The following is a 116,731-nucleotide window of genomic DNA, read 5'->3' as shown; positions in this document are numbered from 1 at the left end:
TTAATATTAGTGGCAATGGTTTTGGGATTAGATGTCCAACAGTGGTCAGTCAGGTGTCCACATAATTCTGGTCCCCAGTAGGACAGGATCAAAATCATGAATCGTGAGAAAGAGAGACACACACACTAACCTATTTACTTAAATACTTACTCGCACCTAGGGCAATATATAGGATAGTTGTATTCCTGCATTGCGCCCATTGGCACTGGGTGGTGCCAGATCCACTGAGATCCTAACTGGAATAAAGCAGTGGGTAAAAATGCATGAACAAATAATAATAATAGTATAATATAGTAGTAGTAGTAATAGTAGTAGTAATAACAATAATAATATGGTGGCTTTGTGAGTAGGACATGTTGCCTCACAGCAAGAAGGTCCTGGGTTCGATTCCCAGGTGGAGCAGTCCAGGTCCTTTCCTCCAGGTGCTCCAGTTTCCTCCCACAGTCCAAAGACATGTAGTCATTGTTTGTGGGTAATTCCACCGCGACCCTAACCAGAATAAAGCAGTGGGTAAATAATAAAGTAATAATAATATTAGTAATAATAATAACAGCAATACCAATAATAATAATAGGATGACATGGTGGCTCAGTGAGCACTGTCGCCTCACAGCAAAAAGGTGCTGGGTTCGATTCCCAGGTGGAGCTGCACGGGTCCTTTCTGTGAGGAGTTTGCATGTTCTCCCCAAGTCTACAGGGGTTTCCTCTGGGTGCTCTGGTTTCCTCCCACAGTCCAAAAACATGCAGTCAGGTTTATTGGAGATACAAAATTGCCCTAGGTGTAAGTGTGAGTGTGTTTGCCCTGTAATGGACTGGCGACACGTCCAGGCCTTTTTCTACCTTTCACCAGCTGGACCCAAAACAGACAATGAATGAATGAATGAATAAACTACAATAAAGAAGGAAATTCTGTGAAGTATGATTTATCATGTTTAAAAATCACATGAGTTTGTGCCAGTTTCAGTATCCTGGGGTGCTCTGGCACCGATTTTGGAAATCTTTGTGGACAGACAAGATGAATCATGCAGGATTACAGTAGTGTGAGTGAAGTATGAATGGATCCTGATGTTGGGCTGAACTGGTTTACTCAATGCTAACTCACAGTAAGCGCGAGACGAAAACCGACGCTCGAGACAAAAACTGAAGCGCGAGACGAAAACTTTTAGCTCTTTAAAATGTCGTGTTTGCATTTCTTATCGCTAATATTCATCTTTAGTGTGTGTAATCGTTCCCTGGGAGAGATATACACCTCAATGACGAGCGTAAAGCAAGCTATTTTATCAGAAAGGCGACTCATTGATCATTTGAGAACCTACATTGATCGGGAGACACAAAGACTCGAGGACCTGCAAAGGTGAGTGGGTGAGGAGGATTGTGTTTTATTGATAGCTAATAGCTACTTTTGCTTTAGCAAATATAAACACTGGGCACGCTTCTAAAAGCAAAAGGTCTGACTTATTACGAAATATTGTTTAATACGTCAATAAAATATGTGGCCAAAAGTATGTGGACATTTAAAAGGGGGGTGGGGCTGGGGGTAGTGAATGGAATATGTTGATTTACACTCTCACACACATTCATACCTAGGGTAATCTCCAATTAACCTAACTGCATGTGTTTGGACTGTGGGAGGAAACCAGAGGGGAGAACATGCAAACTTCACATGGAAAGGACCTGGCCCGCTCCACCTGGGAGTCGAACCCAGGACCTTATTGCTATGAGGCGACAAACCAACCCACCGAGCCACTGTAATAGTAACAATAATTATTTTTAGCATTGGGTGTAGTTGAAAAAGTTCACCTATTTTTCTCCAGATAGTGTATATATTATATATATCTCGTACATATTTATTCTACAATACAGAATGTTGCAGGAAAAAGGGGGAAATCCAAAAGAAATTGTACCATCTGATGACAGAAATGTGTCTATCAATAAGGATTTGGCTTCTCTGTATGTATTCAGTACTGGTATATTATAAGAGCTATAATGCAAACTGTAACAAAACAATGCTGATTAGCTTAAATGAACTTAAATAAAAACTGCTTGATATATTCTTTATTGTGTGAAGAAAGGTGGCATTTCCGGCAGGCTGGGCGCCTACACGAACAGCGATTGGCTGTTGTTTAAGGAGAGGTGCCGTAGAGGATTCCTAATAACTGATGCAATTACGACCTCTGCTGGCTGATTGATGGCGCCTGCACATCGCCGGACAAGAGATAATGAGGCTGTCTGGTTGATGTTTTGCCACAAATAGTGGCATGGTGCGGCTCCCAGTGAGAGTCCATCACTGCCTGGTGCCAGTGACAGGGCAGTGATTGCTCAGTGGTTAAGGTACTGGACTAGTAAACAGAAGGTTGCCGGTTCAAGCCCCGCCACCACCAAGTTGCCACTGTTGGGTCCCTGAGCAAGGCCCTTAACCCTCAATTGCTCATTGTGTTCAGCTCATTGTGTAAGTCGCTTTGGATAAAAGCGTCAGCTGAATGCTGAAAATGTAAATGTAAATGTAAATGGTGTTAAAAAGCGACCAGCGGTGGGATGATTGCTAGTTTGTGACTTTGTTTGGCAAAGGAATTGTAATTGGAAATTAGAAATGGTTAAATTAATGTGCAAAAAATTATACTAATGTTTAAACTATCATGATTACAGAATTTATAATGCGTTTTTAAGTGACCCACATGCCAAAGACAGACTGTTTTGTCTAATTAAACTGGTATATTTTCCATGTACTATACTTTTCCAGATTCTACTCAAAGGTTTTTACTTTTCACAATGGATTATCCAATGAGATTACAGCTTCTATGGCTAATCCTTTGGCGGCATTCACACTCATCAAGAGATTACATTCTGAATGGCTAAACATCATCTACAGCGGTGAGGCTGAAGAAAACCTCCAAGGTACTGTCGTCCATTCAAAATGTCTTTAATGCATTATTTCTTATCATCATCATATGTACACATGTTCAAGCAGCATTTTATTGATTGCTGACCTGTTTTCAGTCATTTGTGAATTACAGCAGGCATTATGAAAAGATTTTAAATAAACATCATTACATTTGCTTTTATAGAGTATATTGCCAAGTGACTTTACTGGTGTATGAAATTAATTGTATGAATTAATTTCTGCACAGAGCGCTGACCTTAACCCTACTGAACATTCTAGGGACTAATTGGAACTTTGATTGCAAACCAGACCTTGCAAGTACTTTCTTGACTGACTGGGCACACATTTGTACAGACACACTCCAGAATCTTGTAAAAACCCTTTTCTGGCAGAGTAGAGGCTGTTAGAACTGTAAAAAGTAGCCACCTTTAAATTAATGCCTATGGCTTTGGACTGGGGTGTCCAACAAGCAAACTGTCATGTGGCCACATAATTGTGAGTAAATAGTGTATAATGCAAAAACTGAAATCTTCTTAAAATAAATTACCTGTCATAGATTTTTTTACTGTCATGTTTCAGATTTAAAGGTGATTTATGAAGGGATGGAAAGCAGTTTACCAAAGCTAGAGGACCTAAAAGGGGCGGCACAGGGGTTGATGAGGTTACAGGACGTATATGCTCTTGAAGTGAAGGGACTGGTGAGAGGAAACTTTCAAGGGATCAGGAATGGAAGCACAGTTGACATCTATAAGCCATCGATTTCCATCCGTCTCTCTGGTGATGACTGCTATCTTGTTGGAAAGGTAAGTCTCAAAATGTGTTGCAGATCACAGCTGAGAATCAGATAAGACAGGACCCAAGGGTTGGGTCAAAATCACTGCAATCCAGTTTTATGCTTACAGGTGCTGCTCTGCAGCTCTACTTGACCAGTGTGGGGTGGTGCAAGCAGCAAAAGAGCCGTTATGAGGGGAATAAATTAGAAAAAGCTAAAAAATCTCTATACAAGGAGTAATATGAACTATGGCACTTTGGAGTGAAACAATGTGCTGTTAGCTATAAAAAAAATCCTCAGGAGAACTAAATTTAAAGCTAAATCTATCATTATGAAGTAACCTTTAAGTGAACTCGTGTTTTGTATATGTTGTAGATAAAACTCCAGTTGTGTTGAGTGGGGTTTAGGAAAACTGTGGGTGTGGTCACACATTATTTTACTGCTGTTTACATATAATTTTTGTATCTTACTCCAGATGCCACATATGATTAAGAAAATGATGGCTGGCCTTGCACAGCTACATTAAGATCATTTCACAATGCTGAGCAAACTGGCTACAGATCCCATTAGAAACAAGAGTTGTTTAAAAGAAGTGCTGGGACAAATGGTGGCAGTGGGGAGGGGAGCTTTAAGACTTCTTTCAGGTGGGTGTTGGGGTTTGGTTTTTATTTATTCTTTGGATGGGTGTTGGAGACAGTGTTAACTCTTGCTGAGCAAAAGAAGAACTAGGCTGCAAGAACACTCTGGGTATTCCTCAACACCACTGGAATTACTAAAAATAATGGATTATGGATTATTTATAGGAGCACACTATCTTGAACTGTGATGGCATGCCTCTAGACAAATGTGGTGTCCAGCAGTTGCACATGTCTCGGAGGAAGCATGTGCTGGCCTGCAGCCTTTTTCATTCAGAGTGGGTCTTTTTAAAGTCATAATGCAATACGAAATTGGACCTAATTGGGAGAAAGATGGACAAAATTGGGAGAAAGAGGGGAAAACTGACCAAGGTGACTAAACGGTCAAGTTCTTTGCTCTTGTTAGGTATTGCAAGTGTATTTGAAGAACTGATATTGCTGATATTGTGCTCCCAATCAACATTAATTCCAAAGGTGGTTAATATGGTTGATGGGCAAAGTTGAAAGCATGTTTTTGATTAAGTTATTTTTGTTAGCAATGGATGTGGCTAAAAAACTTTAGGACCCCTTTAGGACCCTGAAAAAATTAAGACCCTTTACTGATCCATGTCCAGGATCCTTCCTTTGTTTTACTGTAGTCTATAATTCTTTATATGCAGGAGGAACCCTGAGGTACTGTTACTAGTTACTAAAATCATTTTGTTTTTACAGAAGGCAGTGAGGAGTGAGGAGTGGGAGTGAGGAAAACCCTGTGGAAAATGACCTCACAGATGGCCATATCAGCCCACTGGAATGGCCTAATTGACATTCCATATTGAGAAACACACCAGTGACATAGTCTGCCTCTAACTTACTGGTGTGTTTCCTGGCTTTATTCCAGTCAGCAGGCTTAAGGAAATTTATGTTTTAGCTTCCAGTGGCGGTATGAAAGCTAGTGAGTTTACCATAGCTTCATCTGATTAGGAGCATGTGGTGTCTGGGTTATACGATTTGTAGCATTGTTTTTGTCATCAACAAATGTTTATTTTTTACTACAATAAAAAGCTGTTTTGACAAGGATAAAAGTATCATCAGTGGTAATTAGATCTGGGTGAGATACCTTCGCTAAAGCACATATGTCAGGGATGTCAAACTCATTTTCACCGAGCGCCACATCTGCATTATGGTGGCCCTCAAAGGGTCGTTTGTAATGTGTCCTGCTGTGATTGCAGTCTGCCTTTTAAGTCTTGGACAATTTTTTGTTTTTCTTAGAGACTAAATTCTGTGTTTGGTGTCAAAATCCCAAATTTATATTGTATATTTATAATGTATATCTACATTTATATTGTACGCCTTTACCACAGACACAGCCTCATAACACAAGATGTACTGGTTTTTCTACTCGAAGCACAAACTTGTCTTCACTTTCCTTTCTTTCATAAAATTACCTTCCTTCTGCTTCAACTTTCTCTTCTTGTACATCTTGGGATTATTTGTAAATATTTCTCAACATCACTTGTTGGAAAACCACCTCAGTTAAACGCTGATGGGTCACAAAATCGGCATGCTTTGTGGGAGATGCAGTCTATGTATGATTTTACAGTAAATTTTAAGATAATCATACGTCTTTTAAGCTCTTGCGGGCCACATAAAATGACGTGGTGGGCTGGAGTTTGACACATGTGACATGCTATATTAAAAAAATATGTGCTCATCTAACCTTAAGCTTGTTGGACATTCAATTCCAAAACCCTGAATACTAATGTACAGAAGCAACACATTTCAATCATTTCAGTGCCTTATGTAAGTACCAAGCCTGGTCGATAGCACCGTCTAATCACGTTATTCTATATTTTCAGGTGGCTTATGACGTCAAGGATTACTACCACTCAGTGCAGTGGCTCGAGGAGGCAGTTCGGCTTTTACGAGATGTAGACTGGAGCCCGGAAAACGAGGACACTCTGGTAGATGCTCTTGATCACTTAGCCTTCTCTCATTTCAAGGTGTGTTTTTTTACTGTTTTGACCAGCATGTCAGATTTAGTGAAATTAATTCAGGTAAAATGTTTGTAAAGATTTATGATTTTTTTTTAGACAGGAAACATCTCCTCTGCCCTCAGTTTCTCACTGGAACTGCTGCACTATGGTAATGGTTTCTCTTATAGTTATCAGCACCTAGCTCATGCATGCCGTCATGAATGTGTCAAGCTCCCTGCATCTCTGGGACTAATGTACATTACATTTACATACACTATATGTATTATACTGTTTTTTGAATTTTTTTCTTCAGATACCTTAAACAGTAGGGTTCTACAAAATGTGGAAAAGTATGAGAAACTCCTAGTTAAAAGTTCTGCCATGCAGAGCTCAGAGTCAGTCCTGAAGAGGCCCAGTACCACATACCTGAGAACGAGGGACCTGTACGAAAGGCTTTGCCAGTCTCAAGGATCTCAGGTAGGAATAAACTGTAGATAAATATTCATTTTCGAAGGTTTTGGATAGTGTATGCAAAAAAATGACTCCTTCCCAAGCTTAGTTGCTGATGATGTGTTAAAATGAAGCTCAGCTGTGTCTCTCTGCTTTCAGATGAAGCTTCATGAAGACCCAAGACTTTTTTGCGATTATTACACCAATGGCAGTCCTGGCCTGTTTTTGCAACCCATGAAACGTGAGCTAGTAAGCCTGCAGCCCTATGTTGTCTTGTTTCATGATTTTGTGAGTGGAGCTGAGGCCAAGAACATCAGAGACTCTGCCATGCCAGGGGTGAGTGATTTCCGAATGATACATTATATATTTTTGTATTTATTTTTTCCTCTAATTTGTTCCCAATCTAGTCATCTCCAGTTCCTCTTCATTCTATTCATGGTGTGGTGGTTCATGATTCTAACTATGAGTAAAACTGGTTCTTTCAGACCAGAGAATAAAACTGAATGTATCTGTGCATGTTTATTTAAACAGTATCTAGATAGCTAAATTTCTTAATTATGTGAAGAAAAAGAAAGGGTCTTCCCCAAACTGTTGCTATAAGCTGGAAGCATATAATTTATAAACCCAAAAATTAAAAGGGATGCCCATACTCACTTGGCCATACACACTACCTACTAAATTTTAGAGAACCATCATCTACTTTAAAATCAAATCACAGAACAAACAAACAACTAAATAAAATAAAAAATTATAAACATAACTGAATCCAAATTTTTGACTCGTCAAACTAGGCACCTTTTGCAGCCTGTCTGTCCATAGTCCAGAGTTCTGGGGACCTTTGATTTGAATCTTGCTTTGAGGCAGAATTGAGTGACTGAAAAGCTGAGTGTGTCATGCTTTGTGATCAACTGGGGCCCAGTTCTGGGTAAAATCCTTCTCTGCAGGATGCAGATTAATAACAGGTGAACTTAATAAACAAATGAAAATTAAAGTCAGCCTTACTATCATTATGATGTTGAGGTTGATGTTCTGAGGTTCTGCGTCTATCAAAATGATTTTATCAGGGAATCAGAGATGAAGACTCAGTAAGAGATCAGTAAGAGAGTTAAAGAAGGGGCTAATTACAGCCAGTAGTTTACAAGCATATATGGCTGTGTCCCAATCCCATTCCACATGGGACACAAACTAAGTCATATCTGTTTTAAATATTATTGTAGTATATTGTTTGGGGGTTTAATGCCCTTTTTAATGGATGCCAACACAATTCATGCAAATGCAGCCACATTATAGAACCAGCTGTGGCAACAGTCCTATAAGCTCCCCTGCTTCACCTCCAAATCAAGTCTTTTAGAGCAAGAAATGTTCACTTTCTTGTCAGTTGGATTTTTGACATTGTGTTCCATTATATTTCTGCACAATGGGGATTTAATAGACTTAATCTTGTACATATTACATAACTTATTCACTGTTTAGCAACATTAAACCATCACTTCCTAAATTTCCCTTTAGGGATTAATAAAGTGCATCTGTTTATCTTTGTTTATTCTCTGTGCAGAAATGAACTTAAGCGCTGATGGTTCAAAAACAACCATTTATTTTTACTTCAGCATAATGGTTAGAGACAGTGATTTTAATTATAATTAATTAGTTCGGATAACAAATATTTTCGTAGTTTTATATTATGACATGAGATGTATTTATTTTGTATCTTTTTCATGTTTTGGCACTACTTTATCCTGGTCAGGGCCGCGGACCCTGGAATGATTCCCTAAAATCACTGGTTGCAATGCATTTGTCATCCATGTAAATTAGGTGTTTTAAATATATAACACAGTTATTCTTGTATCCTTTAGCTAAGGAGATCAGTAGTGGCATCAGGGCTGAATCAGACCACCGTGGACTACCGCATTAGTAAAAGGTAATGATTTTTGATTGTTGATTACACTTGCTCACCACTGGTGCTCTTGGCTGACTGGGCCTTTGCACAGACAAGAATGCCTATGTCTGAAGGTGAAGACGGCATCTGAGGCCCTGTGATGGATTAGCACCTACTCCAGGGTGTTCATGCCTTTTGTTTCCCTAAGGACCCGAACCTGCCACAATCCTGACCAGGACAAAGCGGTTCAGGCTCCATCCTACCTTACAGCGCTGCAGGATCAGCCCTAAGGTCATCTGGATCATAGATCATAGTCTCAGATCAAGTAGAAAGACTGACTGTACGTAGTTTTTTTGTTGTTATTGCTACATTTTACCCCCCCCCCCCCTCTCACTAGAGCCACAGGCCAGCACCCGCTTCCTCCAGCACATGTGAGATTCACACTGTAGCTCGCACAAATCTTCTGTGAAGGCCAAGTCCAACCTTTCCTCTTTCAGACATGACTCTGCTGTCTGGTAGAGACACTTGCACAGGCAAAGCTGATTTACTTCCTTTAGGATTTTTTTTTTTATTCCACTTGTTCCCACTTCCAAGTAAAAAATAAAACAGCATCTGGGAAAAAGGAGCCTAGTGTGATAATACCCATATTTAATAAATATGTATTTAAATATTAACATTTTTAAATTAACTTAATCTATATAACAAGTTCTTTGTGCTTGCGAATCTTTCAGTGCTTGGCTGAGCAACTCAGTGCATCCTGTTATTAGCAAGGTGGACCGCCGGATCACTTTGCTAACAGGACTCAATGTGCAGCTTCCCTACGGCGAGTATCTGCAGGTGGTGAACTACGGCATCGGGGGACATTATGAACCTCATTTTGATCATGCCACAGTAAGCAGTTTATTCGTCTTTAACAGCAGTGCAGAGAGAGATCAGTTCTCTGATAGCCATGTGATAGATTGGCACCCTGTTCAGTTCAGGAAAAGGCTCTTGTCTTTTCCAGCATGACTTTTGCCCATGTCTGAAGGTATGAAGGAACTGTAGTGACCTGCTGAGCGTGCCCTGACCTCAACTCCTCAAACACCTTTGGGATCAATTGGAATGTTGATTCCAAGTCAGACCTGTCCAACATCAGTTCCAAGCCTTACAAATGCTCTTTTGACTGAATAGAGAAATCTTGTGGCAAAGTCTTTAGCAGTCTCAGATCTTGAAGTTGCCCGTCAAAAACACTCCACAGTGTTGTGTCAGAACAGCAGAACAGATTTTTTAGATTGTCTGAAGACTCTGTGTTGATCTTGTCATCTGTGAGTTAAGTAGACGTGAGCTGAATATCGCATTCATGTGACATATCTGGTGAAGGGGACCTACATTAGGCCTTAAAAACACATTCGTAGGCATTGCTTAAAGAATAGATGCAGAAGCAATGAGGGTGAATTTAATGCTACCCACTGCGCCACTGTTACGCCCCTTTTGGAGGCTAAATAACAAAATAAACTGTTAATGCAATATTTTTCTGGGTTTGTCCTAATATATTGTTTTATTTCTCTTTTTTACTTCATTGTCAGTCAACATCCAGCCCATTGTACAGCCTCAATTCTGGAAACCGAATGGCTACGTTTATGATATATGTAAGTGAGCTGCTTGTTCTTTCCTGCCTGTAGCTACTCCTCAAATTCCATAATTCATGCTAAATGAACCTTTACTCTAAATAAAGCATTTCTGTCAGTGTGATTTGTGAGAGTCTGTTTTGGATGAGCTGTGGTAAATGATGTGTGTGATTAGCTTGTTACGTTAACCAGTCATGTTGGATTATATCACAGCTCAGCTCGGTGGAGGCTGGAGGATCCACTGCCTTCATCTATGCCAACTTCAGCGTTCGGGTAGTCGAGGTAAACCGATCCCTTCCATAGATACATTCACATTCAGATCCGAGTCATAATACATGAATTCTTTGCAGTGTCCAAAACCCTGATTTACTAAGATCTCAAATGTACCACTGGATTCTCTGAGTTAGAATCTCAGCTCTGCTACCTGGGCGCCCCCTAGCTGGCACAACTGGCGGTGCTTGTAGCAGACAAAATTGGCCACTTGTCTGCTGGGTGGGAAAAGACCGGACTAAAAAGGGATGGGATCTTCAACGCTGTTAAAGGACCCTGGTTAGTAGCCCAAGGTGCCGGTACAGAAATGGAGGAACGCAGACCTGTCCAACATCAGTTCCAAACCTTTCAAATGACAGTTATGACACCCCTATGACAGTTAACAGTGCCACCCAGTGGTCAAAAAGTACATGCAGTGCCTTTCATTTAAATAGAAATGTACGTACATCAGTGTGTAAATCATTCTGCTGGTATTCATTACTCGAGTGTAATGCGGAGAGACTGGTACTCTGTAGGGTTCAAGAAGGTGTAGAAGGTGTCCTACTACACTAAAGGTTTAGGGTAAGGGTCATAAATAAGGGTTTGTTAAATGGGCTGTTGCTGAAGTTTAGCCTCTGACCTTTTAGCAGCATGGGCTTTCACCTCCCATGTTTAACCCTTCATTGAGGGGTTGTTCTAACAGTTATAACAGCACTTTCCTGTAACCACTATATTTTCAATGGTATGTGCTTTTTTTCCAGAATAGTGCTCTCTTCTGGTGGAACCTCCACAGAAATGGTCATGGGAATGGAGACACTCTGCACGCCGGCTGTCCAGTCCTGGTTGGTGATAAATGGGGTATGAAGTGAAATGGGGTATAATAATGAAATGTATTATAATGATCATTTGCAAAATGTGCACACGTGTCTTGTCAGTGGGGACGACTCTTAACATGGGTGATCTGCAGAATCTCCATTCAGCAGCCACCCAGTTACAGAAACACATGAATTCAAAAATTAAGAATTAGAAGGGGTGTCCCAATACTTTTGTCCATAAATACACTGATCAGCCATAACATTAAAAGCACCTCCTTGTTTCTACACACATTGTCCCTTTTATCAGCTTCACTTACCATATAAAAGCACTTTGTCCATCTGTTTCTCTACATACTTTTGTAACCTGCTTTCACCCTGTTCTTCAATGGTCAGGACCCCCACAGGACCACCACAGAGCGGGTATTATTTGGGTGGTGGGTCATTCTCAGCACTGCAGTTACAATGACATCATGGTGGTGGTGTGTTAGTGTCTGTTGTGCTGGTGTGAGTGGATAAGACACAGCACTGCTGGAGTTTTTAAATACCGTGTCCACTCACTGTCCACTCTATTAGACACTCCTACCTAGTTGGTCCACCTTGTAGATGTAAAGTCAGAGACGATCGCTCATCTGTTGCTGCTGTCTGAGTTGGTCATCTTCTAGACCTTCATCAGTGGTAACAGGACTTTTGGTTGGTGGACTATTCTCAGTCCATCAGTGACAGTGAGGTGGATTAAAACTCCAGCAGCACTGCTGTGTCTTATCCACTCATACCAGCACAACACACACTAACACACCACCACCATGTCAGTGTCACTGCAGTGCTGAGAATGATCCACCACCTAAATAATACCTACTCTGTGGTGGTCCTGTGGGGGTCCTGGCCATTGAAGAACAGCATGAAAGGGGGCTAACAAAGCATGCAGAAAAACAGATGGACTACAGTCAGTAATTGTAGAACTACAAAGTGCTTCTATATGGTAAGTGGAGCTGATAAAATGGACAGTGAGTGTAGAAACAAGTAGGTGGTTTTAATGTTATGGCTGATTGGTGTATATACTGATATATTGGTAAATTGTTTTCTCAGTGGCTAATAAATGGGTGCACGAGTATGGGCAGGAGTTTCAAAGGCGCTGCAGCTGCAACCCTGATGAGTGATGAAAGATTCTGGGAAAAAGCACAAGAGCCGACACATGATGGGAAGGAAGGCAGAGCTTTTCAACCCTCTGCATGATGAAAAAACGAACATTGGCACCCGCAAAGAAGACTTGAGAGAAGGATTAGGAGAAATTGGGTGGGGGCTGTTCTAGGACTGTGTGTATTGGGCTGATACTTGGTAGATCACCCAGCCCCCTTCCGTGCACTCCCAAAGCTGTGAGCACACTGAGGGAAGTGGTGGAATGCTTTCCATTAACTCTTCCATGTGCTTTTGGAACTGGATAGGAGGACCAACACTGCTACTGCTGTTCCATGGAAAAAGAATCCACAGTAGAAGGCAGCATTTGATTTATTAGGGGAAAGTAGTCATTCATTTGCATATGCATTAGCAAGTCTCATCAGTTTTTGCAGTAAGTGTGCATTTGCTGCATGCTGCCTGTTGACTACTGGTGTGATTGTCAGCTGAAGAGGATTTTTTTACTCTTTGTTCTTGAAATAAATACCTAAATAAATCTACACAAAATACACAGTCGTCTTTATTACTTACTGTATATTACATCATACTTGGGCAAATAAGCATATAAATAAGTAGCCTAAACACCTTAACTTTAGATGGTACGAACCTGAATCTTTAATATTTAAAATTTGATGCCTGCAAGACTCAAGAAAGTTGGGAATGTAGATTCCTGCACAGCATCAACAGGAAAGCTGGAAGAACGTTCTGTTACTAATGTATATTTTACATTGCATAAATGGTGGGGAGATTTGGGAGTTTTCAATTTAAGCGTAATATATATGAGCACACACACACACACACACACACACAATTTTGACAGGCCTCTACCGCTGGAATGCTGTGTTCCCCGCAGTACTTGGCAGGCCAATATTAGAGGTTATTCACAATTCATCATGATCAACCGCTCTGGGATTTGCTGCCAATGTGCCACCATACACATATACAGTGGGGCCAAAAAGTATTTAGTCAGCCACTGATTGTGCAAGTTCTCCTACTTAGAAACATGAGAGAGGTCTGTAATTTTCATCATAGGTACACTTCAACTATGAGAGACAAAATGAGAGAAAAAAAATCCAGGAAATCACATTGTAGGATTTTTAAAGAATTTATTTGTAAATTATGGTGGAAAATAAGTATTTGGTCAATAACAAAAGTTCAACTCAATACTTTGTAACATAACCTTTGTTGGCAATGACAGAGGTCAAACGTTTCCTGTAAGTCTTCACCAGGTTTGCACACACTGTAGCTGGTATTTTGGCCCATTCCTCCATGCAGATCTCCTCTAGAGCAGTGATGTTTTGGGGCTGTCGCTGGGCAACATGGACTCCACAAATTTTCTATGGGGTTGAGGTCTGGAGACTGGCTAGGCCACTCCAGGACCTTGAAATGCTTTTTACGGAGCCACTCCTTCGTTGCCCGAGCAGTGTGTTTGGGATCATTGTCATGCTGGAAGACCCAGCCACGTTCCATCTTCAATGCTCTCACTGATGGAAGGAGGTTTTGGCTTAAAATTTCACGATACATGGCCCCGTTCATTCTTCCTTTAACACGGATCAGTCGTCCTGTCCCCTTTGCAGAAAAACAGCCCCAAAGCATGATGTTTCCACCCCCATGCTTCACAGTAGGTATGGTGTTCTTGGGTTTTTCTTCTTCCTCCAAACACGACGAGTTGAGTTTTTACCAAAAAGTTCCATTTTGGTTTCATCTGACCACATGATATTCTCCCAATCCTCTTCTGGATCATCCATATGCTCTCTGGCAAACTTCAGATGGGCCTGGACATGTACTGGCTTAAGCAGGGGGACACGCCTGGCACTGCAGGATTTGAGTCCCTCTCAGCGTAGTGTGTTTACTGATGGTAGCTTTGTTACTTTGGTCCCAGCTCTCTGCAGGTCATTCATCAGGTCCCTCCGTGTAGTTCTGGGATTTTTGCTCACCGTTCTCATGATCATTTTGACCCCACGGGATGAGATCTTGACCCCAAGGGAGATTATCAATGGTCTTGTATGTCTTCCATTTTCTTACAATTGTTCCCACAGTTGATTTATTCACACCAACCTGCTTGCCTATTGTAGATTCACTCTTCCCAGCCTGGTGCAGGTCTACAATTTTCTTCCTGGTGTCCTTCGACAGCTCTTTGGTCTTCGCCATGGTTGAGTTTGGAGTCTGACTGTTTGAGGCTGTGGACAGGTGTCTTTTATACAGATAACGAGGTCAGACAGGTGCCATTAATACAGGTAACGAGTGGAGGACAGAAGAGCTTCTTAAAGAATAAGTTACAGGTCTGTGAGAGCCAGAAATCTTGCTTGTTTGTTATTGACCAAATACTTATTTTCCACCATAATTTACGAATAAATTCTTTAAAAATCCTACAATGTGATTTCCTGGATTTTTTTTCTCATGTTTTCTCTCATAGTTGAAGTGTAGCTATGATGAAAATTACAGACCTCTCTCATCTTTCTAAGTAGGAGAACCTGCACAATCAGTGGCTGACTAAATACTTTTTGACCCCACTGTACATACAGGGGTTGGACAAAATAACTGAAACACCTGTCATTTTAGTGTGGGAGGTTTCATGGCTAAATTGGACCAGTCTGGTGGCCAATCTTCATTAATTGCACATTGCACCAGTAAGAGCAGAGTGTGAAGGTTCAATTAGCAGGGTAAGAGCACAGTTTTGCTCAAAATATTGCAATGCACGCAACATTATGGGTGACATACCAGAGTTCAAAAGAGGACAAATTGTTGGTGCACGTCTTGCTGGCGCATCTGTGACCAAGACAGCAAGTCTTTGTGATGTATCAAGAGCCACGGTATCCAGGGTAATGTCAGCATACCACCAAAAAGGACAAACCACATCCAACAGGATTAACTGTGGACGCAAGAGGAAGCTGTCTGAAAGGGATGTTCGGGTGCTAACCCGGATTGTATCCAAAAAACATAAAACCACGGCTGCCCAAATCACGGCAGAATTAAATGTGCACCTCGACTCTCCTGTTTCCACCAGAACTGTCCGTCGGGAGCTCCACAGGGTCGATATACACGGCCGGGCTGCTATAGCCAAACCTTTGGTCACTCGTGCCGATGCCAAACGTCGGTTTCAATGGTGCAAGGAGCGCAAATCTTGGGCTGTGGACAATGTGAAACATGTATTGTTCTCTGATGAGTCCACCTTTACTGTTTTCCCCACATCCGGGAGAGTTACGGTGTGGAGAAACCCCAAAGAAGCGTACCACCCAGACTGTTGCATGCCCAGAGTGAAGCATGGGGGTGGATCAGTGATGGTTTGGGCTGCCATATCATGGCATTCCCTTGGCCCAATACTTGTGCTAGATGGGCGCGTCACTGCCAAGGACTACCGAACCATTCTGGAGGACCATGTGCATCCAATGGCGGTGCCGTGTATCAGGATGACAATGCACCAATACACACAGCAAGACTGGTGAAAGATTGGTTTGATGAACATGAAAGTGAAGTTGAACATCTCCCATGGCCTGCACAGTCACCAGATCTAAATATTATTGAGCCACTTTGGGGTGTTTTGGAGAAGCGAGTCAGGAAACGTTTTCCTCCACCAGCATCACGTAGTGACCTGGCCACTATCCTGCAAGAAGAATGGCTTAAAATCCCTCTGACCACTGTGCAGGACTTGTATATGTCATTTCCAAGACGAATTGACGCTGTATTGACCGCAAAAGGAGGCCCTACACCATACTAATAAATTATTGTGGTCTAAAACCAGGTGTTTCAGTTATTTTGTCCAACCCCTGTACATTAATAAAGGGTTTGAAAGAATGGCATGTATACTGTATGGCCAAAAGTATGTTGGCACCTGTCCTTAAACCTGCTGGACATCCCATTCCAAAGCCATGGGCATTAATACGAAGTTGCCATAACCTACCACCCACATACACTACCCACACCTTTTGCTGCATCGGCATCTACTGTTCTGGTAAAACTTTCTACAGGATCTTAGAGTGTGTCAAAAATGTGTGGACATTTTGGATGAAAACACTTGTCTTTTGATACTGAAGTTTAAAGGATCACAGTGGGGGCAGTTTCACTGGGCACAATGCAGTAACAGATCCCAGACAGGATGCCAATCCATCCAACATTGATCCATGGGGATTTTTGCCTCTCTTACCATCTTCTGTGCTGTGTGTAGAAGGCATGTTTGTCAGTCCAGATTGAAACTGTGTACTTTAAATACCAAACATTAAAGTGGTAAAATACTCCCATGTGGATCTCTGGAAAACTACACACATTTATTTTGTTATTGCATTCTGTTGCAATATGTCTAAGTCAATAGAACTGCACCAGTGATTATAACCAAATGCTGCCTTTGTGTAACAGGTCTGTTTCTACTAATCCAGGGCATCTCTGTGAGGTTGACGTTTCACATCACTGATGGCCCCACTTGAAGTAAAAGTATCTGCCTTGTTGTCCTTAAAAATACCAAATTAAACCAATACTGAGAATAATCTACAGTGCAGCTTAGTACACCACCAAGACTTCTGTTGTCCTGTCTTAATTATTGTTACTGACACTTGATAGCAATGTCTCATTTCCTAATGTAAGCACGTCTGCTGCTGCTGCTGTGTTTTTTTAAGACTAAATTTCAAAATTTACCATGAACTCATTAATCTTCCCTCATGACTCTGTCGGGTGTATGTTCTACATCTGAGGTTCCTAACCAACAGACCGTGAGTCATTTTGTAATGGGTCTGCACAATGTGCTAGTGAGATCATTTGCCATCCACCAAGGGGAATTACAAAGAAATCAGAAAAGTAAAACTGGATTTTGAAAGGTTTCTGGCAACCAACATGCTTATTCCCAAAAATTCAAATCTTTCACTGGATAAGAAATCCACACTTGCAGATGTGTGACAAATGAAAGTAAAAACATAAAAGTCTTTGAGATGTATTTGAGTTCTTGAAATGGGCAACATAGATAAAATGTATTATTATCATTATTTTTTACCATTGTATTATCATTGTGGCATGTATACAAATTGCTAAACAGGCCAAGTTGACCTCAGTTTTGAATCATGATGGCAAAAAACAATAGGACTGGTCCATAAAGATGTGGACATGAAAAGAAAGTCATCCGCCACCATGCTTTCAACAAGTGGCATACACCAAGAGAACAGTACAGACCTAAATACCTAACCTTTGTAAGTATGTAGAGGTTATCACGCTGGCATGGTTTGTGTTGCGAGATGTTGGACTGATATGCTAGGCAGGGCTCTTCATCACTGTATAATAAAGGGTCCGTGTACAAGGAAGTCAAATTTAATTTGTAACGTTAGGCAATAATGTTGGATAAAAAGACCTGGCTTGAAGTTAATTAATGTTCTAATGATGCTAAAGGTGTTCAGTGGGGCTGAGTTTCCCTGGGTGGGTCTGGTGTCCTCGAAATCACTGGGTAATGCAGTAACACCCTGGACAAGATGGCATTCCATTGAGATTCCTTGGCCAACAACCGCCCTCCCCCAGACAGAGACAATCTGTCCAACCTTAGTTTTCCTATGTTGCCATTGATCTTGTTGCACAATTTTATGCAATATTGTAAACATTCATGCCAAAGTAGCTTTGTTAATTAATTGATAATCCAATATTACTTGTATAGTTTAAGCTCATTAAACAACACTTAGACACGAGGACTGCTTGACAAGGAAAGAATGCAACTTGGATTTCACCTGAACATTATGGACTACTTTTTATTAAGAGGTGTAGGACCAGATATTATATGTTTAGAGCAGCACTGCCATCTGCTGATCATGCACGCCAAGTAAAGCTACTGATACTTTTTAGGACTAGTAGCATGTGGACACTTCTCCTAATTATTAGGTTCAGGTTAGGCTGCAATGCAAAATAGTAATAGACAAAATTATGATTGCTGTTGTTATACATATTTTATTAATTTTATTCTTGATGTCTCTCTCCTATTTATTTAGTGTAATAATAGCTGATTATGGTAAATACGTTTGCTGCAGTTGTCATTGTTCTTTCACCTTTCTTATTGTTTATTATTACTGTATTATATTCCCTAATTGCTTACAATAATAATATGTTATATTATAAGTAGTGCTAATACAATGAATTAATGAATTAATAATAATAATAAAATGAAATAATGTGTAATAGAAGTGTGATTCCGAGCTTGTTCCTGTAGGCAGCAGTAATGAAGGAGCTGGTTTCTCTCTGTATCAGTAGAAGAAATAGAAGGCGGTAGTTGTGACTGGACTCGGTTGCTCAGCTGCACCATGTATACAGAAGTTGTCAAACTAATGATGAAATATAAAGTTTATAAGTGAGGGGATGAAGACCAGAAGAGCAAAACCCAACAAGTTTGGAAGTAAACGGAAAAAGGGTGGGTTTTGAATGAAACGTGTGTATTTTCTATTCATGGCTGTTTTAGGGATTAAAGGAACCGTTGGGCTTTGTTGACAGTTGTTTGCTAAGCCGTTGATAGGCTGTATCTCAAATACGCTTGTACTACCTATGTTCGTGCACTTTAATGTTTCTAAATGACGGTGTGTATAACCTTCCTAGTGCACTAAATGTGTGCAAAGTGAGCAATTTGCATTTCCGCCTGACTTGCCAAATACACTTGTTTAGCTGTTTATCGACATATTGTACGACTCCAAACAAGCTGTCAGTAGAATAGTTGCATTAGGTTATTTTAATAAAATTTACAATTATTACATGTATTTTTTTAATTTGTTGTGTTTAAATTACTTTCAGTTGTATGCTTTAGTCCACTGAATGACTCCCTTGGCTATAATATTAAGTTGTATTATGTGAGTCCTTCCTGAATGAAAAGACATTTGTAAGCTTAATATGTAAGACACCCTTCTTATAAACTCACAAAAACGTTCTTACACTTAAAAGACCTGTACAATACATGATCAAAAATATGTGGACACCTGTTCGTGGGCTTAGTTGGACATTTATTTATGTATTTATTTATTTATTAGGATTTTAAGGTCATGTTTTATACACTTGGTTTTATTCATGACAGGGCAGGTAATCTCTGGTTACACATCAATTCAGGTTTGTAATGTCAAACACAGTCATGGACAATTCGCCTCATCTGTATGTCTTCGTACTGTGGGAGGAAACCGGAGCTCCCGGAGGAAACCCACGCAGACATGGGGAGAACATGCAAACTCCACACAGAAGGCCCCCCGGACCACTCCACCTGGGAATTGAACCCAGGCATTGTTATGGAGTTGCCCCACACACACTTATACAACAACCACAAATTCCACTTTTCTGGAAACTCTGTATACTTTACTTTATTTACTCTATATATTTGAGGATCTTCATGTACCTTATGCACATGGGTGCAGTTATATTGGCTCAAAAAGGGCATTCCCCAAACTGTTGCCACAGAAGTTGAAAACATATAATGTATTTTATACATTGTGCTTTTGGGAATTCAGTGATTCCTGCAACTGTTACATTACTGTTAAGTCCAAAAACTTGAAAATACTTTGCTGCGTGGGTTTGATTTACCTTTTTCACCTTTTCACATTTTTTACCAACCAACATACATGAAATAATACTATATGATAATATTGGGCTTAAGCTCATGTCTTCCATAAAAAAAATCAAACAAGCTTTGTCTGCTCATCGCCATTGTTTTATAACACTATATTATGATTTTTTTTAAACAGTCATCAGTGATGTGTCCCCGTCGACAAGCCTTCCTCCTCTTGTGGAGGGCCAGGTGCGATGCTTCCTAAGGGTCACAATAAGCAGAGTGTTGTGGACAGTACCCAAGCCTCCGCCGGTGACCCTGGTCCGATTGCGATGGTGGGGGGAGACAACCGGAGGAACTCTGTTCTACCCCAGAGATGGATCCTTGGATAGACAGAAAGATGTGATGTCTACAACACGATTTCCGGTACGATGTGGACCCAAGCAGTTCACCTCATATCTGACAGGTAATGTAGACCACATGTTTGTGTAAGCATTATTGATACAACACTACAATATGCTGCATGCCCAAAAGTATGTGGACACATGAGAGACATATAAAAGCATCTGCTGAATGCTGTAAACGTGAATGTCAATATGTTTTATGACTTTATGCAGTTACTCATCCATAAAACATTTTGTTCTTCACAGATATGGGCTCAGTGGTGCTGGATGTTCTTACAAAGCGTGATCACTTGCCAATAGCACGGGCTCAAGTAGCTGGGATTGCTCGATTATCTCTATCTCACTCCATTAGTGGATTTTATACCCTCGTGTCACCGACATCTGAAAAACTTGGGGAGCTACAGGTTTGTAATAATGTTATATATCGTCACATTAAACCTCAACACATCAAACCATTTTCTGAAATAATTTGTCAATATTATTGAGATTGCTTAATCTATATTGTTTTTGCTGTATTTTTACTTTGTGCTCTCAATACAGGTCATGCTTGCGCTTGAACCTCTGACCGAAACCTACGACAGCTGCAGCTCCTTGCCCACCACAGACATGAGCATCGAGACAGCGCTTTCTGGTCCCGGTCCAACATCTGACCAAAACACACTGCCGGTGTCTCGGCCTCACTTCGGTCCAAGCAACAGTGGAAGAGTGTCAGTTGGAAGCAGTTCCAGCAGCACACCAAGGTGGGTGATGATTTTGAGAGTGTCTTTACTTGATCAAGTATCTGAACCTCTTAATCACCTCCAGAGCGATTGGCCAGTGGGATACGGCTCAGTGGAAGCATCCTAGACTGCACACTGCTGTCCTGAATAGCAGTAATAGGTCCATTTACAGGTTTAGATTTGGGAAGCAGACATGACCAAAGGCTCCATAAGGCTTCTCATTGATTGCAGACATTACAACTTGCATTTCCTTTTGACATCCTCTGTCTGTGAGGAGTTGCATATGTTCTCCCCACTTTCCTGCTAGTTTTCATGCTGATAGTGCAGTGTGTGTGTGTGTGTTAATTTTATGTGCTTATTTGTTTTATGATTCAGAGGTAAGGATCACCTGTACTTTCAAGAGAGGGAAAAAACACTTTCTGGCACGTCTCATGCTGGACCTGGAGCTGCTGGTTATAGAAATGTGCAGGAGACAAGCCAACCAGATGTGCACATATCTGCAGAATCAGTTGACGTTCTATCAGGTATGCTTTACAAAGAAGTTGTTTATTTGAATACAGTTGCTTGATTATTAATGAACAGTGTTTTTTTTTGTTTTTTTTTTCTTTTTCTAGTTCTTCTCGAGCGTGGTAGCAAGCTCAGGAACGCCATGGTGGTTTCGGCACTGAAGTCTGACCTTGATTGTGACATGGCTCTGAAGGACGCTCCCTTGCCTTTACCAAAAGACAACACTAGATCATCTTCTTCCCTGTACGTCTCTGCGTGTTACTTGAACTGACAGGTTGTATAAGTATTAAAACTATGGCAATTGCAGCAATGCTTCTTCTCTCTTTGAAGGCCACCGTCGTCATCAGGGCAGCTGCTTCAGAACATCCTCCACTCAGACCTGCAGCTCTCGACTCAGGATCCTGAATTACGCAGACCAGAGGGCATCACTGACATGCATGATGCGGCTGTGGATCTACTTCTGGGGAGGTAGTTGATATAATGAATGAAAAAAAACGGCCATACCAGAATAACCAACCAACACCTGATAAAATACGCCATGTCTGGTACACATGTCCTACCATAAAAGAAACGCCTGACAGCTGAGCTTAAAGCCAGGTCCTTTCTGTTCGGAGTTTGCATGTTCTCCCCGTGACTGCATGGGTTTCCTTCGGGAGCTCCGGTTTCCTCCCACAGTCCAAAGACATGCATGTAAGGTGAATTGGAGATACAAAATTGAACTTGTGAATCTTGTGTAATGAGTAACTACCGTTCCCGACATTAATGTATCCAAAATGTGTTAAACAAGACGTTAAAAATCTAATACATATACTTTAAGGAATAAAGGTTATACATCACATGTATTACCTGTGGAGAAATGTTGCTTTATTGTTGTTACCATAGTTACCATACGACTGTATCACAATAGGTCTGCATTACATGTTACATAGCTGTATGTTGGATTATTAGCAACCCACTAATTACAAATTTACAGTGTAAATGCTGTGTACATTCTACATCCCGTTTACAGTGTAAATGGATCTATTCTTCCATTATGGGATGGAGAGGGATCTCCACCCGGCTCTCTCTCTGGCTGTAGCAGCTTACTTCTAGACAGTGAATTTGGTGATCCTCAGTATGACCAGAGCCTCCTGGAAAACCTGTTCTACAAAGCTCCAGTATGTTTTATGTTGGTTTTTTTTTTACATAGTAACCCTACAATCAGTGCAGTACTGATTTATGTTACATGTTCTTGATTTCAGAAGTTTGACAGCTGTTTGAGTGCAGGAGAAGACGAACATGAAAGAGAAAATACCAGGTCAGTGTTTTCCTAATGAGCATTATTTTAGATGTACAGTTAATCATTGGGTATAAAATAGAATTATTAGAATAATTAATTAATACATTTTACTTTGTCCGGTCTCTTTAAAGGTTGGATTTGGATGTTGAGCCACATGCAGGACCCAGTGACTGCTTTCCTGGACTCAGTGTGGATCGCATTGCACTGCTTGGAAGTATCCACATAGCCAGAGTTCTCATCCTTCAGCTATTGGTTCCCACAGTCAGTACCACTGATACATCAAGAAAGCTGTCAGGCAAAGGAAGACCTCCTCTACCTCATGCTACCAAAAAATGGTACAATCAGAACACAGTTTGGATATATTAATATGATATGTAGGGCCCTACTAAATTCATGGGAAATATGCTTAATTTTATGGAGCATTTCAAGGATTTTTACAGAAAAGAGCCACATTTTATGGCAGTCATTAAATTACACTGACAAATTGAATGAGAGAATAAATGCAAGCTATAATACATAGCATAGCCCACCCTAACTGACGAATGTAAACCTAGAACATCCAGCAACAGTGCGAGGCTTCTTGTTTCATGTTTCTCAAATACGAAAACACTTGTTTGTTGTTCGACACACCCCCTTCCTGCGTCCACAGAATTGGCTGGGAGTTTTCCAAACTCAGTACCTGAGTCGTGTTTTTAGATGCTTTAGACTTCGACATCTTGGACATTTTGGCTAACCGATTGCTAACTGAATTGCCGTAGAATTGCTAGGGCAGTTTCATAGCAAATTGCATATTACGCGGGAAAAGGCTCATTTCACGGTCCGTAAATTAGGTAGGACCTTAATTATATTAATATATATTCTAACCAATTATTTAACCATCTCTTCCTCCTAGCACATATTTTGTGGAATACCTCTTTCCATTACCTGCTCCTAATAATAGCACTGGTACTGCTGCACCTGCAGAGGTCACACGAGTCGTCTCTAGTAAAATTGTAGATGAAGGTGAGTTAATTTTCTATAAGGAGTAACCAGAGTGCAGTAAGTGATGTTAGCAAAAATTTACCGAAACTTTTTTTCCCCTTAGTGGTGAAATTCCAGCATCGTAGCATCTTCTCAGTGCACTTTGACGGTCCCAGCATCAAGCGATGGTGGGATACGAACCTTACATTTACAGTCTACTCCAGGAAAAGCCATCAAATGAAAGTAAATGTGGCTTTATCATCTATCAGAGCATAAACTTAATGTTATTAAATGCAAACACTAAATGCTTATTAAAATCAATTTCAAATGTCTCGTCAGCCTGCACCAATAGGATCTGCCGTCTTTCCTTTGCGCACTTTGCTTCAGAGTGAGCGACTGAGCATTACCACTGAACTTCCTGTCCAAAGAGTCGATGGAGACAAACAGGATATTGGACCTCTCAAGGTAACATTATTCAGCCTCTAACTTCTGGACTTTCTGAAGACTTTGTATCAAATTTATAGACATTTCAAATAACCAGTCAAAGAGGATATATTGTAAATATGAATATTGTACATTGGTCATAAACTTACTGTTAATGTTCCCTTTTTCTTTGTTTCTTTTTTTTTACCTTTTTCAAAGGTCTCCTTTGAACTAGCAACAGACAAGAAAGATTTCGCTTCCAAGAGCAAATTAGGAAAGCAAGCTCAGCAGAAAGTAAACCTCTCTTCTGGTCAACCAAGCGATGAAGAAATCAGTGACTGTCCACAGGTCAATAAAACTACTCACACAAAAGACACCTCACCCGTGGCAGTTCATTCCTCCCAGAGCATCAGGATGCCTCGGGCGAGGTCGACTTCCCCGCAAAGTGTCCGAATCGCTCTTCCTAAACCCTCTGATCAGACAGAGATTGAAGAGAGCGATATTTTGCTCCACACCCTGCTCATGGTGCCCGATGGAAAAGATTTCAAATGTGCACCTATGCAACCCAACGCCTATCTGAACTGTAAATTCTTCGGCTCTGAGGAGACCACACGTTCCTCGGTCAGCTGGGGTCAGATACAGCCCACTTTCAACCTGGTTCAGGTAGGTGGATTAGATTCAAAATGAAGAGTTCAGCTGTTAAAGTGTTAAACCTCTGGTCTGCGTGAGTCAGCCAGAAATAACGTAAGTTTTCAGAAGTTTCTGGACAAGCACTAAGGCTACTTATGTTTTTAATGACCAAGGTTCAGATTTATTAAAGATAACAAACCTAAAACTTAAATTGTTAAGCTATTTTGTAAGAGCAAAATTATTTACAGTGTATCACAAAAGTGAGTACACCCCTCACATTTCTGCAAATATTTCATTATATCTTTTCATGGGACAACACTATAGACATGAAACTTGGATATAACTTAGAGTAGTCAGTGTACAGCTTGTATAGCAGTGTAGATTTACTGTCTTCTGAAAATAACTCAACACACAGCCATTAATGTCTAAATAGCTGCAACATAAGTGAGTACACCCCACAGTGAACATGTCCAAATTGTGCCCAAATGTGTTGTTGTCCCTCCCTGGTGTCATGTGTCAAGGTCCCAGGTTTAAATGGGGAGCAGGGCTGTTAAATTTGGTGTTTTGGGTACAATTCTCTCATACTGGCCACTGGATATTCAACATGGCACCTCATGGCAAAGAACTCTCTGAGGATGTGAGAAATAGAATTGTTGCTCTCCACAAAGATGGCCTGGGCTATAAGAAGATTGCTAACACCCTGAAACTGAGCTACAGCACGGTGGCCAAGGTCATACAGCGGTTTTCCAGGACAGGTTCCACTCGGAACAGGCTTCGCCAGGGTCGACCAAAGAAGTTGAGTCCACGTGTTCGGCGTCATATCCAGAGGTTGGCTTTAAAAAATAGACACATGAGTGCTGCCAGCATTGCTGCAGAGGTTGAAGACGTGGGAGGTCAGCCTGTCAGTGCTCAGACCATACGCCGCACACTGCATCAACTCGGTCTGCATGGTCGTCATCCCAGAAGGCAGCTGACGCACAAGAAAGCCCGCAAACAGTTTGCTGAAGACAAGCAGTCCAAGAACATGGATTACTGGAATGCCCTGTGGTCTGACGAGACCAAGATAAACTTGTTTGGCTCAGATGGTGTCCAGCATGTGTGGCGGCGCCCTGGTGAGAAGTACCAAGACAACTGTATCTTGCCTACAGTCAAGCATGGTGGTGGTAGCATCATGGTCTTGGGCTGCATGAGTGTTGCTGGCACTGGGGAGCTGCAGTTCATTGAGGGAAACATGAATTCCAACATGTACTGTGACATTCTGAAACAGAGCATGATCCCCTCCCTTCGAAAACTGGGCCTCATGGCAGTTTTCCAACAGGATAACGACCCCAAACACAACCTCCAAGATGACAACTGCCTTGCTGAGGAAGCTGAAGGTAAAGGTGATGGACTAAACCCAATTGAGCACCTGTGGCGCATCCTCAAGTGGAAGGTGGAGGAGTTCAAGGTGTCTAACATCCACCAGCTCCGTGATGTCATCATGGAGGAGTGGAAGAGGATTCCAGTAGCAACCTGTGCAGCTCTGGTGAATTCCATGCCCAGGAGGGTTAAGGCAGTGCTGGATAATAATGGTGGTCACACAAAATATTAACACTTTGGGCACAATTTGGACATGTTCACTGTGGGGTGTACTCACTTATGTTGCAGCTATTTAGACATTAATGGCTGTGTGTTGAGTTATTTTCAGAAGACAGTAAATCTACACTGCTATACAAGTTGTACACTGACTACTCTAAGTTATATCCAAGTTTTATTTCTATAGTGTTGTCCCATGAAAAGATATAATAAAATATTTGCAGAAATGTGAGGGGTGTACTCACTTTTGTGATACACTGTCATAGTTATACATACATATTTTGAAAGATCTGAAAATGCCCAGCTATTTTTGCGACTCCACCTTAAGAATTGTAATTACATAATATATGTGTGTGTCCGTGTTTGTGTGTTTTGCAGGTAGCACCAGTGACTCTTACCGCCAGGTTATTAGAGAGAATGAGGAATAACGTGATGGTCATAGAGGTTTGGCTCAAAGCCAGCTCATCAGACCATGACAAACTCCTGGGACTGGTCAAACTACCTCTTCACCAGTTCTATATGTCATTCAGGTTGGTCCCCAGACAAATTTGAGACTCACCTTAAACATCCAGTACCACAGTTTTGTTTAATATTTACATTCATATTAAATATTAATATTAATATTAAGTTGAACAGCTGTTTTAAAAGCAGTTTGTGTATCATGCCCACCTGCCGTGCCTACACTGGCTAACTGTGGAGGTGAAGGTGTTCTATATTGCACTATATCTTAGTCCTCAGACTTCCTGTCTGTATGTTTGTTTATGAGTCCTGCTCATTGTAAGTCTGTTTGTTTGGCTGATATGCCTGGCTGAACGATGGACTTGATGACCTGCCCAGCTTTTCCCACATTTTTTTATTTTTGGGAAGCCCAGTTGGCAAAAAGTGTCGGCGCCCCTGTGTGTAGCTGTCATGAGTGTCCTCCTTGGCGTTAGGTTTTGTCTGTCGGTGGGGTGGCATTTGTGGCTTGCCGATGGATTGAGTAGGCAGAGTTGCATCCAAGTTGCTTGTTCTTTGTTATATTTGTGCCCTGCATTGCATTTGTGTTTGCTGCCCTATTATTATTATCCTATATTTCTAAAGAAATTCACTCATGATAACGTTTTGTTTACACACAGAGACTCCAGGATTTCCCAGCTGCTCCTGCAGGCACAGTATCCAGTAGTGGCAGTAGACAGCTACATGCCCATAGTGGATATCTTCACTGGTGGAACACGTGGGAGTCTGAGGGTGTTTTTGGCCATGGGTACAGCCCAGCAGATCATGACTCTGCAGCGCATGAGAGAAGAGGAAATGAGCTCGGTGTCCCAACCGTCCAGACCAGTCCACCTGCTAGATCACAGACCCACAGCTGACACCAAGGTCCGTTCTGTTTATTATTTAAATAGGGGTGTGTAACATAGAATGAGCCAGTTCAGTTTATTGCTTTCGGCTACTTTTAGAGTGATTCAGAGAGGCTTGGCTTTTAACCACCTTATTAGTTATAATGTCATAATAAATACGTATCTTTTGCAGGCAAATGCTTCTTCCTCTGCTGAGGCTCTGAACGAGCATGTGTTTTTGGTACGGATTGAAAAAGTGAGAGGACTAACTCCATTGCAGTCTACCGTCTGGGGAGAAGCTGACTGTTACATACAGTACTCATTCCCCACTCAGGAGAAGGACAAGGAGGAAGACATGCCAGATGTTGACCCACATGTTGTGGAGAGCAGTAAGAGTTATAATATTTAGCTAATTTTAGGAATGCTTTAGCCAGATAATGAATGTTGTGTAATAAATTTGGTACAATGAAAGAATACAAGGACACAAGTATTACAAGAGTAGAATGTGATTGCTAAGGGAAACAAAGATGCTCTAACAGTTGTCAAAAAGTGTCAGCTACTCAGTCCACCAGTGAGTTACAATACAAAAGCTCACCAGACAGAAGAAACTCACCCCAAAAACAGACCACATCAACCATAACTGGCTGTGTCTGAGGGACAAAATGGGGTCTGTTTCAATTGTAGTCTTTGCTGTCTGGGAGGGTGCCCGGCTTAAGATCTCGTTGGTGACCTGGCACATTAGACTACTGTTCCACCTAAGGGCCTGAACTTTAGCACTCCAGAACTTAAGTAATTTAACCTAATCTATTAAAATGTTATTGCATATTAATTGTATTTTTTACTCACACAGCTGTTAATGTGAAGTCCTATCGTACTGCTACTACATTGTGCATACCTGATCCTGTGTTTGGCCACCGTGAGATGCATGTGCTCCTGGCGCCACCCAGTGTTCCAGTGCAGACACTGCTGCTCAGCTCTCTGGCCAGTCAGGGCCTCAGCAGTGGTGGAGGAATCCAGTTTGAAGTGTGGTGCAGGTAAACCCCTCCGTGCTTTCACTTACAGAATTCCCATTAAATGCATAGATTTTGATTAAATACAACAGTTCAATAATGAAGACACTAATAATTTGTGCTGTTGTAATGACAGGTATTACTACCCAAATGTGCGAGAGCAGCTTGTAGCCAAAGGGCTGCTGCCCATGGCCAAGCTGTGCGCCATGGTCACGATGCAGAGGCAAGGTCAAACAGAGGCGCAGCTTTTCTCTCTCCCGTTGGTGCCAAGGACAGACAAACCGGCTGATGTTCAGGCTCAACCCTCAGGTACTCATCATGAATATTTGGACCATTCCACTGAACGGGTGCCATTTGCGTGTAGTGACTTAATTCAATTCATCTTGAATCTAGTAACACACATACTTAAATATTCAGAATGTGTCTTAGTCAATCTCAGGCAACTTTGTTTCATTTTTACAAGGGTTCTAACTGGAAGATGGTAGTGTATGAGTAACAGGACTGAAAGTAACAGAGAGTTTTTATTGTAATGAGTTACATTTTGCATACATTTATACATATAAGGTCGTGGGGAAGGAAATGGCACAGATTCGGCAGCATGGCTCATTTACAATGCAATGTCGTATGCATATGCATTATAATAAGTATGTACAATAAATTTCATTTGCTTCTAGGTCTGCTCGAGGTTAGCGTTCAGTACAAGACCCGTCCGGTTAGGAGTGACTGTTTGAGGAGCGGTGCCGTGGCCTCCCGCACAGTGAATCTGGTAGTGCAGGTGCACAGAGCCGCTGGTCTGCAGGCTGCTGCTCAGTGAGTTAGTCTTCTCAGACCGTCACCACCTTTGCATTCTGATGTAGCTCAAGGTTACACGTTTTATTTACCAAGAATTACACCAGCAGTGTTGCATCCATGTCCCGTGAATTCAGGCCACATTGTTTCACCAGTCAGCTGGATGGGCGTCTACATGCAGAAATGATGTGGCCACCAATAAATACAGGAGCATGAAAAATAAAAATAGATAGAATATATAACACAGTGGTAAACATGCCTCTTTGCTTCATGCTTCTAGTCTGGTGTTTGTTATTTAATTTTGAAGCCATGGTACATTTCACATTTACAACATTTAACGGATGCTTTCATTCAAAGCACCTCAGAATTTAGACCCAATGCAATGCAAATAATTAAGGTTTAAGGGTCCAAGTTGCCAGTGTTAGGGCTCGAACCAGCCACCTTTTTCTGAGCCAGCACACATTACGGAATTTTTCTGTGTCTGTTCACAGGTCAGTAGCACTGCAGTACTACTCAGAGGTAGGAGTCAACTCCTTCGTGACTGTGCAGCTCAGCTTCCTGCCTGATAGGGAAAGCAGGAGCACACGTGTAGTTGCCAGAAGTTTTTGCCCCGAGTTCGAGCACCACACTGAGTTTTGCTGTCAGCTGCTGGTTCAGAGGGACAGTGGAGAGAGCGTTAGCCTGGCCGAGGTCCTCCAGGATGCTGTGGCTGTGCTCACGGTTTATAACAGAGACACACGCAAAGGTGAGCAATGTCTGGACAATGTCTGGACAACCTCGAATTATCAGTAATTCTTTTTATTTTTATGAACTTTAAAAGTTTGATCTTGCAGCAGCCACTGTCCCAATTAGGTTACATCTTCATGGTCAGGGCGCTTGGGTGGTGCAGCGGTCTATTAATCTAGCCCACCACTACTAAGATCCAAAGTTTCAATCTCAACTGTGTTATCAGCCGGTCTGGCATCAACCCAGACAAAATTGGCTATGCCTGGGAGGGGGGGTGGCTGAACAGCGTTGCCGTTGGGAGGCACACTCTCAGTGCTTGTCTCAAGCCTGGATGAAAATAGGCGGGTGCGTAAGGAAGGGCATTCCATGTAACCTTTTTTGAGCCTATAAGCCAGGGGTGGGCAAATTAAATCTGTTGTAGAGGGCCGGACCTATAGACTGATCTTAATTCTGCTTAATATTAATTTTATCTCTGTATAAAGGTAAATTGTATGTTTGTGATAAGCAAAACACCGACATATCTTTCCAACAGAATGTGATTGTTATATGTGTTTTATATTTCTATTTCATGATACACATAGGATGTGTAGTTGATCGTACAAATATTCGTCTATGTGGATATGCCTCTTTCAGATGTCACTGTGTTTCGCAATGCACAGTACAAATACTTGTCTATCCATGCCTGGCTAACACAGACAGATGCCAGATTGGGACACACAAGGTCAAATTCCATGTCTTGATAATTTACCTTGATCATTTACCTCTTTTTACAATAATGTTTTTTTTTATAGTGGTGGATGCATCAAGATCTACAGACAGCATTTTGGGCTCAGTGAGAATTCGACTAGCTGACCTTCTTCACAAAAGAACAGGTAGGAAACATTATTATTATTTTTTACATCAAGAATCATCACTTTTATAATCTGTGTTGTTTTATAGGCATATCAGGCTGGTACAGTCTCTCCCTTCCACCAAGTGCATCCTCACACCCTAGCTTAACCTCAGTCGGAGGCCTCGAGCTCTCCATAAACTTTGGCCATCGTGCGGATCGAGAACGTGTCCTCAATTCAGCCAGACTTATGGGATGGGAAGTCGAAAGCGACAGCGAGGAAGAGGAGCAAGACCAAGATGAAGACTACGAAAGACTCCGGGAGCTCAAATTATCCATCTCTATGCCCAAAGCCTGGTTACCGGTACATGTTCTCCTGCTCCCGGGTCACTCTGAGCTTCAGAGATCCACTTATTGCTACTTTAGGTATAAACTCTATGATCAAGAGGCGTACTGTTCCCAGCTCAGACATCCAGTCCTGGAGGAGGGTAAGAAGGGGCAGGACATGGCCACGGTGACGTTCACAGGCACCCGGAATGTGGAGCTGAGAAGGTGCCAGCCACTACGCTGGTATCTGAGAGAGGAGAAACTGGAAGTGCAAGTTTGGGTCTCCTTTGGGAAGGGGAAGAGAATCCGGCCGCATGATTCAGATCGTCTGGTTGGGTCCGCGTTTGTGGATCTTTCTGCACTGGCAACGACTACGAACCAGAAGCAGTCAATAAGTGGTAATGTATCTTTGTACATAAACATACATACGTAGGAGAGGTGGGGTGAAGGGTGTGTATTAGTAATCAATTCTCAGTGAACAGAGCCCTGACCACATCAGTGCTTTTTGGGTAAATCATAAGAGCAATGGGACGTCAGATGTCAAACAAGCTCATGGTCAGGTGTCTACATACTTTTAGCCATTTAGTGAAGTTGTAGATCTTTTATTTGATATGTTTTTTGGTTCTCGCTCTAGTGAAGACATCCTCTCCCTTAACCTTCCTAATACTTTTGAAAGGAAACATGGGTATCCGCATGACAGTATTTCTGTTCCCTGTTTAGGTGTGTATCCTCTTTTCAAACGCTCCGCTGCTGACTTAAGTGGAGCTGCTCTGAGAGTCCACATCACTGTCACAATGAAGTCCACTCGACACGCTTCCCCGAAGGTGCACCCCACAGAGGTGGACGAAGAGGAGGACGAAGAGGAGCAACTGATCAGTCCAGGAGAGGAAGATCTGGACAAAGGACCCTCGTCTAGACAATCCCATGTGCCAGACAGCCTGTCTAGACACTCGTGTGTGTCCAGTAGACAGCACACTAAATCAGTGCAAAGCTCAGAGTTCACTAAAAACAACACTTTCACTGCAACTGTGAGTGTGGAGAGATCAATGCATCTCAGTTTAAAAGGTGAGCAGGGTGTGTTTTGGGAGCTAATAGGATTTAGTTTTAGTCTGTGGGACTTGTCAATAATAAAAATAATGCTAGTACAATCATTGCAATACACAATTTTATACTATAAATACCCCTGTGAGAATAAACTTTGGGATAATACAGTATGGACACAGTTAAACTCACTGTGCACTTTATGAGGTACACCTATCTGGAACGTACATTAATTGATTATTTGACAAGCTACACCTACCATACAGATCGATTTTTTTTGGGGTATACAATTACTGATTGTAGCCCCTCTGCTGTTTTCCAGGGCCCTTGCAAATAAAGCACAATAATAGTCCCAAAGTTACTATTACAGCCTACGTACATAATAAGATGCACTATACGATGTTTCATTTGTGGTGTTGTCATTCTCAGGCTGTCCTCTAGCTGAGAAGAGAAATAGTCTTCCCAGTTGTTGGGTTTCGTACGCCACTGCTGATGACGCTGGTACAGTAAACACAGCCGTGGTCCAAGACAGTGATTGTCCAGTATGGGACCACCAACAAGAATGCAGGTAAACTAGAATCTTCTATACACACACACACACACACACACACAGTCCACTTAGTACACACCGGTTTGCTAATTTACTGATATATTGGTTTCTTCAGGCTTTCAAAGGAGCTACTTGTAGATCCACAGCAGTTGCTGGTTTTTAAAGTCTGGCACAAAGGAGGTACCACCTGTGCACTTTTTTAAATACTAAAAATGACTTGATTTCCTGAACATGAAATAAAAATGTTCTCTTTGTTTTTTGTTTGTTTTTATTTTCAGAAGCAGAGCGAGTGATTGGCTTTGCTTCAGTGGACCTTTCTCCACTTCTGTCTGGCTTTCAGTCTGTCTGCGGCTGGTACAACATTACAGATTTCAGCGGGCAGTGCCAGGGACAGATCAAAGTGTCCGTGTCACCTCTGATGGGTGCACAGGAACTCCGTGCCCAGAGGCAGGTCGCCTGTGAGAACACTGCTACTGACTCCAGTGTACGTTGCTCTTAAACCATTTATTTTTTGTTCATATGCTAAAATAGTTCCTGAGGTAAAATTTTCTTAATTTTGCATAAATGTCAATATTTTTAAATTGTAATATACTTCAGGTGTATATGCACCAAACTAGAACTGTATTAGGTTAATTTATCTCCTACAGTGTATCACAAAAGTGAGTACACCCCTCACATTTCTGCAAATATTTTATTATATCTTTTCATGGGACAACACTACAGAAATAAAATTTGGATATAACTTAGATTAGTCAGTGTACAACTTGTATAGCAGTGTAGATTTACTGTCTTCTGAAAATAACTCAACACACAGCCATTAATGTCTAAATGGCTGGCAACATAAGTGAGTACACCCCACAGTGAACATGTCCAAATTGTGCCCAAAGTGTCAATATTTTGTGTGACCACCATTATTATCCAGCACTGCCTTAACCCTCCTGGGCATGGAATTCACCAGAGCTGCACAGGTTGCTACTGGAATCCTCTTCTACTCCTCCATGATGACATCACAGAGCTGGTGGATGTTAGACACCTTGAACACCTCCACCTTCCACTTGAGGATGCGCCACAGGTGCTCAATTGGGTTTAGTCCATCACCTTTACCTTCAGCTTCCTCAGCAAGGCAGTTGTCATCTTGGAGGTTGTGTTTGGGGTCGTTATCCTGTTGGAAAACTGTTCAATATCTTCATCGGAAACTCTTCCTGTCCAAAATTTAACGTATATATTTTTGATGTTTACTGGAGTTGCACAATCCAGCTCCCAATCCTTCCAGAACCCTTGGCTTCCTCCATTGTTGAAGACTTGCACAAAGTAAAAAATCAGCTCATAATCTTTTTTGTTAGGAAGTGAAATGAATGAGTATATGTCAGCAACGTTTAGCCATTGACTTCGCATTAAGTGAGCACCGATAGTTGATCTGTTTGGAGCTTCATCTTGGCCTACATACCGGATTCTGGCCCAAAATTTCCCCGTTTGAGAGGTAGAAGGTCCAGCTGGTACCATAGTGGCCTTTATCCAGGGATTTCTCCCAGTTTTGACGAAGAAAAGTGTTAAAGAAACAGCGTAATGCCGCCCTTGCCTCTTCCGGACATGGTTACTGCTCTCGTCGAGATGAAGCGAGTCACATTTTGAGATTATTGGACGCCTACTAATGACATGACCACGTTGGCTTTATATTTTTAGTTTGGAGCACTATTCCCTTACTGACTACATCTGGTCAGTGGGGGTCCTCATAAAATGCTTTGCAATTGGTTTTAAAAATACTAAATTAAGAAGGAAACTGGTGATGACTAAGGATATTCATGTCTCTGTTTCAGTCTCTCTTTGGTGCCCTGCCACTGTGTTATCAAACCACAGCTGTGTACAGCGGCTTTCCCAGTCACATCAGCCGCTTCCCTGAACAAAGGATCTGCACTCCTGAACAGGACGGAATATTTTCCAACAGGTAGGAACCTTGGTGATTTTTCTGTCAAGTAGGTAAGTAGTAAAAATACATCCTTGGCGCTCAGGTGGCACAGCAGTCCGTTCCTGTCCATTGTTGGGTTTGCATGACAGTTTCCAATGTAAAAGTAGACATATGACGTACTTTTTTTTTCAGGTCTGGCCTGTTTGATCACCACGATGAGCACATGGACAACATACGGAGATTCCATAAGACCCTGCAAGAACGAGAAAACACCACAACATCTTTTTGTGCTGGAGATGCTCACCCCTCCAGCTCTGGACTCTTCTCAGCCCTCAGGTATCACTGTTTGCCTTTTACATTTTGAGTTGTTAATTAAGAAGGGAAGTGAGTTTGTTGATTATTTTTTGTGCACTTTTAGGAAAAACCTAAGTGAGTTGGATGACATTCAAAAGTATTTCAGCCGCAAGCTGTCCACACCGGCTTTTTCAGTGCTGACAGAGCAGAGTCAAAACTCCAGACAGGATGTTCATAAGGATTCCGAAGCCGACACAACAGAGCTACTGCTTAAGTCCAACCAACTTGTAGAAGAGGTGAATGGCATGATTGCAGGTAAGCCTGTTTTTTTTTTTTGTTTTGTTTCCCCTATCAGATTTTCCAGAGTATTGATTTGATACTTTCATGGTTTGATAACCTAGTCGGAGTTTGCATGTTCTCCCCGTGTCTGTGTGGGTCTCTTCCGGGAGCTCCATTTTCCTCCCACAGTCCAAAGACAAGAAATGCAAGTGAGGTGCAAGACAGAGCAGTCAAAAGAGGGGGGGCAATTACTTTTGAACTCTCCTGTATGTTCCTGCATTTGTAGGTCTTAGTGAGCATCAAGCCGCTGCAGCATCTCCAACCAGACAGAAAAATCCCTCAAGACCTGCTGAGATGGAGGTGTATGCTTTCTCAGGTGTGGATCATTCAGCACTAGCAGAGTCAGAGAGCTTTGAGACTATTAGTCATTATAAGGACCCAGTACCCCAGTTGGAGGACGTTTCACCGCTCCTCTCCCCTGCTTCAGAAGAATCCAGCCATTCACCTGAGCCCGACAATGAAGACCTCCACCTAGACAGCCCCTCCATTGAAGAAGAGGATGAATTGGTAGACAAGGACGACGAGGAGTTTGAGGAGACGTTGATAGAACCCCGGACTCTCAACGAGGTCACATCTGTGACAGACAGGACCAGCCCCTGGACCAGCATCTTGTCTGATCCTGATCTCGACTCTGTTGAGAGTCTGGAGGTGACCGAGCAGCCGGTCCATGACCTCAGACACAGCGATGACAGAGAGACGGCGGTGTCTTCACCAGCTGCTTCCATGCAAGCTTTGCCTTCAGACACACAGAGAGCTCATACTGATTCAGACCTGTCGGCTGGATTTGAATCAGACGAGGATGCTGGAGATGCTGGAGGAGATGAAGATTCGCAACATGTTAGTGAGGAACTCGATAATGAAGAGAGCTCCTTTGCAGTGCTTTTCAAAAGGGATTCCACACAAGACCCAGCCGGTCGTGAGCTTGACAGCGAGTCGGACTCGGAAAATGATTCGTTGTTACCTTCCTGCTCTGAATCTAGCATAAAGGCAAATGGTGAGCGTGAAAATGAGGAATCGAGAGCAAATCTGTATCCTTTGTTAGGAAAATATTTCTGTCATACATTGTAAAAGTTGCCAATCATACTAGTAAACCATATGGTCAAAAGTATGTGGACATCCCTTGCTAATTGTCACCAATTTTGTGGCCCCTGTGCACCAAGCAAGATCCAAAAAGACATGGTTTAGAGGAACTCCATTGGCTTGAGTAGAGCCTTGACCTCCACCTTATTAAACACATTTGGAATGAATTGGAATGTCAGTTTCAAGCCAGGCCTTTGCATCCTAAGTATGCTCTTTTAACTCAATGGACAAGCTACCATTAAAGAGCCAAATAGGGGTGGATTCAAGCTACAACTCTAGGTTCCAACTTGATGCAAATTATAAGTAAAGTGGTTTAAACATAGAGATTTAAGCATACTGGCCAGGATGGATCCTGTTGATCCAACTGCAATAAACATGATGCACTAATTACCACGATTTATATCATGATTCCCTTTGTGCCACCAAAACAGCTTTAACCCTTTGAGTCATGGACTTCTCCATAGCTCTGAAGATGTCCTGTGGTATTGGAAACTAAGACGTTTCTTTATGGATCCTTTATGATCCTTTAAGTTGTGAGGTGTGGTCTTTATAAATCGGGCTTGTTTGTCCAGCACATCCCACCTTAAAGCTTTTGGCATGTTTCTCAAACCATTCCTGAACCATTTATGCATTTTGGCAGGGCGCATTAGAGAACACTTTGAATGTTTAGATAGGTGGTGCGTTTAAGTAACATCCATGTGAACCAAGGACCCAAGGATTCCCAGCAGGACATAGCCCAGAGCATCACACTGCCTCTGGCGGTTCGTCTTATTTCCACAGTGCATCTTGGTGCTGTCTCTTCCCCAGGTAAGCGATGTGCGTGCACCCAGCCGTCCACATGATGTAAAAAAAACATGACTCATATTAACAGTCTGACAAAAATGTAGCTGTTTCAGAATTGCTCAGTTTCTTATGCCATGCTATTTATTTGATATATTTTTATTGTTATTCATGTCATCTCTCAGTATCTTTAATGTTGTGGCTGATTGGGGTACCTGGGGAAAATGGTTAGGAATTCTATTCACCTGGTTCAGGTTTATTAGCATTTGAACATCCAGTAATTGTCTGTATTTGAAATAATTTATTGTTGACAAATGTGGAATCACAAGGCAGTTTGAAATTAAATGTTCGTTCTACCATAGATCTGTTGTTTGGCATCTGTTTGCACCTTAACCCATTTCTTCTAGCAGCGATCATGTAAAGATTCCTAACTTTTTTCTTCCATCTCACCACTTGGAGGCCTCTATGAGAGCTCTGCGTTTTGCTCCTGTGTTTCCCTCGACTTCCACTCACCCAGTAAGTAGAGCATCTGTGTTTTATTTCATTTGACTAACCTGTCAAGCAAAATAAATTCATTTATTTACAGTCAGGAGGAAACAAGTATTCAACCACTTTTTACTGTTACATTTTTCACTGTTCCAAGTTTCCTCTGTTTGAAGACAAGGGCTCTTACTGTGCTTTGGTGGAGTCTCAGAGTCTTGGACATGCATTTGTAACCCCTTGTAGACCATCTATGCTCATATAGCATAGTGTCTCTGTAGAACTTTTAATGTTTCTAAAGGTCTTTAATTGTTAATTAAAGAGAAAATTGGCTGCAGTAAATTAGCTCATTACTAGCTGAATTTGGTACCGATTTTGTATACAATAATATACATATAATAATAAAACAATAATAATGCTATGTGTTTTTTGTAGGAAACTGGAAAATCTGAATTTACGTATCGCAGAGCAAATCGGTCGAGGCCCAGCGTCCCTCCGAAGAAAGAAGAAACAAAAAGGATTGCAAAAATATTTTCTACACATTTTACAGAGGGAAGTTAGCATTTTTATGAGGTTGGATTTTATAGTTTTATAGTGTGATGTGTGGTACACTATATTGCCAAAAGTATGTGGACCACATTTATATGTTTCCAGTTTGTTTGGCAACAGTTTGGTGAAGACTAGTGAGGTCTATAATGACATAGCTTGGTGAGTTTGTGTGCAGAACCTCCAGGGTTGTGCACAGAGCCCATTTAGATTGGAAGCAGTTTAGAAAGGGGGTTTTACACATTTGGAATGAGAACATTAATTGGAAGCCAGGCCTTCCTGTCCACCATCAGAGCCTGAAGAAATGGGTGGGAGGAGATGGGTGCAGATTTTACCCATATTTTTGTGTCCACATACATTTGGCAGCATAGTGTCATTTCTTTTACTACTGGTTGATTGTATTTATATAATTAAATAATGCTCCTTAGATGTCAAATAATGTGATCAATAAATTAATTGTATTTGTACTTGTATGGAAATATTAATTTTATTTTTCTAAATAAAGTCATTTGCATCTCCAGTTTCCACCTCAGTTTTTGATCATTTAAGGGAACGAATAATGTTGCCTTTTTTCCAGTTGTATAATTTATGAATGCTTTCTTGCCATGTCCTTCTGTTCTGTCAGTGGCAGCCTTCAGCAGATTGCAGTGTGTCCAGGAGCCCAGCGGCTCAAAGCAGTTAGCTGACAGATGAGAAAATTGCCCAATTTGAGTAGCAGGATGATCACCAATGATCCCTGACAGTGATGAAACAGAAGTCTTATCCAAGGATAAAAGAGCAAACAGGCAAACAATGCCCTCTGATTTTAATCCCCCCTACCTGTGTCTGGCTCTTTGTGTTCTAATTAGAGGTTATCAAGAAGCTGGACTTCTGGCTGACCTTCCCCTGCACTAGATAGGGTGGGGACTCCACTGGAGAAAAACACCTGAAATTTTAAATGTCCCACAGAGCGTACCATAAATCTATTATTTAAAAATGGAAAGAATACAGTACGACCCCGATTCTATCTAGAAGAGTCTATTCACAAAAAACGTAATGATTAAGTAATGAGGGCAATAATTAGGGAAGAAACCAAGAGACCAAAGTTAAAGTTAAAAGATAAGATTTAAAAGCTGTTTACAAGACAATCCAAGCTTAAATATCCACAAAGCTGGGTTTTATATATTTCAAAAATGGCCAGAGGAATGTCAATATTGAATCGAAATCATATTAAATTGTATTTTGGAGTTTGACGGCATGTTTGGAGGCTCAAATGTGGGAAAAGGTGTTCGGGTCCGATAAGATCACAAAGCTTTGTGTTTGGTGGAAACCCCTCACTGCTTACCACTTTAAGAACACCATCCTCAATGCATCATGTTGTGGAGAAACTCACAAGATAACCAATCCAAATATAGGCAAATCTAAAACAAAATGTTCAAGAGCTTAGAGAATGAGGTGAAGATTTACCTTTCAAAAGGAAAACCAGTTTATGTACACTGCCAAAGCAGAATCTGAGCTAAACGAAAAACAAGGTGAGCATAAATATTAGCATCCAGATGTTCAGAACCTAATTCTACTGTAGAAGACATAAGTGTAATTGCAGCTCAAAGTAAGTCGATCAAGTATTGTCCTAAATAGGGGACCAATGTCCAAAAATGTTCATTGTGTTTTGTCTCTACTTCTTTTGTAATGTTCTGATTGAATTGGTTGCCAGTTTTTCATAAATGTTTGTAACCTATCTGTGTTTTTACCATAAACTACAGGGGTCCACAAATCACAAGTACAGTGATTAATATGAGGAAGGTGGCTCATCTTTACCGAATGTCCTATTACAGGAAGAACAGGGTAGACTGAACTTGGTAGCATGACAACCGGACTGAGATTATAGAACAAACTCCCTGAATTTGATGACATCAGATCACTTGAGATGTAATTGTCTATTCTCCAGTGTGTTTTTGTGCAGAGGTTTTGCATTTTTTCCACCTGAATCAGGTTTGTGTGGTAGAACTTCTGTATATGTTGAAAAGATTCCACAAAATCCACCGGCAGCAGTTCACCATCCAAGAACTTCTGCCAAACGCTCTGAAATAGCAAAAAGAGGTTTGACTTTTTTTTTTTCTGCATCTATTTCTGATTCTTAATGTTCAAAACATTGTGTATAAGTACCTCAGATTGGTCCATGATACAGGTGAGCTTTGCCTGTAGAAGCTGCTGGATTGGCTCAGGCCTCATTTTTCTATGCAACTTTACTGTATGTGTGCCAAAGTAAGGAAACCATAATTAATACAGATGTTCCATTTATTAGGTTTTGTGTTTTAGTTTATAGAAAGATTCTTACCCAACTTCGCCTTTTTGTATCTTACGGAGGAGACCAGCTGGCTGAGAAGCTGGTACTTTTCTGCTAATAGCATTTTGTTGTATTTCAGATAAGGCTGGTAGGATAAGTTCTGCTTGGCAAGTTTGTGGTTTGAATCTAACATAAGCTCCTTTTGCCTTTGCAGCTCCTGGAGCTGGATGGGGGAAAATCAACCATTGCAAGTTTGATTTAGACATACAGTATATACATGTAACATCTATATATACATCTAGTAACTTGTTTTTAAATATTTAAAACTAGACTCTTAATTAAAGAGAAAAAAAACTCTTACCCTTGGGTTAGTTTTGTTGATGCGCTGTAAAGTCTCCTCATTTTCCAAAAGCTCTCTTAGCTGCCCATTATTTAAATAACTCAGGTACTCCAAATTAAATTTGGTGTTCCATCGCTGATGCATTTCTTTAGTTTTTTAGAGTTCATTTTCTGTAAAGCACCAGGGCAGAAAATGTATTCAGCTCGCCTTACAGGTACCACTGACAAACGCCAACTCGGGTTTGGGGTTTCAACACACTCGTCAACAGACGAGCTAGGGTTATCCTCTGTCATTTAATCTGGGAGGGTGATTTTTTTTTTTTTCTGAGAGCAGAGAATGGGAAACATTCACTTTTTTTTTTTTAGACATTGTTGCTAAAAGGTTGCTTTATTTTATTTGCACTAACCTAGTTATGCTAATTATAAGAAGTTCCAAATGTTATTATTATGGTTGTGCCATTGCAATGCCTAGAATGGTCCACCATCAAACACCATTTGGTCGTTGGGTGTCCTTTGGGTAGTCGTTCGGTTAATAAACAAGGTACAGGGCGGTGTAAAGAGTACAGATCAACAAATTGGCTACTTTCAGTAAATTTACATGCACAAAGGTTATCTGAGTGGTAGATTTAGCTTATAATAAATGTAAGTATCAGGAAACTGCTCAGAAAGAGTGGGGTGGGGTCCTTTCTGTGTGGAGTTTGCATGTTCTCCCTGTGTCTGTGCGGGTTTCCTCCGGGTGCTCCGGTTTCCTCCCACAGTCCAGAGACGTGCAAGTGAGGTGAATTGGAGATACTAAATTGTCCATGACTGTGTTCGATATAATCTTGTGAACTGATGAATCTTATGTAATGAGTAACTATCGTTCCTGTCATGAATGTAACCAAAGTGTAAAACATGACATTAAAATCCTAATAAACAAACAAATTCAGAAAGAGTAGAAAGTGTAGCTGGCTTCATCATTTGATGTTAACATTTGTTGGGAATTTGCTGTACAAGTAGCAATCATAGTAAAGGTTAAGTTCTCAGGGTCAGACAAACAACACTTGGAAAGCTAAACAACAATAGCAAATATCTCTCATAGTATTTTTGGTCAAAAAAAGTGAAAAGTTTATGGTACAACTAATCGTCCACAGACTTGTACCACTTTTTTACAGCAGGGTGTCCAAACTGCAGCCATGTTTAAAACGGCCTGTGAGGTATTTTCGTTAGGAAATGAAATTTGGCCCGCTTTAAATCTGATTTTAAAACAAGACATTCTTAATTTGAACTCTGGGTGTCACTATAAACCAGTTTAAAACGCTTCCCATCTTTCCAGATAACTGAAAACAACGACGTTACACTTCCGTTAATGTTACTGAACTTCTGGATAAACATGGCGGCTCTAAAGAAACAACAAAGACTATAGACGTTGTGAAAATTAATATTTTTCACTGATTTTAGGGGGAAGTGTGTGTGTTTAATTTGTTAGGAAACAGTTAAACTGTATTAATATTACCTGGTAAGCAGATATGTAGTTTATCTAGTTTACAACACCATCAAAGATAGCTCATTAAAGCTAGTCATTCAAACATAAAGGACATGTGAAGTGTGCCAATCATTTTTTGTATTCATTTTATGGCACAGAGTCTGTGGCCGGCATTGCATATTTGTTCTACATTTGGCCCCCGATAAGAAAAGTATGGACACCCCTGTAACAATCATTTTGTCATTTTAAAAGGATTTAGAATTTATCTTCCAAGTAAAGCACATATATGTGCATCCAAAGTTTGCACACAAGTATTTAGAGACATTAGAACAGTGGTCAGTCAAAACAGTAAGAAAACTATTTGGCGTGTATGCATATAACCTACAGTCAAGTATAGAAGTGTATATATATATATATATATATACTGTATATATATATATATATATATATATAATTTAAGCATTTTCTCCCCTTTTTCCAATGCCGATCCCCGCTCTGATTGAGGAGAACGAAGCTAACCCACACCCACGCCCACTCCGACACGTGGGCAGCATGCCGTATGCATCTTATCATCTACACTTTGACGGGAGCAGTTCCGCTCAGCACTGTGTACGCAGAGACACACCCTGGGAGCACTCTTTTCTCATCTCTGTGCAGGTGCCATCAATCAGCCAGCAGAGGTCATAATTGCATTAGTTATGAGAGAGAGACCCCATCCAGCCTAATCCCACCCATATCTGAACAACAATCGTTGTTCATATGGCCACTCAGCCTTAGACGGCTGGCAGAGCTGAGATTCGAGATGTATTAGAGATCCCAGCTTTGGTTCCAGTGTGTGTTTTTACCGCTGCGCCACCTGAGCGGCCGACGCTAGAGATTTAAGATACGACCTGATTCTCTGCAAACAACATTAATGCATTACCCATCCTCAGGAGCAACATAAATGAAGTTAAGCACCAGAGGAACATTTTTAAAAAACCTAAAAGCTGTAATAATTCAAGAATTGGTTCTAAAAAGGCTAGAGGTATCTTGAATCACATTAAAACTGATGACAGTCTTTGAAATTATTGTTTTGAAGACAATTTGCTAACAGCAGTGGGTCAAAATTTAAATGCAATGCTGCAAAAGGCATTTTTCATCAGAGATGTCTTGTAGTAGTAAATTAAATTATTATGAACAAAGCTAACTAAGGCCTTCCACATATGTTTAAGAACTTTGAATTGGAGTTGTGATTTTTTAGTTCAGAATAAATTTACGCATCTTGATTAATCTTAATGCCAAATCTGCAGCATGACAACTACATTTCAAGTAATAGCTTAGTCATATCTTATTTTTAGGAGGCAAGTAATAATCAATATAGGTTTATGTTAGCACAGTCCAGTAGTGCTATTTGCTAATCAGCATTCATGGCTTGGTAGGGTTCATGACTGTTAAGACTCATGACTGTTAAGTCATTGGCATATGTTGTGGAAGTAAGAGCATCAAAGGTCCAGTCTTAGACTGGGCAGAGTAATAAGGCACCAGCAGAGTGTAGATTGCAGGATATCCATTAGGATGTTATGTAATGCTTGACCTTCTTTGCTCTGCAGCTTGTCTGCTTTGGTCGGACTGTTCAAATTTAGTTGAGACTAATTGTGGCTGTAGGTACTGACTAATCCTCTTTACCGGTGTGATCTCATAAGGGTGGGATCCTGTGAGCTTCATTCAGACACAGAGGTGTTTCTGTTTGTTGATCATTGAAAATGAGAGTGAATTCTCCACTTCTTACTGTAAGTAAATGTAGATATGTTTTGGACTGGTACATTGATATATACTGATGTATTTTTTACTGTCAATCAAGGGACCAAACTCGGCGAAAAAGTATCTACCTGGCATCTCCCTAAAATGGATCAAGTATCTTGTCTTTTGTACCATTTTGTAAGGTTGTTGTTTCTTTACTCAGTAATCTCAATTCTTTAAAGCTTGAACAGACGGAACCATTGTGATGGCTACTAGGATGATTGCTTCATCTCAAACACCTTGGTCTGAATAAGGAAAAACATGATTAGCACAGACACAGGCTGCTGGACGACAGAGATGGACTCCGAGTACCATTCTGAACTAGCAGACATGGTGGCTGCTATTGATGTGGCAGCTAATAGACTCACACCACCCAACGGGTACAGGATGCCCCCTCAGTACCCACTGAAATGTAACCGCAAACTTTCTCTGCAAGAGAGAAGTATCAGGACTGCCAGGAGGCCCACCATTGAGTCCAAACGTGTGTCCATCTCTGATGGAGAGGTGAGACCTGACTTTAGCATTTATTTTTGGCTCTTTATTAACCCTTGTGTAGTCTTAACTTTCTGGGTTCTGTTTCTTTCCCCCCTAAACCTCCAAATCACTCAAATTTAAATATCTGGGGTCACCCTAGGAAAAGTCCTCAAATCTATTAGATAATTTAGAAGGATTTCTCTCCTGTGACGGGTCACTATTCTTGACCCTAAAGACAACACAAGGGTTCTGATCTTTACTCAAAGGTAAATTTTGTAATTTCAGTTACAATTATCTCTTTCTAGGACTGTGTTCAGCTCAACCAGTACAAATTAAAGAATGAAATTGGCAAGGTTGGTATAATTTTGTGGTTTATTTATTGCTGTTTATGTATATGGCACTAGGATCAGTCTTTACAAACAATAAAGGGTTGTGGCTCACAACTTCAGGAAAGACCTGCCAGTCAGTTCAAAAAGAACATTTCTCAATGCAAGAATGGATATAGTTTAGTCTTTCACCATTTGCTGTTCATAATATTGTGAAAAGATCTCAGTTCGTGTAGGGCAATGCCAGAAACCACTGTTAAATGTGTGTGACATTTGAACTCTCAGTCAGCATTGCATAAGAAACTGTTATGCTACTATGTTAAATATAGCCAAATGGGCTTGAGAGTACTTTAGAAATCAGTTGTCACCTGACACAGTCCACCGCTGCATCAACAAATGCAACCTTAAACTCATTTAGAAAAAGTCGTACATGTAATAAAAGTGAGTCTGGCTTCCCCAGAATCACTGGGAGCAATGCAGTAACACCCTGGACATGATGCCAACTCATTATGGGGCCTCGGTCACCCTTCAGACATAGATAATCATGTCTGTATGTAGATGCCCAACCGGCAGCTAAAACCGACCAGGATTCCAACCCTGGATCCCAGCATTGTTGAGCATAATTTACTACTGTTCCACCCAATCACCTAGTTATTATTAGTGCAGGTACCACTGAGACTGGAATTGGTGTAGGTAGGTAAATATAGTATACCATTAGGTACTAGATTTTAGTGGACAAAAACATGACATTAATGCTCTTTCTGGTGCTCAGGGTTCATATGGAGTGGTCAAACTGGCTTATAATGACGACGACGAGCAGTACTATGTGAGTAAATGTGACATCTATAGATCTTATAAATGCGTTTACTAAAATTGTACTTTATAGTGATTAGCATTTATAGTGACCAAGCTTTTCATCATATAAATTTACCACAGGCTATGAAGGTCGTCTCCAAGAGGAAATTACTAAAGCAATGTGGATTTCCAAGTAAGTGATCAACATTGACTTATTTATTAATTAGTTTATATTTTTATTGTATATTTTTCTTGTATTATTTAGTCACTGGTCACTTTATTAGGATGACCCTATAACACTGGGTTGGGCTACTGGATTTTGAAATCCAGAGATTGGTCCATGCCGACCATCATGCATAATGCAATTGCAAGATTTGTCAGCGTCACATTGACACATGACTTTCTGTCCATTTGCAAATATAATCTATTTGATTTACATCTGGTGACTGGGGAGGCCATTGAAATCCACTTCACTTTACTGAAGAGCGCATTGTCATGTTGAGATGACTTGGGCCAAACATGGGAAAACTGTGATGACTGTTGACAGAAGGCAGGTCGGGTCAGTAGAGTTATACTGCTTATGCCAAATTCTGACCCGACAATCTTGACCAGATATTTTTGGCCTACTGTGTAAACTGTTGTCTATCAATTCCAGTCTCTGACAAACCAGTTATTTTGCACCATCATGACCTGACTTGATGTCAGCTGCCTCATGACTCATGTTCCTAATAAAGAGGTCAGTCAGTGTATATCATATGGTATTAAATTTAATACTGTTGTTGTGGATTTACAGGGTGCCCTCCTCCAAAAGAAACGGGTGCCTCACCAGGGGACTACCCAAAATCATTGGGCCCATTGCACAGAGTGTACAAAGAGGTTGCTATCTTAAAGAAACTTGATCATCTGAACGTCGTGAAACTAGTAGAGGTGTTTTACCAGTTCTTACCTTTGCATTAGTTAATAAAAATAAATGTCTGTGGCTTCAGTGCAGTTTGAAATAACATCTCACTAGTTATACTTGTAGGTCCTTGATGAACCAGCTGAGGATAACCTATACTTGGGTAAGCACCTGAACTAATAACAATAATACAATTTACTGTGTAATTGCAGTACTTTGATTTGCTAATCTTGTCAATCTCTTCTATTGTTTGTGTGTATTTGTCTGTTTTGTGTATCCTTACCTAGCTTTTGAGTTGGTCCCAAAAGGGTAAGTGTTTATTCCTTTAGATCAGTGTTTTCTGATCCTAGACCTTAAATACCCTGTAATATGTGTTCAACTCACCTGGTTTAACTAATTAACCCAGTAGTAAGCCAAAAGTATGAGGTCACATGACCATGCCTTTGTTGGACATCTCTTTCCAAAACCTAGAGCATTAATATAAATGCTCCTAATTCAACAATTCCATAGCCCCTCACCCCTTGTGGCTATAACAGCCACCATGCCCACTTTCCAGGGAAGGCTTTCAACAAGATTTTGATGTGTGTCTGTTAGGGATGTAACGATGCACCACAAGACAGTTAATAACCGATTCAAAAATTCCACTATTCAAATCGATTTGACATGTAAAATGAATCGATATTCACTTTAAACAGCAGAGGGCACCTCGCCTGGTTGACGTCACTGGCGCTATACACCTGGTTGCCAGATTCGGGGGTTTTTCAGCCAAATTGGGCTTAATTCAAAGTTTTGTGTAGTTTGTACCTACCTCAGAAATAAAAGATAATCACAGATACAGTATTTTATTTTTTTATGAGAAATAATAAAAGGAAACTTTGTCATCAAATTTGTCCTCAATTTCAGTTTAAAAATTCAGGAAAAAATCGTATTGTGAACCCAGTATCGTGAATCGCATCACATCGTGGGTAGGGTGTATCATTACACCCCTAGTGTCTGTGTGTAAGTTGCTCATCCAGATGAAAAGGCATTTATGAGGCCAGACACTGATGTTGGATAAGAAGACCTGGTTCAAAAACATTTTGACAGTGACAGCATTTGGCCAAAAATATTTGGAAATCTTACCATGAGCTTGTTGTACATCCCAAAAACAATTAAAATTTCATATTAAAATTGAATGACATCTATGTGACCTTTTGAGCTAAAACAACAGCCACTGTTCTGAGAAGGCTTGGGAATGTCTGTGGGAATTTCTTTCCATCCAGTCAAAATAGCATTTGTGTAGCTGGTCACTGATATTGGTCAAGAAAGCCTCAACTGATGTTCCAGTTTATTCCAGTTCAGTAGGGCTGAGGTCAGGGATCTGTGCAGGCCACTGGAGTTTCTTTAAACCGAGCCTTTGTCCATGTCTTGCGTTGTGCACAGAGGTACAGCCATGCTAGAACAGGAAAGATCCTTCCTTAAATTGTTGCTGCAAAGTTGGAAGCATGTAATTCCCTTTATATAAGTGATTTATTACACCCGTCATCAATTCAGTAATCCGAAGTGGTGTCCCAATACTTTTGTCCATAGTACAGATAGAGATGAACAATTATAGTTGAATTATAGGAGGCTCCAAAAACTATTACACTTTATTCTGAGCTCCAGAAAATTGCACACTTGTCTGTTGAGTCACCCAGAGGCTTTTGTGAAACTTATACGTCCTACTTAAATATTAATTGAGTCCTTTAGGAAAAAGAAAAAGAAATAATAGTTCTGTTTTTTGTTTTTTCTCCTTTAAACACTATCAGCCCAGTGATGGAAATACCCAAAGATGATCCTCTAACAGAAGAGCAGGCTCGCTTCTATTTCAGAGACACCATTTTAGGCATTGAATACTGTAAGTTTGTAAAATAAACTGTGAATTTGTTGTTGGAGACTGAATGGAGTTGAATAGTTTACAGTGCCATGTTTCCTTTGAAGTGCACTTTCAGAAGATCATACATCGAGACATCAAGCCCTCGAATTTGCTGCTTGGGAATGATGGCCGTATTAAGATTGCAGACTTTGGAGTCAGTAATGAGTTTCAAGGGAGCGATGCGTTTTTATTAAACAGTGCAGGAACTCCAGCCTTTATGGCACCTGAGACCCTGACCGACCTGGAACATGAGTTTAGTGGGAAGGTAAGAATCGCTATAATAATAATAAAAATATTCATAATAATAATATTTACATTTTCGGCATTTAGTAGATGCCTTTATCCAAAGCAACTTACATTACAGTATACACTCTGAACAGTTGAGGGTTAAGGGCCTTGCTTAAGGGCCCAGCAGCAGCATCAAGCAGTGGTGGGGCTTGAACCAGTAACCTTCTGATTACTAGTCTGATTACTAGATTACTAGGCTACGGCTTGCCCTAAAACTACAATAATAATAAAAAACAATAATAATAACAATAGTAGTTGAAGTAGTAGCTGTATTGGTAGGCGTTGTTTTAGTAATAATAATAACAACAACACAGTCAATAATAATATGAAAAATAACTATAATACTAATAATAATAACAACAATAATAGAAGAGGTAGTTGTATGGGTAGGTGTTGTAGTAGTAATAATAATAACAACACCACAATTAATAATAATAAGAAGAAGAATAGCAATAATATAAACAATAATAAGAATAAGAAAAGCAGTAGAAGTAGTAGTCGTATGGGTAGGCGTTGTTGTAGTAGTATTAATAACAACTCAAATAATAATAATAACAACAACAACAATAAGATTTAACAGTAGTAATAGTAGTAGTAGTAATAGCAATAATAATAATAGTAGTACATGTTCTAGTAGTACCCTTATAATAATAGCAATAATAATAACAATAATAATAGTATGGGTAGCAGTAATTAAAGTAGTACATGTAGTAGTAGTACCCTAATAACAATCTTATATAATATTAACAACAATAATAATAATAACAGTAGTAGTAGTAATAATAATGGCGCCCAGGTGGCACACCAGCACCGAGATTCTGAACTCCTCGGTTCGAAACTAGGTGTTGCCACCGGTCGGCTGGGCATCATCTAGCGAGCATAATTGGCAGTGCCTGCAGGGAGGTATGGCCGGAATACGTGGGCGGGGTCTTCAAACGCTGTGTAAGGACCCTGATTGGCGGATAGAGGCACCTGTGCAGAGTGCATGGGTGGAAAAGGGTTCCGTTAAGGGCCGTGCGCAGGTCGGAGGAGGCATGAGCAGCAATATACCCTCCTCAGCTGCAAAAAATCGGGGATCCCCCAGCAGCGGAAGACAAATTGACTACACTAAATTGGGAGAAAATGGGAGAAAAATTCATAAAATATATATAATAATTTAACAAACTAACCATTTGAAACAAGGCATTAAATAAGAAGAATCCATTTACAGTTTGCTCTTTCTACACCCCAGTTTTTTGGGTGGCTTTTACTTTCTTTACTCTCTGCGTAAGACATAAAACTTACCCTCTGCTTTCTCCTGCCCTTTAGGCTTTAGATGTATGGGCACTGGGAGTAACTTTATACTGCTTTGTCTTTGGAAGGGTGAGTTAATTTATACACCAATAAAAGTATTTTATGGCTACCGTTATTATTTGTGTTAAAATGTAGCATTATTTACTTGGCATTGCTGAGAATATGTTCAGTATGCATTAAATATATTTTTTCAGTGTCCTTTTGTGGATGAATACATTTTAGCCCTGTATGATAAGATCAGGAACATGCCAGTAATTTTTCCAGATGTGTAAGTGGACTATGGATTACTTGGAATTTTAATTATTTAGTCACAGTAAAATAACAAATGCAGAAATGCTTGAGATTCCAAGACTTAAATATATGGATACTTATACAATAGTGTCTGATGGCTTTATCCCCATAGGCCTGTGATTAGTGAGAAGCTGATGGAGCTCATTACCAGAATGCTAGACAAGGTTCCTAAAACCAGGATCACCATCTCGGAAATAAAGGTAAAATGGAACATGAATCCTGAATCATATTTGAATGATGAATATTCACAGTCATACAGTCAAAACTAGCCATGCAAACTCGCATCCAAAATACAAAAAAAAATTGTTGTGGCTCTATATATGGAGCTGGAATTACATTTGAAACCTAAGTCTTTTTGGTAGTTGCATCCATGGGTGACGATTGATGGCCTGGAGCCGATGCCCCTTGAGGAAGAGCACTGCACAGAGGTGGTGGTGACCAAGGAGGAGGTGCAGAACTCCGTCAGACTGATCCCCAGCCTGTCTACTGTTGTAAGCACTTTCAGTCTCATTTCTGTATGTAATATTGTACAAAGAAATTATTCACTTGAGATTTTTCTACTCTCTAGATCCTGGTGAAGTCCATGCTAAGAAAGCGTTCTTTTGGAAACCCGTTTGACGCTCTGAGCTGTAGACCTAGCCGGTCCATGTCTGCACCAGGAAATCTCATCTCGTAAGTTCTGACTGCATGTGAAACATGGTCTATGCTTTACGGACAGCAGCTAGACGGGCTTGGAGTGACTCAATATGGTCCTGGTAGGATGTCACAGGTATCTGGAGCCATGCTGACTGCAGTGCATCCCACAGCTGCTGGAGAGGGTGTTGGGGAGGATCCACAGAGCGAACACGACCATCGAGGTGGTCCCACAGATGCTCAACTAGGTTCAAGTCTGAGGAATTAGGGGGCCAGGGTAGTACTTGGAAAACTTGGTCATGCTCCTCCAACCAATGTCGGACATTTCTAGCTTTGTGACATTTTCGCATAGTCTTGCTGGAAGATCCCATCCACTCCAGGGAAGACAATCAGCATGTATGGGTGTACGTGATCTGAAAGAATGGATTTATACCCAAATCGGTTGAGAATTTGGCCAGCTCACAAAACGTGACTTCCTTCATGAGCTACGTCAAAAGTGGGAGGTCGTCATAATAATGTGACTCAACAGTGTATATGGCACAGGGTCAGCCACTGTACCGCACCTCTGGAGCCAAAGGGTAAAATGCCCTGCAGAGCTGTAATTTGTACCCGCAACCTTTTGAATGACAGCCCAAAGCTACCACTAAGCTACCACTGTCAATGTTAAAAGCTTGCTTTGTACCTTTCTATATCAACATAACACACATTATTACTACTGTGAATGAATGAAAATATGTATTCTGAACATATACTGTATGTTGACATTGGCGTGTCTTCTGATTCTGTTCTGTAGGGACACCACACTGTTTCGTGCCTCTGTAAATGTTCACCCATCACTCAGGTACCTTCCAACTGTGACATGACACCTCTGGAAGTAGACCTATCTCTGTCTACTACGACTAAGCTTCTTTCATTCATTTTGTTTCTCGCCCTCTACAGCAGAGCAAGTAATGGGAGCAGAGAGGGAGAACTGGATGACCTTTATGAAGATGAAGACACTTAACTATGTACATAATGTTACTAGAAGGTTAAAATAAGTGGTATGTAGGTTTTTATTCATCCAACAGGAAACTGTTTCAAGAGAAAAATGTACTTAACCAGACAGACACCTTTTAAACACCTGACAATGAGCTGGTTGGATTAGACGACATGGCTCAAAAAAACTTGGTGTTCAATAGGGGTGAGGTTTTGTCCTGACGTGACCACGTTTCTACTTTTTATAACAACCGTGGTGTAAAAATGTTGGCAGATCGACCCACTTTCATTTCCTTTAATTTCATGTCCATTTTCCTTACTTTTAAATGTCTTATTTTTCTGTCCTGACAGCAATAAGTGTTTCTCTCTTTTTATGTTAATCACACTGATTGGTTCAGTAGTTCATAAAGGGAATTAAATCAAGCACTCTTGGTGGTTCAGTTTAGAATTTTTGAGGGAAAACTTTTTGCACTCTGGATAAAATACTATTTGTAAGGGTCCGTGTCTAGATCTGGACCTTGGTATGCTTTTTGGTGCCTTCTGATTCAGGCTGAGACAAAAAAAAAAACATATGTAAGACTTTAAACCTTCACCAACTGATGTCTGCAAAGGATTCTTGGTATCCACTGGCTCATCATCACCAAGCTGAAACTCTGAGAAATGGCTCAACAAGAACAAATAGAAGTGCAAATAATAGTGAAGGTCGACTGGCTGAATTCCTAGAAGACAATGTAATAATATCACCAATAAGCAGTAATGTGAAAACCACAAAATAGAAAAAGCTATTTATTGAGGTCTGTTGTTTCACATCCATTGTTTTATCGAAAAAGAGAAATACACAAGGTCAAATTTACAGACACGCAAGAAGAACTGAAAGCAGAAGGCTGAAAGCTCTTTGTAAAATTTGTTCAATAAAAAAAATGCTTAGTTTCACACGTTGGATAGTGTGTAGCAGAAATCAGTTGCAAAAAGCAGCGTAAATTATGTGTCCCGTACAAGTGTGTGTAAACTTTTAACTTCAACTGAAATAAAACTGTGAATATTTGATGGATATTGATAAAAAGGTAAAGCAGTCTGGGATAAAATCCAAAAAGCTACCAAACAATAATACTATATAGCTTTGTTGCATGGCAACTGTTGCCACAGTAACCTCTGCTCACAAGGATGCTCTTCCTCTGCTGAGGAATAAAATAAACCCCAAAAGAAAACCTTCAAGTCAACATGAAATGGATTTGAAAAAAAGGTACGGTTATTAACATGTGTCCTGATTTCTGTAAAAAATCCTATACGTAAAATCCCATTATTACCTATAACTAATGAATCAATGATTATGATTGGCTATGTGACTTTTATGTCATTCTTGGTATTTAACAAGGATAAGTGTTAAAATCCCATAACTTCTGATAAATATCTTTAGATCTGCCAGATATCTAATATCTAATAACTGAAGATCATTCTTAGACTGTAGTGGAGGAATTCTCACCCATTCTTCCCATTTTTTTTTTTTGCAGAATTGCTTTCCAGCATGAACTGCCTTTTTAGGGTCGTGTCACAGCATTCACAGCCACCACAATTCATGGTTCTGTCCATTATGGCAAGCAGCCCAGACCCTAAAGCAGAAAAGCGTTCCCACACCATTAATTTACAGACACTATTGACTGTTGGTATAATGTTTTTATTATAGAATGCTGTGTTCGTTTTATACCAAAAGTAATGTGATGGATTATTATTATTATAATTATTATTATTATTGCTATTATTATTATTATTGCTATTATTATTATATTATTGTTGTTATTATTATTATTATTTCTATTATTATTATTATTGCTATTATTATTATATTATTGTTATTATTATTATTATTATTGCTATTATTATTGCTATTATTATTTATATTATTATTATTATTATTATTATTGCTATTATATTAGTATTAAACACTGGATGCAAGGCAGGAAGATACTGGTTAGAATACCATTCGGCTAATCATATAACCAATCATGTCTGTGTAGATGCCTGGGTGGCTAATAGCACCACTGAGATTAGAACCTGAATCTCAACATCTGAACTGCTGCACCACCGAGCACCTATTACAATGAAATATTAAGGCTAATATGATTGGAACAATGGGACTCCAAACTTAAAAACTGTATCTCGTGTGTCTATATGTACTTTACAGCTTAGTTCTTGCGGTTACTTTACAATATCATTTAATTCATGTGTAAAAAAAAATAAGCATGTTACTCCACAAACATGCACCATTAATTTCAGTTATTCAATTATTTTGAAGAGCTGACCATCAGCTTTTCTGTGAAGCTTCTGTAAATCTTACATTTCATTTATACCGGACATGAATGTGCTGAGCTCTGCAATTTTTATTATGGATCCTGAAGCATTTAGATACCCAGGTCAGTGGTCTGCTTTGAAGTAGATTGACTTTTTCACTAAGACTGCCATTCTAAGAGTTTGGGCAAAGATCCAGCTGCCATGCAGCCATTCCCAGAAAAGATTCCAGCAATAATGAAATTCGTCTCTGAGTCATAGCAGCGTAATGGATGTGCAAAACCATGACTGAAGGCCCACCTCTTCACTAAGTACTTAAGTGAACACTTATGTTGCACTTCCTTGGCTGTACTTTTTGCACTTCTGACTACCTTCTAATAGGATTCAGCTGGATAATGCTCTTAGTATGTTGCGCCTTTGTTCTGGAGAGTGATGAAATATCCACTGAGGAAAATACTAAGTCGCTAAGTCGCTAACTTTAATAAATGAAAATGCCAATCTCGGGTGGCACGGTGGCTCAGTGGGTTGGTCCTGGGTTAGATTTCCAGGTGGAGCAGTCCGGGTCTTTTCTGTGTGGAGCATGTTCTCCCCGTGTCTGTGTGGGTTTCCTCTGGGAGCTCCGGTTTCCACCCACAGCCCAAAGACGTGCAAGTGAGGTGAATTGACGATACAAAATTGTCCATGACTGTGTTTGACATTCAAGATATGAATTAATAAATCTTGAGTAATGAGTAACTACCGTTCCTGTCATAAATGTAACCAAAGTGTAAAACATGATGTTAAAATCCTAATAAAATAAAATGCCAATGTCACAGACATGATATTGGACATGACATGGATGAAATGAATGATTGGCTCAACCCCCTGAGGGGGATGTCCAATAGAATTCCTTATAATTCCTGCAATTATGACAGGTGAAACAAAAGCAGCCGGCTACTGCACACCTGTCAGAGGTCAGAGGCAAAATGTGATTGGGTAATTAGATACAACTAGATTTGGAGAACAATTAGGGATAAATTAGGGATCTGGAGCCAGGGTTATTTCATCAAAATTCCAAGGGCTCATGGGTGCTGTATTTGCTAAAACACATTAGCATATCTTGCTAATGTGTTTTAGCAAATACAGCTCACTTGGATCCTTTTAAAGATATATACTGATACATACTGACTAATAGTTAGTCCTTTTAGGACTATTAGTTAGCCCTGTATGTGTTAAGCCTAGGTGTTTAGCCTACCCTCACCTATTGCTAACCAGTGTATGAAAATTAAGTAGACAAAATCAATCAGTTGCTTTCAACCTCATTGCAACAATTTGGGAAAGGACCTTTTCTCTTGCAGCATGAAAGGTCCATAAAGACATGGTTTACATTTGGCTGGCGCCTTTATCCAAATCGACTTACATTTGTGAGCAGTTAAGGGTTGACGGCCTTCCTCAAGGGCCCAACAGTGGTAGGGCCTAGTCTAGTACCTTAACCACTGAGCTACCATGGCCAACAGGTTTGCTGTGAAGGAACTCCAGTGGCCTCTGTATAGAACCCTGATCTCAACCCTTTGAACACCTTTGGGAGCTTAAAAATTGGAATGTTGATTGCAAGCCAGGTCTTCTAGATCAACATCAATCATCCGCTTCCCACAGACTCCCACAGACACGCTTCAGAATCTTGTGGAAAGCCTTTCCAAAAGAATAGAGGCTTTTACAATTAACTTCATAATAATTCCCATGGTTTTGAAATAAGATGTCCTCATACTTTAGATGATCTTACACATTTGGATACAAGGACCTCAAAAATAACAGAAGAAACTGCGCCCTTTTGTCTCAATGACTAGTGACACCTTCATGTGGAGGAGAAAAGGTTGCTCCTGAATTCTAATGTTCTCTGTCTGGTGCTTCATCATACTGCAAGTTGTTCTGGGTTTCTGCACGGTACCAGGGGGAATTGCGGCCGACTCTTCCCCGGCCCCGGCAACAGGCTTGCGATTGGCTGACCCGGCAGCTCAGACAGCCTGCTATTGGCCGGCGATGCAGACGAGTTTGAAGAGAGGGATTCATCACTGCAAGGTTGGGTGTGCGATGCTGCATGAGGCTGCAGCTCTGTGCTGGCAGAACCGTCGTTCAGGTAATACCTGGATTATCATAAAGGACACGTTGTTGAGATCTACCAGTATTTTATTGGACGCAAGCAAATGATGCATAATTTACTTGCAAGAATTGGACATTCAGCGCTCGACCTAACATTAAGCATTAATAATATGAAATTTAAAACTGATACTTGAAGTCTACGATATGGATTTGTTTATTAATAATTTAACTTTTAGCATTTCATTATTAGTTAGCTTAAGCATTGTATTAATTTTAAAGCACCATCCACATAAAAAAATAGTAGCAACGTTAATGTTACTCACTTTCTAAACCGCTTATCCAGTTAGGGTTGCGGGGGTGTCTGCCCTTCAATGTACTGGCGCCCTGTCCAGGGTGTTACTGTGGGCCTCACAGCAAGTGTCACAGCATGCTGGAGCCTATCCCAGCTTTTCAATGGGCGCAAGGAAATTCGCCCCGCCTGGGGATCGAATCCAGGACCTTCTTGCTGTGAGGTGACAGTGCTACCCACCTAACCACTGTGCCACCCAATGGTAATGTTATCAATGTTAAATGTGTTGCCATTTAGACCCCTTTTTCTCCTAATGCATCAGAAAACAAGGGGCGGGCTTGAACTAGCAACCTTCTAATCACTAGTCCAGTACCTTAACTGCTTAACCACAGTATGTTCAAACATTCTGTGTAATATGAGCCTCACAATAAGGCTGATGTCCTTATGGGGATAAACCTACTGGTTCGGATCCTGACCCTCGTAATGTATGTTCACTCTGGACACCTTTTATGTGAGAACAATGCTGGCTTGAGTGCTTCTTTGGCTGATACGGATGGAAAAGCTGTTTCTGTGAGATGCACAGTTACCATGGCAACCTAGAAACCTGGAGCGTGTGGTAGAGCGTGGTAAAACGCCTACCGAACATCGAACCTGTGTTGTGTTTCAACTCCAGCATTGATTCACTGTGTCTGTGTCTTTGCATTACCTGTAAATGTATTCACTGTACGAGCACTGCTGCTCGCGAGCTGCTCCTCCCTTGATTGTCTAAATATTAAAAAAGCACCTGACACGAGACAATTCCGCCATCAAGTAGTAAAGTAATCTGGAAGACTGGGAACGGTTTACACCAACGCGTATGCCAGAGCAGATCAACGACCAAGAAACTGCTGGCCTTGCTTACCATATGAAAGAGACTGGCCAAATATTGGATCCAAGTGGTGGATGATTCAGAGGGGGCATAGTGTGACTCTCCATACATGATACTGCTCTTTGTGGAAAAAGAAGCTTCCAGCGACTGTGTGTGTTGGAGGCGCATGCTATTTTTGGACATCCCATTCCAAAAGAAATGCCATTCACTCTAATGAAATAGCTTTCCACAAGATGTTGGAGTGGGTCTGTGGGAATATGGACTGCAGAAAGCTGGTGTTTACAATTCTGTATCCAGCGTTGCTTTAGTTTACATCACATCATTATCATTCTATTAATTGATAAGTGAAGAAATGAGACTTATTAAAACCACCTTCTTGTTTCTACACTTACTGTCCATTTTATCAGCTCCACTTACCATATAGAAGCACTTTGTAGTTCTACAATTACTAACTGCAGTCCATCCCTTTTTCTACATACTTTTTTTAAAACCTGCTTTCACCCTGTTCCTCAATGGTCAGGACCCCCACAGGACCACCACACAGCAGGTATTATTTAGGTGGTGGATGATTCGCAGCACTGCAGTGACACTGACATGGTGGTGGTGTGTTAGTGTGTGTTGTGCTGGTATGAGTGGATGACACAGCAGCTCTGCTGGAGTTTTTAAATACCGTGTCCACTCACTGTCCACTCTATTAGACACTCCTACCTAGTTGGTCCACCTTGTAGATGTAAAGTCAGAGACGATCGCTCATCTATTGCTGCTGTTTGAGTCGGTCATCTTCTAGACCTTCATCAGTGGTCACAGGACGCTGCCCACGGGGCGCTGTTGGCTGTATGTTTTTTTGGTATGTGGACTATTCTCAGTCAAGCAGGGACAGTGAGGTGTTTAAAAACTCCGTCAGAGCATATTTTATCCACTCATACCAGCACAACACACACTAACACACCACCATCATGTCAGTGTCATTGCAGTGCTGAGAATGATCCACCACCTAAATAATACCTGCTCTGTGGTGGTCCTGTGGGGGTCCTGACCATTAAAGAACAGCATGGAAAGGGTTGTTGGAGAAGTGAGCAGCAATATACCCACCTCGAAAGCAACCAGAGATCCCCAGCAGCAGAAAACAGATTGACTACACTAAATCGGGAGAAAATGCATAAATAAATAGAAAAAAGAAAGAAAGAACCAACATGTACGACAACTTCAGCTTTTTTTAAATTATTTATTTATGTTGTTTTATGTTTCTCATGATTTAGGCTCTTGTGCAACTGCTACATGATTATTCACATTCAAGATAACTGCCACTCAGGACACAGCTAAAAGTTGAAAAAATATTTAAATAATAAAATAACCAAAAATATATGAAATGAACAAATAATACTGCCGAATACACGTTAATGGTCCATGTTCTGAGTGTCACAGATACACTGATTCTGATGCTCCACCGTAGCTGGAACCGTACACGCTGCGTTGTGCATACCATGACAAGAGAAAGCGCTCGCGTACGGGCCGAACGAGTGCGGAAAGCAAAACGCGGAAACGTTGCTGCACGATGCCGTGGCTTGGCTATAGTTTGGCTAGAAAAAAAACACGTGCGCGGTTAAAGTGATCGGCGGTGTTTTTCTGAATTTTCCATCTAGCTAAAGAGCCGAAGAGAGAAGAAAATGTACTTCAGACGTTTGTCACGACAGCGACGCCCAGAACAGATCGATTTATTGATGGATTAACAATCACAATCTCGGTAGAGCAGATCGAAGAGGAAACCGTCGGTCCGAGGAACCGATAGCGAGCCTGTTTTACTTCTCAATCAGAGGAATACATAACATCCAAGGTATAAGTTAATAAAGTCAAGCTATTGTATAAATACATCACCAGCATGCACAATATCGAATCATTGATAGCATTATAATTCTTACACTGACGAAACAGTATAGTTGGCAAGTGCAAAAATAAATTAAACACAGAAGTAAACCACAAACTTCAAAGCTGCAATATTTTTTTCTGTTTGTTTTCTATATTTTTTTTCACAGATAAGTCTCTGCCTTTATTCCACAAGTGACCTCTCAAAATAGCCTATGGTTCCAGTAGCTTTGAAATTCAATATCAATATCTGCTTTGCTTGACTTCTATTTTTTTTAAATACTTCTGGAGGCCCCATAATCAATCTGGTAAATATACCACGATCACATGACACACGGCTAACCTCCCAATTTCATGTTTTTTTTTTCTTCATAGTCCTAATTCGCACCTATACCGGAACCATTACTGACTATTTTGCAGACGTTGCGTTCAAGTGTGTATGTTGTTTTTTTTCCCAGCTCACCCACTTTTGTTTTCCTACATCCCTTTTTGAACTAGGTCAGTCCAAACGGCAGTGCGAGGCTGCCATTCCAAACCAACGACGACGCCCTTCCTGGCTGATTGACTGACCGATTTTCAGTGGTGTTGGCAAAACGTCGAAGAGAACCGAGACGACTGAGGCTGGTTCAGCTATTATAGATTCTGTGGATACTCGCACCTCAGGCTAGCTAAGATAAGACTTCAAATAACCCCTCCCGTATTTTTCTTTTCTTTTTTTTTTTTCAAACCCTCGATATTTTTCTTTTTGAATTCGTGGAAAAATAAAGACCTGCCGCTGCAGAGGAAACCATGGCGAAAGCTGCTTGCCAAAGTCCACCGGCCATACTTTTTTAATCGCTTTTTCTGCACAGACAGAGAGAGAGAGAGAGAGAGAAAGAGAAGTGGCGTTTAGTTGTTGCCCTCGCCGCCCTCGTCGTCCTGCTGGTCGCTCGTCCACAGCGTCAGGTTGTCCCGCAGGAGCTGCATGATGAGCGTGGAGTCTTTGTAGGAATCCTCGTTGAGGGTGTCGAGCTCGGCGATGGCGTCGTCGAACGCCGTCTTGGCCAGGTGGCACGCTTGCTCGGGCGCGTTCTGGATCTCGTAGTAAAAGACGGAGTAGTTGAGCGCCAGGCCCAGGCGGATGGGGTGCGTGGGCTGCATGTGCTCCTTGCTGATCTCGTGGGCCTCGTTGTACGCCTTCTCGGACGACTCCACCACCGTGGAGCGCTTCTCGCCCGTCGCCACCTCGGCCAGGTAGCGGTAGTAGTCGCCCTTCATCTTCAGGTAGAAGACTTTGCTCTCGTGCTGGGTGTCGCTGCAGTTCTTGATCAGGTAGTTGTCCAGCAGGCTCAGGACGTCCTGGCAGACGGTCTCCAGCTCTTTCTCGATCTTCTCGCGGTAGGCGCGGACCATCTCGATCTTCTTCTCGTTGCCGTCGGCTGAGGTCTTCTGCTCGATGCTGGAGATCACCCTCCAGGAGGAGCGCCGGGCACCCACCACATTCTTGTAGGCCACAGAAAGGAGGTTCCTCTCCTCGTTGGACAAAGCCTCATTCAGCTCTGTTACCTGGAACGAAAACCATGAAGAAAGTGCCAGGTAAGGAATGATGTAAGGGTGAGAAGAATCTTGCCAATCAGGCATACAGCCAAATTTACCCCATACCCTACAGTGAGTGAAGACTTTTTTCCCCCCTTTGGCACCCAGTTCAGCTTGTGTGAGTGTTTAGGAACTGGTGGTGCAGTTTGTTGCTTGTTGTAACTGTTGTTCCTGCTGCATTCTGGTCAACCTGCAACTATTTCTATTTAATTGTTTAATAGGGCAGCACGGTGTCGCAGTGGGAAGAGCTGTCACCTCACAGCAAGAAGGGCCTGGGTTTGAGTACCCAGCTGGGCGACCAAGGTCCTTTCTGTGTAGTTTGCATGTTCTCCCTTTGTCTGTTTGGGTTTCCTCTGGGTGCTCAGGTTTCCTCCTATAGTCCAAAGACATGCAGTCCGGATAACTGGAGCTACTAAAAACTGTGGGTGGACTGGCGACCTGTCTGAGGTGTTTCCTGCTTTACGCCTAATGAACCCACTGCGACCCTGACCACGATAAATCGGTGGTAAATGTTATTTAATAATTGTATCTTCGAGAACTTCAGGAGGCTCCTTTCCAAATACTGGCAATGTCTCACTGGTGAGACCAGGGTCATTCATTTTCTTATCCGCTGATCCAATTAGGGTCGCGGGGGTGCTGGAGCCTATCCCAGCTTTTCAATGGGCGCAAAGCACACAGTAACACCCTGGACGTGACGCCAGTCCATCGCAGGGCAGACACACACACACACACACACACACATTCACCTATAGGGCATTTCAGTGTCTCCAATTAACTTGACTGCATGTTTTTGGACTGTGGGAGGAAACCGGAGCTCCTGGAGGAAACCCACGCAGACACGGGGAGAACATGCAAACTTCGCACAGAAAGAACCCGGACCGCCCCGCCTGGGGATCGAACCCAGGACCTGCTTGCTGTGAGACGAGAGTGCTACCCACTAAGCCCTCTATGCATTTTTTCACCCACTGTATTCTGGTCAGGTCACCAGGTCACCAGGTCACCAGGCGATTCCGCTTCCACGGGGAAACACTGGATGTAAATACCAGCAATACCCTGGACAGAGCTCCAATCCATCTCTGGGTATCGACAGACACGGCCAATCATTTCTAACTGCTGACGCTTGGTTTAAATTGAGAGTGGACCTACAGATCTCTTAGACAGAAAACAGGTGATTTAAGAACACCCCCCCCCCCCCCCCCCCCATGAAGCTTTCACGTGATAAGCGTTTTGCGCTACGTTTACCACAAAGCTGAGCGGATGATACGCAGCAAAACTGCTTTCTGCTAGCTGTGCCTAGATTAAAGTGGCATCATAAAACGTTATTGTTTCTTAAAATTAATAATACTGAAGAGCTACGAAGCCACTACGAGTGATTCCAGGATGAGGAGACTGGCTATCTGAAATGCAATCCCGGTCTCCACATTTCACACCTCACTACTCGCCGCGTCGTATTTTCTCCCTCAACGTCATGCTAGATTTAAGCTTGAATGATCCAGTTCAGGGTTTTGTGAACCAGTGAGAATGAGATTGTCTCCTCCATGTCTGTGCTTCACTTCTATATGTGTCATATAAACAATTCGTCTTATTGGCGGCGCTCTGAAAAAATTAGTGACAGATTCAACTTTAACCACAACGACAAGCAGTAAAAACTGAGTGTCCAAGTGCTGAATCTGCTTAAAGGTAGAGAATCTGCAAAGTACCCGCACCACACCAAAATTTGCATCCCATCCCAAACGTCTACATTCTGAACAATGAAACTTCTGCTAATTGTGTTTTTGCTTCACTATGTATTTCAATCAACAAAACATGACAGTATAAAGACTCAATATCAAATTCTGTGGGTGCTCAGGTGGTACAGCGGTCTACTGCACTAGCACACCACTGCGGAGTGTTCAAACTGCCAGGTCCACATAAGCACAGTAGCCGCGTTTGAAGAAGGGAAGGTCTGATGGAGTCTCTTCGCACTGCCGCTGCAATATATGAACTCCGGAACTGGTCCCGGGACCTGTGCGATTGAGAGCGGGGAGGTCACATAGAGCACAGAGTGGCACAGAGAGAATTAACGAATGGCACAGTGGTCCATAACTCTAACCCAAATCCATTAAGATCCAGGTTTGAATCTTTAGACAGACATGACTGGCTATGTCTGAAGAGGGATGGCTGAAGCCCTGTGATGGATTAGCGTCCTGTCCAGGGAGTATCAGTACCCTGACCAGGATGAAGCAGTTAATGAAAATCATTGAATTTCATATCAACTCAATTAGGGCCCTACCTAATTCACAGCTGTAAAATCGCATCACGGACCGTGACACGAGCCTCTTCCCGTGTAATATGCAATTTGCTATGAAATTCAAACTTTAAGGTTTGTGTTTAGCAATTTAACATTTTTCATTCGTGTAGCGCTCAAGTGCCTCACGTCTACTGGTCAATCTGCACTACGAGGCAGACCTAACCATCCTACGGCAATTCAGTTAGCAGTCGGTTAGCCAAGCTGTCAAAGTCTGGCCGCAGAGGAGTGTGTGTGAAACCACGGACTAGTATTTTCTTATTTGAGACAGCATGAAGCCTAGCACCGTCGCTGGAAGCATGAAGCCCCCCCCCCCCCCCAAAAGAAACAAATAAAACTAGCCACTGAATTACAATTCATTATCATGCAGGCTTTCACATAGACTCAAATGAAGTAATCGGAAGATCAGTGGTACAAGCCCCACCACTGCCAGGTTGCCACTGTTGGGCCCCATTTGCTTGGATTGAATTTGGTCACTTTCATGTTACTACATTGTCTTTTTAGGAACTGACTGAAGGACAAACGGTTTCCTTTACAGTGCCCATACATAGCACTGTATGTTTCACTTCACAGTTTCACTTCACTTTTTCATTAACATCAACCGCTTAATCCTGGTCAGGATCGCGGTAGGTCCAGTTCCACCAGAAAACACTGGGCGCAAGGCAAAAATGCAATGTAATCTATCGTTGCAGGGCTTTTGCCACCCCCCTATTAGACATAGCCAATTATGTGTGTGGACGCCCAGCTGGCCAACAGCATCGCTGAGATTGGAACCCCGGTGGGTAGAGCATCTACAGAAAAAAAGTAAGCATGTACGGCGTCCGACTACCTCACCGGCGGAGCTTGGTTTGATGATCTCTGGGCTTTAATAGCTCCAGAATCAGGTGCTGCACATTAGCGCTACAGCTCCTGGGGTTTGTATTCTCCTGCCGTGATATGAAGGCAACAAGCTGGAAGATCAAGCTGAAGCATAAAACGTGTTTCTTATTGTTTAGAGATGTCACAATCCCAACAACACTGCTGCACCTGCTACACTTATACTAGTACAACACGCATTACTATGTCATTACCACATTAGTGTTAATGTAGTGCTGTGAAGGCTCAGCAATCCAAATAACATCTGGTTAAAATAGGGTAAAATAAATAGGGTACAGGGGGTGACAAAACAGTCAGTAATTGTATACCCACAAACTTCATCTATATTGTTCCTTTAGCTTATAAAATAATCAATGAATTAATGTACCACATCGGATATGTTTAAATCTGACATACTGAGAAGTGTTTCAAAATACACTGCCAACTTTGATGTTAAGGACCCTTTTCCCCTCTTCAGTTTAGTCATTTCCAATTCCCCAGCTGCATGTTGCAATCCTCTGCCACTTGCACCTGCCTGCTCTGGCTGCTAAGCCTGATAACCACGCATGGACCGTCGCTGAGCCAGTCACAGAAATGACATGTCATAGTGGCAGAGAGAAGAACCCTGTCCGACCTTCCCACCTGCAGACACGACCAACTGTCAAGTCACATGTATATGTATAGAAAAAAGGAACAAAGCCGCTGATAAGCAAGCCGAGGGCAACAGTGGTGAGGAAAATCCCCCTGAATATAACAACCCTGAAGAACATGAAAGCCTGGGTGAGTCAGGCTATGGTACACAGATCTCAGCGGTGGTGTTCTAGTGCATTAGTCCACTGTGCCACCCGAGCGCCCCATGATACACCTCTGTCTAACACGTACTACTACTCCTTTGTTGCGCCACGCCTTAGTTGCACCGTGGTCAGACTGACGGTGAGCAGTCGTAGAGATGTGCGAGAGCAAGCACCGCTTCTAGTTTCCATGGCAATGGTCTCGTTAGGTACGGTGGAGTATTCTCTACGTGTTGCTGGGGAGCGACTGTACCGATGATGGGGGTAGGGTGAACGCCTATGTGTGTGTGAGACGAAATGTACCCACCAACGGCCCTGCGCAGCTGCAGTGTAAGTTAAGACGACTGCTGCATGCTGCTTCACCTGTCACCCTGACCTTTTCCCTGACCTTTCCGTCAACTCCACGATGAGCGCTGTGTTCTATGTCCACTAAAATCACGGTGGCATCGCGGTGGCTTTGCGTTCTCGGTGGATGTATGTTGGCGATGCGATTGCGTGACCCATGACAGGTGTGTGTGGCGATTCTGAGGCCAGTTTGACTTCCGGCAAAACCGCCTGTTGGGTTTGTGTGAAAACCTAGTGAGGTCTCTACATAGACGCATTTTACGTCATCCTACCCTCCCGAGACGAAGGCTGTCCGAATTCTTAGATGCCTTATAATGCTGCCTACTAAGGGGCCTTACTTCAAAGCAATGAGGGAGCAATCCCAGCATTCCCAAAAATGTAAATCAATTCTTTTTTTTTTTTTTTTTGTATAAAGGTGCACAAGTGTCTTCTATTTGCAAATCCGGGCTCGTCAGTGACAGTTTAACCATTTTCGGTACACGGAGGGAGATGTTAGCTGGCATGCTAGCGGGTTGTGCTGCCTCAGTCCATTGGTTTGAATGGCCTGAGGCTAACTGTGTTAGCTTAGTAAGCAAAAACTGCAGTGTCTAAGTAGTGTGTCTAAATAATCTGCCTTATAAGTTGGATGTCTTTTCAGAATCCTCTCTATTTCGATGCTGCCTAGGTAGGCAGTAGGCAACAAGGCAGCTCACTAGGTTTTCCGACTCCAACTACATCTACATTTACATTTTTGGCCTTTAGCAGATGCTTTCACCCAAGGCAACTTACAGTACTGTGACAGTATACAATCTAAGCAATTGAGGGTTAAGGGCCTTGCTCAAGGGCCCAACAGTGACAACCTTCTGATTACGGGAACAGTACCTTAACCACTAGGCTACAGCTTTCAAAGTGCCGCCAATGAGACAAATTAATTATAGTGGTTAAGGTGCTGGACTAGTAATCAAAAGGCCGCTGGTTCAAGCCACCACTGCCAGGTTGTCACTGTTGAGCCCTTGAACAAGACCCTCAATAGCCTAGACAGCATACTGTCACAGTACTGTAAGTCGCTTTGGATAAAAGCGTCTGCTTTTGATTCTAAATTAGAACCGTGGCATTGTGGGAAAAATGCGTCTTGCCGACAAGTGAACTGTGAAATAAGGACACCCCATGGTCTTCTTGATTCTTTAAAAAAAAATTAATGCACCTTCTGTTCCTATATTTATCTCCAATAAATACCCCGAGTCATTTCCAATTCCAGATTGTGAATCCGCTGCCACATACACACCCCCAGATCTGATTAAACAGAGCCACATCACCACACACACTGACGTGTCCAATCTGAGGCCATTTCTTATCACCTGCCAGTGTTGGGTCCCATCCCCTGTGCAGGTGCCACCTGGAGATTGCATATCACAGCGGAAAGAGACCCTGTCCGACCTTCCCATCCTCAAACATGGTTAATTGTATTTTGTGTAGACGTCACATCCCAGCAGGTCGGTGGCTCTGCTGGGATGTGAAATAAATGTGAACACTCTGCAGTGGTGTGTTAGTGTGTTAGATTGTCGCACCACCCGAGTGCCAGAGGTATTCATTACAAGCAACCTGCTTTCTAAGCCTGACATCAAATCTGCCTGCCGAGCAATATGTCATCAATATATTAGCAATGGTGTGAGCTAAGCTTAGTGCTGTGTGTGTTAGTCCAGGTCTGAAACTCAGTGCTATCAGGTAGCCAGGCTTCTACTGAGACGTGATCGGCTATGTCCGAGATGGGGATGGCCTGTTTAGAGTATTCCCGCCTTGCGCCCTGTGTTTCCTAGAGAAACTAGACCTGCCGCAACCCTGATCAGGATGTGAATGAATGAAATATAAACTTGTTTAGAGGCATTAAATTGCAGCACATGCAAGCTAATTAGCAAGCAGTTCATCACAACTAAATCGTCATATCCAATTCCTCCACTGTATCTTGCTCAGCCGCTGTACACCCCCACCCTGACTGAGGGTAGCTGCTATCAGGCAATCACCAACCACTTCTTTTTACCTGCCAGAGATGGAGTCACACACAGAGCAGTTTGGGGTACGGAAAGTCACGCACTGCTATCCGGGATATCAACCATCTCTCGTACAAGAGCTTCAAACCAGCCAGCATGGGTCACATTTGCAGCAGCAATGAGGAACCCGTTCAACCACCCCTCCCTGAAGACACAGCCAATTGTGTCTTGTGTGAGAGCCCGTCCTGTCGAGCTCCAGATCTCAGCGGGCTCAGTGGTGGGCTAGGGCATTAGCCTGCTGCGTCGCCAGAGTGCCTTCAAAATGACCTTTTTATCTCGTTTCCAAATTGAATGCTTCCAGGAAGACTCACAGTTACATCTTGTTTCAGGCTTCTTCATTTTGCTGTCTCTTTATTGAGTCATCTCCAATTCCCAATTACAAATCCCCAGCCACTTCCTCTGCCCCCACACCTACCAGCGTTGGTTTTTCAGATAGCCATACTGCATCGGACAGTGGTAGCCTAGTGGGTAGAACTTTGTGCTATCAGTCGGAGAGCCAAGTTGGAAGAAGGTTTAAATCCAGGCTCTGCTATGCAGCCAGTGTTGGGCCCTTAAACAAGGCTCTTAACACTGTGTTACTCTAAGCCCTAAATTCACTACTCCTGCTGGAGTCTTGACCAGACCGTAGGTGACAGTTGATGTTGTAGCGGCAGTAAGAAGGAACCCCATGCAACCACCCCCCTTCCTTTTCATAGACAGCATTGGTTCGAATCTCAGCGCTGCAGTCAGCTGTCTATACAGGCATGACTGGCTATGTCAGACAGGGGGTAATGGCCAAAGCCCATTGGGTTGGCACCTTGTGTCCAGTGTTTCTGGGTAAAACTGGGCCTAATGTGAACCCAACCAAAATAAGGCGATTAATGAAAGTTAAATGTCCGGCCAGGTCAGCAGCACCACTAAGATATGAACTCAGGAGCTTGAACTCTCTGTGGTGGTGAGCTAGCACCCAAAAATACACAATTATATTTCTGGCATTCTTTGGAAATCTGGCAATTTGATACAAAAGCATCAAGTGGTCACAGAGTATGTTCTCACTCACCCACTTACTGTCTTAACCGCTTATCCAATTAGGGTCGCGGGGGTGCTGGAGCATATCACAGCTTTTCAATGGGCGCAAGGCACAGAGTAACACCCTGGACGGGACGCCAGTCCATCGCAGGGCAGGCAGACACACACACACATACACACACCCATTCACTTATAGGGCAATTCAGTGTCTTCAATTAACGTGACTGCATGTTTTTGAACTGTGGGAGGAAACCGGAGCTCCCGGAGGAAACCCACGCAGACAAGGGAAGAACATACAGAGTAAGTTGTTCTTTAATATATTTTTATAATTTATTATTATCGCATCTTTCTTTCAATATTTAATATCTCAAAGATGACACTGTGCAACATAAATAATTAGACGTACAACAAACACATTGAAAAATCTTGAGCGATTGCCTCAGAGATCCCTCATAATGAGGGATCAAAAAATGACTGTGCAAGGCAGGAAACGACTTTTGATTAATTAAAGCTGCTGAAGCGTTTAAAAAAGACACAACAGGTCGACAGATGTACAAACAATCAGCCTTTTCAGTCATGATCTACTCATTTCATCATTCCAGAGCCGGGAATGCTGGGTGCTGTATCATGTCTGGTTTCAGAAAGCATTACGCATAAAAGCTTCTGTCCCCGCGGAATTCCCGAGTCAATCGATTCAGAACTGGTTGTCTTCTCGGCCACAGGCGATGCATTAACGCGTTGCCGAAGGGCAATTTGCCGGAACCTGTCAACCTAAAAAGCCTTTTATCTGTGAGCCTGATTCCATTTTACAGTCAAGCACCTTTTAGACATGCCATACTAAACCACACAACTCAGGAAATTACAAATATTTGGAAGCCGGATAGGATTTCTTGTTGGTACAGATGGTAGTTATGAAGAATAACTGAGCAGTGTGAATCCCACATCAGTGAACAAGCTTGTTGTGGGGTCGAAATTATAATGAAAAAAGGTGCAACCCTAGGCTAACCAGGACAATAAGAATTGCTCTATGTTAGTAATATTCATATTTGAACTTTTTTATTTATTTATTGATTTTCTCCCTTTTAGCGCGTCCAATTGCCCGATTGCGTCATGCTTCCTCTCCACCAATGCGATCCCTGCTCTAAATGAGGAGAACGAAGCTAACCCACGCCTCCTCCGACACGTGGGCAGCAGCCGTATGCATCTCATCACCTACACTTTGACGAGTGCAGTGCAGATCAGCACTGTGTACGGAGAGACACACCCTGACAGCACTCTTTTCCCGTCACTGTGCAGGCGCCATCAATCAGCCAGCAGAGGTCGTAATTGCATTAGTTATGAGAGAGAGACCCCATCCGGCTTAATCCTACCCATATCTGAACAACAGGCCAATCGTTGTTCATGTGGCCGCTCAGCCTAGCCGGCAGGTTCCAGCATGTGTTTTTACCGCTGCACCACCTGAGCGGCCTTCGTATTTGAACTTTAAAGCTGAACCTTGTGCTGGAACGGAACTGAACATTTATAGGATCCAGACATTAAGTGTTTGAAGTTTCAAATGAACCTATTAGAAAGCCATAAAAGGCAAATGAAGTTAAAAGCAAAAAAGCTCATTGTTTGAAATGTTTGTCTTCCATTTCTCCTTCTTGAGATGCCGGCCATGAAGCATTGCTATGCAGCTCTCCTCATTAGACACAATTTGGTGACAAACACCTTTGGGATGGATTGAAATGCCAATTGCAAATTTCTGATTCGAGGTGCTGATCAATTTTATGCTGCAAATATGTGATTTTAACTGACATGACAGATTATGCAATTAAAATTAGGGCATGCATCGCCTTAAAGCATTAGCACCATCATGCTTTGGATGTTTGCATTCCTCACATGCAGAGTCTGTATGTGTTAGCATTATCCAACAATACCCAAAGCTTTAAGGATGATATTAGAAGGACTTGAGTACTCAATTTTAATTCTTTTTTTTTTAAATAATGAAGCATTCATTTGTCATCTGTATGTATTATTTTTCCTTTTAGCTGCTCCAGTATTTAAAGGTTGCTACAGCGGATCATTCTGGTCCACATACCTGATTTGGCACAGTTTTTAGGCAGGATGCCCTTCCTGACGCGACCCTCTTATTTTTATCCAAACTTGGGACCAGCACTGACAGCGCACCTCCCAATGGCTAGGCTGTTCAACCACAACCCCTCCCAAGAAATAGCCATTCATGTTGGTGTGGACACCCAACTGGCCAACGCTAGATTTTAGCAGTGGTGGGCTAGCGTGTGTTACCGCTGAGCCACCTGAGTGAGTAATGATTACAATACTGATTAAAATTAAAGCAGTTGCTCATGATGACTAGATAATCAATGACGCTAGCATATGCCATGTAAGAAGAAAGTAATTCCCAAGCTGGCCAAATGAAGGTTACGGCTAGCCTTCTTCTACATGCACGTTCTATCTACAGGCTGGACAGTGGACCCATGGCACTGAGATTCGAACCCAGATCTCTGCTGTAGCGGGCTAGCCTAATAAACCGTTGTGCCACCTGAGCACCCACGTGAGTAAGATTACTGTCCTAATTGTTGCATAGATCAACCTAATAGTAAACCTGGGGGGAACAGAGAGGGATTCCCACATACAGCCTAAATGAGCGTAAACCTTTTACCAGTAAGTAAAATGAACATACAGATCACTGACTTAATGGCTGATTTAATGAATATATAGTTGAACACCAGCTGTGTTGCTCTTTTGATTGGATTAACGTGGACTCCCACGTTACGCTCGAGCACCTGAGGACACTCCACCCTATTCTAGCACTCAATTATGCTCATAAGGGAGCACACAACACAAGTGGAATAAAAAGACGCAGCTCCCCCCACCTCCCTGTTAGCACTTAAATGATCACTCATTGTCTTTGCTGACTGCTGAGTACTTTTTATTTTACATTACCCACTTCATCCTGGTCAGGATCACAGCACGAAACACTGGCAAAAATACCCTAGACATTGTGCCAATCAATCACAGATCTTCAGTCATTACTCCTCTCAGACATAGCACATCATGTCAGACCCCTGGCTGGCTGATAGCACTCCTGCACCACCCAAGAACCCAAAGATCCTACTATAGCTACTACTACAGGTCTGTTAATTAAGACCCAATACTATAGTGCATGTTTACGCCCCCTGCACCTTTTAGACAGTTTAGCTTCTTTTCGGTATGAACTACTAGCCAATCCAAGCACAGATCAATTACAGTGTAAGGATTTCCTTTATCTGAGTGGGAGTGCAGAGTATCGTCTATTATAGGGACGTCCTGTGCAACTACCATGGCGCATGAGTCGGCGATGGAAAAATGCCTCGACTACTCAGGATTAATGTTAAATCATTAAGAAACGCTGATGAATAATTCATTAACGCTATTTATTATGGAGTGAAAATTTTCCCACATATGTTAAAGGTGGAGTCTTCACTCTCTTTACTCACTTATACGCTCTGCTTGGCGTGCTACCCCATTCATTTTACCATAAATGGGGTATATTAAGAATTTGCATTTGCTTGTCTTGGTCATTTTGACCTATCGTCATTTCATTCATGGCTACTTAAGTATCAGATTGAAGCGATGGGTTTAGCGCTATGACTATGAACAATTCCTCATTCATAGACTGTCATTTTCTATTACTGGTCAACACTATATAATCTGCTACAAATGGCTGCACTATACATTCAGCTAAATGAAGTGGGTTGGCGGCATATGCAAAAAAAATATGCTGATACACCTGTTTAAGATCAAAACGGTATTACAGTATAACAACCAGAATTTGATTTCACTCTGGTTAACCACTGTTCTGTGTGAGTAGCCACGTTTCTGGCTATTGACTGAACGTTCTTTCTGACATCATGCCTGGTCGATGCTGCAGACCTCCAAGGCGTGACACAGATAAATCCCAGGGTAAACGTGCTGAGTATGTGTGACTCGATAGTCACTTCAAACTGATTATCAAAGCCAACTGGATTCAATAGATAAGTTGTGGATACAGGATGCGTTAGTGCAGTGTGTCTAGATCGCAGAGATCCAAGTTTAAAAAGAAAGCAGGACGTTTTACACAATCGGGACAATCAGGGGTGGCATGCAGGGAGTATGATATCACAAGATCGAAGAAAAAAAGCACACCCTGGGTGGATAAATATGATGTCAATGGGTAAGGCAGAGACGGGGAGGGCCTCTGCACTGTGTGTGCACTTTTTAAGTGTGTGTGCAATGTATAGATCAGATTAAAATCCATGTGTCCTTGGCATTATGTTTCTACTTTCACTGGATGTCTGGACAGTTGTAGAGAAATTGACCATTGAAGTACTTTAAGGTACTGAAGGTACAGAACTGATGGCTTATTGAATTATGTGGTTACATTAGGTTATTTATTGAGTAGGTTCCTTCACATTCTTTATATATATACAGTGTATCACAAAAGTGAGTACACCCCTCACATTTCTGCAGATATTTAAGTATATCTTTTCATGGGACAACACTGACAAAATGACACTTTGACACAATGAAAAGTAGTCTGTGTGCAGCTTGTATAACAGTGTAAATTTATTCTTCCCTCAAAATAACTCAATATACAGCCATTAATGTCTAAACCACCGGCAACAAAAGTGAGTACACCCCTTAGTGAAAGTTCCTGAAGTGTCAATATTTTGTGTGGCCACCATTATTTCCCAGAACTGCCTTAACTCTCCTGGGCATGGAGTTTACCAGAGCTTCACAGGTTGCCACTGGAATGCTTTTCCACTCCTCCATGACGACATCACGGAGCTGGCGGATATTCGAGACTTTGCGCTCCTCCACCTTCCGCTTGAGGATGCCCCAAAGATGTTCTATTGGGTTTAGGTCTGGAGACATGCTTGGCCAGTCCATCACCTTTACCCTCAGCCTCTTCAATAAAGCAGTGGTCGTCTTAGAGGTGTGTTTGGGGTCATTATCATGCTGGAACACTGCCCTGCGACCCAGTTTCCGGAGGGAGGGGATCATGCTCTGCTTCAGTATTTCACAGTACATATTGGAGTTCATGTGTCCCTCAATGAAATGTAACTCCCCAACACCTGCTGCACTCATGCAGCCCCAGACCATGGCATTCCCACCACCATGCTTGACTGTAGGCATGACACACTTATCTTTGTACTCCTCACCTGATTGCCGCCACACATGCTTGAGACCATCTGAACCAAATAAATTAATCTTGGTCTCATCAGACCATAGGACATGGTTCCAGTAATCCATGTCCTTTATTGACATGTCTTCAGCAAACTGTTTGCGGGCTTTTTTGTGTAGAGACTTCAGAAGAGGCTTCCTTCTGGGGTGACAGCCATGCAGACCAATTTGATGTAGTGTGCGGCGTATGGTCTGAGCACTGACAGGCTGACCCCCCACCTTTTCAATCTCTGCAGCAACGCTGACAGCACTCCTGCGCCTATCTTTCAAAGACAGCAGTTGGATGTGACGCTGAGCACGTGCACTCAGCTTCTTTGGACGACCAACGCGAGGTCTGTTCTGAGTGGACCCTGCTCTTTTAAAACGCTGGATGATCTTGGCCACTGTGCTGCAGCTCAGTTTCAGGGTGTTGGCAATCTTCTTGTAGCCTTGGCCATCTTCATGTAGCGCAACAATTCGTCTTTTAAGATCCTCAGAGAGTTCTTTGCCATGAGGTGCCATGTTGGAACTTTCAGTGACCAGTATGAGAGAGTGTGAGAGCTGTACTACTAAATTGAACACACCTGCTCCCTATGCACACCTGAGACCTAGTAACACTAACAAATCACATGACATTTTGGAGGGAAAATGACAAGCAGTGCTCAATTTGGACATTTAGGGGTGTAGTCTCTTAGGGGTGTACTCACTTTTGTTGCCGGTGGTTTAGACATTAATGGCTGTATATTGAGTTATTTTGAGGGAAGAATAAATTTACACTGTTATATAAGCTGCACACAGACTACTTTTCATTGTGTCAAAGTGTCATTTTGTCAGTGTTGTCCCATGAAAAGATATACTTAAATATCTGCAGAAATGTGAAGGGTGTACTCACTTTTGTGATACACTGTATATATATATATATGTATATATATATATATATATATATATATATATACAGTTATAGATTTAGATATATAATGAATGAATGAAAGGAGAGAGCCATTACTGGCTTATATATATATATATATATATACACACACACAGAGTTATAGATTTAATTTAGATATATAATGAATGAATGAAAGGAGAGAGCCATTACTGGCTTATTAAATTAAAAGGCAACATTACGTTATGCACTGAGTAGGTTTTATATATGAAGATTTAATTTAATTATATATATAGATTGAATTTAGATATATAATGAATGAAAGGAGGAGTACTGGCCCCCACTGCAATATGACAGCGATAGAAGCTTCGAGAAGAATTCCCACCGCCTCCAACGTTGGATTCGAGAGGAAAAAATACAAAATAAAGAAACACGCGAACACGACAGCGTTTGTTATTCAGAAAAACGTTTTGCCAGATACTATTCGACCAATTTTATCCTGATAAAAATAAAAACGTGACAGAAGAAAGTGTAAAATTATCGTTCTTTTGTCTGCGAGGCCAGATGTGGACGGTTCCTGAGATAACGTTATCTGAACGAGCAATGAATGAAAGAGCTGCTAACGAACAAGCAACCCGACCTAAAGCATTTAAATAAGATATAATGTTCACTTTTTTTAGAAGTAAATCTTAAAGTCAAGGTTTAAAAGACTTTTGCTTGTACATTTGCTGTCCGGTGGCTTCATTCATTTAATTGTAAGATGGTCAGTACAGGAGGCACCGCCCAAGCAGCACACACACACACACACACACACACACACAAACAATACATGCTGTCCGTTAAACCGCTCTGTTTGCTCTTATTGACACACAACGTTTTATTCGAATATTTATAAATAATTTGCTTCCTGAACTGTCTGTGCATTCCCTGATAAACCCGGACCGAAGCAGAGCATCACACATGCGCTAAGAGGCTTAGAAGGAGACACCGAGGTTCCAGTAACTGTATTAGAGAAGTGACCGTTATTCTGGCTAACGTAAATTAAAGTGAACTGACTGACTTACCGATTTCATGGCTGCTGCCATATCATCATATCTCTCCGCCTGCTCAGCTAGTCGTGCTTTTTGAACCAGCTGCTCGCGGTCGACCATGTTGAATGTGTTAATGTTGAGTCTACGGTCTATATGAAAGTGTGCAGTTATATCTGTGTGTATATTAAAGTATAATTTAGTGTTGAAGCCCAGCAGTGATGAGTGAGGGACGGTGCTCGGCTCTGCAGCTGTTCCTCGCTGTCTGAGTGAAACCGACGGCCCCTGTAGCCCCGCCCACTCTGCTCAAACCGCCGCCCCTCCCTCCCCGCGATCTCTGCGGCCCTACGTCAGCCTGCTAAAACTGGCGCGCACTTCGCGCGTGATGTAACGCTCCTTATATGGCGAATCAAAGGCGAGTCAATTAGAGAGCAATTAACCAATCAGAGGGCACTCCACGACATGAACTCACTTCACTTTAATTAAATTTCACCTACCTTTAATTCATTCTGATCAGCTATCAGTGTGTGTGTGTGTGCATGTGTGTGTGTGTGTATATCTACTGTATATCTAAGCTCTCTCTCTCTCTCTCTCTCTCTCTCTCTCTCTCTCTCTCTCTCTCTCTCTCTCTCTCTCTATATATATATATATATATATATATATATATACAGGGGTTGGACAAAATAACTGAAACACCTCTCATTTTAGTGTGGTAGGTTTCATGGCTAAATTGGACCAGTCTGGTGGCCAATCTTCATTAATTGCACATTGCACCAGTAAGAGCAGAGTGTGAAGGTTCAATTAGCAGGGTAAGAGCACAGTTTTGCTCAAAATATTGCAATGCACACAACATTATGGGTGACATACCAGAGTTCAAAAGAGGACAAATTGTTGGTGCACGTCTTGCTGGCGCATCTGTGACCAAGACAGCAAGTCTTTGTGATGTATCAAGAGCCACGGTATCCAGGGTAATGTCAGCATACCACCAAGAAGGACAAACCACATCCAACAGGATTAACTGTGGACGCAAGAGGAAGCTGTCTGAAAGGGATGTTCGGGTGCTAACCCGGATTGTATCCAAAAAACATAAAACCACGGCTGCCTAAATCACGGCAGAATTAAATGTGCACCTCGACTCTCCTGTTTCCACCAGAACTGTCCGTCGGGAGCTCCACAGGGTCAATATACACGGCCGGGCTGCTATAGCCAAACCTTTGGTCACTCGTGCCAATGCCAAACGTCGGTTTCAATGGTGCAAGGAGCGCAAATCTTGGGCTGTGGACAATGTGAAACATGTATTGTTCTCTGATGAGTCCACCTTTACTGTTTTCCCCACATCCGGGAGAGTTACGGTGTGGAGAAACCCCAAAGAAGCGTACCACCCAGACTGTTGCATGCCCAGAGTGAAGCATGGGGGTGGATCAGTGATGGTTTGGGCTGCCATATCATGGCATTCCCTTGGCCCAATACTTGTGCTAGATGGGCGCGTCACTGCCAAGGACTACCGAACCATTCTGGAGGACCATGTGCATCCAATGGTTCAAACATTGTATCCTGAAGGCGGTGCCGTGTATCAGGATGACAATGCACCAATACACACAGCAAGACTGGTGAAAGATTGGTTTGATGAACATGAAAGTGAAGTTGAACATCTCCCATGGCCTGCACAGTCACCAGATCTAAATATTATTGAGCCACTTTGGGGTGTTTTGGAGAAGCGAGTCAGGAAACGTTTTCCTCCACCAGCATCACGTAGTGACCTGGCCACTATCCTGCAAGAAGAATGGCTTAAAATCCCTCTGACCACTGTGCAGGACTTGTATATGTCATTTCCAAGACGAATTGACGCTGTATTGGCCGCAAAAGGAGGCCCTACACCATACTAATAAATTATTGTGGTCTAAAACCAGGTGTTTCAGTTTCATTGTCCAACCCCTGTATGTGTGTGTGTGTGTGTGTGTGTGTGTGTGTGTGTGTGTGTGTGTGTGTGTGTATATATACAGTATATACCATGAGCCATGAGGGACAGTGGTAGCCTAGTGGGTAGAGCTTTGGACTATTGACTGAAAGGTTGAGAGTTTGAATCCAAGCTCTGCCATGTAGCCACTGTTGGCCCCCTGAGCAAGGCCCTTAACCCTCTCAGCTCCAGGAGTGCGGTACAATGGCTGACCCTGCGCTCTGACCCCAGCTTCCAAACAAGCTGGATCATGCAAAGAAAGTATGACAAATAAAAGCATTCTATTCTAGAACACAATCTGAGCAATTGTGGGTTAAGGGCCTTGCTCAGGGGTCCAATGTGCCAGCTTGGCAGTGGTGGGGCTTCAACCCTCAATCTTCTGATTACTAGTGCAGTTCCTTTACCTCTGAGCTACCACTGCTACCATTTTAACACCCACATTTCCAGTAAAGCTTGTTCACAGTACTTGAAGTAGACCCATACTCATCAGTATGCAGTACTGGCACTTACACATTATACTCTTTGGTGTTTGTTGTGTACTTTCCCTCTTCATATCAGGTTGTGGGCAATTCATAATGGCAGTATATAAACTGCATTACCCATGGGGCACAACATGGCATTCACTTCTTCCCAAGTCTAGTACAAGTCTAGTAGTAGTAAAAAAAAGTAAGGTTAATGTTAGTCTAAGTCACACACACAGCCACATCTGGCCCTTTGGCTGTCCCCAAACCGGCCTGCATGAGGTCAGTGTACATCATACATGCAATACATTGATTAAATAGTGATATAATATTGACATTTTACTATACCTGCTTCTCATTTTCATTACCTGATATTAACATCTACTCTTAACTGTAACAGCTTATCAAAATGGTACAATTTAATGCTTTTATATAAAAAGATAAAAAATTGAGCAGATTGAAGTTCAGCTTACAGGTCCGGTCCTCCACAACGACCTGGATCCAGTTTCTCATGCAGCCCCTTGGAAAATGCAACTGCCCACCTCTGGTTTAAGTAATGCTAATTTGAAATTTAACACTTTATAATTTGCGAATACTGACCAATACACCTGCCATCATGTGTATTAGGGGTGCATCAGCACTTCTTTCTCCAACTTTAAGAACTGGTTGCATTTGAATTTCTATTAATTATGTTCTTGAACTTAAAGCTTTAATACAGTATGCACAAGCAACACCCCAGCAAACACATTGTCACAACGTTGTTACAACCACTAATTGTTTTCATTTGTGTCATATAAAGGTAAAAATAAAGTAAAACTAAAACACATTCTGGAAAGTTAACAACATTGTTACTTAATTTCATATATAAGCTTCTCACCTATCTTGCAATATTCCAACTATTTTTATCAGTGTGATGCAACATTGAGGTAATCTTATTTTGTAGTTTATAATTTTGTTAACACAATCAGTTTTTTATTATGTAAAGAGTCCTGTTTTTAAAAGTCAATTAGTTAGTTAGTTAAACAGAATCAGGGTCATTTTCAGCCAACCTTGTTGAAAAGTAATCTTGCTCGTCTTTAACCTTACTTTACCTTCTTTTAAGTTTTAAACGAAACACTACAACACAATTTACTTGTTGGGAATAGTTTTCAGAGCTATTTCTGGCATACTAGGACTCTACCAAACCACAGCATAAACTATTATTCTCAAATTAAATATTTGGAACTTGGAACAGTGGTGAATGAAATTTCTTTATAGGCTCAGTTAAACCAGAAAGTCACAAAACATTTTATAAAAGAAGTGCAAACATCTCTGGTCTAAGCCAAGGTCAATATTTATGACTCAGCAATACAAAAGACATTAAACGTTTACTGGATTTAAGGAAGGGAGGCGAGCAGGATACAACTGCTACCCAAGGGAAACACCAGTGCTGATTTGAGATTTGCAAAGAAGCAACTATATGATTCACAAACGTTTTGAGATACAGACAGACAAATCAAAATTGGAACGAATAGGACAGCAATGGTCTTATTATGCTTAAGAAATTGTGCTGTTTTATTTAATTCCTTTTGTGTAATATCATGAGATAATTACAAGGAAGGCAATTATTTTAACACCACTTAACAAAGCATTGTTACTACCAACCTAAATGAAATTTTATTGCAACAAACATAATTTAATATGCAGTAATTATAATTTTTGTGGAGGTTTACTTTTTAAAGCCCACCTCAAGTTTGATTTTTAACATCCAGGAAAATTAGAAGCAGAAAATTAAGTTTTGGGAACATTTTTGAGAACATTTTGCAACCAAGATCAATGATAAGTGCATTGCAGAGGTCCAGTCTTGAGGCATGAATTAAAAATAATTAGAGTTATTACAATTATAAATAATTAGAGTCTGTGTGTCTTTTATACTGAGTGAAGGACAAAGTCTTACAGTGTTACGTAGATGAAAAAGGCAGTTTTGGTGACAGTTACCAGGTTATGGACTGTGAAGCACTTGGACCTAGCCTCTGATGCATTTTGAAAAGTAGTAAAAGTACAATTACAATGGGGTGAAACTGTTCCCCACACTTACTGTGAAGTTAAGTTTTTGCTCACTTCAGATTTGTTTTTATATTTGTTTCAGATCCTCAAGCAAAATATCCTGTAAGACAAGGAACACTTGTCTTAAAAAAAAAAAAATGATTTCATACAGCCCAAAAGTGGACCATACCAGTTCTCATCTCGTCTGCCTGCCCTCACTTCCATTACTGGCCGTGTCTTCATTAAGGTTGCAGTTGCACAAGCCAGAGAAGGCAGTGTATGTTAATGTAAGTAGCAGATATGTAGCTTGTTTAATAGACTTTCTGAGTTTCTGAGTTTCTATATTATGTGTCAACTGCATTTTGATAAATGTTAACATGAGCTAGTCCCCCCACTGTTGTTTCTACCTCTTTTTAATGGGTCCTACTATTAATTAAGAGCATTCGACCCTCCCAATCACCCTGTAATTTGAACTCTAACCAACAAAACACTTTGAATAACACTTTAAAGGTCAGAAATATCGGCCTACTTTTATTACTTTTTCTTGTATTTTTTATAAAAAAAATTTAATTCACAGATAAACCATCAGGGGTCACCAGAGTGCATATTGTAGTTCTATGTGATTAAAAGTAGTTTCTTTTTTAATGGTGTAAATAAGTTATTTACAGTTTAAAATTATTTCTACATTTGTAATGAAAGACTGCTTAATATAGAAGAATAAAAAACACAATGACAACACAATGACGCAATGATATTTGCATACACCAGTATATTTATTTCATTCAATAACAGTAATATCAGTAACAGATATGCAGTTTCAAACCTTAACCCCATGAACCCTTTTATATCCTGCCAGATGCCTATTATTAACAAAACCACATGAAGTATATCACCACAGCATTTCGATCTCTGACTTCTGGATTTTCAGTGCAGCCAACAGTCCACTCATCCATAAAGTAGGAAACACTACACTGTACAGAACATTTAGTAGTGCTTTGTACTTTATGGAGTAATACACTGTGTTCTCTTTGTGACGTCTGCTTGAAATGCTCCTCAAATTTAAATCTAAAAAATCTAAAATTGATGTAGACCATTGGCTTTTTGTATTTACTGTAATAAGTAATTTAAGAAGAGATAACAAATGTTAATCAACAGATGCCATATAAATGCAGTTAATGATTTATAAATGTTAAGACATAAATGTTTAAAATAAAAAAGCAAAATCCACACATCTTAACTGTGTAATTATTGACGGCATTATTTATTATATCATATGTAATGTAACATACAGTCTGTACCTCAAAAGATTTAAAGTAAAAAGTCGTACCTTCTCTGTTCAGATACCGGAAACAACAAAATGTGGCATTAAACGTTGCTTCCTTTATATACTCTGCAAACCACAGGAAGAGCTCGAGCAGCTTTAGCTTAAGCAGGGAGTTTCAGTTCTGATAGACAGAAAAGAAAAAGTTTACAGGAGTAAAATAAAATATTAATTGGTAAAATATGTTGGTTGCAAAACAACCAATCCTTTAAAGACCTCTCTGTCCTCATACGAACATTTAACAATATCTCAAAGTAAGAATGGTAAATGGTAGGTGTAATTTATTAAACAATCCATAAATACATGTGCCAGATACGTGTACCTAATAAAGTGCTTAATGAGTGTTTAAAGGACATGACAGTCTGTGTAGAGCAGGGCTCTCAGACAATATCATGGGAAACCACCATGCTACTCTACTAAATATGGTCACATGGGCACATGGGTAGTAGTTCGGAAAACCGCTGTTACTCAACACACTCTACCGCTGCATCCTGAAATGCAACCTGAAACACGGTTACACGGTTACACAAAGAGAAAGCCGTACATCAATTTTATGCAAAAAAGCCAGAAATAATCACAGATGGACCAAAAGATAGTGGATGTTAAATGATGTTGAATTTTCTGTGCCAAAGACAAAAAATACCATCCATGCTGTTATAAGTGAAAGGTGCACAAATCAACATTTGTTATGGCATGGCGGTGCCCTTGGCGACATACGCTGCAACGAAAGTGATATCTTTTCCCGAGAATCTATGGTTACATCAGCAAGACAATACCAGGTTTCATTCTGCAAGTGCTACAACAGCATGGCTTTATAAACACAGAGTGTGTGCTTGACTTATGGGCAAAACTCCTTTCTGTTTCAGTATTACAAGGCTTCAATGCCAAAGCAATGTCTATAGATAAATTGCTCACAGAGATTGATGTCAAAGAATTGAAGGACCTGCACGGTCTTGACCTCAATCCTGTCCAAGCCAAGCAAGAACTTCAATCAACATTAATGCTGGACTCACAAAATTCTCTTGTGGCTGAACAGAAATAAGACACAAAGTCATGTTTCAGAATGCATTTCAGAAGACTGAACATTATAAGTTTTACATAAGAAGTACAAACTAGTTTAGGTATTATACGAAATATAAGGAATAAAATATAGGCATTGATGTCGAGATTAGTGGAACATGACTTTTGTATATCTTGCTGTCTAGTCAACACAAATCTCAGCAGCAGTTGATGAAGCAGGAGAGGAAGTGATTGTTGGTTTGTGAATGTGTGTAAGAAGGCAGGAGAGAGCAAGTAAGAGTGCAAGAGAGAGCGTTAACCAAAACCTCTTGGTAAAACAACTTTTTTTGCAAATTCACACACATTAAACCTTTTGTTGCGATTTTTCCCATTATAATTCTATTTCCAAATGAAACATAAGTCAGCTAGATGTCAATCATAAGTAACATAGATAAAACATAAAGACAGAAATAAGTAAATATTGAAAATCTTGCGTTTAAATTATGAGACATTGTGCTTTTGGACCACAAATGCTTCCTCTGAGACATGCAAAGCTAGCCAAAGTCTCTTTAGAAACTGTGACTCATGCAATGTGGCAGATCAGTGCACTTAGACAGGTGTTGGTTACCCTTATACAGATGAGCTTGCAAACACCCTGCCACCCAGACTGCAACTGGCAACATTCTTCTGACCATTGATGATCATTGCATCAAATGCAGTTCTCTTGTGCCACCTAAAAGCCATGATTCAAAATCCGTACATTGCTCCAGTCATGTTTCTAATAATAACGTGTAATGAGCCAGTGCCATCTGGAAAAACGTAGCCCCATAACAGGATGTTCCCACCACCACCGGGAGCTCCGATTTCCTCCCACAGTCCAAAGACATGCAGTCAGGTGAACCTGTAGCTACCTGTCCATTCTTGCCCATTCTTGCTGTTCAACAGTCTATGGTTGCAGCTGTCTGATTTGTTTCTACATGATGTGCCATACATTTTTTAATAGAAGACAAATCTGGACTGCAGGCAGGCCAGTCAAGCATGTGCACTCTGTTGTAACATATGCAGAATGAGGCCTGGAATTGTCTTGCTGAATAACCATGGGCTACCAGGAAAAAGATGTTTCCTTGATTTTATGGATATTTGCCTCCACGTCAATGCAAGGGATCTATGCCGTGAGCACCGAGATTTCTCCGGATTCCTGGAATCTTTCCACGATATATACGGTAGATGGTGAAATACTTAAATTTTTTGCGACCTTGCATGTTCTTTTTGTACTGATTGACAATTCTTCTACAAAGTATGACACAAAATAGTGAGCAGGACCTGGTCTTGCTTGCAAAGATTGAGCCTTTGCTGGATCCTCATTTTATACCCATGTATGATCCCCGAACCTGTTACCAGTTGTTCAAGACAATGTACAAATCACAGATTCTTGTATTTACTGCGTCTAATAATATAATATTTTGATAGAAGTGTATGAACAACTTACCAACAGAAAACCCATGAGAATTTGGGAAATTCCTAATAGACTGTGACTGGAAGCGGAGATTGAACCCAGGTGCAGCATCCGCACTTCCACTTCCGTATCAATAATGATCTACAGGTAAAAAGAAATACTATGGATAGTGTATTAAAGTAGGATGCTTATTAAATGGCACATTTAATTTATTTTCATGTATTAAATCTAACATATTTTAGCTGTCGTATTCTCTAACTACTACTATAATACTTATTTTAATAAAACCTTGGACTTATCACAGTTTTACAGCATCCAAAGTTTCTTTGATATGAGGAACAAATAAAACTGTCTCACCTGATAATATACACCCTACTATTAAAAGCCCTGGTAGTTTTTATAATGGTTGAAAGGTTTAGGGTACATCCTTATGTAAACACAAGTTTCCACTGTGGGAACGACAGGTTTGCTGTCAGTCTGTAAAATAGTACTAGGATGCACTGATATGTTGTAACACACAAGCCGTTGTAAATTATAAAAAGGCTCCTCATCTAGGCATTAGTGTTAGGTAGATGTAACCTTGGCTGTGTTCTGTGGTCTGTGTTCAGAGGGATTCAACTAATAAAAATGCAACATTTATTATTATTAATTCTTTTCTTTTCTGGTTTGGGAAAAACTGTAGCTGCAGATGCAGGTGGGTCATTTAAAAATGTTTTTACTTTGTATTTGTGTCATGTAAATGCACAAATGTAAATTTAATTATATAAGACTGAGGTTTATTCTGAAATTAGTGCTTTCAAAGTCAATAATACTTTTGATATGTTTTAAAAATACAAAAAAGAAATCAAGTGTTTATTGAACTCTAGTCCAGTATTTTAAGCTACGATATAAAACAGTGTTTCTCAACCCTAAAGTGGGTTAAACCTAAGTGTGCACTGTATCCTTTAAAAAAAATACTAGACCACTTGGTTTTATTCATGTTAACAGGATTGTAACATGTCTTAGCATTACCTGTTATCAGCTACATGCTTATGGCTATATTAGATGAAACAATAGAAAGGCAATATTTTAATATTTCAATATTTAAATAGGGGGCATCATGGTGGCTAAGTGGGTAGCACTGTCGCCTCACAGCAAGAAGGTCCTGTGTTCGATCCCCAGGTGGGGCGGTCCGGGTCCTTTCTGTGAGGAGTTTGCATGTTCTCCCTGTGTCTGCGTGGGTTTCCTCTGGGTACTCCGATTTCCTCCCACAGTCCAAAGACATGCAAGTGCGGTGAATTAGAGATATAAAATTGTCCATGACTGTGTTTGATATAACCTTGTGAACTGATGAATCTTGTGTAATGAGTAATTACCGTTCCTGTCATGAATGTAACCAAAGTGTAAAACATGACGTTAAAATCCTAATAAATAAACAAACAATTTTATTGTGGTTAGAACTCATTTAATATACAATAGGAGCCAACATGAGATGGCTAGTGAAAATTTATGTATTTTTCTTTGATGTAATACAGTGTTTCTAGTACAAATCATATAACTAACATACCAACTTGAGTAAAAATTTGAATCCTCAAAGCATGTACATGAATTGTAGAATGTTTTGGTATCTGCTATGTGTTGAATAAGTCAACAATGGCAACCAGTGTATTAACTTAAATTCTGACAAGAAAGTTGTCTGGGGCGGCGCAGTGGCTCGTTGAGTATACTGTTGCCTCTCAAAAAGAAAGTCCTGGGTTCGATGGCCAGGTACATAGGTCTAGGTCCTTACTGTGTAGAGTTTGCATGTTCTCCCCGTGTCTGTGTGGGTTTTCTTCCTCAGTCCACAGACATGTAAGTTAGGTGAACTGGCGATGCTAATTCGCTCATGACTGTGATTGATATTCCCTGTCAAGAATGTAATTAAAGAGTAAAACACAGCATTAAAATACAGATAAAAGAATAAATAAACATGCATAAATAGTCAGGGAAACAATTGTTTTTTTAAGCCATTCTTCTCCTCTCGAAGGGTTTTTTTTTTTTTTGGAATGAACTTTGCACAGAGCTGATTGTGAACCTATTAGTCATATCAGATTAAGCAAGACCTCATAAGAAGGGTTATCTTTTGTGTATTACCCAATAATCCCAAAACAATATACACACCTGTTCATAACAGCATTTCATAGACAGGTATTTATTCTAACACCTTTCATTGTTGTCGTGTTGTTTTTTTTGTTAGTCTTCACAATTCACTCATGATCTTTAAGAGCCGTTAATCTTAAAAACAGTTTCAAATAATCCCACAGAGCTTAAGGTAATTCAGTTAAAATAATCACCACCTGTTGGTGATAAACATGTTAATAAACCTCGTTCTTTCAGACTGGTGCTATCAATCCCAGGTCTCCTGTGACCACACATGCAAAGGTGAGATCAGACCATTCGTTCACAAGACATTTTGAATTAGCAGTAGGATATGATAACATCCGTTTACTCTACACTGTTTTTTTTTTCTTCTCTAGGTCCTGATGAGTGGGTGGACATAGTACCAATGTGTGGAGGAACCAACCAGTCACCAATTAACATTGTAACAAAAAAAAGGATTATTCAAAACTTTGCACCACTCAAATTTCATGGTTACCAAAGCCCATTCCAGGGTTTGATTTTTAACAATGGTCACACAGGTAAGACTTTAATTAGCTGGAATTGAAATGATTCATTTGTATAATGTTATAACCTAAGCTGCAAACTAAAATGCACAGTACATGATACTGAGTAAATGTCAAGTAAGGAAAATGATTTACAATATACTTTTACATACAAGCATATATAAGTTGCCTACACAGAGCCCTGGTCTCAACCCTAATGAACACTTATGGGAAGAATTAAACCTTGATTGTGAGCCAGGTCTTCTATTCCATCATCCTTACTCTACTGACTGAATGGGCACAGACTCCCACAGAGACACTCCAAAGCTACAAAAGAAATGAGAGAGCAATTCAATGTTAATACTGATGGTTTTGAATGGGATGTTCACCAAGCTCATGTTCAGGTGTCCCAATACTTTAGTACATATAGTTTACGGTGACTTAATGAATGAATGACTTAAGCAGTTTACAGTCTTCTGTTCAAGCTCTGCTCCCTATAGCCTTGTAAAGCAGCCCCCTCCAGTGGCAAAAACCTCGTTTTGTAAATGATGCAAATGAGGTTTTGAGAGTGCTTAATGCTTTTGATAGTCATTAAGAGAGAACAAATTAGATTTTAAGCAGTGTGGTACCTATTGTTGGCAATTTAATAAACATAAATCCTAATAATTAAACTTATAGATTTACATTATGCAGGACATTTACAGTAACTGATTGCAGGCATTACATTGATTAAAATGCATTTGGAAGTTGGGCAGTGCTTTAAAATAGGACCCAGCTACAACATTTCCAGACATATATGTAGATATTTAAAAGAAAAATCAGTTCTTTATATCAATGTCTTAAACATGGTGCAAATTGCGTATTAAATTAGTATGTGCAGTGATGTTAATTCTCCTCAAATGACTCAAATTACTCAGCTGCTGCTATTAGTGAATCAGCTTTGAATTTAATCTGTATGTTATAGAATATGCACTTTATTTCTTGAACGTTATGCACTTTTATAATTAGCTGACTAAGAGGGAAATGGGGTATTGGACATTTAGGTAATGGACATTTTTAGCATTTAAAAAGTGATCACAGACGTGATGCTGAATGGTAAATTAAACAAATTTCTAGATCACAAAAAGTCACAACTCTATTTTTATTGTAATTTTCAGTAAAGCTGAGCTTGCCAGGCACTGCAACAATCGATGGTGGAAAGCTGGAGGACAAATACAAAGCAATGGAAATCCATTTCCACTGGGGTAAAAATGGTGGGCCTGGATCAGAGCACACCATTGATGGAGAGCAGTATCCAATGGAGGTAATACTCTATAAGACAAATGACTAAACCACACATTGGAGCCAAAAGTATGTGGACTTGAGGTCATTGAGTTCAGATGTTTTAGCACATAGTTTGGGGAACATGAATTGTTTAAAAAGTGAGGTCCATAAACACCAGGTTTGGAGGAATGCCCTTATAATACCCTAATAAATACATTTGGGAAGAATTGGATTGTTGATTGAACTCAAAATATTGTGGTAAGGCTTTTATTGGGATACTGCTATAACCACAGGGGGCATGCTCATGCTCAAGTTTTGGAATGGTATGTCCAACAAGATTTTGACCAGGTATCCACATACTTTAAGACATATAAAGTATTATTCACTGCTATATTATAGACATTATAAATTATTAATAAAGCAGTTGAATGTGAATATTTTGTTTAGTGTAGTTAGTGGTGTTACTCAGGCAGACAAATTTCTTGTATCTCCATAGATGCATATTGTTCACATAAAGGAAAAGTACAGCTCTGTTCAAGAGGCTACTGAAGACACCTCCGGACTAGCAGTTCTCGGAGTCTTTTTCCAGGTATGGATATTTTTCCTGAGTTTAATAATCATGGTAAAAAGGAACTATGTTAACTGTTAAACCTTTGATTAATGTGTGATCTAATTTAGATGTATACAGTGTATCACAAAAGTGAGTACACCCCTCACATTTCTGCAAATATTTCATTATATCTTTTCATGGGACAACACTATAGACATGAAACTTGGATATAACTTAGAGTAGTCAGTGTACAACTTGTATAGCAGTGTAGATTTACTGTCTTCTGAAAATAACTCAACACACAGCCATTAATGTCTTAATAGCTGGCAACATAAGTGAGTACACCCCACAGTGAACATGTCCAAATTGTGCCCAAATGTGTCGTTGTCCCTCCCTGGTGTCATGTGTCAAGGTCCCAGGTGTAAATGGGGAGCAGGGCTCTTAAATTTGGTGTTTTGGGTACAATTCTCTCATACTGGCCACTGGATATTCAACATGGCACCTCATGGCAAAGAACTCTCTGAGGATGTGAGAAATAGAATTGTTGCTCTCCACAAAGATGGCCTGGGCTATAAGAAGATTGCTAACACCCTGAAACTGAGCTACAGCATGGTGGCCAAGGTCATACAGTGGTTTTCCAGGACAGGTTCCACTCGGAACAGGCTTCGCCAGGGTCGACCAAAGAAGTTGAGTCCACGTGTTCGGCGTCATATCCAGAGGTTGGCTTTAAAAAATAGACACATGAGTGCTGCCAGCATTGCTGCAGAGGTTGAAGACGTGGGAGGTCAGCCTGTCAGTGCTCAGACCATACGCCGCACACTGCATCAACTCGGTCTGCATGGTCGTCATCCCAGAAGGAAGCTGACGCACAAGAAAGCCCGCAAACAGTTTGCTGAAGACAAGCAGTCCAAGAACATGGATTACTGGAATGCCCTGTGGTCTGACGAGACCAAGATAAACTTGTTTGGCTCAGATGGTGTCCAGCATGTGTGGCGGCGCCCTGGTGAGAAGTACCAAGACAACTGTATCTTGCCTACAGTCAAGCATGGTGGTGGTAGCATCATGGTCTTGGGCTGCATGAGTGTTGCTGGCACTGGGGAGCTGCAGTTCATTGAGGGAAACATGAATTCCAACATGTACTGTGACATTCTGAAACAGAGCATGATCCCCTCCCTTCGAAAACTGGGCCTCATGGCAGTTTTCCAACAGGATAACGACCCCAAACACAACCTCCAAGATGACAACTGCCTTGCTGAGGAAGCTGAAGGTAAAGGTGATGGACTAAACCCAATTGAGCACCTGTGGCGCATCCTCAAGTGGAAGGTAGAGGAGTTCAAGGTGTCTAACATCCACCAGCTCCGTGATGTCATCATGGAGGAGTGGAAGAGGATTCCAGCAGCAACCTGTGCAGCTCTGGTGAATTCCATGCCCAGGAGGGTTAAGGCAGTGCTGGATAATAATGGTGGTCACACAAAATATTGACACTTTGGGCACAATTTGGACATGTTCACTGTGGGGTGTACTCACTTATGTTGCCAGCCATTTTAGACATTAATGGCTGTGTGTTGAGTTATTTTCAGAAGACAGTAAATCTACACTGCTATACAAGTTGTACACTGACTAATCTAAGTTATATCCAAGTTTTATTTCTGTAGTGTTGTCCCATGAAAAGATATAATAAAATATTTGCAGAAATGTGAGGGGTGTACTCACTTTTGTGATACACTGTACATGTATACATGCCATTAAATCAGTGTTCTTTTTCTCGCAGGAATCGGGAAGTGCAAACAAGAATTATGACTCCATTATAGATGCTCTGCCTAATATCACACAACCATGTAAATCACTCAGTTTTATGGTTTTGTTTATTGTCATACAATGCTTGTTTAGGACTTTATTGTTTTATGGTCCACCTACGAAAACTAAAACAGAGTCAGAACAAGATTAGTTCTAGTGGTTAACAGAAAGTTTGGCTTAACTAATAACTATCATTTCTAACCTGATTTCTCTCTAGCCAGCAATTCATCTCTCAGCTTGGCATCATTGGACATGCTTATTCCTCAAAAGACCAAATTCTATCGCTACCAAGGGTCCTTAACTACACCCAATTGCTCAGAGGCAGTAATCTGGACTGTCTTTGAAAAGCCTGTTGATCTCGACGTGCAGCAAGTAAGTTCTACATAGAAGATCGTCTTAACCCAACTTGACCTTTTAATAACATTTGTAGGACTCACTCATTTTATCTTATAAAATCTTGTAGTGTGTGTATTGAACTAAAAGTCATAGAAAGACACCCATATTTAACCAATTATAATATTTCACAGGTTGGGTCATACTAAGACTTAATATATATATACACACCGATCAGTCATAACATTAAAACCACCTACTTGTTTCTACACTCACTGTCCATTTTATCAGCTCCACTTACCATATAGAAGCACTTTGTAGTTCTACAATTACTGACTGTAGTCCATCTATTTCTCTACATACTTTTTTAGCCTGCTTTCACCCTGTTCCTCAATGGTCAGGACCCCCACAGGACCACCACAGAGCAGGTATTATTTGGGTGGTGGATCAATCTCAGCACTGCAGTTACAATGACATGGTGGTGGTGTGTTAGTGTGTGTTGTGCTGGTATGAGTGGATCAGACACAGCAGCGCTGCTGGAGTATTTAAACACCGTGTCCACTCACTGTCCGCTCTATTAGACACTCCTACCTAGTTGGTCCACCTTGTAGATGTAAAGTCAGAGACGATCGCTCATCTATTGCTGCTGTTTGAGTCGGTCATCTTCTAGACCTTCATCAGTGGTCACAGGACGCCGCCCACGGGGCGCTGTTGGCTGGATATTTTTGATTGGTGGACTATTCTGAGCAGTGGGGTTTTTTAAACTCCAGCAGCGTTGCTGTGTCTGATCCGCTCATACCAGCACAACACACACTAACACACCACCACCATGTCAGTGTCACTGCAGTGCCGAGAATGATCAACCACCTAAATAATACCCACTCTGGTGGTGGTCCCGGGAGAGTCCTGACCATTGAAGACAAACAGATGGACTACAGTCAGTAATTGTAGAACTACAAAGTGCTTCTATATGGTAAGTGGAGCTGATAAAATGGACAGTGAGTGTAGAAACAAGGAAGTGGTTTTAATGTTATGGTTGATCAGTGTAGATATCTAAATATATAGCTGATAGGGCTTTGACTGTGTTGTTCAAACACTGTACTGCTAAGTTTTTCATATATTTAGTAATTAACCTAAATATTAACATGTAACATTGGAGCATAATGATACATTAAACTGACAAAGAGAGATGAACAGTGCTGTTAGAATTGATCATTAAAACCACTGCATCCTTTAAGTTCTAGACCTTAAACGAAGAGTATTTGACTTTCAATTTACTGTTTTAATATTTAGAAAAGAGCTGATAGTAAAACATGTGTGTAGTAAAATAACCTGGTGTTTGAGGCAAGAAAATAATAGTAATATTAATCATCTACTTCTGCTAATGATAACTAATAATAACAACCACAAGGAGGCAATGTACAGTACATGCCTTTTAATGAGTTGATAGCACGTTTGCTTGAGCTGTAGCTTTGACAGGAACACTGAAGTATTTTTAATACTGTTAGATTCCTTAAAACACTTGAATATCTTTTTAACAAAGGTAATTGAACTGGAACCTTTTAAATCTTGACCAGTAAGCAGTGGCCCAGTTCTCACAGTTCCATATTTCAAGTACCAAAGATTTTACTACCTTGTTCAATGGGGAAAAAGCTTCCAGTGACCTTTAGTATGCTAAGCTTTGCATTCTCTTATTTTTGGTTCAAATTCTTCAATTTATTAATAAGTCCGACATGAGCTGAGTCAGATAGGTTATCATGGAGTATGATATTTCTATTTTCTCTTGGATGGCCACAGTTCACACACTGTCAGGACAAAAATGAGGCACTGGAGTCCAAGAAACTGTCTGTGGAGCTGTCATTAAATTATGGCAAGTCTTAAACCAAAGCAAGGATATAAAAGGTGTTTTCACAGTGGCATCAATAAATTTAAATGGAAGAAGCTTGGCTTAAAGTTGAACATTCCTAGTGTTGGTCGTCCAGCCAAATTGAGCGGTAGGGCCAGACAGGCTTGGTCACTCTTAAAGTGCTCCAATAGACCAGTGTAGAAAAGAGAGAACCTTTTGGGCAGGCAACACTCTCTGCAGTACTCACTAAATCAAGCCTAGTGGCAGAGAGGGCAGTGTTGAGTAATAGACACATGACAGCCTGATTAAAAGACCCTGGTAACATGAAGATTCTTTGGTCTGTTGAGACGAAAAAAGGCTTATGAGGGTTCTTCTCAGCAACAGAGACAGGGAGACTGGTCGGAACTAAAGGACAGATCAATGCAGCCAAATACAGGAACATCTCTAACAAAACAATTTCTACAGAATACTGAGTACTCAGACTGTTGTGGCAGTTTGGCAATGAACTCAAAGCACGCAGCCAAAACAACACCTGATTGTCTTCCGGGCAAGTCTTTGAATGCCCTTGAGTGGCTCAGCCAAAGCCAGGACTTAAACCACATCAAAAACTGTGGAGAAGCCTGAAGATGGTAGTTTACAGAAACTTAATATTTAATCTGACAGTCCTTGAGTTGTGACCCTTGGGTGGGTTGTGAGTCAAAAAAGGGGTCGCAGAGAAAAAAATAATAATAATTAAATAAACACATTTTAACAGGCTCATAAACACAAAATGAACTTGTACACGAACGCCACCTTGTGGAGGCATTACGTTACATCTTGTAAACCACAGTGGGACCAGATTGCCACCATTCTTATTATTCAAGTATATTTTGGTTTGTGTTTTGTTTTAAGTGCTGTTTGTGTTGCCTGGGTCGTGGTAAAAATCATGGAGAAAATGCGGGTCGCTTGCGGGTCCCTGCTTGGGATAAGCTGCCCAAATCCAGGCATGCATAACTTGTGTAGATGTCTCTCAAATGACTTCTGTAAAGTGTTTGATTCTTGATTAAGTAAAAAAAAAAACTTTTAAAAACCTATTTTACTTCATCACTGATTGCATGTAGATTGATAAATGAAACAGCTTATATCAACACAACACAAAGTGTGCAAAAATGAAGGGGTCTGAATACTTTTTCACTATGTGGATGACTAGAAGCTTTGAATTCACTGTGTCCACCCTGCTAATTTTTTTCTGATATTTCACAGCTTTCTGCGTTCTCTAATCTGATATTTTCAAATGAGACTGCCATGGTGAAGACATTTCGCCCTGTGCAGCCACTCAACGGGCGAGAGGTCTATTATTCTGGAGCGACTCTTGCATCTGCCAGCATCATACTTGTTATCAGTGGTTTTCTCACGGCCTGCTGGACTGTACTGGATTAAAATATGTGGTATTTAAACGATGTAGTGATCAGTAGCTGATGTAAGATTTGTGTTTGTCTTTTCTGTGTTTTTGTCTTACTTGTTACTCTGAACGTTTTACATTTATTTGTAACAGAACAAAGTTTTTTACTTTGCCATGTGCTCTGTACAATGTTAAGCTGTGTTTATTATTCACTCACATAAAACGTAATTAAAGTGAAATTTAAAAACATTTAACGTCATTATTTAAAGTATTTTTTCTTGTTTTCTGCAACCATACACCGACCAGGCATAACAATATGACCACTGATAGGTGAAGTGAATAACACTGATTATCTCTTCATCACGGCACCTGTTAGTGGGGGGGGTCTGCAGTGGTCAGTATCTATCAAAAGTGGTCCAAGGAAGGAACAGTGGTAAACCGGCGACAGGGTCATGGGCGGCCATGGCTCATTGATGCACGTGGAGAGCGAAGGCTGACCCGTGTGGTGCGATCCAACAGACGAGCTACTGTAGCTCAAATTGCTGAAGAAGTTAATGCTGGTTCTGATAGAAAGGTGTCAGAATACACAGTGCATCACAGTTGCAGGGCTGTTTTGGCAGCAAAAGGGGGACCAACACAATATTAGTAAGGTGGTCATAATGTTAGACCTGATCGGTGTATACTTTTGTGTTTCTTTTGTTTTTTTTCTAATGATCCAAGATTCAGCCAGACACGATTGGCTATGTCTGAGAGTGGAGACAAGACGCCAATCCATTGTGGGGCCTTAGCAGTCACCCCCGATTGCTAAGGCCCCACAATGGATTGGTGTCTTTTTCCGGGTTGCGTTGTGGCATTACGCCCAGTGATTCTAAGGAAACCCACCATGAAGATAAAATCCAATTATCTAAAAATCTGAAAAATAATCTGTAAGATACAACCTTTGTTTAAAACATTTGAACTCTAGATACCCTAGATAATAATGCTGGCAGTGTCTAGTGTCTGGCTTTGTGCTGACATGCTTTGAAGGATAAAGTAAGACTAATAAAGTAAGACTAATAGGCATAAAAATGCACAGCTGCCCAACAGGGTGTTTAGTTTTCATTTAGCCCCTGGTTTACCTTCTTAATTTCTTTATTGGGAGCCTCATACCTCTGACCGATCAGATACCAGGGTTTTAGAACTGCTTCTGGAGGAGTGCATATGTGTACTGTATATACTGTATATAAGAGCCCTTCAAGTCCTTGCATGCCCACTTTTTGCCCTTATAACCCCTCCAACCTCTGTTTCCCATTCAAAAACCATGAGGCATGCAAACCATTGTACACACATGTATTCATACTCTCAGGGTTGTACTACTGGCTCATTTTTCTTTTGGGAAAATGTACTTTTGAATAAAAGTGAGCATTGTGTCCGAGCTCCCATTCTTAAAGTGCTGAGCACCTCAGGGCTTTGAAGGAGGAGTCTGCTGAGCGAGCAGGCGTGGACTTGTCATCACACCATCATTTGAATAATCGTATGACTGGTGCTATTTCCCTGTGTTTTCAAGTTCATTTAAATGAGCTTAAAATAAAGTGGATCTTTTATTCTGTTGTTGTTCTGCTAAATATGACAGTTTGTGTACAATACTTTTATATGCATGCTTTCTATATTTTTGCCGTCTTTATCTTGTTCAGCTCTGGTACAGTGGTACTTGTTAATTATTAAGTTTAGGTGAGTCAGTCATACCCATAGCTAACGGGTATAAAATCAATAACTGTGGCAGTTTGAGGAAGGTCCTTTCCTGTTTAATCATGAATGTGCTCCTAGGCAGATCATTGTTGGACATAGATAATATATCTATATATGGACACCTGACCATGAGCTTGTTGGACATCCCAGGTCTGAAGTTGAGGCTATAATAGATTTGGAAAGTCAATGGAAATGTGCGCCCAATCAGTCAAGATTTGTGAGGTCAGGTGTCATTGTTGCAACATTTTATCCATTTCATCACAAAAGTGTTCAGTGGAGTTGAGGTCAAGACTCTGAAGTCTCTCTACATCACCAGGCTTTGAGTACAAAGACAAAGCCATGCTCAGGAAAGGGCCTTCCCCAAACTGCTACCACTGTATAGTTAGTGAGCCATGTGGCTAAAATGGGTTTCATGGGTTACTAAGAATCCTATTTGAGGAAAACGTCTCTAGTATATACATTCACATTTAAATGTTATCTTATATCTGATAGATAGATAGATAGATAGATAGATAGATAGATAGATAGATAGATAGATAGATAGATAGATAGATAGATAGATAGATAGATAGATAGATAGATAGATAGATAGATAGATAGACATGTATTGATTAGCTTATGAGAGTCTGAAATAGCTGAGCTGGCTGTTTTCTATTATTTATTACTAAAAGTTGGAAAGACACACCAAACCCGGATTATTCTTTTGCAAAGAATGTGACCCTTTCCCACTTAATACCCTTAATTCACTGGCAAAGATTCCAGAGGCCAAAGTCTACCAGCAACAAATCAACATTACATAAGTTGTTCATCTGGGTAAAGGTCAATGAGCTATGAAGGGATTTATGCAGACTACTGGAGTTTCAATGCACCATAGACCATAGACCACCATCTTACTGAATAGTTTATATGATATTTATTTTATAATTGATTGTATACACCTGTTACCAATGAGTGAGGCTAAAACACTTGAAATCAATAATTAGGAGTGTCCGCATTACGTGATTAAGACAAATTAATCTGACAGTGTTTTCCAAACTCATTTATTTAGTGACAATGTTGCATAGATTGAATAATTCATTATGGGTTTTACAACAATTACGTAAAAAAATTGTATTGTATCAATTACAAACAAATCATTTCACTATAGTGCTTTGTTCTTTCTTCTTTTCTTGCCAGTGCTAGCTTTTGATCTTCTTATCTTGGTTGTTCTTGTTTTTAGAGGCGCCATGGAAGGAGTGATAGTCTGGAAATAAGGGAAAAGCCCAGTGCTTGCACCAACCCTGCTTGCCTGAGTGTCTGCAAAATCTGGACCTGAAACAGTTGAGGTACTGGTATCCGTGATTGTCCTAGTTTCATGCCCGGGTCTAATTGTGTCTTCCATAATGGATAAATCAGCGTCGGATTGCCCAGATCTCCTTCTGTCACCTGAACCCTTTAACCTCGGGTGTCTCTTTTTAGGTCGAATATCACCAGAGATGCCTGTTAGAGATCTTCCCAACTCAGTCTCTAGTGGATTAGGCTGTAGCCTCTCTGATCCACCACTTGGCTCGGCCATTAGCGGCTCTTCTGTTGCTAAATCCTTGGTGGGGGATGAAGGAGTACTGAGCTTTCGATTTTTCTTCCTCCCCCCTCTCTGCCTTAACCTCGGCCTTTTGGTTCCAACAATGGGCGCATTCTGTACGCTGGCAGTTAAAGCGGATCCCTTTTCATGCTGCAACTCAAAGTTAAGTAGCACCGCCTCCACTGGTGGGCTGATCGCAGGGTGTGTTGTTGGACCAGCTAGGCCGGAGCTTTGAGGCGTACTCGTCGGGGCGTTATCCGCCATCGTTTTGTGCAGGGTGAATTCTGCCGGGAGGGAAGTTGGAACTGGACGCCTTTGCCTTTTTCTTTGTTTTATCCTTGCATGTCTGGGTCTGCTGGTGATAGTGAAAGGGATGTGAGTTGTGAACACTAGCTGAACAGATTCCGCATCCTTGATTTGTTCAAGCGTCCCTGCCTTTTGCTTGGCGTTCGGTACGATGGTGGTCTCGACTTGCCTCTCGTTAGGTATCCTCTGATGGTCATCCCTCATCATCTTATTGGGATGTGCACTGTCACTAACAGAATTGAAATTCAAGTTGCCATTCTTGCCAACCCAGATTTGGTCTTCTACAAAGTTCTTGTTTATGACCTGTTCTGTCGTGTTTGCAGACGGAGCCCCGGCAACACCCTCATCGGCTTTTGAGACCCCTCCAGCATTCTGCTTAGTCGACTTCCCTTTTCCTTTCCCTCTCCTCTTTTTTGATTTCTTTTTCTTCTTGCCACCATTCTTCTTCCTCTTCTTGTCTGAGCTCTGTGTCTCGCCTTTGTCTTCTTCAGCAGACGAGCCCTGAGATGTGGACACTGTAGCCAGCACTTTGATGAAGTCCTCGGCTGCCATGACAACGTTTGTAAGCGAGGGCTCCTCTGGCGCGGGGCTTTTGGAGCCTGAAAAGCTGGACTGGGTCGTGCTCTCAGACTGTCCTGATTCTTTTCGCGTGTCTTCGTCTTGTTCAGGTAGTTTGTTCTTAGAAGGTACTATGGGCAATGCATCAATAACTTCAATGCCTCCGAAGTCATAAGGGACTGATTCTTTTACCAGGGCAACGGGCACTTTGTCATATTTCTTACACCTACAGCAGAAAATAAAAGCAGGAATCATATGATATGGTAGTGGAAACTTGATTTGGTTTCTGAGTGGGAGCATTTATTATCTGATACTTACACGCCGTACCAGTGACGCTCAACACACTGTTCCTCAATGGAGAATTCAAAGCAGGAGACTTCGATCACATTAAAGAAAGCTTGTCCAACCACCCGGGATGCAGTGTCATTAACTGCCCGTAAGCACTGCTTTAACCTGCAGGAGTCAGAAACCAAGGGCATTAGTAGCAAAATAGTTCTTCAGGCCAAAATGATTTATCCAAAAACATATTCAATGCTTTAAAGAAAACAATACAGATGCAATGTGTAATTTTAGTTCAACTTGAGCCTTACTGAAACAATAGAAAAATATTACAAACATTTTAACTATATAAAGAAAGTGTTGACATTTATGAAAAGTCAGGTGATTCAGCCACACCCATTGCCAGCAGGTGTATCCAATAAATTATTAAAAAGAAATGATCTGCTTTCAACTTTGTGATGCCAGTTTTCTGTTTCAGGATGACTGTGCGCCTGTGCACAAAGCGAGGTCAGTAAAAACATGTTCTGACAAATTTAGTGTGAAGGAGCTTAACGTTGATTGTGAGCCAGGCCTCTTGGCCTCTTGTTCAATTTCGGGACTTGATCTCTGTTCAATGTAAATATAAAAGAACAATAAAAGTCCTGCTTGTGTGTAGCGGCAAGGTCACTTTGTGTTTAGACTTGGTCAAATTGCCAAGGCTGTTTGGTAACTTTTGTAAAAAAAAAATAATAATAATAATAATATAATAATAACAGCATCTTTATATATAATCTACAATTTATCATTATAAAAAAATAATATTATTTCAGTATAATAATATACCTGGTTCTTTTCTTAACTAAAATTATTATTAATGTGTTCTGTTTAAAGCATCACATTTATTTTGCAGTGACTTCCAACTACTGAACTCCTCTCAATGAATGTATCTAGCAAATTCAGATTTCAATATCCATCCAATGACATGACTAAGGTGATGATAAGTTGCAGATTGGCTAATTTTGTCATTTAACTTACGTATTGTCGCAGTCGCAGTGTGAAATGGAGTGCCATTTAAAGTTGGTGAAGCCATAGTTGGAGGAGAAAGCATGAATGACGTGAGGACAGTGGTCATGGGTACGGCAGCACTTGTCCGTCTCAGCAAATTCCCCTGGATAAACGACAGAGACAAAAGAGCAGATGTAATAACATGCCAAATGTTTCTTAAAAGCAATTACTTAAAAGCTATTACTAATTGATTTTGCATTATGACATCAGAAATTGCACTGAGGTACCGAAATATGTCATAGATAGACTACATGAATACAAGACTGGCCACAATTAAAGGTTGTATGGTCAACCTTTTATGGAAAATACAATAACAAAAATATAACCCAATATCTCTGACTGTAAAAGAATATATTTGCCTTGCAGTTAAAAGAACACCATTTACACCACCTACATACTTCAATTTTAATTATTTCTTTCTTTCTTACATAATGAAAATAAATAATACATACCATGGCCCAAATTTAAAATGCATAAATAGAGGAAAATAATTCTATTAAATTATATTAGTCTTGTTTTAAATAGACTAACGAAAGAAAAAAATTCAATTAAACTACCTGTTGACATGTAGAAATTATATTGTGAATTTTACATGCACAATCACATTCTCATATTATTTTTATGTTAAGGAAGTTTTTCAATAATAAGGAGTTTATGATTCAGTGTTGGATTAATTAAACTGGGTTTATAGTGCAGTGTTGGAATTATTTACCTGGGTTTATAGTACAGTGTTGGATTAATATAACTGAGTTTATGGGCAGTGTTGGATTATTTAACTGGGTTTATAGTACAGTGTTGAATTTTAACTGGGTTTATGGTACAGTGTTGGATTTTTTAACTGGGTTTATGGTGCAGTGTTGGATTAATCAAACGAACAAAGGTTTTGATGGCGTAATGTTATATTAAACTAAAGGTATTTATGGTGCAGGGATGGATTAATTTATCTAAGTTCATGGTGCAGTGTTGGATTTTTTAACTTGGTTTATGGTGCAGTGTTGGATTGATCAAACAAACAACCAAAGTTTTGATGGAGTAATGTTGGATTAAACTAAAGCTATTTATGTTGATGTGATGGATTAATTTAATTGAGTTCATGGTGCAGTGCTGGACTGATCAACGAACATCAAAAGTTTCGATGGTGTAACGCTGTATTAAATGAAAGCTGTTTGTGTTGCAGTGATGGATTAAAAGTCACCGTGTTTATGGTATAATGCTGGATTGAAATGTACGGAGTTGATAATGTAATGTTAGATTAAAATAAAAGTTGTTTATGGTGTAGTTGTTGGTTTAAAATATCTGAGTTTATGATGAAGTTGGTGGTGTATTAATGGATTCAAACTTACCCAGCTGATTGTAGTTATCGGCGATGTTTCCAGCTCCACACCACAGAGTCCCGGGGTAAGTAAAACCCCACTTGGATCTGCGCACTGTCGCACTTCTGATGCTTTCATCCGCATCCAGATCTGAAAGTTCAGCTTTACTGAACTCTCCGTCCAGATAAGAGAGGAAGAGAAAGAAAACAGCCCACATCTCTCAGCGCTCCCACTTTCAGCACCAGGGCGTGTGAGACAGCACCGGGGGTCGGTGGTGTTGGGGGTGTTGAGGGTGTCAGGATGCTGCAGCTGCAGGCTTTAATAAGCTGAGGAGGATCATGGGAGGAGCTCCTACTTTATTACCATTTTCCCGAGCATCAACTTACTCAACTCACTCCCATTCAAGTTCATTTCATTACAACAACCTGCATGTGCAAATATGTGCAAATCACAGCGGGTCTGCCCTAAACACGCTTCCTGCTGTGGGTTAACATCGTGCAAAATTCAGTGAAATGCCATGTCAACCTCATCTGTACCCTGTTGGCACATATCTCATTTATATCGGGATGCTTTCATTATAAGTGCATATAAACTCTTAAAAACTGAAGAACTAAAATGTGGGGTGGATGTTTTGTACCTTTACTGTGTGTGTTTTTAGGAAAGAACATTGTACCTTAAATTTATTTAAAACATCCTGTCCTGTAGACTTTCCTGTGTAAAAGTAAATATGTAGAGATATACATAAAAGATAGATACATAGATGAATGGATGAAAGCATGGATAGATAGATAGATAGATAGATAGATAGATAGATAGATAGATAGATAGATAGATAGATAGATAGATAGATAGATAGATAGATAGATAGATAGATAGATAGATAGATAGATAGATAGATAGATGGATGAAAGCATAGATAGATAGATGGATGGATGGATGGAGGGATGGATGGATGGATGGATGGAATGTTTATATACACATTAGATGTACACTAATGGATATACATGTTAGAATAAAGTATATATTCCAGAATACTTTTTATTGCAATCGGCCTTCGTTTGAGGCTAAATTTCTTTTAAGTCTATTCTCTTTCTTTCTTTCTTTTTTTCTTTTTTTCTTAATAATAATAATAATAGAAATAATAATAATAATAGTAATAGTACTAACAATAATAATATGTAGATAATTAATCATTAAAGTATAATTTTGTCTTTTTTTATTTAATAAGTTTGGTGTTCAGTAGCTCCTGATTTCCTTTATAGTTTATCTGTACACTAATCTAAAGTAGCATGTGTAGCTTTAGTTGAATAAACCTGAATAACCCTGGTTGATTTTGAATGAATGAATGCAGGTACAGTACATGGTGTGACAGGTTACACTGAGTGAAATGTAGTGCATTGACCGGGAATAACCCCGCAGTCTCCACACGCTCCAGATTTACTCCGGTGACGCAGCACAGGGGCGGGGCCTCGGGCTGTTTCCACAGCAACAAGAGATGGGGTGATTCCTAACACCCAACGAGATTCAGGCTTCACACTTGACAAAAGCCACTGAGCCATGGTGGCCTTACAGCCTGTAGAGTACATTGTAATAAACTAACCACCACAATGAACCACCCATATAACCAGTACAGGTTCTAACAATACCACCACTTCTATTGCTTTATTTTCCCTTTTGCAACTAGTATTGATAGTTATATGTTAAAATCATATGAACCAACTTATACGCTACCCACCAACAAACTATTAACATAAATCAAGCTATAGCCCAGTGGCCAGAAGTGAAAATATAAAGTGTTTTTATGAAAAAGAAAGATAGAAACTATTAATATTATTATTATTAGTAGTAGCGTTAGTGTTTAAGTGCTGTCAAGGTAACTCCTGCTGACTGTATGGACTGTGTTTCTCCAGAACATTCTGTCTTCAGTTTGGTCTCTGGTCATCCTCCTCGTTTACCTTCAACACTTTGAACATAATTGTCTTTTCCAATTATTTTGTTCTCCTTATAATGTGTCCAAAATAAAACAGGTGCAGTTTGGTTGTCTGTGAAACCTTTTCAGTGAGGATTAGGTTTGATTTCCATTTGAGATCCATTTGTTTGTCTTGTTTGCCATTGTTTGTCTGTTTATTTGTTTGTTTATTAGGATTTAACGTCATGTTTTTACCCTTTTGGTTACATTCATGACAGGAACGGTAGTTATTCATTACACAAGGTTCATCAGTTCACAAGTTTATATCAAGCACAGTCTTGGACAATTTAGTATCTTCAATTCAACTCACTTGCATGTCTTTGGACTGTGGGAGGAAACCGGAGTACCCGGAGTAAACCCACGCAGACACGGGGAGAACATGCAAACTCCACACAGAAAGGACCCGGACCGCCCCACCTGGGGTTCGAACCCAGGACCTTCTTGCTGTGAGGCGACAGTGCTACCCACCGAGCCACCGTGCCGCCCCCCATTGTTTGTCATTCATAAATTGTGCATTTAGAAACTTATTTTTAAACTGTTGAACTATTTGCTATTTGCTCACAGAGTTCTTTGCAAAGTGGTAAATCTGTTAATGCTGCTTTCATATTCAATTTTGAAGGCATAACTAGTTTGTGCTGCAGGCATCCAACTAGGAACTGGCATATATCACAAAAAAACAAGAAACCTCTTATTTATGCTCTTAATTATTTCATTTGAATAGCTGCAAAAGGCAGTCTACAAATCAGTGCTTTCTATTTACACACCACACTGCCACAACACACTTAGCTCTTTAAATATTGGAGTATATATTTAGGTTTAATTTTTATTATTTGGAACAAGTGATGAAAGCTTTATGAACCAATGTGGCATTTTGCCCTGAAACAGCATTTTTAGTTTGTAGACTTTGGGCCAATGATTTACAACGAATTCACACTGAAGTGCAGTTAAATGGAGCTGCATGGGTACGACTATATTTGTTCTAATGCAAATAGTCTGTCCACGCCTTTCAAATTGTTGGATGTAGCAAGCATCTTGACTGTAGTAGCATCTGTTTCTGTTTTAATTTCAGTATTTCTAAAGTAGATACGGAGGGTATATTTATGTTGAGTTCCGAATTCAGGATACTTCCATTGCCAGAGAAAATAATGCCAGTTTTGGTGGTTTAGCAGTTACGGTACCTGACCACTGATGCTAAGATTAAGGGTTCAAGCCCCTCCACCACCAAGCTACCACTGATGGGCCCTGGAACAAGACCCTTAACCCTAAGTTGCTCGTATCCTCATTTGGTTGTAAGCTACTTTGAATAAAAGTGTCTGGCAAAGACCTGAAATGTAAATGTATGATATGTTGTGAGATAAATTACAGGTGGTAACTGGAGGTTATAGTTTGGTTCTTGGTCTTGCTCTATATTGTATGTATGTATATAGACACTTAAATATTTGCTTTGAATTTTAAGGCTATAGGCTCAATGAAATTAGACAGTTAAAGAGTGCTTTGAGTTCTAAATGATACAAATCCTTAATAAACATTAATAATTTATCAAATAGGTGTATAAAGACAAAGTTGTGTTATAGTCAGCCAAAAGGTGTTGCTATTATTTTGTTCATGATCTTCGTTGTGGTTTTTTTGATAAGTCAAATGAAGTTATAAGTGTACTTGAACTACTAATAAAGTTTCAGCCATGATATCTTTATTAAAGTGGAGCACATGCTGATCTAACAGGCTTTAACTGTTCTGCTTGTTCTAAGAATTTGTGTAATGCCCATTGTGGGCACAGCAAAGGAATTTAAGGGAGGTGGAGACAAATTATGAAAAATCAGCAGAGGAAAACAGGCCACATTCTCGGTAAATCCCCCAAATAAAAAAAGCCTCATTTAAGGGTTTTTAATATGCTTACAGCCTTTGAAATATATTCAACTCATTAATCATTTGTACAATAATTCAAACCTGATATATCAAACAGCTCCTTAATCCCACACAGAAAGGTTTCACGCTGCTTAATGTAAAGTTCCAACTGAAAAGAATGTAATGTATATATTTCCTGGCTAATAGATCAAGACACACTATAGGGGTACCAGACCAAGAGCTTGTTGGATATCCCATTCCAAATTATGGGCACACACGTAAAAGCTTTCCATAAAATGTTCAAAAAGTATTTGAGAAGTAGGCACTGAACAAGAGGGTCTGGCTCACAATCAGCGTTCCAATTTATCCCAATGGTGTTGAATAAGGTTTAGGACATACCACAATTGTCAAACCGTGTTTATATAAAAGGAATTCACTGCATTTCAAGCCTCTGTGATCAATAAAAAGGACTACGACAGGCATCATCTACACTCAACTTCTAAATGATTGGCACCACTGGTACAGATGTGGAGTATGTGAGCAATGTAACCTACAAAATCCTGCAGTTCACATAATCAGCTGTAAAACCAGATTTAATACACTGTATAAATTATTGTCCAGGTCTCAGTGTTAGACCTCACAATATTGTTTGCATGTCCATTCTGTTAAGACCAAGGGTGCTCAAAACGAGTTGATTTAAGTATATTTTTATTTCATATGTACATGAATTTGGTCTGCTCAAGATACTTGATATATTTTTATTCCTAGGGTTTAATGAGTACATGATACCTAGCTTAGAAGATCCAGATGTTTTAATCTAGATCTTACAGCTGTTAGGAAAAACACACAACCACATCCAAACTGTATTTATTCTTAAGTAGGTATATTTATTACTGTTAATGCCACACATAGCCAAATCAATCTGTTGAATATTGAGTGTGTGTGTGTGTGTGTGTGTGTGTGTGTGTGTGTGTGTGTGTGTTCATTCTCAGCAGGGTGTCACTGTTGCGCCATCTATGAGTCAAAAGTGAGAATAACCTTCATTTAATGTCTTATGTAACCCATTACATCGCGGCATATGCATACCATACCATCACTGCTTCTTCCTGGTCAGCATCACGGTGGGTGCTGTGCTACCTGGGGAAAGCTCTGCAGAGGCACAAACACAACTCGGACAGGACTCTCTCAAAAGCTCGCTAATAAATTTCTATTCTCAATAATTGAATGCATTTTGGGAATTTTAAATGATTTTGGCTTTTTTGCCTTTTAGTTTATCCAGCTTCTTTTTGCCTGGCCAAAGAGGTAAACATTTCCTTTTGAATCTGATCTTGGGATATTATTTCATTCAGGTTACCTTCAATGTTGTGTAAAGCCTCAGTAGAAATAACAGAGAAGCAGGCCCATATCATGATGCTCCCATCTTTTGGTCTTCTGGATCTTACGCTTGTAAGATTATTAAATGAACAATGTAAAACTTAATTATGATACTGTAAAGTAAATGAAGGCCGAAAGCACAGAATGTTATGTATAAAGGGTTAAGCAAAGTCATTGTATAAAGAATGGAGCAGATAAGTAGAAAACCAGTGTGTATGGGTCAGCTGACATGTATGCTGACTGCAGCAGAAAGAGACTGGACTATGCCTTAGTTGATTAAGACTTGATGAAATCAGTTTGAGAACAAAGAATGTGTAAGAATGTGAGCACGCCCCCGGCATAGATAAAGGGACTATAAGTGTGTATGGAGAGACAATCTGGGCTTCTTTTTTGCATGCGCCTGATATTAGGTACAAAGGAGTCATCGGCCGAGCAGTTGTAACCTTGATTTTCCTACAATTTGTAATAAACACATTTGTTAACTTTTAACTTAAGTAAAGTGGTCTTTCCAATTAAAAAACACAACACGCTCAACCGTCTTTTTCCAAACATGACGAGACGTATTCATCTGACCATCCTTAAGTAACCTTTTATGTAAGCTTTACATATGTGCATTTTATGCAGGGGTGTAGCACCAAATTCTGGGCCCTATGCACAAGCAGTGCCCATGGCCCCCCTCACCCCCAGTCCAGACTCCTTCTAGACTCCTCAAGGGCCCTCCCCCAACTTGGGGCCCTGGTAACTCAGTCCCACTACGACGCCCCTGATTTTATGCATTGGTGTCTGAATACTTTTGTCTCTGTTAATTCTGTATTTTAATGACAAAGTTTAAAATGAAGATTTCTCAATATGAGACTACAAATAATTTATGCCTTTCACCATTTACCATACATAGTACTGAACGAATAAGCACAGATTCCCACAGAATACATGTTAAGCGTCCTAGCCACAGAGATTGGGAGGGGGAGGTCTCTATATTAATGCCTGTAATTTGGTACTGGTATCCAGCTAGCCACTGGTCAGTGGTCAGGTGTCCACATACTTACAACTACTGTACAATATTCTGTTATGTTGTCCACGCCCTGTATGTTGCCATTTATACTTGTTACTATGGCAGCAATAAAATAAGCAATCTTTAAAAGAAATATCTGACATAGTTTCAACCCTAAAACACATCATATATGTTATGGTATGAATTACGTACTGATTGTATTTATCAAGTTACTTATATTTTCCTGGATGTTCCCACGGTGCGAGTTATTGATTCGGTACATATTAAACCAATCTGGCAACCCTAGAGACTGTCACACTGTCCAAGCCAAAAAGAGTTTCCTCAAACAGGCCCCCTATAAAAGGTTCACCTTCTCAGAGGCTCACAGAAGAGCTGCGATCCTTCCAGAATGGATGTTTTCACCGTTCCTCAGAAGAGAGATGAAGGGTGGTACCTGTCACTCATGGCACCAAATACAAAGGGGCCAAAGTTTGCATGGCTCGATCCCTCCAGACTTTACTGCAATTCCCAGGTATGGCACTGCATAGTAATAATAATAATAATAATAATAAATTTTATTTATAACGCACTTTACATTTGAAAACAAATCTCAAAGTGCTACAGAAAAAGAGTAATATAAAAAAATCATGAAATATAAAACAAATATAAACATAGCATCATGAGACATAGTAGTAGTGACCCCCTAACTGGTGAGTTTATTCTGGGCTTGTAGAGTAATGTACTCCTAATAAGAAATAGCTTAGATTGCTGTGTGGGCTATGCACATAAGCACAATGCAGACTCCTCATGTTGTCCGTCCACACCCCTCCAGGCATTGTCGGACTGTGTGAGGGATCTTCTCAGACCATTCAAGAGCGAGCAGATTGACCTGGTGGCTGGTATCGATGCAATGGGCTTCATCCTCGGTAGAGTGCCTTGTTGTGTTTGTGCCTGACTTTTAAGCTAAGCCTTCAATATTTGAGTGACTGCTTTTATTTTTAACTTCATCCACATGTGAGTATAGTAGTACAAATACCTTTCCATAAATATACATTACGGGCAGGATTCTAAATATAGACCTGCCCTGCCCTTAAAAGTAGACTTGAACTGGCAGTATGAGGGTCAGCTCAGATTATGATTACTGAAACGATTAATTCTAGAAGCAAATGTCTTCACATAATCGTGTGTTTTCACGTTTTAGGTTCAGCAGTGGCCATCAAATTAGGAAAAGGTTTTCTGGCCATCCGAAAAGCAGGACACCTGTGTGTGCAAACCGATTTGCAGGATTACGTCGACTACACTGAAAGAGAGAAGTTAATGGAAGTGCGAGTCGACGTCTTAAAACCGGGTAATGAAGTACAGATGTGCACAATCACATCCAAATCCTAATTCTCAGGTCTGACATCTTATGAGCCAGGCGGAACTGACCGCTACTGTACACTGACTGTGCTGAGACTCAGAATGTCTTATGTTACACACCAGTGCTCAAGAGTTTGAATCTTAGCTCTGCTACCGGCAGGCTGGGCGCCTATACGAACAATGATTGGCTCATCCGAGGGTGGGAACTGTAGAAAAATTAAACTCTTTGGCAAAAATGTAACTGGTCATAAAACAACCCTGTGGGAAATTATGCTAGTTCACCATCAGCCGGTCAGGTGTCTACAAACAGACATGATTGGCTACACTTGGAAGGAGGGGGGATAGCCAAGGCCCGCGATGGATCCTATTTGGGATTCCCAGAAAAACTATCCCACTGACACCCAGTGGTGGTAAAACATGACAAAGAACTCAGTGAATACACACAGTGAAGTATGGTGGTGGGAGCATCAGCTATAAGCATATCAGTTAAAGATTTTTAAAAAGGCATTCTAAAGCTTAAAAGATTTTGTTGTAACTAAGGTTGGTGCATGACAAACTGCCCTGCGTTTCAGGTCTGCGTGTTCTCATAGTTGACCAGTGGATAGAAACTGGAGGAACGATGAGGGCAGCCATTCAACTGGTAGAAAGACAGGGAGCGAATGTTGTGGGTAAGCATTAAGAGCTTCAGGGTTTTTATGTTCAATCATTTTTCCATCTGTGTCAGAGATGTTCCAGCACAGATATACAGCTTCCGGAGTGCTCTGCCTGAAGGGAAAAACTGAGCCAGTTGGGTGCTGTGGATGATTGGTTGATTGTTTGGAATGAATGAGTAAACGAATGAATGAATTCAGTGCTCACTTTTATTCAACAGGTGTCACTGCCATAGCCATCGAGAAAAGCGAGGGTGGAAAGTGGATCATGGAAAACTACAAGTGCTCCCACTGCGTCCCCAAGAACCTCCAGTGTCAAATAGAAAACCAAACCCTCATTGGTTAGACGTGTTAAAGAAAAGGAAGCCGCAATACATGACCAAAAGTATGTGGACGGCTGACTATATGCTTGTTTGTCATCCCACAGTTGGATAGCTTTTCTTCCTTGTAAAACTGCGTGTTTCAGGTCTTCAGCATCTGCTGGGTTCAGTTCAGAACTTTGATTAGGCCACTTCTTTTCTTAAGTGCTACTAAACAGTTACAGCATTATCAAGTACATATGATCTTACTTTCTTTTGTAGAATGGTTTTACATAGTGGAGTTTGTCCTTTACTCAATAATGGCAAGTTTACTTTCTTTCAGGAAGGTCCTGGGTTCAATCCCCAGGTGGGGCGGTCTGGGTCCGGGTCTGGGTCCTTTCTGTGTGGAGTTTGCATGTTCTCCCCATGTTCTCCCCGTGTCTGCGTGGGTTTACTCCGGGAGCTCCGGTTTCCTCCCACAGTCCAAAAACATGCAAGTGAGGCAAGTGAGGAAAAGCTGTAGCCTAGTGGTTAAGGTACTGGACTAGTAATCAGAAGGTTGCTGGTTCAAGCCTCACAGCTGCCAGGTTGCTGCTGTTGGGCCCTTGAGCAAGGCCCTTAACCCTCAATTGCTCAGACTGTATACTGTAACTGTAATGTAAGTCGCTTTGGATAAAAGCGTCTGCTAAATGCCAAAAATGTAAATGTAAATTGGAGACACTAAATTGTCCACGACTGTGATCGATATAACCTTGTGAACTGATAAACCTTGTGTGAAGATAAACTACCGTTCCTGTCATGAATGTAACCAAAGTGTAAAACATGACGTTAAAATCCTATTAAACAAACAAAAAAACTTTCTTTCAGACATAATAATTTGAATAATTGATCTATAGGACATTAATACAAAAGTATTAAAATATAGGCTTCAGGTATACCAATGTTCCTTTTGGTCAGCAGTGGGTTTCCTTTTTTCTATTCTGCCTCCAACATATGAACATGAATTTTTGCTATGCCCTTTTTATTTTGTGAGGTCATACACAATCATAAACAGTAATTCCTGAATCAGTTGTCACTTGGGTATCGGAGAAATATTTGGCTGGGAAATTTTCAGTTACTTCTGAATAGATTCACCAGTGTTCCAAGTTTCCTTGGCAGTAATGGTTCTTAATGTGGTTCAGTCCTAGAGCCTTATAAATGACCCTGTCCAGACTGATTTTTTCCTTCAAATCATACTCAAAATGTCTGATTTTTTTAGAATGTGACATAGTGTTCCTGTAGGAACCTTATAGAATAAGTAACCAATTGGGTAATTACTTGGTCATTAAGTTGATGTGTTTTGCTTTTGCTACATAATTGTATTTTTGTAATAATTTGTAATTTAATTATCTAACAGCCACACTGATAACCAATGTGACTTATTAAAAAATAAACTTCTAACATGATTGTATGTATTTTTTCTAAAGATTAGAACTTTAGACTGGATGGAGAAAATTACAACATGGCAACATTACAAAACCTAAATAAAAATAAAAACCTAATATAAAACCTAATGGCAATATTACAATTAAGGATCATATAACACACACACACACTTTATTAGGTAGACCTATCAGACAGGTACATTCATTATTTTATAAGCTACACCTACCATTCAGATGAACTTTGTGGGTATACAATTACTCAATGTAGACTTTGTCACCTCCTTCTAACCCATTTATCAATTGAAAGAGATCTCCATAGGACCCCCACTGACTAGATTATGTTTGGGTGTTGGACCATTTTTAGCACTGCATTGATACCGACATGGTAATAACATGGTAGTGTGTTGCTCCAGTGTAAGTGTATCTAATGCTTACCTTGGACAGGGAGCCAATCCAATCCCCCTTCAGACACAGCCGATCATAACCCTAGCGCAGTAGACCATTTCACTACCTGAGTGCTAGGTACAGCAGTGTTGTTGGGGTTTTAATAACATTTAAACGTACTTTATTAGTAACACACACCCTGTTAGCACTCGTTGCAGGTGTACCAGTAGAGACTCAAGCTGTTTTTTTATGCACTACAACTGTTAACCTTCCTCTAGTCTTTTATCAGTCGATGCTTTCTGATCACAGGGCGCTGCTGGCTTTATTTTCAGTTGGAGCACTATTATTATTATCCTCCCAGCGCTGACATCGAGACGTTTAAAAAACCAAACAACACTCCTGCACCTGCTACACTGAGGTAAGTAAACAACAAATTGGCTGCCATTAGTAATTGTTTACCCACAAAGATCATCTGTTAGGTGTAGCTATATTATAATAATGTATGTATGTACATAGCATGTTACAAATGGATTAAAAAGCTAGACTTGTCTGATTGATTTTATTAGCTCAGGTTGAGAACATTACATACAAATATACTATACAATGTATAACCTATCTATTGTTAAGCGTACCGGTGTTATACAATAGAACAATTCCTAATCTACTATACAGAAACTTTTATTGTGAAGTATGTAATACTATTTTATTTGCAATATTAAAACTGATAAAAATACAATGTCTATAGCATTACTGTGCAACTCGCTATTCAAAACTGATCTTAACATCTGCTCCATGTAAACTTAAATGTACTGTCTTTAAATGACCATTTCTGAAGTACCAGCATCATTCATTTATATAAAACAAGGTAAAGAAAAAAACACAGTACACTGCATGGCCGGAAGTATTAGTACTTATTATTACATTTAGGTGTTTCAGTCATACTCATTGTTAACACATATATACGATCAGTATATAAAAGAAATGACTTTATTCCTATATAAACAACAATTTGCCCCTACGGACAAAGCCAGATCCATAAGGACATGGGGTGCAGGAACTCCAGCAAGTCTTTTCTCTGACATCTGTGCTAAATGGGAATCTTGTGGAAAGCATTTGCAGAACATCAAGGGGCTGTTATTGCTACTTGGGCAACAGTTTTGGAATGAGTCCATATACTTTTGGCCATCTAGTGCATTTAAAAAATGTTTAACAAAAATTAAAATAATAAACAGCATAGGAATGTTTCCTTTATACTCACTGCACATTCCTAATCTGAACTGGTTTAACACTGAGTCCCTCATACTGTTGTGCAAACTGTACTGATTGCTTTGGTACCGTCGTTTAGCTCGGTGCAAAATTCTTCACCCCCCTCACTGACAGCAGCTCGGCTGCTTCTTTTTAGAAGTTGTGTACTTTAAGTTATTTGTATTGCTGCTGATTTCTGTAACATAATAAATAAAAAAAATTAGACACATATTGAACAATGATGACAAAAAGTCTGCAAACCCATTGGAAGGACCTTGATTGCTGCATTATTAATTGACTTTATGATTTACCACCACTTTGTCCTGTGAATGCAAAGCAGTCTCTTATACCCCCAAATCACTGATCATTTATAGACACTCAACTTATTGATAACACCTCTGGGGATTCAATCTGTGGATCCCAGTTCTAGTGGGTTGGCCCAAGTGGCTTTGCGCAGTTGTAGCCTAGCGCTTAAGGTACTGGGCTGATGACCAGAAGGTCGCTGGTTCAAGCCCCACCACTGCCAGGTTGCTGCTGTTGGACCCTTGAGCAAGTCCCTTAACCCTCAATTGCTAAGAATGTAATCTGCTAAATGCCAAAAATGTAAATGTAAATCTCTGGCAGGTGAAAAGTAGTGGTAGGAGATTATGTGGGGGTGTGTTACAGTTGGGAGATTTACATACACATATCGTTATCCAAGCAATTATACACCGACCAGGCATAACATTATGACCACTGACAGGTGAAGTGAATAACACTGATTATCTCTTCATCACGGCACTTGTTAGTGGGGGGGATATATTAGGCAGCAAGTGAGATTTTATCCTCAAAGTTGATGTGTTAGAAGCAGGAAAAATGGGCGAGTGTAATATGGATTTGAGTGAGCTGACGAGGGCCAAATTGTGATGGCTAGATGACTGGGTCAGAGCATCTCCAAAGCTGCAGCTATTGTGGGGTGTTCCCGGTCTGCAGTGGTCAGTATCTATCAGAAGTGTTCCAAGGAAGGAACAGTGGTAAACCGGCGACAGGGTCATGGGCGGCCATGGCTCACTGATGCACGTGGGGAGCGACGGCTGGCTCGTGTGGTCCGATCCAACAGCAAGCTACTGTAGCTCAAACTGCTGAAGAAGTTAATGCTGGTTCTGATAGAAAGGTGTCAGAATACACAGTGCATCAGAGTTTGTTGCGTATGAGGCAGCAAAAGGGGGACCAACACAATATTAAGGAGGTGGTCATAATGTTATGCCTGATCGGTGTATTTCACACAGTAATCTTTATAGTTATTCAGAAGTATACTGAAGTACTTACGGACAACATCGCCAATTCGCCTAGCGTTGCTTTTTTCCAGCTCCGCCAGCACGTTAGCTTCAAACGTCAGGGATGCCACACGGAAGAAAAACTCTCGAACATTCTCCCCTGTTAGCAGTGCAACACAGCTTATTAACATGTATCAAGTACTCTGAATTGGCAATCTATACTAAAAGAAATTTCAGATTGCTTCATGATGCAGAACCACTATACTGGTATGATATATTGTCACACCCTAAAAACCTTAGTAAGTTTTATGTATATGAATTTAGAGAAAAGTCTCACCAGACAAAGAAGACACAGCCCAGTACTCAGCTTTCATCTCCTCGGCCACTTTGATGGCGTCCTGTTCGATCAGAGAATACTGCGCCGGAGACTAGATAAAAATACAGCAGTGAGATATCAGTTGTATCATTGGAAAAGACAATTATGATTGAAAGAGGAATAAAGATAGACAGGTTGCCGCCCGAATTGAGACGCGCACAAACAAAACAAGCACTTACGCTTAGATCCTTCTTTGTTCCCACCAGGAAGAGTAAAACGCCGGTGGGGTCGTTTTCTTTCATAGCATCGAGCAGCCACTGCCTTTAAAACCACACCATGTGCTTTTTTAATGCCATTTCTGACCACTCTTATTCTTTACTAATAATATTGTAGTTATAAATGATATCACTTACCTAGTATGCTGCAGGGAGGCCACATCATTCAAATCAAAAACAATGATTACAGCTGGAAAAGAACAGAAAGTAAGCATCATTAAGACCACTAAAACAATAAAAAAACATCTGGATTAAGGCCAGTTCTCTCCTGGTGCAATGTAATATTTTACTTCTCAGGCTGTAGAGTGTACCAACCTTGAGCTCCTCTGTAGTAGGTAGAAGCGATGCACTTGAACCTCTCCTGACCAGCAGTGTCCCAACTACGGCAAAAAAAGAACAAACTCAGAACCACACAGTGGATTATATATTAACAAAATGTCCCATACTTTGCTTGATACATACAGCTGAAGACTGAACGGAACTCCAAGCACCTCAAACCTCTCCATCTCAAAGTCCACGCCAATTGTAGCTTTGTAATTTTTATCAAAGACATCTTTACAAAATCTGAGAAAGCAACAAAAGGAAATATTACAACGTCATAGTTCGGTATTGGATAGATTAATTTCTTTGCCTACAATGAGTAATGCTTACCTATTAATCAGACAGGTTTTCCCAACTGCCAGGTCTCCCACTACAATAACCTTAGAGATTTTAAACCTGCTGGACAAACATAAAAGGGACAGAAATATTTATCATGGTCTTAATTAATCTAACTCACAATTTGCACAACCCAATTTCCATTTTTTTTAAATGATTTTAAATGTTTGACTAGGGATACAAATTCTGCCAAATTGTTTTAATTGGTAACCAAACGTCATTGTAACTGGGTGGAATCACACCTTACCAGGTGTAGCCCCGCAGCGGCAAGAATTGAAAATGAACACAATTTGCAAGATGTTTAAGCAAGGTGGAACAATACTGTGGCTAAAATGCTACAAACAAAAAGTGTAAAGGAAAACATTGACAACAGTTAAACCACACAACACTAATTCACTCACTCGCCGGCTGTATTTATTGTGGAGCATTGTTCTCCACTCCTGACCGTGGAGGGCCATGACTAACACATGCCCCCTCCAACACAGGCAGCCAACCGCTTCTTTTCAGTCTAATATAGTACAGTCTAACGTGCCGAATTCAGGTGCTAATGGCCTGGCTGGACGCTTATCTGACAGAATTAGTGGTCTCCAAGAGGAAGGGAAAGTTTAGATAGGGTTTCTCCTTATCGCTGACTCCTGGTGGCTGGTCGAAGTGAATGCATGTGCTGTACAGCTGTTTGAGAATCCACCTCTGGCTGGTGTAAAGAAGCAGCCATTACCTTCACACATCTGTAAATGCACTGATATGTGCCCTCCCCACACTGCTAGGTTCATGTTATGCCATGCGCCGTCTGTATTTGTGAGCCCAGCCCAGGATTCGAACCCCCCAGTGGCTCTTACCATTACCCCATTTTTTTTTATTTGCATTTATTTGCCATTGAGCACAATCACTTGGATAGAGCTGTCCAGAGTTTTTCCTTGCCTAACCATTGTTTTGGTTCAAAAAGTATTGACTTTGAACTTACCCCACTGTGCCAGTCCTATGCTCTTGACAGGCTGTCTTCACCTTGGCGTTAAATTCATTTTCTGTATGTAAAGCAGCCCCTTTAGTGAAGCACTGCAACAACATACATAAAAACAATTGGTCACATTAGCATATATATATATAGGGGGGGGGGGTCACAATTAAGTCAGGGCCACATGGGGGACCATTTGAAACTCTTGGAATTCCAAAGTCTGTGGTTACTAAACCATAGCATATTAAACATTGAGCTGTAAGCTTTGGACATGTAAAGCTAGGTGTAAGATCAGAAAATAGTGTGATATTACTTTTGGAAGATCGGCAATGATGCGGTCCTTGCGCACAGGAGGAAGCACACTCATGATGAAGGTCCTGTACAGGAAACAACACGACACACGAATCACGACAGGCACAGACACTGAATTGGACAGAACATGCAATTACTGCTTCTTAGTAAAAGTTTACTGAATAATGGACTGAGTGCTGGGTCATAGCATGATACCAAATAGGTAAACTGATGGCTACAAATATGGTATACATTTGCATTTATTGCATTAAGCAGACACTTCATTCCAAAACAACTTGTAATTTTAACCAAATACTAAAATTCTGGTCCCAACAATGGCAACCTGGCAGTGACGGGCATCTACACAGACATGATTGGCTGTGTTATAATGGTAATTGGACTTTCCAGTAAGGCACTGAACCCAAACTCCGAAGTCAACCAATGCATGGTTAAGGAATCCGTCATGGAATATCCTGCAGTGGACGTCTCAGTCTCCAGATTTAAATCCCACATAAAAACAGTGTATGTATCCAAGTAAGTATTTAAGATAAAGGGGGTTGAATATTACATGCATTAATGCATTTGCATTAAAATAGAGCCCCCCCCCCCCACCCCCTTTTGACGCCAATAACAGCCTCAACTCACTTGAAAAGGTTTTTTATGTATGTGTCTGAGAGCGCAAAAAGCACTGATGTTGGATGAGAAGGCCTGGCTCACAATTTCAGTTCCAATTCAACCCAAAGGTGTTCAGTAGGGTTGAGGTCAAGATTCTGTGCAAACCCTAAAGTTCACCCACACCAAATCCATTTAACTGTGTCTTTTGTGTGCAGGGGGCCCAAATCATTCCCAATATTTGGAAGCATATATATTTTATGTTATGTAATTACTTTTATACCAATTTTACCAGTTTTAAGATGGTACACCAAGGGGTTAACAGGACTTGGATAACCTGGTACTACTCATCCCTTAAAAATGTGGCTGGGATGATGCCTCACTAATCTCTGCCTTGCTAATCTACAGACAAAGAAGCACTAATTCGCCCCGAAGTGACACGTTTGTTTCCTTTTTGATGAAAAAAAAATAGCCAATTTTAACTATAAAAATGGAGGTTGTACAATACAAACCCTACAAGTTTGTCAAGGCG

General features: G+C 40.8%; 8 protein-coding genes across 11 annotated transcripts in view; 5 read left to right on the top strand and 3 right to left on the bottom strand.

Annotated features, from left to right (window-relative positions):
* Positions 1 to 1,122: 1,122 nt before the first annotated feature.
* Positions 1,123 to 12,908, top strand: p4ha3 (prolyl 4-hydroxylase, alpha polypeptide III). 2 transcript variants are annotated; one of them, XM_063016465.1, is made up of 13 exons: positions 1,123 to 1,353; positions 2,740 to 2,894; positions 3,460 to 3,683; positions 6,126 to 6,269; positions 6,360 to 6,411; positions 6,556 to 6,719; positions 6,852 to 7,028; positions 8,546 to 8,610; positions 9,300 to 9,459; positions 10,134 to 10,196; positions 10,389 to 10,457; positions 11,186 to 11,282; positions 12,326 to 12,908. In XM_063016465.1, exons 1-13 carry the CDS (start codon positions 1,175 to 1,177, stop codon positions 12,394 to 12,396), a joined length of 1,620 nt encoding a protein of 539 aa, XP_062872535.1. In that variant the 5' UTR covers positions 1,123 to 1,174; the 3' UTR covers positions 12,397 to 12,908. The 2 variants fall into 2 exon arrangements, with proteins under 2 accessions (XP_062872535.1, XP_062872536.1); XM_063016466.1 differs by lacking the exon at positions 1,123 to 1,353 and adding an exon at positions 1,553 to 1,747.
* Positions 12,909 to 18,699: 5,791 nt separating this feature from the next.
* c2cd3 (C2 domain containing 3 centriole elongation regulator) lies at positions 18,700 to 38,931 on the top strand. 2 transcript variants are annotated; one of them, XM_063016623.1, is made up of 33 exons: positions 18,700 to 18,785; positions 20,095 to 20,364; positions 20,549 to 20,706; positions 20,843 to 21,042; positions 21,397 to 21,545; positions 21,636 to 21,771; positions 21,859 to 21,996; positions 22,538 to 22,685; positions 22,770 to 22,825; positions 22,939 to 23,142; positions 23,700 to 23,809; positions 23,892 to 24,010; positions 24,107 to 24,232; positions 24,410 to 24,857; positions 26,778 to 26,925; positions 27,511 to 27,754; positions 27,908 to 28,103; positions 28,565 to 28,748; positions 28,861 to 29,033; positions 29,399 to 29,534; positions 30,005 to 30,258; positions 31,031 to 31,111; positions 31,179 to 31,793; positions 32,116 to 32,460; positions 32,866 to 33,004; positions 33,102 to 33,166; positions 33,265 to 33,470; positions 34,804 to 34,931; positions 35,085 to 35,228; positions 35,311 to 35,501; positions 35,752 to 36,553; positions 37,793 to 37,901; positions 38,301 to 38,931. In XM_063016623.1, exons 1-33 carry the CDS (start codon positions 18,734 to 18,736, stop codon positions 38,424 to 38,426), a joined length of 6,600 nt encoding a protein of 2,199 aa, XP_062872693.1. In that variant the 5' UTR covers positions 18,700 to 18,733; the 3' UTR covers positions 38,427 to 38,931. The 2 variants fall into 2 exon arrangements, with proteins under 2 accessions (XP_062872693.1, XP_062872691.1); XM_063016621.1 differs by lacking the exons at positions 18,700 to 18,785; positions 20,095 to 20,364; positions 20,549 to 20,706; positions 20,843 to 21,042; positions 21,397 to 21,545 and having other exon boundaries at positions 21,654 to 21,771; positions 37,796 to 37,901.
* A 5,590-nt stretch (positions 38,932 to 44,521) lies between these two features.
* On the top strand, positions 44,522 to 52,599 carry camkk1b (calcium/calmodulin-dependent protein kinase kinase 1, alpha b). The gene is made up of 16 exons (XM_063016497.1): positions 44,522 to 44,764; positions 45,040 to 45,087; positions 45,833 to 45,886; positions 45,997 to 46,048; positions 46,649 to 46,782; positions 46,880 to 46,916; positions 47,041 to 47,062; positions 48,541 to 48,629; positions 48,713 to 48,912; positions 50,244 to 50,297; positions 50,423 to 50,496; positions 50,632 to 50,719; positions 50,882 to 51,010; positions 51,088 to 51,191; positions 51,946 to 51,993; positions 52,092 to 52,599. The coding sequence occupies exons 1-16, from the start codon at positions 44,522 to 44,524 to the stop codon at positions 52,153 to 52,155; spliced, it is 1,440 nt and encodes a 479-aa protein (XP_062872567.1). The 3' UTR covers positions 52,156 to 52,599.
* Positions 52,600 to 60,326: 7,727 nt separating this feature from the next.
* On the bottom strand, positions 60,327 to 75,763 carry ywhag2 (3-monooxygenase/tryptophan 5-monooxygenase activation protein, gamma polypeptide 2). The gene is made up of 2 exons (XM_063017384.1): positions 75,535 to 75,763; positions 60,327 to 61,057 (listed from the first exon to the last, which is right to left on the bottom strand). The coding sequence occupies exons 1-2, from the start codon at positions 75,619 to 75,621 to the stop codon at positions 60,401 to 60,403; spliced, it is 744 nt and encodes a 247-aa protein (XP_062873454.1). The 5' UTR covers positions 75,622 to 75,763; the 3' UTR covers positions 60,327 to 60,400.
* A 10,284-nt stretch (positions 75,764 to 86,047) lies between these two features.
* ca4b (carbonic anhydrase IV b) lies at positions 86,048 to 93,546 on the top strand. Its single transcript, XM_063016496.1, has 7 exons — positions 86,048 to 86,117; positions 86,213 to 86,374; positions 87,496 to 87,641; positions 88,098 to 88,190; positions 89,923 to 89,989; positions 90,166 to 90,320; positions 93,370 to 93,546. Exons 1-7 carry the CDS (start codon positions 86,048 to 86,050, stop codon positions 93,544 to 93,546), a joined length of 870 nt encoding a protein of 289 aa, XP_062872566.1.
* Positions 93,547 to 96,260: 2,714 nt separating this feature from the next.
* On the bottom strand, positions 96,261 to 100,570 carry proca1 (protein interacting with cyclin A1). Its single transcript, XM_063017102.1, has 4 exons — positions 100,328 to 100,570; positions 98,955 to 99,087; positions 97,980 to 98,114; positions 96,261 to 97,887 (listed from the first exon to the last, which is right to left on the bottom strand). The coding sequence occupies exons 1-4, from the start codon at positions 100,512 to 100,514 to the stop codon at positions 96,378 to 96,380; spliced, it is 1,965 nt and encodes a 654-aa protein (XP_062873172.1). The 5' UTR covers positions 100,515 to 100,570; the 3' UTR covers positions 96,261 to 96,377.
* Positions 100,571 to 106,880: 6,310 nt separating this feature from the next.
* Positions 106,881 to 110,196, top strand: zgc:174895 (uncharacterized protein LOC100126024 homolog). The gene is made up of 5 exons (XM_063016901.1): positions 106,881 to 107,008; positions 107,309 to 107,402; positions 107,678 to 107,824; positions 108,408 to 108,503; positions 108,707 to 110,196. Exons 1-5 carry the CDS (start codon positions 106,886 to 106,888, stop codon positions 108,829 to 108,831), a joined length of 585 nt encoding a protein of 194 aa, XP_062872971.1. The 5' UTR covers positions 106,881 to 106,885; the 3' UTR covers positions 108,832 to 110,196.
* A 948-nt stretch (positions 110,197 to 111,144) lies between these two features.
* rab34a (RAB34, member RAS oncogene family a) overlaps positions 111,145 to 116,731 on the bottom strand; it is a 6,077-nt gene continuing 490 nt past the window's right edge. The window contains exons 2-11 of one of the 2 annotated variants that reach the window (XM_063016587.1): positions 115,610 to 115,673; positions 115,306 to 115,397; positions 114,336 to 114,404; positions 114,147 to 114,248; positions 114,000 to 114,064; positions 113,823 to 113,874; positions 113,649 to 113,730; positions 113,431 to 113,521; positions 113,146 to 113,253; positions 111,145 to 112,033 (exon numbers count right to left, since the gene is read on the bottom strand). In XM_063016587.1, coding sequence (XP_062872657.1) covers positions 111,963 to 112,033; positions 113,146 to 113,253; positions 113,431 to 113,521; positions 113,649 to 113,730; positions 113,823 to 113,874; positions 114,000 to 114,064; positions 114,147 to 114,248; positions 114,336 to 114,404; positions 115,306 to 115,397; positions 115,610 to 115,663 — 786 coding nt within the window. In that variant the 5' untranslated portion in view covers positions 115,664 to 115,673 and the 3' untranslated portion in view covers positions 111,145 to 111,962. The remainder of the gene's footprint in view (positions 112,034 to 113,145; positions 113,254 to 113,430; positions 113,522 to 113,648; positions 113,731 to 113,822; positions 113,875 to 113,999; positions 114,065 to 114,146; positions 114,249 to 114,335; positions 114,405 to 115,305; positions 115,398 to 115,609; positions 115,674 to 116,731) is intronic. The other variant, XM_063016588.1, reaches the window with a different exon arrangement.

This window comes from Trichomycterus rosablanca, chromosome 20, assembly GCF_030014385.1.
Source record: "Trichomycterus rosablanca isolate fTriRos1 chromosome 20, fTriRos1.hap1, whole genome shotgun sequence".
NCBI classification, from domain to species: Eukaryota; Metazoa; Chordata; class Actinopteri; order Siluriformes; family Trichomycteridae; genus Trichomycterus; species Trichomycterus rosablanca.
This window is presented reverse-complemented; position numbering and strand designations above follow the sequence as displayed.

Excerpts from the sequence above, each read along its gene's own strand:
- p4ha3 (XM_063016465.1), top strand. The coding sequence starts at position 1,175 with ATGTCGTGTTTGCATTTCTTATCGCTAATATTCATCTTTAGTGTGTGT. Across the intron at positions 6,270-6,359 it reads TAGCCTTCTCTCATTTCAAG|ACAGGAAACATCTCCTCTGC; the intron begins GTGTGTTTTTTT and ends ATTTTTTTTTAG. Across the intron at positions 7,029-8,545 it reads GAGACTCTGCCATGCCAGGG|CTAAGGAGATCAGTAGTGGC; the intron begins GTGAGTGATTTC and ends TGTATCCTTTAG.
- c2cd3 (XM_063016623.1), top strand. The coding sequence starts at position 18,734 with ATGAAGACCAGAAGAGCAAAACCCAACAAGTTTGGAAGTAAACGGAAA. Across the intron at positions 24,233-24,409 it reads AGGATATTGGACCTCTCAAG|GTCTCCTTTGAACTAGCAAC; the intron begins GTAACATTATTC and ends CCTTTTTCAAAG. Across the intron at positions 29,034-29,398 it reads TGTTCAGGCTCAACCCTCAG|GTCTGCTCGAGGTTAGCGTT; the intron begins GTACTCATCATG and ends ATTTGCTTCTAG.
- camkk1b (XM_063016497.1), top strand. The coding sequence starts at position 44,522 with ATGATTAGCACAGACACAGGCTGCTGGACGACAGAGATGGACTCCGAG. Across the intron at positions 48,630-48,712 it reads CATTTTAGGCATTGAATACT|TGCACTTTCAGAAGATCATA; the intron begins GTAAGTTTGTAA and ends TTTCCTTTGAAG. Across the intron at positions 50,497-50,631 it reads CCAGTAATTTTTCCAGATGT|GCCTGTGATTAGTGAGAAGC; the intron begins GTAAGTGGACTA and ends TTATCCCCATAG.
- ywhag2 (XM_063017384.1), bottom strand. The coding sequence starts at position 75,621 with ATGGTCGACCGCGAGCAGCTGGTTCAAAAAGCACGACTAGCTGAGCAG. Across the intron at positions 61,058-75,534 it reads TGGCAGCAGCCATGAAATCG|GTAACAGAGCTGAATGAGGC; the intron begins GTAAGTCAGTCA and ends TTTTCGTTCCAG.
- ca4b (XM_063016496.1), top strand. The coding sequence starts at position 86,048 with ATGTTAATAAACCTCGTTCTTTCAGACTGGTGCTATCAATCCCAGGTC. Across the intron at positions 86,118-86,212 it reads CTGTGACCACACATGCAAAG|GTCCTGATGAGTGGGTGGAC; the intron begins GTGAGATCAGAC and ends TTTCTTCTCTAG. Across the intron at positions 88,191-89,922 it reads TTCTCGGAGTCTTTTTCCAG|GAATCGGGAAGTGCAAACAA; the intron begins GTATGGATATTT and ends TTTTTCTCGCAG.
- proca1 (XM_063017102.1), bottom strand. The coding sequence starts at position 100,514 with ATGTGGGCTGTTTTCTTTCTCTTCCTCTCTTATCTGGACGGAGAGTTC. Across the intron at positions 99,088-100,327 it reads CGATAACTACAATCAGCTGG|GGGAATTTGCTGAGACGGAC; the intron begins GTAAGTTTGAAT and ends TCGTTTATCCAG. Across the intron at positions 97,888-97,979 it reads GAGCGTCACTGGTACGGCGT|GTGTAAGAAATATGACAAAG; the intron begins GTAAGTATCAGA and ends TTTCTGCTGTAG.
- zgc:174895 (XM_063016901.1), top strand. The coding sequence starts at position 106,886 with ATGGATGTTTTCACCGTTCCTCAGAAGAGAGATGAAGGGTGGTACCTG. Across the intron at positions 107,009-107,308 it reads GACTTTACTGCAATTCCCAG|GCATTGTCGGACTGTGTGAG; the intron begins GTATGGCACTGC and ends ACACCCCTCCAG. Across the intron at positions 107,403-107,677 it reads TGCAATGGGCTTCATCCTCG|GTTCAGCAGTGGCCATCAAA; the intron begins GTAGAGTGCCTT and ends TTCACGTTTTAG.